General features: G+C 52.7%; 1 protein-coding gene across 1 annotated transcript; it reads left to right on the forward strand.

The window, feature by feature from the left end:
- The first annotated feature begins 51497 nt into the window (after nucleotides 1-51497).
- Nucleotides 51498-54861, forward strand: IRX3 (iroquois homeobox 3). The gene is made up of 4 exons (XM_037141547.2): nucleotides 51498-52483; nucleotides 52659-53766; nucleotides 53950-54016; nucleotides 54463-54861. Exons 1-4 carry the CDS (start codon nucleotides 52217-52219, stop codon nucleotides 54515-54517), a joined length of 1497 nt encoding a protein of 498 aa, XP_036997442.2. The 5' UTR covers nucleotides 51498-52216; the 3' UTR covers nucleotides 54518-54861.
- The last annotated feature ends 88642 nt before the right edge of the window (nucleotides 54862-143503 follow it).

The following is a 143503-nucleotide window of genomic DNA, read 5'->3' on the forward strand; positions in this document are numbered from 1 at the left end:
TTGTCCCCACTCACTTGTTAGACGCCACCGTCAAGACCTGTCCACGGAGCCGGGTTCCGGCGGGACGGACCCAGGCGGCCCTGGCTGTGCAGACCGGCACATGACCTCTGCGTGGGGGGCGGGGTGCCCACGCCTCTTCGGTCTGGAACGCCCTTCCCTGCACACCCGCTCCTCAGCTGCCCGGGGCGCAGGAAATCCCAGGCTCTCTGCGCAGCCCGAGCAGCTGGGAACAGATTTCTGCGCGCTGGGGGGCCTCTCCGGGGCCACCTTTCCTTCCCCTCTCCGGGCTTTGGAGGAGATACCCACTGAGACCGGGGCACGACGCCCCCCTGTGTTGGCTGCCCTGCCTCACCATCCCCAAGGGCCCAGCTGCCTCTGCAAGGGACTGGCAGCAGAGGCGTGTGCACCAAGAAGCCCTGTGTTTACACTGGTGTCTGGAGGCTCCTCCCCAGGGCTCCCGCCGCCCCGCTTGCCCAGAGCACTCTGCCTTCAGACAGGGGCTCCCTACGTGCCTCCACCTGGGCAAGTCAACTTCCCACTCTGGGCCTCGGTTTCCTCATCTGGAAAATGTGAGCTGGAAAAATCCCCACTTCTCAAGGTTCTCTGGTGATAAGTAGCTGGTGGCCCACCACCGGGAAGAGGACAAGGCCACTGAGTCCCAAGCCCCAGCTCCACAGGACAGAGTCCTGCTGCCAGCAACAGACCCATGGCCAAAGTCCTGACCCCAGCTCACGGAGCCTGAAGTCCCTCTGTCCAGCTCCGTGGTGGGCCACAGAGCCACTGCCCGATCTAGACGTCTGCGCTGCCGGGACGCCCAGGGCCTCCTACCCCCTCTTGTTTCCCGCAGCCTGCCACCTGGGAGCACCCGCAGGCCGGCTGCGGGCTTTAATGTTTGTTGTGGGAAAAAATGTTCGAAGCCTTTGCCATTCCACAGGTGTGGGTCAAGAACGCAGTGCCCTTGGCTGGAAGCTCCCTCATGGCACCCCGGATGACGTCACCAGACAAAGGATCCAGCTGTTTGGAGACAATGCGTGGGCGGCTCTCACGGCCACGGGCTTTAGACCCCAACAGGTCCCGGACCCTGGTATCCCCAAGCAACAAAATGACATCTCAGAGCAGAGCGTGGAGCCTCCCAAGGTGACGTGCAAGGGGGCGCTCCCCTAACAGAGCAAGATCCGGTACCCGGTGTGCATGGGGGAGGGGGTCTCAGGAAGGCACGGGGTGGGGGAGAGGAAGTAGATGAGAAAGCGGGACAAGCCCATCGTGTGTTACTGAGCAGGTTACAGGGAGGGCAACTGGGGCTCCCTCCTGCCGGCTCCCTCTGACCCCACCGAGGGCCAAGAAGCTGGGGTACTCACCCCCAGCTCCCGTGCCTCACTGGCTGAGGGTGCTCCTGGTGGCTTCAACTCTTGGGACTGTCCCCCTCACGGGCCGTGAGGACACTCAGGCAGAGACACCGAGTCACTAGCCAATATGGGAGGTCCCTACAGCTGCCCTCGGGGTCTGCCGCACGCCGGCTAGCCCTCTGAGATAGCTGTTCGTAGCCCTGCTCTGCGGACGGGGAAGCTGAAGCCGAGACACACACAGTCGCACGGGTCGCAAGTAGTGAAGCTGGGACTTGAGCCCTGTCACAGCCGACTCCGGGGCCCGCGCTGGGTCCGGCTCCAAACACAGGTGCCATGGCAAATGATGTAAAAAGCCAGTGAACACTAACAGTGGCCAGTCAGAAACAGAGAAAGTGTAGCAAAATAGGGTAACCTGCTCGGGACCGGGAGACAGGGGCCCAACACACAGCACATGCCCAGCTCTCTGGACCTCTCTCCCGACCAACATGAAAGCGGCCATGAAAGGGAATCAGAGCCCAGTGCCCTTCTTCCCAGCAACCAGCGCAGATGCTGACGAGAGGAAGGGGGCCCAGATCCTGAGGTGACCCCTGTCCACCCAGGACAGGAGTCAAGACCTGAGCCCGGAGAAGGCTAGAAGGGGCTGTACTCTGGGGCCCGCAGGACCAGACTAGGCTGGGGAGTGGGACTGGGAGAGAACACAAAGAGGGACATGGGACACTCGGGGGAGGGGCACATCCACCATGCGAATAGTCCCGGGTGACTCTAGAAGGCTGGTTATGGAGCACTCTCAGACGGCCCCCTCCGTAAGAGCCTGATGGCTCAAGATGGTCCCTTAGCCAAGCTGTCTTCTCCTGGAATGTTTCCACTTATAATACCTGAAGATGCGCAGTTCAGCAAATGCCAGTTACCTGTGCGGCAACCCACACCCCCAAAGCCAACAAGACTGTCTAATGCCACATCTAGCCTAGACACAGAAGCCAAAGCTTGGCGGACCCTTGGGACTGCACACATCGCCCTTGACAATAGACGGGTTCCTCTCGATGATGGGGTGGCCTTGCCAGCCCACAGACCCAGAGTGAACCCCAAGTCACCCTGAGCACTGACCTCAGCACGCATGGCTGTTGTAGACGTGGGCACCAGTCACGCAGACCTGGGTTCAAATGTGACCTTGGCCGGGTACCAGCTGGGCAACACTGGGTGTGTTGTTCATCCTCTCCGAATCTCAGTTTCCTCATCTGTAAAGTGGGGAGATTCCTGGTCACTAATCTCAAGGGGTTTTTCCAGGAAGAAGTGAGACACTACCTATAAAGAGCTCGCTTACGGCCCAGCATTACGGCTGAGTAGATAGATGTTCAGGAGAAAACTTCCTGCTGTATAATGTGCATACACCAAAGGAGTGTTGAATAAAATATTTTTTCAGAAGGCACTTTTAAAAAGTGTATGAGTAAGCTGGCGAGAAAAGCTAGTGAAATCCTTGGACGCCACAAACGATGGGAACTCTCAAAAGTAGAAAATAAGAAAGCCCCAACCAGTGTTTGCCTGAGAAGCAGCTGCTAACACCTGGTGGACTTAAGCCTTAGCTGTAAAGGGTCTCTGATGTGGGGAGCAGTGAACATAAAGCTTAGAACCTAAGCGAGGTAGCTGATGATACTGGGATCCCAAAAAGGTGACCCCCGCAATGGGTGAATGAGGATAAAAAAATAGCATCCCATGTCTCCATAAAGTTGTTACTAAAATCAGTAACAGCTCTGGTTGGTGTGGCTCAGTGGACTGAGCATCAGACTGCAAAGCAAAGGGTCACCAGTTTGATTCCCAGTCAGGGTTACAGGCCAGGTCCCCAGTAGGGGGCGTGTGAGAGGCAACCACACATTGCTGTTTCTCTCCCTCTCTTTCTCCCTCCCTTCCCTTCTCTCTAAAAACTAAATAAATAAAATCTTTTAAAAAACCAGCAACAGCCCACAATCTCATGGAGGAAAGACTGTGGGGCGTTTGCCACTCTCCCCTGTTGGCTCCTGGTCATGCACCTAACTCGGGTTTGCAGCCAGCGGCCACTCATTATCTATCTACAGAGATGGCGCAGAAAGCCCTATGCCATGTTTCATTAAAAGGGGTCCCATGTTAGCCGTGGTCAGGTAGCTCACTTGGTTAGAGCATCATCCCAATACACCAACGTTGCAGGTTCAATCCCCACTCAGGGCACATACAAAAATCAACCGATAAATGCATGAATAAGTGCAAAACAAATCTGTGTTTCTCTCTCTCTCACTCATTCAAAAAAATCAATAAATAACAATTTAAAATAAATGCATAAAGTGGTCCCATGTTGGCAAAGACTCAGAAAGCCCAGCAGAAGCAAATGCAATTTTTTTCCAGAGTAAAGCCTAACAAAGTGGGCCTTGAAGCATTCCTGGAAATAAACAGCCAGGGAATCAGACTTCAGAAGCCCAACTCATAGAAGCACAAGGGAGCAAGCCACCATGAGAATAAGATCTGCAGCGTCCGCAGGCATTCGAACAAAGGAAAACACAGTGGAAAACAAGCACATTTGGTCTGTTTACAGACCTAAATGAAGGTTAACAGTAGATAATACACGCAAATACGTTGATGAATCTCAGAAACACGCTGCTGAGTAAAAGCAACCAGTCGCAGAAGGGCCCGTACTCGGGCAAGTCCGTGGTGGAAAAAGGGGGGAAACGGCTTATGGTTTCTGCGCATCTGCACAGCAGTAAATCGGACCCTGCCGAGGGGGGATGGGTGACCGGGACGGCAGGTCTAAAGGAATCACTCGGGCTGCGGCACCCGAGAAACAGAGGTGGAAAATCAGGAAGAAGGGTCAGAAAGCGGGGAGAATACAGAAAAGAGGTTTAGTGCACATCCACTCTGAGTCTCGGAAAGAGGGAGTAGGAAATTGGAGGGGAGGCAACATCTAAACAAAACTGGCTGGCAATTTTCCAGAGCGGGTGGAAGGCACGAACCCTTTTATCCTCATCTGTTTGGCTTGCTCTGACAAAATACCGTAGACAAGACGGCCAGTAAACAACAACCGTTTATTTGTCGCAGCTCTGAAGGCTGGGAAGTCCAAGATCAAGCTGCACGCAGATCTGGTGTCTGGTAAGAAAGTTCTAGTTTCTTCCTGGCTCATACACTGCATCCTCACATGGCGAAAGGGAGGAGGGAATCTCTCTGGGGCCCCTTTGGGGGGACACTACCCCCATTCCTGCGGACTCTGACGTCACGGCCTGATCACCTCCGGGAGCCCCACACTCCAATGCCAGCATCGTGTTGGGCGACAGGTTTCAGCATAAGGATTTGAGGGGAGACAGTCTATAACGCCTCAGATTCAGGAATCCCTAGCAGAATAAATAAATAAATAAGCATCCACACCTACACAAATCTCAGTGGAAAAAACACCAAAGACAAGGAGATAGTCTTAAAACCACCTTGAAATAAAAGAAATATAACCCACTAAGGAGCAGCAGCTAGAATGATAGCTGACTTCTCGGTGGCACCAGGGTAACAGCACAGAGCAAGCACTAAATGGAAGTTAGTGTTATTTGTGCGTGTGACAGTCATAACAGTCGTAGAACTATTCAAACCTGAGTTCCACTACTGTCTTGATCATAGAGGAAGTCATCTAATGAGAACCCTGGTTTCCTAGTCTGAAAGATACGGTTTTGGCAAAGATTAAAGTGTCTGGTGCCCAGTTAACGTTACATTCATATTAACTACAAAATCAACACCCTGTGGGCCAGAGCAGGAGTGATGAGGGTCAAGTTCATCTTGACTTACTCCTAGGGACTGAAGGGTTCTCATATGGAAGTTCAGTTCAGCTCTCTGCCAATAGAAAGATGATTATCTGAAAAAGGCCAGCTGAGAGCAGACATATGTGGAAACTCCGAGAAAGAAAATTCAACAGAGACCCATTCTGCAGACCAGGCCCAAGGCACTTGCATTTCTGGGGCCAACATTCCCTACCTACTCAGACCCAGATAAAGAAACAGGAGTCTAATCACCTCCCTGGCACTGACACTGTTCACAGAGACACATGTGTTCACAGTGGGCCCTCGCAGGGAGAGCAGGTGGAAAGTCAGAGGTACAGGAGGACGAGTGGCTCCCTGGGACACAGGGCACATACACGGTGGGCCAGGGGCTCCCATCCAGGCCTTCTGGCTCATGGTGCCCAGCCTTGAACTTCAAAGCTCTTCTCCCAGATCTTGGAATCAATGATTTCTTTTCATCTTTCAGGTCTCAATTCAAACATCCCCTTCTCAGAGCATTCTTCCCCACCAATCACCTTCCATGTAATTCCCTACCGCTGCACCCTCTGTTCTTCCCAACAACACTCCCTGTTATTCCTAGTTACGGACGACTGGTTGCCTATTTCTTTAATGTCTTTGTTTATCAGAGCATCACCCAGGGCTATTAAAGTGCAGGGGGTGGGGGTGGTAGCCAAACGATAAATGTTTGTGGTGTGAATAGATTTCAGTTGAAAGAACGTACTTGCACTGTTATCTCTCATTATGTAAACAGCTTTAGCATCACTTAACAAGGGTCAAAGACTATATTCTGTTGGGTGGGTCAGAAAGTTCATTTGGTGTTTTTCTGTAAGATGGTTCTAGTAGCAGTTAGTTGTCTTGAACTTCATTTGAAACAATTTTGCTAGATTGTATTGTGACAGCTGTCATATCAATGTGCATTTTAAAAAATCAAAATTGATGAATTTTTGTGCAGCCATTTCAATATTGAAGATGGAAGAAAATAACTATTTTGGCATAGTGTGCTTTATTATTTCAAGAAAGGTAAAAATGCAGTCCGAAACACACACACACACAGAGAAACACACACACACACACACACACACACACACAGATTTGGGCAGTGTATGGGGGAGGGGCTGGGACTGATCAAACGTATCAAAAGTGGTTTGCAAAATTTTGTGCTGGAGATTTCTCACTGGATGATGCTCCACAGTAAGGTAGACCAGCTGAAGTTGCTAGATATCAAATCCAGACAGTAATGGAGATCAACATTATACCATACAGGAGATAGCCAACATACTCAAAGTATCTAAATCAATAGAGCTATTGGTGAAAATAAAAAATGTCTTTTCTTTTTCAGAAAAAAACCATACAGACTTTTTGGCCAGCCACTATACTTATTCTTAAACTTGTTCTTCCCCACTTCACACTGAGCACTCACTGCTTGCTAGACAAAAAAAAAAGAGCCTTGAATGAATAAAGGAAACAGTCCACAGTCATGACCATGCATCTCTCCTGCCTGCTGCCTCTTCTCATTCTAAGCCACTCCTGGAACCGAAGAACCAAGACCTCTAGGAATTGGAATGAATGTGTTTTTAGCAGCTGTCTCACTTCCTGTCGTCGTCACTCAGTTGAATAAATAAAATGAATGTGAGTGCATCTCATCTGATGATCACCACTTAAAAAGCTTCCTTCTGCTCATCTCCTCTTGTTTTCTGGCCCCAGGACTTTGCAGAGTCCCGCCCCAGCTCTAGGTGGTACAGAGAAAGGCACAGAAAGGAGGAGGTGGAAATACACCGAAACACACCAAATAAAAAGCGCTGGGGGAGAGAATGAGACGGTGTCAGGTTGGCCACACATTTGTCATTAAGTCAAAGCCAAATCCCAGTGCTTGTGTGAGGTGGAATTAGCTCATTCTTTTAGCCCGTGAGTCTCTGTGATGCACCAGTCAAGTATGTGATTGGATTTCGGCTCGACAAAACCTTAAATTACACACCTATTGTGCCGGAGCTAAGCCTCGCTGCTCCGCGGTGGAGAGAGCCTCTCCCGGCTGCTTGGCCGTGTTCGATCCAGAGCCCGTTCTCTTCCTCTGCTTGACAAATGAGTAATAGGATTAGAGACTCATCTCGGGCCACTGGGTAATTGTCCTGTTGGGAGCAGGAACGAAGGCCAGGGTGACGGGGAGGGGCTGCCTAGTGGAGGTGGGCCTGTTCCCTCAAATGTACCCACTGGCGTAGTGGGACAGGCCAAGGGCCTCAGCAAGGACAGAGGCAAGTCCTAGAAGCGGCGGACTAGCACTTACTGAGGGCCCTCCCGGGTCAGTGATGGGCTGGGCCCCTGCGCAGAACACGTCTAGTTCATCACATACTCAGAGATGACCCCTAAGCGCGGACTCTTCCTGTCCAGCCTCCATTCCCTATTTCTGGGTACGGGACTCCCCACTTTCCACGGAGAAACAAACCATCTCTACTTTCAGAGGAAGGTTCTGGTGGGACTAACTTTACCTCCAGCTCCCAGAGGGGTCATGTGACCCAGCCAGGCCAATCAGAGACACTCAAGTCCATGGCAGGACTGTTGCCAGGGCCCCCAGGAAACAGGTGTGTTCCCTCCAAGGGGCCAGTAAAAGGACCACCACATGCAGCGATGGGGAAGGAGACCAAGCAGCCGCCTGGCCGGATGAAGCTGGGCAGCGGAATCTGGAAAGACGGGGCGTGTTTCCTCTTTCTACTCACACCTCTAAGACTAAAGCCAGGTCTACCCTTTGGATTTTCCAGCAAATGAAAGCCAGGAAATGCCCTTTTTGGCTCATGATGCTGGACCTGGTTCTCCCCGTCTGAAGGAATTCTCATACGTTTTACAAACGAGGAAGCAGGCTCACGGAGCACAGGCCACCCACCCGAGGTCACACGTGGCAGAGCTCCCCGAGTGCCCCGTGACTGGGGCTGTCATTCGTTAATTCAGGCATTTATTCGGTGTAGAGTTCAGAATGCCTGCTATGGACTGGCTGCATTCCGGGGACGGGGGCCACACTCCAGGAGTAAACCGCACTTGCCAAAGGCAGCTTTCCTAACCCCTGAATGAGACAGGGACCCACACTACCTAGAAATGCAGCCAGCATCCCGGTGCCTCCTCCCGGTCCATGCCCAGGTCACCCCAATCACAGGCGTAGCCTCGTGGGTGGCCCCGGCCCTCCACTTCACACCCATGAGGATGACTAGAACCAGGCAACAGACAATGACAGTGTCGGTGAGGCCATGGAGAAACTGGAGCACTCGTACGAGGGTGGTGGCAACGTAATACGGCATGGTCGTTTAGGAAACAGTCTGGAAATCACTCAAAGGTTGAACGCCAATTGCCACGTGACCCAGCAATTCCACTCCTAGGTGTAGACAACAACATGCGTCCCACAAAAACTTTCACACACATGGGAACAGCAACATCCTTCAGAAAGGGCAAACAGTGGAAACCGTCCAGGTGCCTGCCAGCCGACATAAACCGGCTCTAGCCGCACGGAGACCGTCCAGCCGCAGGGAGGCCATGGATGAGCCCTGAGAACACTAAGTAAGAAGCCGGACACAAAGGGCAACGTGTTATGTGGTTCTACTTGCATGAAACACCCAGAACAGGTGAATCGTGGAGACAGACGGTAGATTCAAGGTTGCCAGCGGCTGAGAGGAGCGACAGAGACTGACATTCACGGGCACTTGGTCTCGTTGTGGGCGATGAAAATTCCTTAGGGATGATAGATCACAGTGACGGCCACACAGCCTAGTAAATATACCCAAACCTACCAAACTGCATGAATTCTATGATATGTAAATTATACTTAAAAAAAAAAGAAAACCACCTCCCCAACACCAACTGCCTAACAAAATGAATGTTCAGCAGGAGAAGCAGCCACCGAGCCGTGTGCTTTTTGTCATGGCCAGTGTCAGCCTAGACCACCTCCGGGGGATCCAAGCTAAGACCTCGCCGGCCTCCTGCTGGCCCTGCTGCCAAGGACCTGCTGCTGGTCCCCGCGCCTTCCCCTCCGCTCGCGTCGGCCCTGAGTGCACCGCCTGACAAGCGGCCTGGAGGACACGTGCTTGTCCTTGGGAAGGATATCCGAGTGGGGCCTCCGTGACGTCCTGTCACTGGCCAGCTTTGCGTGGCTGCGTGATCTCGAGAAGGTGAGGAGGAGTGTGGAGCGGCCACCAGGGCCACCAGAGGTGACTTCAGTTGTGGCCCTCGCCCCCATCAGAGCCAGCACACCTGTGTGGACGAGGCGCCGGGGGGTTCGGTAGCACCAATTCCTTTTCTTTTTTAAGTGATTCCAGTGCACCCGAGAAGCGATGGGGGGATTTTTCTTTCCTGCAGAAAAGCTGGCGTAGAAATGTCAGAGAGTCTTCAGCACGGCCAACTCTTCAGGAAGCCAGTGGACAAGGCCCATCCTGCTCAGAAGTCCCTGGTGTTTTTACGTAGTGTCTTCCCCTGACCTATTAGAGACATCATCTTCAGTCTCGACTCTCTACCCGTCATGAGAACGAGGAGGAAAAGGCCCACTTCCCGCAGTCCCGAGGGTGAGGCTCTGTGCTTCTCACCCCCCTCGCAGGCCCCGCCCCCCCCAGCTCACCCTCAGGCTTGGCGGGACATCCCTGCCCTATGAAGGCCTTGAACACCTGGCGGGGTGGGGCGGGTCAGGTGGAAGGACACTTCTGTGACTGCCCACATTCCTCGGGGACAATACACCCCCAGAGTCTAGCAAGGCCCAGGCTCGGCACAGATGGGCACGTTGGCTGGGGTGTTTCTGGACCCAGGAAGTAACAGTGTCAACATGGGCCACAGGGACCCCTGGAGGCCCCAAGCGCAAGGCTGCTGTTCCCGAGTGGGGCTCAGCCAATCGGGGGAAAGCAAGCAGCCACCCCGCCTCCGCCATGCTCACCTTGCCACTACCGAGCATCCAGCGGGGAAAAATCTCACCTGACCAGCCCCTGCTGGCATCTCTGGCATCCAGGGCTATACTGGGGGCACGGGGAAATCCTGAGTCCTCACTGAGCCCCTTAGTTCCCATGAGACTTCAGGCTTGGAAGTGAGTCTCCAGACTTCGAGGGGCCTCATTTGCCAACAGCCACTTGTCACCCCTGACTTACTGATCTCCCAAGGCTGGAGTAAAGATCAAGAAAGATCCTGGATGACAAGCCCCTCCGTGGTCCAGAATGCCACACATCCTAAAGGAGGAGTATCCAGAAGGGAGACTGTGTCACCTAGACAGACGCTGTTTTCCAGACCGTCCAGAGCAAGCTTCCGGAAAACAGATGTCAGTGCCGATAATCAGACAAAGCTGAGATACTACAATTGTCAGGCTTGTGCTTCCTTGACAGTTTCTATTCTGCTTCGGCTACAGGCCAGGCCCTGGGCCTCATGCGGGGCTGTGGGCAGGGGTGCACACAGCCCCCGACCCCTTCCAGAAGGACAACTAGACGTTAGGAAAAAAGGACAATCACACAACAGCCGTGGAGGCTCTGGAGTGACGGTCAGGGGTTCACGAGGAGCCGGCTACATGCTGGGAGGCAGCCCGCTGCCATTAAGGCACTAAACGCTGAGGTCACGCAGACCTGGGTTTCAGCGGCACCTCGGGCAGATGACTTAGATTCTCGCAGCCCGGGTTTGGACCTGAGTAACGCAGGGACGAGAACGGTGTCTGCCTCACCAGGGTACAGGACAATTAAATGAATAACACGCAACATGTTGAGGATGGTTTCTGTGTACGTAGTGAGTGCTCAATAATGGGACCGAGAGAAAGGGTGCTGGGTTGACACTTGAAAAATGACTACATTTCACCACGGGGTAAGGGCACATCGTGTGGTCCAGAAAGACCCAGAAGCCCAGTGCCCTGGGACAACTGTGAACTGGTGAAGGGGCCTTTTCTCCGGGACTCCACCTCGCCGCCCCTCACCAAACTTCCGCATGTGCTGTCCTCATCTGGAAGCCAACAGGCTGTCCCCCGCCTAAGGGAGACCCCGCCGAGCCTGGGAGTTTCTGCCTCACACGCAGGAAAGTCCCAAAGGGCAGAGCCGGGCTCCTCGGCTCCATCTGCCCACGCAGAAAACTGGGCCACACCACCCCCGGGACAACCGGACCGGAGTGTAAACTGGCTGCACCCCAGCTAAACTGGTGCAGGCGCTTAGCACATCCCCACCCCACAGCTCCTCCGGGCTGCTCACGGAGCAGGTGGCCTGGACGCCATGCAATGAGGTCACACAAGGGAGGGCTGAAGAATGCGGCCAGCTCAGTAAAGGGTGCCTGGGGCCGGGGCAGGAGGCGGGGCAGCCCTTCCACACAGAGCAATTTCTCCTTCCTCACTCCGTCCGTGGAATGAGCCAGTGTTGGTTGGGGTGGTGAATAACTTCGCTGAGGAAATTCTTCTGAAGCATTTCACCATCACCAGCTGGCGTTTCTTGGCAAGATGATAACTATGTTGAAGCGGCACCCACCACCTTGTAGGAACAGGGCAGGGCTTGCCCGCACAGCCTCCAGCGCCGCGGCCCCATCCCCCTCCCCAGCAGCCCCCGCACGGCTCACTCCTGGGGCAGCTCCTTCAGTGGGGACACCGGATGCGGGGAGGGCCAGCAGGGGGGAAGAGACAGCCCCAGCAAAGGGCCACCAGTTGCCCAGCAGCTCCCCGAACGCCACGCCCCATCCCCTCTTCCAGGAACCCCTCCCGTCCTGGTTTCCACCCAGGTGTACTTGGACACACCTGAGACATGGGTTTAATAAATTACCACCTCTACATGACCTGACAATAGCCACAGATAATCCCGGGCTATTACAAGACTTGTTTACAACTCATTTAATCCTCGGTTGTGCAAAGCCCAACAAGTTTGGAAAGGTGTCAGCCCCCCTCTGTCAATGGCACAACTTGTGTTCACAAATTACGTGTAATCGATCCAGAGATGTTACAGACATTCAGAAAACAAAAGGCCTGCCTCCTCCCTCCCCACCCTTCCTTCTGGGAATTTACCCACAGGGAGATTACATGGAATGTGGGCCAAAAAAAACCAGAAACAAATCAGCACAGGTCTGTTGTTTATAATAAACACACAAAAAAACTTCAGAAACAACCTACGCACAGGACAATAGGAGATTAAACAAACCTTGGAACACGCACACCGGCAAGACTCTGGGCAGCCATTTAAAGTAACACTGCAGCAGGCGCCGGGTGGCATGGGAGAAGGTCGAGGACCTGTTGTTGAGTGAGAAGCAAGAGCAGGTCACACGGCGACTGCTACAGTGGAGTCATTCCGGTGTTTTATACCAATACGTTCGCTCGGACAGGGTTTGGGTTTGAATCTTACAAGCCATGTGACCGTGAACAAGTTACACAGCCCTTTCTCTGTGCCTCAGCTTCTTTATCTGGGAAACGCAGAAAATGCCTGCTTCACAGGGCTGCTGTGAAGGTCAAATAGAATTGTCTACCCGAAGTGTTTAGCACCATGTCAGATACAAAGGATCTGTTCAATCCGTGGCGATTCCTGCTATTGCCATCGTGTAAAATTGGTTAACTCCGGGTAATTAACCAACTCTGTTGTAGTGACCAAATACTTTTTTAAAACATATAAAGCTGGAGTAGGGGCATGTTGTTGATTTTAAAGAGAGAAACTGGGACTAATTAAAGGCGAGGCAGGTTGCTGACCTCAGCAGTGGGGCCGAGAGCCTCATGCTAACAGACTCGCCGCCCAGGAGAGGAGAGCAGAGAGCCACAGGGCCCGTGTGGGCCTGCGCCTGCCCGGGGACCTGGAGGGAGCCGGGCAGAGACGGTGCAGGGCATTTGGAAATGAGGAGGGTGTGGCTGGTGCCTCCCCTCCCGGCCCCCCACCTGTCTCACCTCCCACAGGAACTCAGGTGGCAGACGGGCTCAAGTCCTGTGTGGGGTGAGGAGGGGGCAGAGAGAGGTTCCTAATGCAGGAGGAGGGGCTGGATTTGGGGAGGGGACCAAACCACTGAGTCCCTGAGCACGTACGTCCTGATGAAAGGGGACCGAGGGTGGCTCAGAGCTAGTGCAGGTCAGTGTGTTGCAGAAAACCCAGATTGGATGGCCCTTGCCTTGTCCAACAGACCCAGGAGGTCAGGGCCACAGTCTCAAGGCTCTGCAGGCTGGGGCCACCTGCTGAACATGCACAGACCTTCCTGGCACGGGCCACCATTTCCAGATCCACTCGGCCAGAGCCCAGGCAGGTGTCCTGCGCACTTCAGATCCTGCTTGATAAGCAGGACCCATCTGTCTTCCAGGTCAGGCTGGGTGTGGCAGCAGTAGCTGAGGGCCAGGGAAGGGCTGGAGGCTGCTCGGTCCAAGCCATTCTCCGCCCAGGGCCAGTGGCATCCAGTGACGGGACCAGAGGTCCCCTTTTCACACACAGGGAGGCAGCCCACAGAGGGAAAGCTGGGCTCACAGAGAGACCTGCGCTGGCAGTGGGGCTGGGCCTGGTTCTCAGGACACAGGGATGGCCCAGAGGAGCCCGGATCTACCTCCCCGTAGCCTGGAGGAAGGCTCAGGCAGGAGGGAATGGCTTGCAGGGATACAGGTCCTTCTCGGGGTGACCAGGGCGAGGCCCAACACCCCCAGCCTGCCCTGGGTCTCTCCACTCCCCAAAGCGGGAATTCAGTGGCAGCTGAGAGGAGACACAGGAGCTTTCTCGCCAAACCCAACATCCCCCGCCCCAAACCTGCAACTCCAGCCTGGCTCTCTCCCAACCTCAGCTTAGGGGGAGGGGACGCAGGAGCCAAAGGAGACCATCTTCATGACCAGGTAAAGAAGACACAGCACATACACACAATGGAACACTACTCCGCCGTGAGAAAAGACGAAATGCCACCACCTGCGACGACATGGATGGATCCCAAGACTATCACGACAGGCAAAATGAGTCACAGAAAATTAAGAACCATATGATTTCACACACATGCGGAATATACGTCTGAAAGCAACCAATGAACACACAAGAGAAATAAACAAAAACTCACAGACACAGACACCAAAACGGTGGTGACCAAAGGAAAAGGCGGGGTGGGGTGGGGGTCGAAGTGGGTAAAGGGGGATAAGTGGTGATGGAAAGACATGACCTGGGGTGGTGAACACACGGTATAACGTACAGATGGTAGATTACAGAGCCGTACTCCTGAAACCTGGATCATCTTATTGACCAACGTCACCCCGATGCATTTGGATTCTGTCCTGGAGGCGCCTCCACAGTGAGCCTTTGCTCACCTTGAAAGAGAGAAGGCACCACCAGCGGAAGTTCCCACCGGCCTCAGTGTGCCCAGCTCCAGGGGGCCTGAGGGCAAGGGAGGCACGGGGTGGGGGAGTTTGCCTCCTAGCCTCTCCATGGAAAGTGCCCGTGGGCCACATCCAAGCACGGGCAGCACCGTGCACCGGCTCGGGAATGCGGAGACCCTTGAGCCTCCCTCAAACCACCTCCCTCGAGCCACCGCTTAAAAATGAGTTGTGAGAAAGCACTTCGTACCCACTGGGATGGCTATCATCAAAATCAGAAAGTAACGTGTGGGCGGGGCTGCAGAGAAATTAGGACCACCCTACACGGCCGATGGAACGCGGGATGGTGCAGCCCCCAAGCAGTTTGAGGGTTCCCCGAAAACATAGGCATGTTCCCTTACCATGTGGCCCAGCAACTCCACTCCTCGTTCTACACCCAGAAGGACTGAAAACTGGTACTCGAACAAGGTCACGTCCACACACAGTCATTGAAGCGTTTAGTCATAGCAGTCAAATGGGGAAAACCACCCGAACACCCACCGGATGAATAAAATAGAATGTCACTGAGCCACCAAAAGGAAAGTGGCACTGACACACGCTACATTGAAGAATCCGAAAAAATTATGCAAAGGGAAAGAAGTCAGACACAGACAGCATATACTGCATGATTTCACTTACATAAAATACCCAGAATCAGTAAACCCACAGAAAGAGAAAGCAGATTAGCTGCCAGAGACTGGGGTGCGGGGGGCAGGTAGGAAGTGACTACTTAATAGACACGGGGGTCCTTTTGGGAAGATGAAAACCTTTTGGAAACAGAGGTGAGAGTTATACAACACTGTGAATGTACTAAGTGACGCTGGATTTTAGGGATGAAATGGCTAATTTTATGGTATGTGCCTCTCACTCCAGCAGAGTAAATGAATCCTAGCCAAGGAATGCCTGCAGGCTAGACCGTGTTTCTCTCCCAGATGATCTCCTTTGAACCTCAGAACAGGCCCTTAGAGCAGAAACACATGGCCCCAATTTACTGATAAGAAAACTGAGGGTCTGGCGATATAATTTGCCCAAGGCCTCATAGCTGGCGCTTTGCTCATAGCAGAGGAGGGAACTCCCTTGCCGCACGGACCTTCTCGGAATGGCTTGAAAATTCTTCAGAACTGAGTAAGAGCCCTGTCTTCAGGGCCTGGGCACAGGCTTCAGGACCCAAGTGCGGAGGGAACACAGGGTCTCAGTGGTTCTGTGCAGCTTCGGGGTGCTGGGGTTTCAAGGGCAATGGCGCAGAACTGTTCGGGGGAGGGATGCGGAAGGCCCGTCATGGTCCATTTGGATGGACCATGAGTTGTGGGGTGCTGGGGCTGGAGGGGCCTGGGGAGATCAAGGCCCCATGCCCGGGGGACCACGCATCCTGGGTGCAAACGGTTCTGCTTCCTTCCAACCAACTCCGCCTCCAGTCTCATCAGGGAAACGTAACTCTGAACAGAGGCCACACAGGACGTGGCCTTGATGTCATAGCCACTGAGTTCCCAGGTCTTGAAAAGACGGCTATTCTCCTCCTCCTTCATTATCCTAGCTGGGACCTGCCGAGTGTGCGCCAAGAGCCACCCCAACCACTCAGGCAGGGGGCTCCATGATGACCCTTGGATACAGGATGGTGGTCACAGAGGTCAGCGTGACGACATCCAAAACCCACCCCTGCCCCTCGCCCCTCTGCATTTCATGGAAACCAGGCACGGCAGGCCCATCCTCCCTGTTATCTACGAGACTGTGAATAGGCACAAAGGGAAGACTGTGCTGTGCCTTATGAGGAAGGCTCCCTTGCTCTAGGAAGAGATGGCCCTTCCTTCTCCCCTGGAGATTGTCGGTATGTGATCCCGGGAGCTGCTGTGACGATTCCACCTCTCGACTGAGAAGGAGATTAACTCGGGGCAGGCAGAGAGGGAGGTTGAAGGGCACCTCTCAGCCACTGATGATGCTGGGCTGGCACCTTCCGGCCAGGTGAGCGGATCAACTTCCTGATTACTGAAGCTGCTGTTTGCTCTTACTTGCAGCCAAAAGGGTCCTTGTGGTCAGGTCTGTGTCACCGATGGGAACCTGGGGCACAGAGCGGTTAAGTGACTGGACTGAGATCCCACAGCTGGTGGGGCTTCAGCACTGCCAGATGCTGTCTACCCCATCCGATTGCTGTCGCTGCAAATCAAGTGCCTGGCATGAGGATAAACATACAGGAAGGGATAAAAATACCCACCCCACAAGAGACACGAGGGGCTGAGAGCTGAGAGGGTATTCGTGAACATGAAATCCACACCCTTACGATTTTCAGACCTCACTTGGCATCCTTTTATTCCCAATGGCTCAGAGGCCGGACCACCTCCATACTCCTGGCACCATCTGTCCCTCCATGGAGAGTCAGCTTTCAGATTCTAGTCCCAGCCCTCCTATACCAGGCAGCCCTCCCAGATATACCCCCTGCACTTCCTGTCCGCAGCAATAGCCTTCTTACTTTACCACACACTACAGCAATTTTGAAGTAATCTATTACCCACGCAGCAGCCAGCGGGATCTTATAAAGTCAGAGAAAGATCATCACATCCCCATGCCTAAAACCCTCTCGTCTCCCCCCACTGCCATTGGAATAAAACGCCAACTCACAACCATGACCCAGCAGGCCATATATGTCTGGTCCCTGCCCTGCTCCCAACGTCACCTTAAACCAAGCTCCTCCTCACCCGCTTTAGTTCCTCAGACCTGAGAGGCTCACTCCTAATGCAGGGCCTGTGTCCTTGCTGACCCCCTAGCACAAACAACACTGTTCCTCTAAGGTCTCACCCCAGTCGGTTCATCTCACCGCTCGGGGCTCTGGAGAGAACCCACCCCACCCGCTTCAGTCTCGATCACGTCGTCAAATTCTACTTCTCCTGTATCTCCTGTGCTCCTCTGTTGTAGCAGAGTCTTGTCTGCATGGCTGTCTACTTCCTTATTTTCCATCCCCCCCAAGAACACACACCCCACGGAGACATGTCCACTGGATTCAGGGGTACTTCCTCAGCACCTCGGACAGTGCCTGACCCCATGGCAGGTGCTCAACAAACGCCCGTGGATGGAACGACAGCATGTGACGTGTTGCTGCCTCGGCGGCCACAGGAGAAGCTGTGCTCCTCGAGTGGTTATAGTTCTTACTCTGATCTTGACATTCTGAGGACCCTGTGCTTGTTAGAAGGTGCTCTTCTTGGACTCACGGTCAAAAGCACAGACTGTGTGTTCTCACCTCAGCTCTGCCAGTTTCTGATGACATGACCTTGAGCACGTCCCCAAGTCTCTCTGTGTGTGCCTCAGTTGCCCTAACTGTCATAGAGGCGTGACTATCTCACAGTATTATTGGGAGAAAATGCACCGGCATTTAGCACGGTGGCTGGTAGGTGGAGGGCATCCAACTGGAGCTGCTGTTACTCACATTCAAGTTCTATCCGAATGTAAGAGAAGAGAGAGAAGCAGAGGGAGGGTGGAAAGGGAGGAGGAAGGAAGAGACAGCCTCGGATCTCAGCCGCAGTTCTGTGACAGCAGCCTGCACTGTACCCTTGGAGCATCCTCCCAAGTGGTCCTGCCCGGCAGGCAGGGCGAGGGGGAGAATGCAGAAGACAAGGGTGGACACCTGCCTGTGCCTTTCCTCAACTGCAGTGGGTTCCCTCATAGGGCCAGGCTGTGCGGGGCCCAGAACACAGCACCTTCCCCAGACTTAATCTGGGGAATGAGCTTTGGAGCCCCAGCGAGCCGGAGAGAAAATCTGCCCCGAGTCTCAAATCCTCCGACCGCAGTGGCAGCCCTGCTCGGGAAAAGCTTCACGCCAGGATGAGTTGGGCCTTAATAGCTGCTAATTGGTCGTAAGGCAAATGGAGGAAAGGTATTAACGAGCAATCCATTTGGCTCCAAGTGAACGGACCATAACCCAGCAGGATTTTATCGGTCTGTCTCGGTTTTTTAGGAGTTTTCATTTCAGGAGTGACTTGGTCCTAAAATAGTCCACGGTGACAAGGCTGGGTGATAATGGGCAAATATCTGAGGATTACAGGATTCCAGTGCCAGCAGTCCACGCGTCCCCATGTGCCTGTCTTCCTGCCAGGCTCGCGGTGCCTCTGAAACCTAAGGCCACTGCACCTGCCTATGGCATCTAAGGCCTTTCTTCCTACCCACCTCGCTGACCCGTACTTATTCACTGAGTGAGTACGTGCTGCTGTTCACGTTCTTCATTCACTTTCCAAAGGTAGATAAGTAGATGATAGATGGATGGGTTGATAGCGTCTTGAGAATTTTCAAAAATAAGATACCATGAAATACTTCCTGACATAGAAGAACTATCCATAAGCTCATACCCTATATAACATCCTACAACATTGTTTTTTTCCTCTTCCTATATAACTTGTACATCTTACCAGGCTAGTAACATCTCACGTATTGTGAAACCATATGATGTGGATATATTATGATTTTAACCATTCCTCTATTGATGGGTATTTATATTATTTTCCTTTTTTCCATTCCAAACACTATTTTGTAATACCGTTTTGTAACTGTATATTACAACAGCATTTTGTAACAAAATACAACAGCATATTATATTACAACAGAATATTTTGTAACAGTATATTTTGCTACAATCATAACTGTTTTTATAGGAGGTATCAATTCTCAGTGAATTTTAAGTAGTGACATATAACCAAGAAGAAATTGGAATTCAAAAAAAGCATAACAAAATAAAGCCAGCGTTAAATCTCTTCTAGACGTAATTCCTCCTCTTATTTTTTTATTTTTATTTTTTTACAGTTCAACCTGTGAAGAACCACTTTGGAAATACATTTGGCAACATCGTTTCAAGCTCAAATGCACCCACCTATGACTCAGCGGTTCCAGCCCTGGGTGTACACCCGACAAAAATAACTGCTGTGCCCATGAGAAGACATGTATGAGGACGCTCACAGCAGCTGTATTCACGAGTAACTTAAAACTGGCCGGGAGCCGAGTGCGTGTCAGCAGCGAATGCACAGTAACGGGCGTGGGTCTGAAGACACCGCGCTGAACCGAAGATGCAAGACAGAAAGGAAGATGAGCGCCATCGTCCCGCGGACGCGAAGCTCTCGAACGGGGGACACTCACCCACGGAATTTGAAGTCGGGGTGACGGTCACCTCCAGAGGGAGGAGGACTGGCAGAGCAATCCAGGATCCGGGACGTGGCTGCGTTTGTAGGGATTCACCAAGTTTTACCTTTAGGAGTTGACACTTCACACTTGTTATGCTACGACTCGATCTCTCCTTGAAGAACCAGCCTTGTCATTTTGACTTACGGCCGCTTGGATTCTGCCTAAGGGAAGGGAAAGAAACTGATCGTATCAAGAAGCTGCTAAGGGCGAACCATAAGCTTATGAGCATGTTGATAGGTTTTTATAATTTTTAATTCTACTTTTTGTACCTTCCCCCGTGACTCAGGTTTGATGGCTCCTTCATTCCCAGATGAGAAAGCTGAGATGTGAACATTTGGTTAACCTGTCCGGGCCCCGGAGACAACCAGCTTCTATCAGTAAGCATTTGTATTACAACCAGGACAGCTTCCGGACACACGGTAAGTGAGGCCTTACTCTAAAAGCTTCACAGGTGTCACCTCATGTCATCTGCAGCATGCGCCGGTGGGACCGGCCCTGACAGACACCCCCATTTGACAGGTGAGGAAACTGCCACTCAGCCCGCGAGGGAGGAGCCGTGGCCTCATTCAGGTACGACAGTGGCCCCAGCTCTGGGCTCTAGCTGGGAGGAGGAGTGTGGAACTGGAATTCGCCTCAGACCAGATGACACAGGGGATGCACTTGGCCTCAGGGATGCCAGCAGCTGTCTGCTCTGTTCCACAGTCTTCTGGTGGAAGGCTGTGTTTATTTGTTGGCTTATTTTGCACACTCCTTCCACGATTTAGAAAGTCAGAAAACAGACCCATTAAGCATGGAAACCCAAATATTCCAAGATACATTAGCAGGCAGGTCTCCCCCAGTGGGAGAGGGGCTCAGGTCAGGGAGGGAGAAAGGAGACGGAATGTTTCCCATTGTTTCCAGCTGCCGGGAGCCAGGCCTCACCTCCGCCCCCTCCTGCTGGAGGGAGCCCAGCACAGATAGTAAACTAGCAGCAAAGGGCTTGTGGCTACATGTTTCATGCAGCGCTGGAGCTCCCCTCGGACCACACTGTAATGGGGAGCACGGCTTGGTGGAGGCAAACTCCAGGGCCTTAGGAAGGCACAGTGATCCGAGCCCACGGGACAAGTTAGCCAGCCCGGGCCACGGTGGGTGGGAACCCACATCTCTCTGACACCAGAAGGCAAGGAGGAAGAAGGGGTCAGGAGGGGTCTGCCACCAGCCTACTGTCCAGCAGAGGCCTGGACAGCACTCACCAGCGGCCCAGTCCCACAGCCGACCCTCTGCAGTGTTACTATCTGTCCACCCTGGGCTACACGTGTAGGTCATTTCCACAGAGGCAGGAGAAACACACTGCTGTACACCGCAGCCCTCAGCCCACCCGTCAGAGCGAGACCCAAGGCCCGAGACACGTTCCCCGTCTCAGCAGGGTGGGCCGTTTCCCGCAGGGTCCTTGGGAAAGAGAAAGCAGGCCAGGAGGAGAAGGAACCAGGGCCCGAGCAAGCTCAGGCACCGCAGCAAAAATAAGCAGCTCAGTCACCACCTGTGAGAGCCTGCTGCGTACCGGGTCCTTTACATGTATCCCCTCCCATCCCTTTGATGACCCTACGGGAGCCCCGTTTTATAGAGGGGAAACCAAAGCTCCAATGGTGGCAGCCAGGAGCCCTAGAGAGAGGCTGTGATCTGTCCCCAGAGGCCAGCACCCAGAGAAACAGAAAGGAATTATGTCCCGGTCCCATGGACGGATGAAGGGAGCCACTGGGGGGTGTTAACTTGGGGGATGTTACCAGCCTGCAAAGTACTCTTCAACTACAAAAGGGAGCCCAGACTTCCCGGCATGAGCTGGTGGGGAACCTGGATTCTAGGCCAGAACCGTTCACATGAAGCACTTCCAAGGGATTACACACAGCAAGGTATTGATAGGCAGGCAGGCAGACCTATCTGGTCACCGGGGTCACGTTGAGTTCTTGGCAGCTGGAGTCTGGACCTTGATACACCAGCTGTGCGACCCTGGACAAGAAATCGGGTCTCGCTGAGTCTCAGCTCCCTCATCTCCTCCCATAAATTGCCCGCTTTCTCCTTCGCCCTCTCAGGGATTTGTGATATCATTCACTGTGCTACCCAAGCAAAAATTCTGGGAGTCGTGAAAGACTATTCCCTCCTCTCGGTAGATGGATGGCCACAATGGCCCTCATTTCTCACCTTCCCTGTACCACGCCCTTGGTCCCTCCAGAGCGGAATCCATGCCCCCACCCCCTGAACCTGGGCCAGCCTTGAGACTGGCTTTGGCCAACAGCACGTGGCCGAGTGACAGGGTTCCATCCTGTTCTGGTTCCTCTCAGTCCCTTGCACCCTCTGCACTTCCAGTAGACATGCCGAACTAGCCTCCTGGAGGATGGGACACGGGGCACCACCAAGTCCACCCCACACGTCGGACTTGTCGGGGACCCATCTGGTCCACAGCTAACAGCAGGCCCGGAGTGAGCCCCACCGGCCACTCAGAGCAGCAGAGCCCCCGGCCACCCAGAGACTCATGAGCACAGACGAATGTTCACCGTATGGGCACAGGATTTCTATGGTCATTATGCAGTACTGTTGTGGTCAAGGCTAACTGATATACTTACCCCTACATACCTGATCCATCAACAAATTAAAGCAAAATCATTAAGAGCAAGACACTGGAGCCAAACCTCCTGGTTTCAAATCCCTTCTCCAGCCCCCATCTAGGTGTGTGGCCTTGGACAAGTTACCGGACCTCTGGTGCCTCAGTTTCCTCATCAAAAAATGGGATTGACCTAAGTGTCCATTGACAGATGACTGGCTAGAAGCTGTGGTATATTTAGCCCATGAGGTATTATCCAACCATAAAAAATGAGAAAATCCTGCCATTCCCAACAATATAGATGGAACTTGAGGGTATTACACTAAGTAAAAGACCACTAGTGTAGGATCTCGTTTATGCGTGGAATCTAAAAAATAAAAACAAACAAAGAAACAAAACCCCAAACTCATAGAAAAGGAGATCAGCTCTGTGGGTGGGGTGGGGGAGTTGGGGAGAAGTGATCAGAAGGAGCACAAGTTCAGGTGCAGGCAAGTACGTCCCAGGGACGTCACCTACAGCTCGGCGGCTCGAGCTGGCACTGCTGTGTGGTTTGTGTGGACGTTGCTAAAAGAGTAAACCCACCGAGGTGTCAGCACGGGGAAAGATTTTTTCTCTTTGTGCTTTCTCTTTCTATTGTATGAGATGAGGGATGCTAACTACAGTTACCAAAGTGATCGGTTCGCCATGTATATAAGTCAGACCACTGGGCTGTACAGCTTAAACCTGCACAGTGATTATTAGCAATTACATCTCATAAACCTGGGAAACTGTTAATTTGTTAAACAAGGTCAATGGCAGAAATTTGTGGCAGATTTGCGATGCCGATTAAATGAATAGAGTGTAAGAGGCTTAGAACAGCAGCCAGCACGTACTTAAGGCCGTAGACGGGTTGGTTATTCATATTACACTGTTGGCCAAGCACAGGACGAGTCTGTTCTCCGTCGTCCACGTGAATCGCTGTAACCCAGCACATTTCTGGATGGCCCTCCGCTGCCATCTCAGTCCCATTAATCCACTCTCTAGCATGAAGCCAGGGGACGCCCTCCACGGGGCAGAGCTGACGGTGCCACACCACAAGGCAAACCCGTCAGTGGGGCCCCTTAGTCCTCGGGAGGGCTTCAAATCCCCCAGGACCACGACAGAGCCTGCGTAAGCCAGCCCCTGCTTCACTCCCCAGCCCCCTCTTCCCAACCCTGCCCGAAACAGTCCCCAGGAACAAGAGTGATCAGAGCCACCTCAAGAGCTTTCTCTGAGCTGAGAGCTGCGAGGGCCCGATGTTCAGCCAGTCGCTAACATTACGTCATTGCATTACAACCATCTTGTGGGATAGATAATGTCACCCTATTTCACAGATCCGGAAACTGAGGTCTGCCTTGCCCAGGTTCCCCAGGCAGCAGCAGAGAAGGGGTTCACACACCAGCCGGGCCTGCTGTCCCACCGCAATGAGCCAGTCTGCTGGGGCGCATGCCCAGAGGAGCTGGAGAGTCCTGGGGCCAACCCCCGCCCCGCTCTGCCTCTGACCTCAGGCCCACCCCCTGCCGGGGCCCCACTGAAGAAGGCACGTAGGGTGAGCAAACAGCCCCGTCATGGTTACGGACTTCCATTCCGTAAAGTGCAAGGAAGTTGGCAGAAAGCAAGGAGTGCAGAGGGCGGCGGCCAGGCAGCACCTTGCTGACCGCTGCCCCCCGCCCCCCACAACAAGCACCAAGGTGGCCTGCAACTTATTTCCCTCTGCACCTGGGTATTCAGTGCCACAGGTAACGGGACTCACTGCAGTGATGCTCACAGTGAGCTCACTGTGTACCAGGCAGCTTTCTGAAGCCTATTACACACACGGGCAACTTAATACTGACAAGAGGCCTGGGCCGCAGGTACTGTCACCATCCTTGTCCTACAGGTGACAGACTGAGGGTCAGGAACATCAGCACATTTGCTCAAGCCAGATTCAAACCCAGAGAGTGTGGCTCTAGAATCAGGGCACCACACGCTGGAGAGAGTCCAAGACAAGCTCTTCCAAAGGGGGCTCCTTTGAGGAGCCCAGGGGGAGGGCGAGGGGAGAGGAACCACACAGAAAAGACCGGAGGGCCGGGGAACTTCAGTGGCCAGCAGACATTGCTCCTGCACCAGGATCCTCTTTGACTTCCGAACACAGGGACCTGGGGAAGACTGTAATCTCTTGTTTCTAGGACCGCTCCTGGTCAAGGACATGTGAGCAGGCCCAACTCTCCAGCCACGTCTTCCTTCAGCATGAAGAACCCGTAGCCTTCTGTGGAGACGCCTGTGGCATAAGATGGGCCCCTCCCTCGGCCCGTGTACCCTGAGTGACAAGCCACAGGGAGTAGCACCCCCGCCCCATCCTGGCTTCCACACGGAGCCACGTTGGACTGGAAGTGTGAGTAAGAAACCTTCCCTTGAAGCCAGTGTTGCAGACACTGGGGACCACTCCTGACCACAGCATAACCCGGCCCCTCCCGACTGATGTGGGGGGCCGTCGTGGGAGAAGGGAGGCGATGGTGGGTCTCCAACACTCTGGCAAACCTCAGGGGTCACGTGTGCTGGGGAGGGAGCGGAAGGAGGGAGGGTTCTTGGAAATGCTGAGTCTTGGTGCTTAGGCTTCAATGGGAATAGCATGTTCTTTCTGCAGATGAGCAGACAGGTCTCTCCAATCTCACTGGAACGTAACCCAAATGTTAAAATTAGAGACAAAAATGTCACTGCAGAGGACAGCCAAACATGACCCTTCCTTAGGCCAGGCTGACGTAGCAACGCCCCATCAGTCCCATGACCCTTACTTCTGCAATAAGACACTGGGCTGGGGGGAGACACCGGCCGCCTCCCACTCCACCACAGAGAGGACTCGGCAGGACCGGGGAACGCCCTCCCTCCCCTCCCCCACCAGCCTGTGGCAGGCACAGTCACTGACCCCAACCTTGTTGCCTTTGCTCACCACGTACATTTCAAGGGATGCCTTTCAAAACTTAACAAAGTACCAGCCACCTGCTACTACCAGACTGTTTGGAGATTGCTGTTTTAATGCTTTTTTTTTTCATGTCTCTTAGTGGGTAGGGTGGCCATAAGTCTCTCCCCACCACCCACTTTCCTAAGGTCCCCCCAGCATCCTACCATCAGCCAGGTTAGCCCCCAAGTCCCTGCTTCCCTACCGCAGTCATGGGCCAGCTGACAGCAAACAGAGGAGGCTCACTGCAAACCCCACGCCCACCCCCAGACGGAAAAATAAGGTCTGGAAGTTTGTGGAAGGTGAAGAGAGAGTCACCTCTTGGTTGGACTTGGGTTTGATATGAGACCCTGGCCGAGCCACCAGCCTTTGTTGATTGCGACATCAGTGAACCACCAGCTGCAGAGGCTGCAGGTCTGGGGGTGAGGGGCACACCGATCTCCTCAAAAGGGGCATCTACGGAAACCCCGTGTGCAGGGGGAGACACGGGGACCCCATCATTCACGCCTCTCCCGGCGCCAAATCCTCCTCGGCTTCTGGGCTCTGAGAGCAGGAGTCTGGGTCTTCGCCTGGTTAACCTGGACCGATGGGGAGCTCAGCTCTGCCTCAGATCGCGGTCAGGGAGAAAAAAACAGTGTCATGAGAGTCACCCGAATGTACCAGGGTTTGGGGCCCCCACATGGCAGTCACCTGAGCTGCCCATTCTTTATTTTTGTGGCCAAGGAGGCATCTGCCTAAAGAAGTCGGGGCATCAAGAGACCATGTCCAGTGGGTCCCCAGACGCGCCCTGCACACAGTGGGCTCGGGACACCCTCAAGAATCCACGCGCTGCCGGTCATGGCGCAGGTCGGTGCCCGCTCTGCGCATGGTGTGCAGGCGGCGGGCAGGGCCACCATCTCGGGTCTCACACTGGGAGTCTGGTTAACACCTGAGACTTTAAAGCAAGGGAGAGAAGGGACTGGGGCCAAACCAGGTGATGGGTTAGGGGAGGGAGACTGCAGGTGAGACCAGGGGAATCTGAGGGACCCCAGCAGGCAGAGGTCGTAAGAAGTACAAGTCTGGACTCCTGCCATCACGCCGCACAGCAGGGCAGGACTCAGAGCCCCTCACTGAGCTCCAGAACCTGTTCAACTGCTCGAGTGCATGTTTCTTAGTGTCCCCAGGCTCCCGCTGTGTGCCTTAGACCATCCACTTACTCCTCACGGGACATACATTGAACATTAATATGCCAGGTCATGACATTCAACGTGGGGGAGAATGGATAGTCCCTGCCTTCAAGGAGCTCCCCACCTAGTGGTGGAAACATTGTCCAAAATTCCAGTGATTCTAACATAAATATTAAGTGTTAGCATCAGGATAGCTCATCCTGAAAGATCATGGAGGCCTTCCTGGCAGTGGCAACACTTCGTGAGCCCGAAAACACATTTTGGAATTTGTTGAGGGGAGGAAAAGGCCACTCCAGGCAGAGGGTAGAAAGCACTTGCAGGTAATGGCACTTTGGCTCTCATCTGTGGGTCGTAACCTGGGCAGCTACAAAAAATGGAAATAGGTGCACTTCCCCCTCCAGATTCTGACTTAATTGGCCTGGAGTGGAGCCCGGATGACTCTCAAATGCAGCCAGGTTTGAGAATCCCCGCTCCCGTGAGTCCTCAGTTACAAGCAGAACCTTGGAAGACACTGTCCATTTGTCACCCAAGAAGCCTGTCGTCTTGCCACAGGGATGCTTGGGCTCTGCCCCCGAAGCCCAGAGCCACCATGGGGTGACCTCGGGACAGAGTAACTGCCCCAGAGGCCTCAGACTGGGCAAGAAAAGAGCGTGTTCAGCCATCTCATCTGTCATGGCAAAGAATTCCTGGCCAGAGCAGTGGAAAGTGAAGGCAGTCTGAGGCAAAGAGTCGGGGTGGGGGGTTGGGGGCAGGAGATGGGCAGAGGTGGGCAGGGGAGCCCTCCCTGTGCTGGGGGCCCAGTGCCGGCCTGCAGGCTCCAGGCGCCCCGTGTGAAACCGGGACTCTGACACCGGCTCCCAGCACTCCAGGCCCAGCTTCCGGATCTGGCCCCATCCAGTGCACTGTTTCCCCGCAGTTCCTCCTGCCGACTCGGTCTATCCCAAAGGGAAACTCCATACCGAGTGGATATTTGAAAATGGAAAACCAGCAGGCTTTGTCCTCAGCCAAAGGCGACCTTCAGAGTCAGCTGGCCTTTTTAGATAACGCTGCGCAGGTCGGCTTAGATGTTGCTGCCTACCGACACCCCTGCGCCCGAAGCTTGCTCCTTGTCTCTGTTTCGTTTTTTGTTGTTGTTTTTCTTGCGGTAAAACACACATAACAAACCCCAGTTCAGTGGCAGTGAGTGTATTCACGTTGTTGTATGCCACCTGTTACCACCACCCATCTCAGAACTTGTTCATCTTCCCAAACCGAAACTGCAAACCCGTTAAATAGCAACACCCCACCCCCACTCTTCCCAGCCCCTGGCCACCATGGGGCCATTTTCTGTCTCCGCAACCTGCCTTTGTTCTAAAGGGAGATTAAAAAGAGGTGGAGGGATGTCCAGGGCCTGTTGACATTGACCCCACACTCCCTTTTGACTGGAGAGGGTCGAAAGGCAGCGTGGCGAACCTCCGGGAGGTTCCGCGTCACCAGGCACTGGGAGTCACCTAGGGCCGCCCCACGCGTGACTGCGCCCTTGGTCTTCTTCCCACGGGCTGCCAGCACTGTGGCAGTGACCCCTAGCTCTCCACCCTAGACCTGGGGCCTTGTAGCGCGTCATCCTCCCAGAACGCCATCCCCAGAATGTGGGGAATTGTCCCCACATTCCCAAAGAAAACTACAGCTCACCGAGACACCCACAGTGACATGGCAAGCCTGCACCGGGCCTTTCTGACCAACACAAGCCTCTGCCCTTTCCACCCACCAGATTCCTCTCCACGGGCAAGTTTCAGAAGCAGCCACGCCGGAGAGTGTGGAGAGTGCCAGGGACTCTCGGCCCAGGGGCTGTTTGGAGGCTCTGGAAGCACAGCCCACACTCGGAGGACTCCTAACCAGTTAATCAGAATCCATCACAGCAGCGCACGCCTGGGTAAGGCTCTTCCTCATGCATAAGTAGTGCTGCCGTTCTCCGGCCGTGAGGCCACCAGGCTGGCCCTTTAATGAATGCACACAGGAGATGCTGGGTCCCAGAGGATGTGCCCCTCTCACGTCCCTGGGGGCCCACTGCTCCTTCCCAGGTGCTCCCAACCAGAGATGGCTGGCCGTGCATGCTCAGTCTGCATTTGGGCCTCTCTATGCCAGCAGGATTCTGATGCAAATGGCGTTGACACAAACACAGAGGGGTCCCTCCCAGCTGAGCTGCCCCTTTGGCTGACAGTTTCCAGCACCCTCCCTGGACTTCTCACTTCCATCCTTTGTGTGCATTTAAATAACAGCCAGGTAGAGACCTCAGTGAGCTATCTTCCAAGACCCCGAGTTTGGAAGCGTTTCCATCCACCCCCCCCCCCACCTGACAGCAGTGTCTGCATTTGCAGTGGCTTCCAGATAGTTCTTTGGCTGGTCTCCATTCATTCGTACGGCTGGGATGGAGCCATATGAATAAAGCTTGCACATTAGTAGGAGTCTCGTGCACTTCCAGGCTGCAATGCAGCCAGGTACCTGGTCTGGCCCCTTGGCTGCTTGCATTGGCTTTACTACCAATGGCTTCCAGAGCATGGGAAGGGTTCTGGGCACTCACTGCCTACAGAGACCTCTCACCCACAAGCACCTCAAAAGGGTTTTGCACTTTCTTATTTACCTACCATCACCTTCCATCCCTTGTTGGGGAGAGGCGTGGGCTTTCCTTACTGTAATGAAAGTGACTTTCTAAAAATAAACTTAAGTTCTATGTTTCATCTAAAATGAGGCCACAGTGAGGCGTTGAGGGAGAAGTGCCCTCGGCTGAGTGGTCAGGGGGTGATGGGACGGCAGATGTGGCCCACGGGACACAGGCTCAAGTCTGGGGGCAGAGTGTGGCTGGCCACAGACAGGCATGATGCTGTCTGCTGCAGGTGTCTAGGGCTGGGGAGACTGTCCTTTACCCCCTGGGAGCCACAGGGGCCAAGTGACTATGGCTTGGGGTGGAGAGCAGGGACCTTGGAGGCAAGTAGACCTGAGTCCAAGCCAGTTTCCCCTGTCCGCCCCCCCCCTTTATTTAGACCTCTCTGAGCCTCAGTCTCCTGGGCTACCTTGCAGAGGGGTGAGGATTCAGAGAGAATCCACACCAAGTCCTTAGCCCAATTCCTGACATGCAGTGATTTCCAATACCATGCAAGACACGGGTACAGGCCCCCACCGCCCAGCTTGCCCTGTCTTGCTTACTGGGAGACCTCCAGTTTTGCTCAGGCCGGGTGCCCAACCCTCTGCCAGTCATGGCAGGCTCTCCCAGCATGCCCTGCAGCTAGGGATGGTCACGGGGCTCAGACTTGACCATCAGTGGAGAGGTGCTGCCTGCTCTCAAGAAGCTCTTCTCACTCAGTGCCTTCCCTTCTTACCTTTAATCTGGCCCTTTTGCAAAGTCTAAGAGCACAAGCCCAGCACGCTGAGGATAACAGAAAAAAACACAAAAAGGGCCAGGTCCTCCTTGATATGGCTGGATTCCTCGCCCAAACTGGAATGGCCCTTCTCCAGACCTCTTCTTGTAGAGTACGATGACGTGGTTTGCGTCGCTTTGGCTGGTCACCTAGCTCTGATATTTTATCCTATTTGCAGCCTAAAGCATTCCAGAGACTGACCGGAGTTTCCCTTCCTGCCTGGGGGTGTCAGGAAGAACCAGAGCAAAATGAACTCCCAGGGGACAGAAATCTACACTTTAAACATTATTTTAATGACTCTAGTTCCAGAGGTTCTAAGATACAAGCTCCAAAACCAGAAGTGATCCCCAGCTTGGGCTGGGATGAGAGCCACGGGCAAGGATGGAGCAGAGATGGACAAGCTCTGGGTGTCTGTGTGGGGGACTGGCCTCCTACCCACAAATCTCCTTTAGATGCCTCTGGCCCAGGGACCTTGGACAGGCCTCTCTCTTCACAGGCTTCTGTTTCTTTAACTGTGTGTGTGTGTGTGTGTGTGTGTGTGTGTGTGTGTGTGTGTGTGTGAGAGAGAGAGAGAGAGAGAGAGACAGAGACAGAGACAGAGACAGAGACAGAGACAGAGACAAGGAGAATCCCATCTATTTTACCAAGCTGCTAACAAGCCCCTTCTCCAGACAAGGCCCTTTTCTAAAACACAAATCAGCACCCTGCTTACCAGGCCCTCCTCCACCTGGCACCTGCGACGACCTGAGCATCACCCCTCGTCACTCCCACATGCCACTCCCGAGTGAAGCTGCGCTGAGTTCCCTTCAGGTTCTCAGGCCCAGGGCGCCTTCACAACTGCTGTCCTGCTGCCTGGAGCATTGCGCCCCTGGCCCCTGGCCCCTGGCCCCTGCGCCATCCCAGCCGCAGCTTAAATGTCACTTCCTCCTGGAAGTTTTCCATGGCCCGGCTCACACACACACACACACACACACACACACACACACACACACACTTACACGCAGGGGCAGACAAAAGTAGGTTCATGATAATGTTAATGAAGGATAGTGACTAATAAATAGGTAACAACACAAGAATAAGCTCTGTGTTTCGCGCACTCCCAGATGAAACCCCCCACACACATGCACACGTCCTTGGGAAGGAGCACTACTCCGTGGTCCCATCGCCTGCCCCACAGCTGCCTTCCCGCCTCCCTCGGTTCACCACTGTACCTCCAGCATCCAGCCCAGGCCTGACTCATGGTAAGCCATGCACAGATATGCATTTGCTAAAGGAGGGAGCGCTCCCAGGAAGCACTCAGTGCGAAGCGTTTAGCAGAGCCCCGGGCTCTCCACGAGCATTCGGTAACTCCTCGTCCACGAGAGGACAGCTCAGCAGTGAAGCCCCTCGCCCACCGAGCACTCTCTCCTGGGCCTGAACCGCGGCGCAGGCCCTTACAAACTGTGGGATGCGACCTCGGGAGAGTCACTTAACCTCTCTGAGCCTGGGTTTCCTCGCCTACGAATGACACTCCTAACAATAACGAGCTTATAGAGTGGTCGTGGGAATTAAACAAGTCAGTAAAGAGAAAGCCCTCATGCAGGGTAAGTGCTAGCTGTTACCACCATTACCCAAATGCTTCTTAGGCCGGAGCCATCCTGTGAGGGCTGGAGCAGGGCAGTCCTCCAGGGCTCGGCCCCCCAGGTTTTCTCCATCCCCCAGGTTCTGTCGCCCTCATTGCTGGCCCCCGCCACCCCCACTCCCCGGCCATATCCAAAGCTTGCCCTCCGTCAGCCCCAACCTTCCTGCCTGCCCATCCACCAGCGGTCACAGCCGCACTCGCTGATTGATAAAGTCCCTATCTGGTCATTTACGATCTGGCTGCTGAAGAGGCAGCGCCTGCCAGCTTGAAAAGCAATTAATCTGCAAACAAGCTGGGCAACAGCAGGCCTGGGCATTGCAGTCTCGGGCCGCGGCTGCTCCGGAGAGCAGAGAAGGCTGCAGCCGCCTATTCATTGTACATTTTAATTAAGTGCTTGTTAACGACAGTTATTTTAACAGTCATAAAATTACTGTTGTAATGCATTTTGTTGGAGGGAGAATGGAGGGGCCGCAGGACTTTATGAAAGCAACCACAGATTGCCTTCACTTTAAATCAAAGAATAAATTCTGAAGAGGAGGGACGGTACCGTGGTCCAGGCCGGGGCGCTAATGGTTATTTAATGCGCTCATCAGTGTTTGTGAGTCCCGAGCATACGGCGCGGACACAGCAGCCTCCAAACCCTCTTTAACACTTATTTGAGATGACAGGAAAAATGAAACCGTTTGTGCTTTCAATGGAAAAGCAATCATTGGGACATTATACTCGCCTTGCCCTATCATGCTAATGCATGGTAAAAATGTCACCAAATGTATTTAAGGGCCTGACGGACTGTTACCACTGGATTCCTGGTACTGGACTGATTAATAAAAATCTTCAATTTGTATGTAAATGCAGCGGGGCCTCATATCATCCGCATACCTGCACCCAGAGAAAATAATAAACTGAAGTTTAATGCAGCAATTATCGGCATTTATGGAACTCTTAAAGCGGTGGCGGCCCTGGGAAACAGACGTGGAGGGAGATGCCAGGTGGGCGAGGATGTTCCTTGGGAGACGCGGGGGCTTCTCCCGGGGTCGGTGTTGGCTACGCTGGTCGTGCGGCACCGTGGTCCCCGCACTCCAAGGGGTGAGCCAAGTGGAGGGACTCTGCAGATGTCCCCAGAGGGGGCCCCTCCCCAGCGTGCACCCCCATCTTGGGACAGGTGCCTGTGACTTTCCCTCTTCTGATCTGCAGGAACTCCACTGAGTGTCAGGCCACCCGCCGGACCAAGGCACACGTGGTGATCAGAAAGAGATGCCTGGCCTTGGTACCAAGGGCCCACTGTGACCAGATCAGCCATGGGCCGTACTGCTGTGTGTCAGGCACAGAATTCAGTACTTTACAGAGGACCTTCATCCTCTTAGCATCTGTGCTGGAGACTGGCTCCCTGTTCCCCAGATGCACTTCCTTTTCCTCCTGGACACACAGATGAACTACATTTCCCAGCCTCCCTCGCAGTCAAGTGCAGCCTGGCGCCCTGGTTCATGTTGGCTGAGAAGTAGACACCAAGATGGGATTCTACGTGCAGGGGTTTCACTGGGGGAGGGAGAAGAAACAGCAGGGAGAGCCTGGGGGCCCAATGACGGGGGTCAGTCCAGGGGGATTGAGTAGGAAAAGTCTCAGACTACATCACAATTCAGAGAAAGTTTCTGCCAGGCCGATGGGAAGCCTTCGAGCTAGAGTGCCCAGTGGAGGACTCCCCGGTCTGGCCTGAACGGTCCCAGCCAAAGGCCTCTCTGCTGCGCTTAGTCATGCGCTGGGAGCAGCCCAGGAGGAGCGTGGCCTCCCTCCCGGTGAGTGTGCGTGAACACGCAGACGGACAGCAGCTGGGGCTGCCAGTCACCCTGGGAGCTCTGGCCGGTGCCTTTTCACGGCTGCCGAACGGTGTGGCTGAGTTCTGGCCCGTGGGGTGTAGGCGGGACTGATGCAGGCCGCTTCTAAGCCTGGCCCCTGAGCCCTCCCACAGGCGAGTCTCTGCTCGTGTCTCCCCGTCCAGTCGATACGCACACGTGAGGGGACCTGGCCGAACCAGGGATGTATATTAAAGAACCAAGAATGGAAAAAGCTTGACTGGCCACTTGAAGAACAGTCACCCACCAATCGCAAACACTCACTGAGGGCACCGCTTGAGTGAGGAATCGAGTTCTACTGTGTTCAGCCACTGAGAAGGAGACCCTGCTATTACAGCAGTTAGGTTAAGTGTTCATCTGCTATCACAGCTTTATGCAGCATAAAGCAAGTATTCTGGTCTCCATCCTCCGGGTGAGAAAGGTACGTGATTAACCCAAAGTAATACACTCTGCGTGGGGCAGAGCTGGGGTTCAAAACCAGGCCTACCTGACTCCAGACACTGCTTTCCCTCCTGATTAGCCAGAAACACCTTAGGTCAGGAACCAAGAAGTATTTCTATCACACCCATGCCTTCCAGACATTCAAACACCCTGTTCCTGCTCTGCAGGGTCCCCCTGTGGAAAGGAAAGAGAATGAGCGTCTAAGGCAACTTCGGGAGGGTAGCAGTCCGTGAGCTTGATAGTAAGAAAAGGGACATATTTGGGGTGGCGGAGCCTGTCTCTCCTCTTGTTCCTCTCTCTGGCTTACAGCAGCCCGAAGACCACACCCACCTCCTGGCCAGCCACAGGAAACTTAGCAGGCATACATCAGGATAGTTATTTTGGAGCACAACCGTACAATAGCTATCAGCATTTTAAATGTAGGTTCTCTCTGAGCCTGCAGTTTACCTTCAAAGAACTTACCCCATGAGCATGCACAGGGTGTCTGTAAGGAGATGTACTATACATGGTGTGGCCAATAGCTCATCAGCAGGGTCTTAGTTATGTGAAGTATCCATTCTCTGAATTTATAGAATCCTCTAGATTCTCTGAAGTTATATGAAGTTGTAAATTCTCTCACTGAGAGGTGCAGCCCCTCCAAAGAATGGGACCCATCTAGAGGGACTGCTTTGGGAAAATACATCTGAAATGGGGAAAGTTACAGGGCATTCTTAGTATGACTCCATTTTTTTAATAATAAAAATTGTTATCTTCATTAAAGCATAGAAAAGAGAATGGGGAAATGTTCACCCAACTCTGAAGAATAGTTACGGCTGAAGGGCTGGGGTCTGCCATCTAAAAGAACTGTCGTTTCCTACGCTACATGTTTTGGGGATATCAGAACTGTTTGCCATCGGCAAGAATTACCTCTCTAATCAGAACATAACTTTGAAATTACTTTTTAAGTATCCGGTGACACCACAGCCCCAGGAAGCGCCCGGAAGGACTAGGGACTAGGACTGAGGCTGAGGGGAGAAGCCCAGAAGCAGTGGGCCGCTGGGACCCGTCTCGCCCTGGGCCCTCTGAGAGCATGCAGAGCAGAGCCGAGAGCTGCCGCCACCCCGGGAGTGAGGGGACTGGGCGTCCGTCCGCTCCCCGCGCCTCGCATGGGTTGCTGCGCCTCCTGGAGAGGTAGCACCCTAGCCCGTCCCACCCCCACACGGGGCACACTCCTGCAGCCCGAAAGAGCCTTGGGCAGGAGAGGCAAGGGCTCGAGGTCGGAAGCCACTGCCCACGGGACGGTCCACACAGGCCGCAGGTGGCCTCTGCGGTAGACGGCGGGGACGTGGGTGGGACGTCAATGGGCTCTGCTACGGCACACTGCTCCTGCATGCCACTGTGTCCCACGCTAGGGACCCAGGGCACACACGGTGCATCTAAGTTCAATATACATATACATCATATACATATACATATTAAACTAATAATACAATACATAATATATAGACATTTTCACTAGACCAGAGACTACCCCCCCAACAAGGGAGCTGTTGTTAACCCTTTCCCCCAACACTCAGCAACACCCAGGACTCCAAACCAGACAGTAATAATGCAACCGAAGAAGCCAGTGACCATGTTTGGGTCGCAGTTACCACGTGCCAGGTGCCTTACACGCCTGAGCTAGCCCAACTGCCATAGCCCATCTGTGAGGTGCAAGCTGTCCACAGTGGTGGAGGCCTATTGGTCCTAAGCAACGGGCCAGCTGAGCTTTGTGTTTAGGGTAGGAGCAGGGGCACCCAGAATTACAGGGCAGTTTTAAGGCACTGGACAGAAGCTACTTCAGAGATCACGGAAGCAGGCATTCAAGCTGAGGCCCTCGATGAACCCTCTTACCCTCTCAGCACAGTGTGCATGCTGGGCCGTGTGCCTGGGTGTCCTTCAGAGCTTTGGGCCTCTCGAGGTCTGTACAGGGCACGTCTTGGCCCCTCTTATTCCACCGCTGCTGCGGAGGCCGGTTCCATCTGCCTTCAACCGGCTTCCGCAGTCACAAGCGGACAGCCCCTTGCAAGGCCAAGACTCTGCCACGTTCCTCTTGCTTCCTTCCCTGGGGATTCTGACGCTGTGGGCTCCTCAGGCCTGCGGGCCCCTCTCAGTGTTCACCAGGCATGGATACCCCCAAATTCCAGGGGCCACCCTTGCCCAACAGGGGTGGAAACGGATGGAAAAATCTTCCCCTTTCCCCCCTGGGTGGGGGGAGGGGTGGCCCTGCGCCAGCTCTGCCACCCTCCCTAGTCGCCTGCCCCTCCTCCCTGCACCCCTGCTCTGTCCTGGCCTCAGGCTCCATGGGGTTGTCCCCGAGCAGTGCCCTGCCCCTCCCCCACCGCCTTAGGATCCACCTGTGGGGGAGTCCAGGCAAAGGGAAGGTTTTAAAGAGAAATAATCAGTTCCCGAAGGGGAAGGGCTAGGGGTTTGAGCTGGGTTTTTAAGTAGAAAATAGAAGTAGCTTGGCAGAGAGAAATGGGACAGGGAACCCCGGAAAGACAGAGAGAAAAATTAAGCCGAGAGAGACAGACTCAATTTGCGGTTAGCCCGCCGCTTAGCTACCTCTCTTCCTAAGTCCCAAATTGCCTGCACTGTGTCCCAGTTCCAATCAAGCCTGTTCCAGAGGAAGCAATCTCTGCCTGTGCTTGGGCTCCCCACCTCCTGACCCGGGGGAAGATCTCAAAACTTTAGCCAATCGACTGGACAAAGAGGAAAAAAACCCATCCACAAGTGATGGCAGTGCGTGCCATTTGACACAAAGGTTCTGCACCATCGGGGTCCCAAAGAGACTGTGGCCAGGGCCTTGCCGGGGGGCTTCGTGACCATGGAGGAGAGGGCCGGGGCTCTGCAGCGGTCCACACACACACACAGACCGATGCGGCAGTGACAAAAACACGATGTCTCCTTCCCCCCGACACACACATAGTAAAGTATGACTTTTCCCTCCGGGTTTCAAAATTCATCAATCGTAAAGAACTTGTGGCTGCCTAAGCCACAGGCTCTGTGGGGCCTGCTCCCGCCGCTGCTCGCCCTTCCTCTCGAGGATGCAGTGAGGACAGGTCTCGGCCACACACATCAACGCCCAGCAGGAGGTCACCGCCAACCACCAGACCACAAGTTCAGGACATAAGGGAGAGAGGCAGTTCCTCCCTGGGCCAATCACAGTCCTCAGGTGAGCAACAAAGGGACTCGAGGGAAACCACATCCTGTCACCTCTTTCCTGGGGTAGAAGAGGGGCAACATTTTGTTTCCATTGTCATGAAAAAAACGTTCTCCGAATGGTGATAATGAAGCAAACACCTGTTGGTGTTTACTCCACATCAGGCACTGTGAGACTGTCTCAGTGAATCAGCTTATTTGATTCTGACCACTCTCTGAAGGGACTTCATTACTTCTCTGCTTTGCTCACAAGCAAACAGAATCTCAAGTTTCCTCGCTTGTACCAGGTCCCATGGTGAGCAAGAAGAGGGTCCAGGATGTGACCCCAGGCCCTTTGGTTGGCCAAGTTCTCCTCTGTCGGTCACGTCAGCACGGATCTCCAACTGAGTCCCTCTGTCAAGAATGAGGACGGACTTGGGACAAAGAGGTCACGTGTGCTGCACCCCTTCTCGCATGTTTTTTGGCCAGAGCAGAAACTCCAGGGACATCTGGCAGAGAGGCAACAAAGTGTGACATGTGGAGAGGAGGAAAAGGAAATGCCACATGGGCTGGAGATGACGAACGGATCTGGGGACAACTGGAGAGTGAGCGGCTCCACGCAGCTGCGGAACGTGGGAGAGAGGACGAGAGCGGGGGAGGCGGGGATTTGGTGTGTTGCTCCAGATCACGAATGGGACCCACATGAAAACGGCTGCAGGGTCACAAGTAAAGATTAGGAACATTTCACAGTCACGTGTGTTTCTCATTCGGGATGCTGTTTCCTTTTACTGAACACTTGTGGGCACCTACCTGAAAAAGTCGAGGACACTTATTTGTAAACATATGTGCTCCCCTATGATCAATGCAGCCTTACTCACAGGAGCCAAGACATGGGAGCACCCCAAGTGTCCTTTGCTGGAGGACTGGATGAAGAAGATGTGGTATACACACACAATGGAATACTACTCAGCCACGAAAAATGACGAGAGACTTCCGTTTGTGACAACATGCATGGACCTTGAGAAGGTTATGCTGAGTGAAACCAGCCCGATGGAAAATGACAAGAGCCATGTGAGTTCACTCATCTGTGGGATTCCATGTTGTTTTTTTTTTTAATACAATACCATGGAGGTAGGACTGAGCAACACAGGGCCCCAGGTTATATTTGGGTTAAACCAGAAGAACAGTGTTTTTTTGGACCCATCCTATGGGCTAGGCACTGGGTTTACGACAGAAATTGATGCAGAGATGTCTTCCTCTAGGGGCCCCTCCTTGGAGACCCAGAAGCCCATCAGAAGGGGTCGCCGCATCAGGAAGTGAGGCTGGTTGGAGATGCTCGAGGTTCTGGGAGAATTACAGTCTGTCTCCTTCTCTCTTCACAAGCCATAGGAGGCAATATCCAGGTGAGTCGAAACCCCCCCTTTGGTGTGGGAGTCTGTCCTGGGGGCCTCTCCTTGGCCTCCTTCAGTCCTCACGGCCAGGTCCTCTCCCACTCCTTACCACAGCCCCTCCCCACTCCCATCCTGAAGGTACATGCGGCATCGGCCCCTTCTCCCTCATTCAGGCTGCTGAGAGGGAGTCTCCCACTCCAGCCCAGGCTCCAGGGCCCACTTCAGACCAATGGGCTCCTAGGTCGTCCCCCGAGCAGATCGATGCTCCTCGCCAACCCTCAGACCCAGCGCTCCAAACAGACAGCTGGTTGCTTCCAAGTGCCACCCTCTCTAACTCCTCTCTGTCCTTACCCAGTGTTCCCCAGACTTTCAGAAACTGCCTCTTCATTTTCTAATAGCAATTATTGCTTTTCTCTGAATTCAGAAGATTGACATGTGCATTGTACAGAAATTGGAAAGTACAGAAAAAGGCAAAAAAAATTAACGTCACTCAAATCCCTGTGCCCAGGATCACTGGCATGACTACCACGTTGGTGGGAAAGCCTGTGGAAGTCCCCACTTTACAGATAAGGGGATGGGGGACAGAGAGGTTCGGTGACTTCTCAGAAGTCACGGAGGTGGTAAGGGACGGATCGAGGACCCGGGTCTGTTTGAGTCCAAAGCTCCTGCTCTGAACTGCTCCACATCCCGGTTCTCTTCCTGTCCCTCTGGGGCTCCAGCCACTTGGCACCATGTCCCTTCACTGGCACAGATGGGGCGGGTGCAGGTCATCTGGGAGGGCTGCTCCCCAGGACAATGGTTAGGCGTGTGCCTTCTGCCCGTGGGAACGAACACCTACCATGGGTGACCAGGCGTGCAAGAGGTATGAGATACTGTCCTCCCTCACTCGCACCCACACAGCGCCTCCTCCCCCGGGCCTCATGCCAGCAGGCAGAGAAGCCGATGCCTGATGCCTGATACCTTCACCTTCCACCAGCCCTGCCACCTGGGCAGGCAGAAAGCAAGTCTGGGGGAAAGACGTCGGAAACACACAGACAGGTCACTACAAGGCTCTGCTCTCCCTTTGGCAGGAACACAGAAAGCGGTCTGAGCAATTCACCGCAATGGCATTCTTGCCCTTACTTTGGAACACAGTCTTCCGCAGGAGCAATCTGATGGCTGGTCCGTGCCGCTCTGAATACTGCCAGATGCCCCGACAAGCTTTTCATGGTTCTCCTGGGAACGGCACTCCCTGGGGCACTCAGAGCAGCCCCAACCCCAATTTACACCAATGACCTCATTGACGAGGACCTTGGGGGGACCTGTGCGCACACACACACACACACACACGCGCGACCCATAGCTGTATCTATAGTAGGTTTTTGCTGTGATGGCATTTTTAACACCTGTTTCCCCCACCCACCTGTGGGCTGCAGGAAAACAGAAATGAAGTGTCTGGACAACCCGCTGCAATAGCTTCTGCCTCCAGCACAGAGGCACAGAGCCAGGTGGGAATGAGCGAGTTATCAGCCTGCCTATCTTCACCTACTTTCCTCCCTTCCTCCAGCTCCCCGGCCCTTTCATCCCTGGATCACTATATTCACCAGTCAACACAGACCTCAGAACACAGAGCCTGGTTCCCACCTTTGGGGAACTTAACCCAAAGGTTGGAGAGGCAGAACTAAAAGAGACTTCAAATATTAAGCATCTAACATCTAGTAGGTTGGGGCTTTTGGTTACAAGAAACAGAAATGCAACGCAAACTTATTTAAGCAAATAAGAAAACTGTATGGACTTCAGGCATGGCTGGATCTAGGCACTCTAGCAGTGTGTTATAATGTCGTCAGGCTCATTTCCAACCCCTGCCCTCCCCAACTCCTCCTTTCATTATCTTGCTGAATCTTCTCTTTGCCTCTGCAAGATGGCCATCCTCATCCCCATGCCTGTGCTCCACAAGTTCAGCTTCCCCTACCAGACAGGCGGTCTCTTTTTCTCAGTTGCTTTAAGGTAAAAGTATCATGTTTTGGGGAACTTAGTATCACAAAACTAACTTTAAGTCTCGTGTGCAATCTCAAACCCATCATTGTCTTATGGCAAAAAATAAACTCACTAGCGAGGCCAGCATGGCACGCTTACCCCTGGAACCAGGGTGGGATCCACACCACCCCAACACAAGGCCTGAGGTTGAGAAAGCGGTTATTCCTCAAGAACGTGGGGAAGCCACAACCAGAAGGGGGAAGGGATCTTGGGCGGTACTAATAGCAGATACCCATTGGGGCAAGAATGCACCACTTGAGCTTCGTAAACACCCCTCATCTCCAGTCTTTCTCACTGTGTATTACAGCATTTGATGTTCACAACCATATTGAAAAATGAGAGGCGTGGGTGTTCATAGCTTAATGCTATTTCACCTAAGGGGTAAAAAGCCTGGCTCCCTCACAGGTAGAGTGATTCGCCTAAGGCAACAGCGTTAGTTGTCAATACTTCAAAAATCGATGTAGGACTGGAGACTGAGGGTCTGGAGGATGGGCAGGGGCTCTGGCTGGTGTGGGAGCTCGGGGTTGCTAAGGCAGTGCCCTAACTTGGGTTCCCAAAAGCAGGCCCTGAGAAAAGGACTTGGGTGCAGGGACTCTCTTGGGGCGGGGCCCAGAAGCAGGGTGAGGTGGGAGAAAGGGAGAAAGGGGAGGCAGGACAGCCATTGAAGCCCACGTGAGTGACTCACTGTGGGGTCCCAGATACCCCGCGGAGAACATGTCTTAGAGTCACCCACAGGCATGTAGCCCACAGGATGGGACACTTGTCCACACACTCTGGGCCCCATCAAAGGCTAATGGATTACAAACGGGAACACAAAAATCCGGTCTGACACAATCACACCACATGCTAGTCTGTGTGTCTGTTAAGTGCATTCACTTATTGGTGGCAAATGTCTAAAGAACCACGATCCTTTGGAACCTTTTTTCTTGGCATCTTCTTACTCTTTGCAATGACAAAGGAGCTCATGACAAGTGGGCTCGCTCTCAGCCTCTGAGGGGTCCTGTCTGCAGATGCCCCGGGGCCCGCCGCTGTGACTGGGGCACCGGGTTTCCTGGGACGCTGGGAACATTCTGGTGGACTAGTCCAGTATTCGGATTTTTCCAGAGTCTCAGACCCTCTGCAGTGGCTGTGTGGGCCTAAGTAGACTGGACGCAGTGGCTGGATCATCAAAGTGCAGCCGAGATGACCTGGGGTCACAGCCCGATGACCCAACCCCGGTCACCAGCCCATCTGGCTCCCCAAACTACCCCAGCCAGCCCTCTGCTGAAGGGTTAAACTTCCCTCCCAGGGGCCCTGACATCCAAGAGCCCCACTTGGACCCTCTCCTTTTAAAGTGCTCTTCCTTCCTTCCTTCTGGCTTGCACAATGGAGAAAGCCCCGTTGTCATTAATCACCCAGGGACAGGAGTGGCAGGGTTTCTAAGCCACGAGGAGCCCACATCAAAGCAGCTGCTCTATTTGGATTCTGCTTTGCGCTCACTGAAGCTTCAGAGCCAGGCTCCGTGCGCGCAGGACGTGGCCACATTGAGGGTACAAGGGAAGGGGTGAGGGAGACTGAGGACATCCTCGGGGCTGGCTACCGTGGGGGTTCTGCACACAGCATCCGTGTTTTCCACCCTGGAGAGATGGCGACCTCGTCAACCCGATGGACCGGCAACACGGTCTGCAGGGCCCAGAGAGAAATAAAAACAGAGGCCCCTTGTTCGGAAATGGCTAACATTCCCAGGACAGCCTCGCCAACGCACGCCATCCTCAAACCTGCTTTCCAAAGGGCGTCTCCAATGCTCCACCTCCTTCCCCAGCTGCTTGCTTTCCCATCTCCCTGTTTTATTCTGTTTGTTTTCTTACCACGCTCTGAAAACACTTGTTTAAATTTGTGTGGGTCCATGTGTCCGTCTGAGGCCCCCAGGAGAAGTTAGCTCAGAGAGGCAAAGATCCAGCCAAGCCTTGTATATCACTGTGTCCCCCTGTGCCCGGCGCGTGGCCAGACACATGGGGGGCTCAATCCACATCTAATGGTGAGCAGATGGACTGCCCAATCATGCACAGTCGATTTAGCGGGCGCGAGGGGCTCAGTGCCCGCGCGTGCCCCCTGGAAACAGTCTCAGCCTCAGCCCCACCACTGCTGGTTAGCTGACCCCTCTGCCCTCAGCTCTGACAGGGACATCATGAACCCACATGGTCTGAGCTCTCGGCCCACTTCACAGGAAGAGGATGTTCTGCAGAAATTAAAGAAAGGTGCGATGTTCAACAAAACCCCATAAATAAGCCCCTGGCGTGCCTTGAAGACCTGCCTGCCACTGCGTCCGAATGTCACGTCTTATTTCCAGTCCACGGCCAGAAGGGGAAATCACTTACAACACGTCCAGCCCCCTCCTTCATCCCCCCACTCCACTGCACAGTGTCCTGAGAAATCCTTGGCCAACAGGCGGACGGTATCTACTGAAGCTGAGGGAAGGCACGCCCACCGGCCCCTCCTGCAGGCACGCCCCACAGAAAGGGGTCCCTGTCCGCCAACACGCATCCGCCAGGGTGCGGCCCTGTTCATGAAGACTGCACAGATGCCCATCGACAGTGGGGCGGATCAATGAATTGCACGTTGGACACCATGAGGTAACGAGTAGCCACAATCTACCTCCACAAGGGGTGCGGCGGACGAGTCTTACAAACGCGATATTAAGAAAGGATGTCAGGAACGGAAGGAAACACACTGTGAATCTGTGTTCACAAAGCACAAAAATGAGTGGAACCAATCTGTGCTGTCAGGAGTCAGGCTGGTGGGCAGCCCCGCGGTGGGGAGGTGACCAGGAGACCCATGGCTCCTGAGGGCCCTCATCTAGTTTCTGGGTGTGGGTGCTAGTTATGTGGGTATTTTCACTGTGGGAAAATAAATGCATTCATACTTATGATAGGTGCATTTGGGTATGTATATTATTCTCCAATAGAAATTTTAAAAAATTATTGATAAAGGAAAACCCCTAATTGTCTAGCAACTCATTATATATATGTATATGCATATATGTATATATATGCACATATATGTGTATATATACACACACACACATATATATGTATATATATATGAAGCAGATCACAGTGCTAAGAGTGGGTGGGGGGCTGACTTGAGCTACAGGCTGGAGTGTGAACCTTGACTGCCACTTACTAGCTGTGTGGCCTTGGGCGGGTTACTTGACCTCTCTGTGTGTTAGCGTTCTTGATCTATAAAATGAAGGAAACAAGAGTGAGGTAATACATGTAAAGGGCTTAAAAACACCCCTGGCAGGAGTGAGTGTTACACTTGTATATGTGTGACCACTCATGGATGGAAATATGATGGAGGAAGCAGGATAGTTCTACAAAATAATAAATGGGAGAGAGCTCTTTAAAGATATGTAAAATGGGGACTAAGGGGGGAAAGAATGGGAAGAGTCTAATCCATGAACAGGTGTAAAGGACCCATGGCCAACAGGGCAGGAATTGAGTGTGGGAGCAGATGGTGGGCGGGGCAAGGGAGAACAAGGGGGCGGGGATTGGGACAACTGTAATAGAACACCAAAAATATATGTAACATATATAACCACATGCCTAACCACTTAATTATGTGTCCTAAGTACTTTATATGTATTGAGTCACTTAATCCTTTTCACAACCATTTTGCAGATGGGGAAATTGAGGCACAAAAAGGCCAAATAACTTTCCCAAGTTTCCCCAGACAGTTAAGTAGCAAAGCTGGGGTCTGAGCACATACTCCTAACTATTCAAGCCAGTGAAGATGGAACCTGAATTATAATCCACCCCCAGGTCGTGACTGTAAATGGAAGACACAGGAAAGGAGACAAAGGGCGATCCCGGCACCTGGTGAGCCAGTGAAATAGACCAAGAGGAGGGTTTAATGAGAGAAAGACACCAGTGCTACTAAGTCATATACTGGCGAGAGGGGGGTGAGCCCATGGATCTGGGAAAAGGAAAAGATCCGCTGCCCAATTAAGACTTCACTTTCAGGAGTAAACCCCCAAATGCAGGTGGAACAGGCCGGCATGAACATGGCAAGAGGCTGGGATATGTGGCTTTTTCTCGCTTTTTCCTTAAAGCTACAAGGAGCCAGGGAGGGGGAAGACAGGTTAGAATGCACACATATCCCAGCATGCCAGCCTGTGCCCCGCCGAGCAACTTGACTTGTCTACTGCTTCTAAGCAGCTGGAAAGATGTCAAACTGTCATCGGTGATTAAAGTAGGATTTTCCAAAGGTTTCAAAAACACCTCAGAACTCAAGACCTTATTCCTCTTGCAGAAAATGAATCCAAGTAGCATTCCTTTAACAGACGCATCACAGAGCCTAAATTCCCAGACGGTTTTCCCCTCTGGGTTGCCACACTAGTGCAAGGTGGGGTAGGCCTTTGCTGGGGTTTGCTTTGCAGCTCCGAGCAGGTCTTGGCTGCTTCCCCCCAGCTGAGATGCAGCGGAGCACGTGCAAAGGCCCAGTGCTCTCCCAGAATGTGCAGAGCTCTGGAATGTGAACATGGTGGGCCCATCAGCCCACCTAGTAGGCCTGCAAGGCTCCCGAGGGACGGAACTGTGCCTCATTCACCTCCAAGTGCAAGCTCATTTACATCATCTCCAGGGTGCAGTGCACAATGAAAATGTGGACCTCTTGTTCCAAGTTTACTGAAGAATTTCAGGATGGCAACCTCAGAGCATTAAACCAAGAACCAGGTGCTTCTAAGCAGGCAGCGCTATGCACAGTTGGCACCTGGGGCCAGCCCTGTCGGTATGCACAGGAACCCAGTCAGGGCCCAGCAACATGTACTGAAGGCGCAGCTTGCCATTACCATGACTCCCTCTGAGCTCAGTCTTTTGGCCCCAACTCCCCCACCCCAAATATCTGTGGCCAGAGGTGACCCAATTTGCAATGTCTGGTGCAGTGCAACCCCTCAGTTTGTCTTTAAGGATTTGAAATTTCCGAAGAGCATAGATGGGAAGAAAGCAGAGCTCTCCGGTTGATAATGTCACGTGGTATATTGAATCAAAGGAACAGGTCCATCCACCCAGAGGGAGGCCGAAGTATATCACATCACCTTCTCCCGTCCTGGCGAACTGGCTCCGAGCAGGGACACTGGACCCTTGACCTCCGTGGTATTTTGCCCCCGGTTCTCTCCAAATATTTGCATGGAGTGTGAGGATTAAGGGAAAGGGAAAGCCCAGCAGCCGGGTTGGCCTTTCCCTTCTGTCAAACCCGGACTAGTCTTCCAGTACTCCCCTCCCAGACTCCCAGTAGCACCTCCCCAAATCCCCCAAAGACCCCGATCTTCTGCCCAGAGGGATCACAGTTAAGCACATCAGATGGGGCTTCAGTCTGGGCTTTGTCAAGCTCTCTAAGCCTCGGTTTCTTTAAGACAAGTGCTAGGCCATCCCCCAACTGTGTACATGGTAGAGAAAGGTACTTCCCTTCCAGTTCAGGCCTAAGAAGCCAGGGCACAAAGTCTGAGGGCACCCCCCAGCCCCTCAGCTGGGGTGCCCTTCTTCAGGGAGCATCCTATACGACCACACATGGTCACCCAAGACAGTCTCTGCCTCATAGGTCTGTTGTGAGAATTAAATGTGATGCTGTTTGAACATCTTTAACACAATTATGTGGCCAAGAATAATAATGTAGCATGGCATTTTTTACCTTGCATTTTTAACACACTCTTCATAAGCCATAAACCAATGCACATTTTAGCATCCTCAACATGACTTTAGGTGGGGTGGAGACAGAGAATTAACTCATGTATTGAATACTGAGAAACATTCCCTTTTCAAGTCTCTCGTTTCTCCTGAGAAAAACTCAGCGTTTAACACTTTTCGCACCTGCTCACCTACACACACCTCTGGAAGTCGTTCCCAGGCAACACGGCCCAAATGTATCGACTCTGCTTGCTTTTCGCTGTTTCTGTCTTTTACGACTTCCTTTCACGGTGGGTAGTATGTACTTTTCAGCTTGCTGCAGCAGTGCCAACTTTTCTTTCCAAAAACAGGTAGTGGGGCGTTGAAGTAGAGCCAGTGTTAAGGTGCAACGTCAAACAAATGACAGGGGTGGTGGCAGGAGAGGGCTGGAAGTTTGGGGACCTTGACACGGCCCAGTTCCAGACCAGGCCAGATCCTGACGTTTTCGTTTTTGAACCAAGGGCTCTCGCCGATCCTGACATGCAGCTGGAAGAATATACAGGGTGGGGACAAACGTCTAAGGCCCATAGGGACCCCCCTGCCTGCATCCAGAGCCAGGGTTCCACGTCCTGCTGATTTACGAGCAAGGAGCACCTGGGCTCTCTGAGCTCAGCTCCGAGTTTGGCCCCCACAGCACCTGAGTTCATAAACCTCCATCCATTGGAGAGGGGAGTCTGGGTCCTGTCTCCTGAGCTCTTTGGATCTTCGAGGGGAGGGACATGTCCCTTTTGAGTGACTGGATCCCACGGGACAGCTCTGTCTGGCTGAGCCCAGGCTGGAGAGGGCTCTGGACAGCCAAGGGGCCTGTGAGCCACCCTCCCTGGCCCTGTGATGCCAATACCCTCCAAGATGAAGGAGGAGGAGGTGCAGCGGGGATACAGTGTGGCTGTGTTTGATCCTGTGACATGTCACAAGGAACTACGAACCATTTATTGCTGTTAGATCACGTTGTCAGGCACGAATTTCCTGGTGGTGCTCGGTCACAGGCCTGGAAACACCAGAGGAGGCAGCTCAGGGGCCCATGGGGGGGGAGGGGCAGGAAGGCACTATTGCAAGCAAGGAAGAGTTTTCATATGAGGCTTTAATGAGGGGAGCTCACCGGCCTCTGTGGAGAAGCCCAAGGAGATGGGTCAGGCTCCCCCTCTGCGAGGTCACTTCCTCCCCGAGGTCCCCAAGTACCCAGTAACCCACTGGAGGCCAGCTGCGGCCATCAGGACGGGTGCCCACTGAGGATCTCTCCTGAGCCTGCGCCACCCTGCCACCTTCTCCCGATCTGAACCTCGGGAGGAAACACAGCATTTCCATGCAACAATGCAAATGTCCTCATTACCATCTCCTCAATATGCATGAAGAAACCGCGCTAGGCTGGCCAGCCCCGCCACCCGGCTCTGGCCTCGTATCCAATAAGGCGACATATTCATCTGCCAAGATGGATGAGGAGGGGGTCCTATGGAGAGGCAGACCCACTGGGGGGAGGGGTCAGACCCAAGACAGGAAGAGGAGAAGAGAGGAAAGACGCAGGAAGAAGAACCTGAGAAACAGACCAAGACATCGAAGAAGGAAACAGAAGATTAGGATGAGAAGGAGAGGAAAGAAAGAACGACAGACCAGGATGGAGGAGAGGGACACAGTCCCAGAGTCAGGGACGGGAAGAAAGAGACAAAATAAGGAAGGGGGGGGAGCAGAATTGAGAAAAATGAACCGAAAAGGGGCCCAGTGGGGGCCAAACAACACAGCGAAGGAGGGAGTGCAGGAGAGAAAAATGAGTGCCCCAGAACGGAATTCACAGAAAGTGAGGGAGACAGACCACCGTGGAGAAAGACAAAGGAGGGCGAGGGAGGGAGACTGCTTGAGTCAGGTGGGGAAGGATGGTCCCGGAGAGGTAAAAATAATCGCTTGCACTCCTGGCCCAGGTTTTTCCAATCCAAGCCATTCTGAGCACTGCGTATTTCGGGCTGCTCTGCGTGCGGGCCGGAGGGGCTGCGGGCCAGGTGGGGGGAGCGCAGGGGTGGAGTGGGGAAGCAAGCAGCCCTCTGGCCAGCCTTGCGCCTCTCCTTGGGCCAGTCAGGCCTGCTCCCTGGTCCTGGGGCGTGGCTGGGGACCCATCATCCAGCGCGGCGCAGCTGCCGCCGGGTACCGCGGCCGTGCGTGCCGCCTTTCCCAAGCTGACAAAAGTTGGCAAAGTTTCTCCTACTTTCCCTGCCGCTTCTCCGGACTCAGGGAAGAGCTCTGAGGCCCATGGGGAGCAGCAACCCGTCCTGGGGCGGCTCTGGAGGCCCGGGCCGCACCTCCTGGAATACTGGAGGGTAGGATTCCTGGCCAGTTGTAAATCCCTCCCGGTGGGGACACCAGGCCCCGCACTCGAGCGTCCCTGCGACTGCTAATAGGAGAGAGAATGTGGAAGAGAGAGAGAGGGGGAGAGAGAAGGAAAAAAATATTCTCAGCTCAATTTAAGTCTCATGGAAAGGGCTTACAACTGTAATTAAATCATTAAATTCTTGTCTACGCTTCACAGAGCGGAGAGAAATTAACTTCCCACCAACCTCATTTTCTATTTGAACATGAAATAATGATTTTCTGCCCGTCTAATTACAAAGCCAACATCTGATCAAGCCAGCATCCAGAGGGGATTATCGCATGCACGAGTATTAGACCTCATTACCAGCTTGAGTGCAAAATTATTACATCTTGTAATTGGATGGTGAGATTTATATACAGATCGGCCCGGTTTCTGTAAGATTGTAATTACAAGCTTCGTTGGTTAGCTACTTATCAGAACTTTGCAGGAAAACAAAACAAATGACTGAGGAAAACGAGCATTTCATTAACCTGTAACCCGAGCGCGGGGGGAGGGAGCGGTGGGAGCGTGCGCCGGCGTCTGCAGGAAGCCGAGGGATCGCTGGGCCTCCCTGCAGCCGGGATCTCAGGCCCGGGATAGAAAGATGGAAGAGTGGCTTAGGCGGAGAGAGCCCGGGCTGCAGCCGGCGGCCCGAGGGGCTGGGTGATGAGGGGGCAGAGAGTGGCTTAGGTGACTCTCCGCTGGTGAGCAGATGTGTAGGGCAGCCCCGAGAGTCCTGGGTTTACGTCGGGATCCCGCCGGCGCTACTTTGGGCGCCAAAGCGTTTGCTCTGGACACCCCTGTGGGTGCACTCCGCACCCTGGGCCACGTTGAGTGAGCCTCTACAGCAAGCCTCCGGAGCTTTTCTGGGCGCTGGGAACATTGGAAGAAGGCGAGATGATGGAGAAGCGTCCGCGTGCAAGGCGTTTGTGCGCGCGAGCCTTTCCCAAATCAACTTCCCAGTGCACCTGCTTTTCCTCCCTCTGCGGTGTGTCACTTTGACCCCATCTCTTGGATTAAAAACCCCTGGAACAGGTTCGGTTGTCCACAGATTCGCCAGTTTAGCCCGGAGCCAGGCTCCACTGCCTCGGCGGAGGTGGGGAGCCGGCGCCACGTCCGGGCCCGGCTGCCTAGACGCTGAGTCCCAGCGCGGGGCTCGGATTGTCCAGGCCAGGGCAGGGACCAGCTGCGCTGAAGACCAGGGTAGCGGAGAGACCGTTTCTGCCTGGGATCCGGGCGCCTGGAGAGAGCTAATTAATCCAAGTTCTCGGGTTCTTATCTGGTTCTGGGTCCGGAGGTTCCCCCTCTGGGCCATGCCCCGCCCCCCCACTCCTCGGGCTCGTTCCCTGAGAACAGCCTTATCCCTGTCCCTGGCCTTTCCCACCTCCTCCTGCCGTCCGACACGGCCAGGTCAAAAGCTGGTCAATGCCGAAGAAATACCCCCCAGGGCTCACTGCTTTCTCCTTTCCTGCTGGAAGAGCGGAGTTAGATTTCGGGCATTTCATCCGGGCACCTGAGAGCGCAGCCCCAGTTTCCCTACCTCCGCACGGGGCTGTGCGCGCTGCCCTGTTGCGGTGCCAGCGCCAGGGCACCAGAGATGCCAAGCCTCCCGTCTGACACCTGGGCAGTACTCCGGGAAATCGTGTTATCGTTACCTTCAATTCTGAACCCGAGATTTTTCCCGACGAGATGAGCTCAGGATCCCCTGCGCCACTTCTGTGAGAGTTTTAACTCGAAACAAAAATCAGGCGCTTGGGAAACATGTCAAAGCCGCAGCTCCCCAATGCCGCCTTCTCGGGAGAGACTCCGGCTGCGGCCCACGCAGGGGGTCCCGCAGAGTCAGGTGTGGGGGAGCTTAGGGCAGCAGCCCGCCCCACTCCGAGAAGGCCACCGGTCGGTTATCCCCATTGAACCCTACACCCGTCTGCCTCCAAACCTTCCCTTGTGTTCCCCCCCAAGTTTCTCAGCGTCCTCCCACCTCCGGGATCTCCAACCAGTGTGCGAAGAGTGGTGGTCAGAGGCGGGGAGCGGGGATGGAATGAAAACTGGGTGCCCACGCGAGTTCATTCCCTAACGGGGCTCCGCGGAGCTGCTGAGACCGGAGACAGCTGGGCCGGGACCCTCCGGTCCCTCCCCTCTGCTGGAATTCGGACGCAACTCCTCTGTCAATGGGCGCACGGCGGCCACCATCTGCCTCCCGGCCGGGGCCGGCGTCTCCACGGCACGGTCACCGCCCTGGTGTCGTCCGTGAGCGCTCCCAGCGCCGGGTCGGCCTGCGCGCGTCCGTCGCCGCCGCGGCCTAAAGCGCTCCGCCCGGAGCCGCCACCATCCCGGGGATTTCCTCCCAGCTCTCGGAGGCACACCCTGGTCCGTGAAGGTGGGCGCTTGGAGACTGGGGTATATCCTACCATAAAACTAAGAGTCTCGCCTCCCTTCCCCACCGGAACCCGTGGGAAAAACCTCGCGGAAAGATCACAGGTTGGCGCTGAGGCCGGGGGGCAGGGGAAGAGCAGCAGCGGAACGAAGGGTCTTTGCAGACAGAAAATTCCGACGCGCCAACTTCTCAAAGCGCTCCCGGAAAGTTGCCGGAGCCTTCGTCACCCGGCTCCTCCCCCTCCTGCGCCCACTCATGGCGCGGGCAGGATCCACGTTCGGGTCGTTGCTCCCCCAGGACTCCCGGGGCGTCCACCCTGCAGACCCCTTCGTAGGCCAAGCCTGCCATTTCTAACATATATATATATATATATATATATATTGCACCCAGACACTGAGGCGGCGTAAACGTGGCTAGTTTCTGGGTTTAGTTCTGTCGGATTGGGGGCAGCCTCGACCCCCTGAGCAGGGAGATGGCCTTTGAACGTATGACTACAATGCACCTCCTCACCTTCTACCTGCCTCCTGCCTCCCCACGCTGCTTTGAGTGGCCAGCCCCCTGAGAAAGGGGCCCGGGCTGACTACGGCCCCGGCACTGGCCCCGGACCCAGGTCTGGTCCGACCCAGGCTCCGTACTGGGGCAGGGAGAGAGGCACCGAGCGGCGGGAAACCGGGAGGGGGGAACTGACCCCGTACCAACCCCCGTCCCCAAGCCTCTCCTCCCCCTACTCCACCCGAGCCGCTCCAAGAAGGCCAAAGGGGGCGGGAAGGGGCTGGGAGCGCTGGGTCCTGCCCCCCAACCCGGCCCGCCCCGCGCGCGGTATTCGCGGGGGTGGGCGGCCTCGCCAGTGAGGCTCCCCAGCGATTGGCGACTCGGGAAGAAGACGCAAGGAAAAGTCGAATAAGAGGGCGCGACGTCAGACCTGAGATTTGGGGAAGGGCGAGGGAGGGAGCCAGGGCGGGGACGGACACACAGACGAGACGGACACCTCTCCCTCCCACCCCTGCCCCGCACAGCACCCTAACTGTGCGCAACTTGAGGCCGCCTTAGTCCGGGACGCAGAGGCCGGGGCGGGGCGGGGACAGTGTTATGTGAGGGAAGAGCGAGAGGGGAAAGAGCAAAGGGAACGGAAAGGGGAGGAAAAGAAATCGTGAGAGAAAGGGAAGGAGGAGAAAGGACAGAGTTTCCTAGCGCCCAGAAGGGGTAAAGAGCCCGAAGGAGCGGAAGCGATCCTGGGGGGAGAGGAGCGCGCGGAGGGGAGGGGAGAGGAAGGGCGAGGAGGAGGAGTGAGAACTAGAGGAGGGCGAAGGAAGCGTGGCGCGACCCTGCCGGGGAGAGGAGGGCAGCGAGGAGCCCGGCGCGGGCAGAGGCAGCTCCGGCAGCGAGAGGAGGGAGCGCGGCGCGGAGAGGAGGGGCTTGCGGGCCCGTGGAAATGTCAATCAGAGCCCGGAGCCGGGGGAATCTTCGCCAATCTGTTCGGACCTGACCTGGCTCCTCGCCGCCGCCGCGCCGCCGCCGCCGAGCAGATCAATAGGTGAACGCGGAGCGCCGCGCAGCGCGGGAGGCAGCGCGGCCCCAGCCCGGCCCGGCCCCCGATGCGCGCCGGAGCCCGCGGGTGGCGCTGAGCAGGGCGGCCCCGGGGGCCGGACCCCCTCTCCGTCCGTGCCCCGCGGGCCACCATGTCCTTCCCCCAGCTCGGATACCAGTACATCCGCCCGCTCTACCCACCCGAGCGCCCGGGGGCCGCCGCTGGTGGCGGCAGCGCTGGGGCCCGGGGCGGCCCGGGAGCCGGAGCCTCGGAGCTGGCCGCCTCGGGATCCCTGTCCAATGTGCTCTCGTCCGTGTACGGGGCGCCCTACGCTGCGGCGGCAGCGGCGGCAGCCGCCGCCCAAGGCTACGGCGCCTTCCTGCCCTACGCGGCCGAGCTGCCCATCTTCCCGCAGCTGGTAAGCGCCCGAGGAGCCGGGAACGAGGGGGTGGGAGCTGGGGCGCCGGACGGGGTGAGCGGGCGGGAGTGGACTAGCGGGGCCCGGGCGGGGGGGGGGCGTGGAGGCCGCCACGGCCAGGGCTCATCCGCGCTCCCTCCGCGCGCGTGTCCCTTCCTTCCCCACGTGAGTACAGGGCGCCCAGTATGAGCTGAAAGACAGCCCCGGGGTGCAGCATCCGGCCGCGGCAGCCGCGTTTCCGCACCCGCACGCCGCCTTCTACCCGTACGGCCAGTACCAGTTCGGAGACCCGTCCCGTCCCAAGAACGCCACCCGGGAGAGCACGAGCACGCTCAAGGCCTGGCTCAACGAGCACCGCAAGAACCCCTACCCCACCAAGGGCGAGAAGATCATGCTGGCCATCATCACCAAGATGACCCTCACCCAGGTGTCCACCTGGTTCGCCAACGCGCGCCGGCGCCTCAAGAAGGAGAACAAGATGACCTGGGCGCCCCGCAGCCGCACCGACGAGGAGGGCAACGCTTACGGGAGCGAGCGGGAAGAGGAAGACGAGGAGGACGACGAAGACGACGGCAAACGCGAGCTGGAGCTGGAGGAGGAGGAGCTCGGAGGGGAGGAGGAGGACGCGGGGGGCGAGGGCCTGGCGGACGACGACGAGGAGGACGAGGAGATCGATTTGGAGAACGTAGACGGCGCAGCCACGCCTGAGCTGGGCCTGGCTGGGGCGGCGCACCGGGACGAGGGCCTCGGCCTGGTACCCATTTCGGACTCCAAGAACAGCGACTCGGACGACAGCTCCGAGGGCCTGGAGGAGCGTCCGCTGCCGGCCCTGAGTCTGGCCCCAGTACAGCCGCCGATGGCCGTGGCTCCGCCATCTCCGCCCTCGCCCCCCGCGGGCCTGGATCCCTGTGCTCCCGCTCCAGCGCCCGCCTCTGCCCTGCAGAAGCCCAAGATCTGGTCCCTGGCCGAGACGGCCACAAGCCCCGACAACCCGCGCCGCTCGCCTCCGGGCGCGGGGGGCTCTCCTCCTGGGGCAGCTGTCGCGCCCCCAACCCTGCAGCTCTCCCCGGCCGCGGCGCACAGACTCGTCTCTGCGCCGCTGGGCAAGTTCCCCGCTTGGACCAACCGGCCGTTCCCGGGCCCGCCGCCCGGCCCACGCCCGCACCCTCTCTCCCTGCTCGGCTCAGCCCCTCCACACCTGTTGGGACTTCCCGGAGCCGCGGGTCACCAGGCCACCGCCGCAGCCGCCTTCGCTCGGCCCGCGGAGCCGGAGGGCGGAACAGGTGACTGCTCAGCTCAACGCAGGGAGGTGGGGAGCGGGCTCTGGGGATCGCCGTGCGGCCGGAGAAGGAGGGCAGGACCCCAAGGGCTCAGGGCTTTCACCGCCTAGCGCCTGCCTCCCACGGCCCCGGGAGCCAGAACAAAGTGCCCTAAAGGCCCTCCTTTTTCTCCCTCGCTTCCCTTAGATCGCTGTAGTGCCTTGGAAGTGGAGAAAAAGTTACTCAAGACAGCTTTCCAGCCCGTGCCCAGGCGGTAAGAGACGCGGAGGTGGGCGGAATGTGGGACCGGCAGGCTGGGGAAGTAAAGAACCGGAGCAAACGCGGGCTTTTTGCCCCCACCCCAGGGAACGCAGCTGGGACAAACTTTTAAAAGGGGACAACACACTCTTTCGTAGTCTCCGAGGGCCCCGAGGTGGTGCGACAGCTCGGTCCCAGTCCTTGCCGCGCGGTTGAGGGTCTGGTGCTCAGCCCTGCCAGCCGGCCCCTGGGGCCCACCTCCCTCCTCCCAGACCCCAGCCTCCGGGCTGAGCCCTCTCCACTCTTAACGGTTAAACGGGAAGGCCAGTAGCCAGAGCCGGCACGATTACCGTGCGGCACCTCCCTGCCCCCGGCCTCCGCCCCGGTTGGGTCTCCCAGCCTTAGGCACTGCGCTTGCCCTTCTCTCTCCTGGCCTTTGCTACCGTTGCCTCTCTCTTGCAGGCCCCAGAACCACCTGGACGCTGCGCTGGTCTTGTCAGCTCTCTCCTCATCCTAGTTCTTTTAAAATTTTAAAAAAAATAATTGTAATAATTGTAAAAAAAATCGCTCTGTATAGTTATGACTTGTAAGCATGTCTGTGTATGAATACCTAAAAAAGAAAACTCAACAAAAAAATAAAAAGAAATCAAACAAGTCCCCCCGGGTTCTCCCCAAGTCGCGTCTGTGCCCACATTAGTTGAGTTGGTGAAATTGGTTTGTAAGGTTGATTTTGGGGGGGTGGAGTTTCAGTGCGAGTAAGTGTGTCTGACTTGTTTGTATATACAGAAAAATGTACATATGTGTGAACCGAATTGTACAAGAAAGTATCTATTTTTGGCTAAATAAATGAGCTGTTGCCACTTTGACTACAACCCGCCTGCTGCCCCCAGAGGGATCTGTTTGCTGGGTTTTACTCGCTGTGTTCCGCCCTCGCCCCCACCGTCCATGTGTAAGAGTCGCTGGAATCAGCAGAAGCGGAGGAGAGACGGGCCGGACCGCGTGAGCCGAGGAGCCTGGAGGCGCGGAAGTGGCGGGGCTGGGGGCGCCGCTGGAGAAGTACCCGGGGCTCCGGACAGGAAGGGCAGAGGAGGCAGGTGGGGAACCGGCGCGAGATTCCCTGCAAGGAATCTCGGTGAGAAAGCGGCCCCCCACCGGCCGGCCCACAGAGGCAACCACGGGGTCTTGCGGCGTCTAGTGACAGCGCAGGAAGCTTAAGGGAGGGTCTGCATGCGGAGGGGTTAGGCTGGGAGGTTCTCACCCTCCTCGTGCCCCCACTCTTGGATTGGCACAACTGAGCTTAGTTCCTTATACAGGGAGCCATGCACGCTCAGCTCCAAGCCCCCTTCCAACCGCGTTGCAGCCACAGACTCCCCCGCATAGAAGCTACAGTGGAGCGCGGAGCTTAGGGGCGCACATCCTTCCCTCTTGGTTCCTGGGCCCAGCCCGAATTCAGAGTTGGGGGCCCCAGGATATGGCAGCATCTGCGCGCCTGGCACTGCAGTGGGTTTTGCCCGGGTGCCCTCAAGGGCAGCCTTCAGAGGCCCGGGCGCGGAGGGTCCAGGCAGGAGCACAGACCCAGGCGGGATTCAGGCTACAGGCAGGACCGGTCCGGGCCGACCAGGGGAGGGAGTCGGGAAATTTGGGGCTGGAGCTCCCTCTACAGGACAGAAGGGCCGCTCGGTGTGGGCCACCAAGGCCTCCAGGCTGGGCCAGGCACCAGACCCCTCCTGCCCTCCTTTTTCAGTCCAGCATCCAACTCGGACTTGAAGTTGTAAGGAATTCAGGGAGAGGGACGAGTTGGGGTACAAAGTGGGGGTACCTTTTTTGCATCTCCCTCCTCACTTTTAGTTAGTATGTTTATAAGGCGGCAGCTGCCAGGTGTTGGCCCTGCATAGTGGGGCGTGTGACAATCTCATGGGTCTCCAGGGAGGTTTGGGAAGAGCTTGCAGGCCAGAAACCATGAACACGCGTCACACTGTACAACTTGGGGGTGCATACAAGCGGAGGGGGTCCAGCAAGGCCTGGTCCAATGCAGATGCAGCTGCCAGTACCCGCCCCACCCTGGGGACCCCCCACTCAGGCTGGGGTAGTTGAGCTGTGTCAGGGCCCCAGAGGTGAGTGGGAAGGAGTGTGAGTGTCGGGCCTTCCGGGGTCACACAGAGCTGGTGACGCAGAGACAGGACACCAGGCAGAGGAGGTCAGAAACCGGTGCTCCTTGCTCCCAGTGGGCGGGAGGCCTCTCTGCTGCTCCCTCTTCTCCCAGCTCCCCCTTAACTCTTAACTTTCTTTCTTCTGGAGTTCGGGTTCTTCCCTGGTGGCCGGGAGGCTGTGGTTTGGCTCTGGCCCTGGACACTGCCAGCGCCTCCCAGACATGCAGCCAGCTCCAGCGGCCTGGGCCCTAAACCTCCGAGGCCAAGGCTGGCCTGGGATACTGCTGGGGGATGGGGAGGTGGGGGGCGGCCTCTGTTAGCATGCTCAGCTTCACAACACCCCCAGAGGCCCTGGCTGGTACCTCCCGAGCTTCACTGTGACATGGACCCCCGCCCCCTCCACTTCCTGTGAAATCCCGAGCAGATAATTAACTCCTCTGTGTCCTATTTCCTCAGCTATGCAGTGGGAATGGACACCTACCTCTAGGGGTGAAGGGTATTTGTCAAAGCACAGGGGGATGCTGGCATGTGGTGGGTGAGGGTAGATCGCCCGAGTCCTGCAATTATATTCCAGAATCCCAGACCCCCACCCCCTCAGCCTCCTGGCAGCGTTCTGCCACACCCCCTCTTGTCACCCTAAAAGTGAGGCCTCTGAGTCGAGGCCTCTCAAAACCCAACTCAACCTGGGAAAAGGAAACCACCCAGGCAGGGAGAGCAGGTGAGAGCAAAGCCAGGCGGCCTCTCCACGCCGAGGGCCCACCAAGGGGGAAGACGAGCCTCCTCCGTGCGGAGGGAGTGGGTGTCAAGAGGCCAGGCAGAGCGGGACAGACCTGAGCTCCTGTCCCCGGTCTCTCTCCTGGGAAAACCCCCGAGTGCCCTTCACCCTTCAGCCCACCCCATTCCATGGACCATGGTCCCTGGAGGAGACCCACCTGGCCCACTGAGAGAGTAGCATGAGTGGGTGCCAGAGGAGAGTAAACTCAAGAGCAGCTCCCGTGTTTGCACGTGGGCCCCTCACCTGCTTTAACACGACTCCAATAAGACAGCCTTGAACAAAAGGGAAAAGCCTGCTCAGGCTTCTCAGCCAAGAAAGGGAAGAGGAGACAGCTCCCCTCGGCTGCCTTTCCATTTCACCAGGAAGCAGGCTGCTCACCCTCCTCCCAGAACCTCCTCCCTGGGTCCTCCCCTCAGCTCCTTCCTCTCAGGGATCCTAGAACGGCCTCTAGCCTTCACGGTCCAGCCCTACAGCTTAGAAAGGAGAAAGGAAGCTCGGGGAGAGAAGGAGGGGAAAAAAGGAAGCCAGGGAGGAGAGAGATGGGGAAGAGATGGGGATCTCTTCCTTGGTCCTGCTGAAGCTTCGATTAGAAATAAAATGTGTCAATCACTCCTCCTGGAAGGGGTTCCTGCTGTCGGGGCTGGTTATGCAAAGCACTCCTAGGTGTGTGGGGATAATCAATTAGGTCAGAGGAAGGAGTGTGTGGCTCCGCTTCCCTCATTATCTGCATGGGGCCGGAGAATAGAATCATCTCCCTAAGTGATGGCCCGCCTCTGGGACTGGCACATTCCCGGTGGCCAATGGAATTTCTTTCCCGTAGAATACGGGGAGGAGGAAGTGGAATCCAGTCTGAAGGCAGCACAGACAGGCTGGAGGCTGCGGGACAGGAAGGGATGCTCCAGCCGCTCACCTGTCCCAGGTGAGACGTGAGGAGAGGGCGAGCCCTCACCTGCTGGGCTGGGGGGTCTCCAGGTGCACAGTCAGGGCCAACGGGTCTGCTGTCTTAGGCCCAAGTTATGGAAGGTCAGAGAGAGGGACTGGGTGGGAGATTCTGTCAGGAACTCACGTTGGGCCTAATTACTTGTATCCTTCTAGAAATGTCTTCTGTACCCTGTAATCCCGGGTTGCACATACCCTCTACCTCCATCAGATGAAAATGGACAATTAACTGCAGGTGTGCAGAACCGTGTCCGTGGTTAGAGGTACCTCTCACTTGAGAGGGGGGCAAGTCCTATCCTCTCTCTGGGCCTCCCACTCACCGTCTGCAGCACGGAGGGGACCGGACTAGAAGAATGTGTCCACATTTCCTTACATATCCCCTGTTGTCTACGATTGGGCACAAATGAGAAGGTGTGGACCTAAAGATAATTACGGGAGTGACAGGGACCCACCGCCTCTCCAGTATCGCCTCCTGACCCTAACCAGTGGCTGTCTGACCGAGCTGGCCGAGCCGACCACACTAAAGATGTCCATCTAGCCTGTGACCAGCGTAGCTTTGACGCAGTCACTGTTCCCATCTGAACGCTCCAGGCCCTCCATGTGCCGCCCTGACTGTCTGGGTAGAAAAGCCCATGAGGCCTCTCTCCCTGGGAGTGAGTAGAGACCTGGGACAGGCCCTAGGAGTGCTTCTCGACAGACAATGCCCCTCTGCCGGGACAGTTTCGATTGTCATGACTGGCCAGGAGTGTTCCTGGCACCTAACACCTAGATAGTGAGCACAAAGGTCCTACAAGGCACAGACCAGCCCTGAACACAAAGAATTCTCTGGTCCAGATGTCAGCAGGGCCGAGGCCGGGACAGCATCCTGTGAGGCCAGGGAGAGGTGTCCGGGGCAACCCTCAGCCGGGTCTCCTCTCCCAGAACCACGGCTCTGTGCAGAAACAAGAAGACAGGGTGCTAAGTGGGGCGCTTTTTGTTCTTTAAAAGCTCTGAGCCCTGGAAGGAGGAAGTGGGGTGAGAGAGAGGAGGCCATGCCGGCCTGGGAACAAGAGAGTGGGTTTCAGCTCAGCCTGGCGCCCCGAGCCTGGTGCCCCGAGCCTGGTGCCCCGAGCCGCTGGCAGTGGGACCGTCCCAGGCGAGAGGGACAAAGTCGGCCCAGAAGAGGATGCATCAGGACAGTCGGGGCCTTCCTCTCTGGATGTCGTGACGGGAGCGGGTCACGGGGAGGTTTGCACAGATGAAAGCTCGACTCCTGGGGTTTTGCCTCAGAGTCATTGCCACCTTTCAACTGCTGCCAGCCCTTCTGTGCGCATAAATGTGTGTTTATTTATTTGCTTATGATGCCCTCGAGTATACGACTGTGTGGGTTTGTGTGTCTGCCCGTGTTTGTGTGTCTGCCTGTCTCTCTGTCCATTCCTGTGTGTCTGTGTGTCTGCATTTGTCTTTCTGTGTCTGCCTGTGTGCCTCTCTCTGTGTGCACACGTATCTGCGTAAACAGTGCCTGTGTGTGCATCTGTGTGTCCGTGTGCGCCCGGGCTCGGGAGGGAGATGAAGGCAGGGGAAGGTCTCACTCCGGGACCAGCAGGCCGGGGACTGGGAGGCTGTGATTCGCAGCTTTTGTGCGGGGAGGGGGGCAGGGCTGCATTCTCTCACTGCACAGGCCGCTCACAAGTGGCCGGCGGCCCTCCGGGGCCTTTGGAGTGCACTCATCTGAGAGATTGTGCTTTTCTCAGCCGCTCAGATTTATTTTGCCAAAGTTACAGGGCAATTATGGAAATGCGCCCTTTGAAGCCGGGCTGATTTCTCTTTATTTTCTTCTCCCTGACAAAGCAGAGCTTCCCAGCCTCTTGTGAGCTTTTTTTCCCACCTCCCACCTCTCCCCCTTTCCTTTTCCTCTCTCTTTTTTTTTTCTGATAATTATTAGATAGAGGGAGTTTCCAGGGGTAATTTGAAAAAAATCCTTTAAATGGTGATAAAAATGGGTGTAGATTAAAATAACGTGACTCTTTTTTCTAATGTGACACATTTTGAATGGGCCTCTGGTGGCCAGGAGGGGAGAAGTGCATGGGTCCGTGGCAGCGAGAGGCAGACACCTCGTGCCCAGATCGTGGGCGCGTGGCCACCTCGCCAGCCCGAGGTCCGGGTGACGCAGCCGGCCACCCTTGGCCAGCAGACTGGCCCTTCTGGCCCCAGACTAGACCCTCTCCCCGAAGAGGCCACCAAACTGAGGAAATGAAGGCCCGCCCCCCCGCCCCCTTTGTATTTGATGCTGGAAATCGGAAGCCAGACAGTGTCCACTTTGGGGATGGGGAGGCCTGCGAGGGGGGCACTGGCCTGCTCAGTGTGTGGGAGCCTCACTTTCTATGTTTTCGGATGGCTCTGAAGTTTGCTTTGTCCGTATTTTTGCTTGCTCCTGACTGCCTCCCTTCCTGTCCTTGGGGTGAACGGCCCTTTATCTGTGCACAAACACCCAGAGGAAGGCTTGTCACCTTCAGGAGCTGGCCACTGGCCTCAGTGGCTTGTCCTGAGTGGGGGCCATTTCAGCTCTCACTTCCTTTAGGTGGTTAAATAAAATAAAATAAAATGAAGTTAAGTAAGTGCCTACTATTTGATAGGCCTCGTGCTCAGCACTTTCTGTTCAGTTGATTCGATGTTCGCAGCCTCCTTCAGGGAAGGCACAGATAAAGTTGAAAGGGGGGTGGGGGAGGGAGGAAGTGGTCAAAAACTCCTCTGGTAACATGGAGCCACTTCCATGGAGCAAAAACCAGTCCAGGCAGAACATTCCACGTGGTCGGCTGCCATCTGCATTAACAGGGGGATATGCATTTGCTTGTACAAGAAGCTGGTGCAGAGTGGTCGCCCCAGCGAAAGGCTTGGGTGCCTGGGGGTCAAGGAGAGGAAGAATATTTTTCAGTTTCTATCCATTTGCTTCTTCTGAGTCATGTCTATATGTTAACTCTTCAAGAAATTCTTTTGTTTTTAAGTAACTAAAACGCAGAGAGAGAAGGGAGGAGAGAGGAAGGCGGAGCGAGAGCGCGCCTTTTCTGGATTTCACAGTGGAACTGAGGGTGGTTCGTTCATTCGTTCGTTCGTTCGGACACCCACGGATGTTCACGGCACGCCCACGCGTGCTGGACTGCAGGCCCCACGCATGGCAGTGCAGAGTGGGGGAGGGGGTGTCTGGTACTCAGGCTGCCTGGGTTCGAATTCCAGCTCCGGTGACCCTGGGCTCCTGCCTCCACCTGCCTGAGCTTTGCCCCCTCATAAAACAGAAATAATAATTCAGATTCTGCCTCTCTCATCAGCTGTTGAGAGGATTAAATGAGATACTTCATGCTTAGAACAATGCATCATGCATGGTGATGTGCTCTGTGCATAATAATTATCGAAAGTGACAAATACTATTTTTATTAATTATATCAGCACCCCGAACAACAGGCATCATTGTGCCTACTTCACGGGCAGGGGAGCCGCACACGGCCACTTGCTCAACACGGCCGGTACAGGGTGGAGCCAGCATCCCGACCCAGGCCTTCGGGGCTCCAGGCTGTTCAAGCAGCGCTCGCCTGTGCTGGAGTCTGCCACTCGCCCGTGCATCGGGGTTTGGGGTGTATGCTCTGCAGCTGCGACGCCACGTTGTTCCCGCCCCGCTACCCGATGCACGTGGGCCTGACTTTGCCATGCGTGGGCCGAGGCCACCCGTAGTGCCAGCACACCAGCTCTCACAGTGAAAGACAGCACAGTGCAGGGCCAAGGGGGGGGGGTAACCCTGAATCTGTCACCTTCGAATTTGTTTTTATTGAATTTACTGGGATGTCACTGGTTAATACAATTATATAGGTTTCAGGTGTATCATTCTGTATGACATCGTCTGCATGTTGTACTGTGTGATCACCACCCAAGGTCAAATCCCCTCCCGCACCATGTATCCCTCCTTGGCCCCCCTCTACCTCCCCCACCCCCTTTCCCTCTGATAATCCCCACACTGTCGTCTGTGCCCAGGAAGGTGCTTTTTTCACTTTTTCTTTTTGCGCAATCCCTTGCCCTGTCTCACCCCGCTCCCATACGCCCTCCCCCCTGACAGCTGCCAGTCTGCTCTCTGTATTTATGAGTCTGTTTCTATTTTGTTGGCTAGTTTATTGTGTTCGTCAGATTCCACGTATAAGTGAAATCCTGTGGTATTCGTCTTTCTCTGACTGGCTTCTCTCACTTAGCATAACGCTCTCCAGGTCCACCCATGCTGTTGCAAAAGTTAAGATCTCCCTCTTTTTGTAGCCACATAGTATCCCATTGTGTAAATGACCATTGCAACATCATTTACAGTAGCCAAGGTTTGGCAGCAGCCCACGTGCCCGTCAGTGGATGAGCTGGCTTCCTTGTTAACAAAATGACGGGAGGACAGGATGAGGGTCTCTGTCCTCTCTGTCCTTCCTTCTCCTCTTCAGTCCTGAGGGAAAGGGGCTCGCAGGACAGTGGCACACCCATGTTTTGCTGTAAGAGACCACCCACACCAGCAGAAGAAAGGCTTTGCTGTACTTTTAGATCTCTGCTACTCACAGGTAGCCCCTGGACCAGCATCAACCTGGGGGCCTGGGAGAAATGCAGACCCTCAGGCCCTTCCCACACCCACTGAATCACAACCAGTGTTTCCCCAGGATTCTCTGGTGGTGTGTGTGCATCTTGCACCATGCAAAACACTGGTCTAGACACTGCTCAGTGAAACAGGCGGTGCTTCCAGAATGAAAACAAGAGACCGTCTCTGAGGCTTGGACCTCACAGGCGATGCGGGATGGAGGATGCTGGCCGAAGGGAGGGGCAGGAAAGGAAGGAATGAGAGAGGACAAGGGAGCAGGTGCCAAGTGCCAACTAAGGCTGACTTTGCCTGGCTGAAGACGCATTTTGCCCCTTCCTCTGCCTTTATGCATGTTCAAGGTCACCTGTAACACTGGATTTCCCACCAACACAGCCTCTGCCCTCATGCCCTTCCAGATATTTCAGAGCACAGGGGTCTGTGTAATTAGAAAAATAGTAACTGATTTCTTACAGCGCACCTCATGGCCGATCCCCCTGGGTGCTCACGCAGAGAAGGAAGGAGGGGCTAGAGAGGAAAAGAAAGAAAGGAAAAGACAGAGAGAGGGAGGCCAGCCATTCTGAATGGACACAAAGTAGGTAGCAGAGCATCTAGAAGGACAAGGCAAGGACGGTCTCGTTCACTTACACTCATTCATTCATTCATTCATTCATTCACTTATTCAACACTATTTATCACCCTAGGAGACACATGTGAACAAAGGCCCTGCCCTTCTGGACTTTTCTGTCTACTGGATACACATAATTTAATAATAATAATAATAGTAATAGTAATGGTAATAATAGTAAAGCAATAATAATATTGCAGGACTATGAAGAATAAGAACAAGATGCCAGAAGCATCTACAAGGCAGAGGGACCTCACCTAGTTTGGGGGGGTGGGTGGAGGAGATGGGTGCACTCACAGACATGCATTTGTGTGTCTGGGGACACAAGGGAGGAAAAGCAAAAGCTCTGGATCCGAGCTGTCGGGCACTGGAAATGTGGCTGGTCCTAATCAAGAGACGCCATAAGCCCAAAACACTCAGGAATTCAAAGACACAACACATTAGAAGGAAAAAGAATGTAAAGTATGGCAATAACTTTACGTTTGTTACATGTTGAAATGATAGTATTTTGGATCTGCTGGGAGAAATCAAATGTATCATTAAAATGAATTTCATCTGTATTTTTATACTTTTTTAAAAGAACATAGTTACTAGACATTTGTGAGTGACATGAACATGACCCAGGTTGTGTTTAGAACACACAGCGTGCTCCCCGGATGCTGAGATGACAGGAGCCTGCATTTCAGCACCACTGCTTCCTAAGGTACCTCAAGTGCACGGGCCTGGCTGCTCTGAGTTTCATGCCTCCTACCGTAAGTTATGGTTACTAACATTTCTTAAGCAGACAGTAGGTGCTAAGCACATGAATCAACTCATTCAATCTTCACAAGGTCCTATGAGGTAGGTACTATAATTCTGTCCATTTAAATGCCAAGGAAACAGAGGCTCTGAGCAGTAATTCACCCAAGGCCATGTCCTCAGGCAGTGGCAGGGACAGCATTGGACCCAGACAGCCCGGCTCCGGCTCCGCTGCCTACACTCAAAACCAGGCTGCCATGGACGGAACAAACTCCACAGGGCGGCTCTGGACTTTTCCCCCGGGGTCATGCTGCATTCAAACCCTTCAGAGTAGCACCGGACACCATGTAAGCACTCAGTGCCTCAGAGTGGTCATTATCGGACAAAGAGCTTTTTTTTTGCCAAAGAAAACAAACAACAACAACAAAAAACACCAGGTCAGACCATACAAGGCAATGACCCAGACTCTGCCAGGAGTTAACATTGACTCCAGAGGGGTCAAGACAGAAGGCACAGGTCTTCTTGAGCTAGATCCAGAAGCCACACTCTATCATTTCTGTGATATTCTACTGTGCTTACAAAAGTCATTTCCATCCAATGTGGGAGGGTCCGTCCAAAGGCAGGGCTCCCTGGGGGCACCTTGGAAGCTGGACACCCCTGCAGCCACTGTCACACTGTGTAATGTAACTTAGCGCCTGTTTTTCTTTGGAAGAAAGGATATTCCTTGGATCCTGAGAGTTTGGGTGACTGGGTACAAGACACAGAAACCCAGTTCCAACAGTCTTTTCTAAGAACAGGTTTACTGGTTCATGTAACTGGGGAAGACTAAGGATGGAATAAATATCAATGTCTAGGATTCGCTGAATACATACCATGTGTTAAGCACACGTATGAACTCATTTAATCCTCACGAAAACCCTATGATGTAGACCGAAGGCTTGAACACATCAGTACTTTCTGTTTTCATTTCAACATCTGCTTCAGTGTGTTAACCTCCTCACTCCAGACTTTATCCCGTGGCAGGTACACAGTTGTCATTAACTGTGCGACCATGCCCTTAGCGTTGTGACCCAAAGGGGACGAAATGGCTTCTCTAGCCTAGTTTCATCATAAAATCTCAAGGAACAATTCTGGTTGGCTCAGCTTGGGTCATGTGTTCGTTGCTGGACCAATCACATTGGCCAGGGGTGTGGCAAGAAGAGGAGATGAGGTTCCTTGAAGAAAGTGAGGATGCGATTATGGTGGGAGGGGGCATGTGGGCTGGGCCAACACAATCAATCCACACCTGCCACACTGCAATGGCAGGGGAAGGGTACAGGAGGGATGAGGGAAGGAAGACCTGTGTAGAGGTGTGGGAGGCAGGTGAGAAGGGAGGGTCATCAGTCATTTCACCAAAGACTGGCCTTAAAGGAACAGCGACTGGGTAAAGGTGAAAGTCAAAGGCAGACAGCCTTCCAGCTTCCCCAGGCCCAGCAGTCTCTACCTGATCACAGACTGGGATGGGCATGGGTCTCGCCACAGCCCGGCTTCTCAACCTTTCCCTCCCAAAGACCCCTAGGAAAGGGGCAAGCAGACCCACAGCACGCAGACTCTGAGGTCGGCCCCGAAGTGGCTCACCACAAGACAGCAAATTCTTTCAGGCCTCACTTTCTGTCTCAGATAGCGGTTCGTATCACACTCTGTGATGAGTCCCTGTTCGTCTTGTTACAAAGGTGGTTTTTCCTGGAAAGCTCTTCAGATAAAATGGATAATTCAGGGCCTCTATTTATCCTGTGGCCTTGACACCTTCTGGGACACTGCTGGGTCCTGTGGAGGTCTGGTGCCTTGATTCATGAAGCTTAGACACATGGGTGGACAAGAGCTGGATCCCGACGTCTTGGGAGGGTGACAAGGACAGAAGGATGAGGCTGAACTGAGAGGCTCCTGGGGACCCATATTTTGCTTAAAGTCAGTAGGAATTCAGACCTTGACTTTCCTGCTTCCTTTCATCCTCTTTATTCCCCTTTAAAACTTGAACCTGAGCTGAGGGATGCGTCTCTGAGCAGGGCATTGTCATGGTGCCAAGGTGCATCCCAGGGTCTACTATTAGTAAGCACTCAGTAAGTAGTCACCGAATGCATTGCTGCTTTGGCATTCAGCGATAAAGTCAGACTTTTCCTAAAAATACATGTTAGATCATTGGAAAAAAGCACTTGTAAACATTTTATAAAAGATGAATTATTAAATATAAGTATTAGAAACATTTTAATGACTTTAAATGTAATAGCTTCAAATATAATTATAAAGTATAATCATAATAAAGATAGTAAGTTACCCTTTCTTTGGGTTTACCATGTGACAGGGACTTGACCTTGCATTTGCCCACACAAAGGCAGCATGAGCGTACAGTTTGCAGGTAGCAGCCACTCTACTTGTAGTTGTCCTGTGTCCTCTCCCTGCCACACCTGAGCACCCTAAATATATACCCAGTCACTCCTGACCACCCAAACCCTAAGGTGCCATTGGGACCATTTATGAGGTCAGGCAGCAGGGTGGGGACCGGGTGCCCTGTCACAGGCTCTCCCTGACTGTCCAAAGACATTCCCTTCTTGTCCACCTAACAGTCAGGCCAGGGGGTCTCCATACCAGGGTCTGTCCTCCTGGCAAGGCAAGGCCCCTGACCTTGGTGCCCTGGAATACAGCAGGAGGTCTGGGTGGCACAGCCCAGCTGTAAACAGCACTTGGGAAAAGGCCATAAACTTGACTGCTTGCTCCACAGCACACAGAAGGGACATTGCCAAAAATATGATTATCCAAAAATGGGGAACCAAGTCCCTGCAGGAGAGAGGGGCTGAGCAGAGAGGGCAGGGGTGGGGGGGACCATGGACTGGCAGAGGCGGAGCCCTTCCGGGGATGGGCCAGGTCCCCCGCTGTGGCCCGGCGAGCCCTCCAGACACTGGGACCTGGGAGACACCAGACACCAAGTCTGCAGACTAGGGGCTCCTGAGGAAGTTGTCTTCACGACTCAGTCTTTTCAGGCCTGAGACAGTCTGAGAATCGAGCAGTCTCCCCCGGAGGGAGGCAGCTGAGGAACCCACTTGGGTGGCCTCCCTGCTCCTCAGAGGGGACAGTGTGATGGGAGCAAATTGCTGGGAGGAGGACCGCAAGTGTTCCTGCGGAGAAAACACAGGGGCACCTCCTCCCCCCGCCACCTCCGAGACCTCAGCCTCACAGGCTTCCGTGCAACTGGGGCGGCAGCCCCGCCTGCTAAGTCTCCCCTGGGTGACAGTCACAGGAGAGTCGGCATTTCTCTGTGCTCCAGAAACACCCCCTCAAGTTACAACACGTGGCTGTTAATGGCAAGTTGGGGGGCATCTCCAAATTGATACTAGTATCTCCCACCCTCAGAGTGCATCATCGCACAGAGCAACAGGCAGGTGTGACGTCCAGAATATGTCACAACAGGGAGCTCACCGGCATCAAAATCGGTGGGGTCCTGAGGCCTCTGCTGTGACAGACACAGATGGGTCAGTGTGTGGGTCATGGGAACGTCCAGGAGGGCCCAAGGAGGGGTTGGAGCAAAGGAGGAGACACTATTTACCGACCGGCATGGAATTACATCTGTTTTTAAAGCGGGGACGACTGGGTATCCACACACGAAAGAATGAGGTTGGATCCCTTCCTCACTGCATACACAAAAACGTACTCAAATGCACACAGACCTCGTGGTAAGGGCTGAAACTATGAAACTCAGAAAAAAAGACAGGTGCAAATCTTTGTGACCTCGGGGGCCAGGTGACGTCTTCTTAGATATGACACCCAAAATACAAGCAACAGAAGGAGAAAATAGATAAACTGAACTTTGTCAAAATGTAAAACAGTGTGCTACAAAGGACGGCGTCGAGAAGGTGAGAAGATAACCAACAGGATGGGGGAAAATGTTTGCAAATTGTGTATCTGATAAGGGAATTATATCTAGAACACATAAAAATACTTCGACTCAATAATAAAAAGAATTGAAAATGGGCCAAGAATCTCAGCAGAAATTTCTCTAAAAGTGATGTATAAACAACCAGTAAGCACATTAAAAGATGCTCAACACGGTCAAACATCAGAAAAATGCAAATCGAAACCACAAGCAGGTATCACTTCATACCCTTTAGAGTGGCCACAGTAGAAAAGACGGACAATAACAAGTGTTGACAAGGATGCGGACAAAGTGTAACCTCAATACACTGTTGGTGGGAATGTGAAATGGTGCAATCTGTTTGAAAGCCAGTTTGATAGTTCTTCAAAAGTTAAATACAGTTTCAGTATGACCCAGCAATTCCACTCCTAGAGAAGAAAACAGACATCCACACAAAAACTTGTATGTAAATGTTCATCTCAGCATTACTCACAATAGCCAAAAAAGTGGAACCAAGCCAACTGTTCGTCAACTACTGAACACATAAACAAAATATGGTATATTTTCCTCCACACCAGCAAACTCCTCTGCCTAACACTAATCAGGGCACGGCAGTGGGAGAGGGTGCTTCTGGGAAATTAAGGCACAAAGATGCAGTTCTGTATCCAGGGACAATGGAGGCTTTGGGGACACAGACCCAGGTCAGCACAGGGGCCCGAGAGTTACACACTGAGTAGGAAAGACTTAGGAAAGGCTACTTGCCAGACAGATTAAACCCATGTCTTTTCCAGAGGGCCATCCAACCCACTAGATGCACTCACTGGTTAAATGCAGTCCCAGGGAAGGTGAGTGTGGGCTCAGGAAAGCAACGAGGCCTTCTCAACCGCTCATCTTTCGTGCCACTGCACAAAATCGCTGCCATCTACTACTGCGGCTCCCTGACATTCGAGGAGCTCTGTAATAAACATCTACATGCTTATCCCATTTCATCTTCAAAACCACTCTGTCAGGTCAACGTTATCATCATGTCCACTTTGCAGGTGGGAAACTGAGGTCCAAGGGGCAGAGTCAAGTTATGCCCAACACCATTGCGAAGCTCTGGAATTGCTTCTCTTCTGAAGGCTCCTCACGCTCTGATGGGGGGAGGAGGGCCCTTGCTACTGAACCTCCCAAGAAGCCACAGTGTGGAGGACCAGACACGTGGGAGAGAACCAGGGTGGGGGGAGAGGAAATGAGGGGTGGGGTATACATCATTGAGAAAGCCTTCCTGCACAGTTCACGGGCAACAGGGGGTGGGGGGATGGTAAGATGAGAGAGCCGAGAAGACCCTCAAAGGCTGGGCCAGACCCCCTGCCCCAGGTCCACGCTGGGACCCAGCGGATGTCTCCTAGTCTTCCCGCAGACAGGGGAGAAGGGGTCTGAGAAACCCATCCTCCCGGCCTTGACCTTCGCCTGAGGTTCCGCCCAGAGCCCCAGGGAGAAGGAAGAGGAGGCTGTGGGATGTGAAGGGGAGCACTGGCTGGGGCCAGAAGGACGGGGGCCAAGCCTCAGCATCGACTCTACCAAGCTGCCTGCTTTGGTTTTCTTCTTTTATTTTTTATAGTTGACATACTTTCAGATTGGCAGCAAAATTACAAGACGTGTCCCAAGGATTCCCACACACCCTCACCCAGACGCCCCCAATGTGAATATTCACCAGATCTCTCTCTCTCTCTCTCTTTCTTGGCAGATAAATAAATGTAGACATATACAAGCACATATCTTATACTTGTATAAATGGATAGGTATATCTATATTCATAGAAATGTATCACATACAGATATATATCTATATGCAATAGCTATGTAAATCTAAATATCTATATATAAATACACATTAATATAAATACATAGACAAGTATATATGCCCATCACATATACATATGTACATATACTATATATATATACACATGTATATGAAAATCCATAGATACCTCTGATTCCACTCCAACACTGCCGAGTTCACGAGATCCTTCTGCCTCCATATATTAATCTCTCTTCTCTGTCAGCGAGACATCTGGCTCCGTGATGCACAATATATTTACTTAATTGTTCGATCCCAAAACACAGTATTTTCAGAACTGCTAACCTATACATCTGCAAGAAAAAAAAATCAACTCTCTAGACTTTAAGATAGTTCCTTTAAGATACACATCGAGTTCCTTTGTCTTGTACCCAAACACGAGGTCCCAAACTCACAGGGGTCACTGTGGGTATGTGTTTCCTTTCAAATGTCGTTTAGTTCTGCCGTTTTCGCTTGTATTGCCCCCTCCCTTTGCCACACCCAAGGTAACACACTCGAACAGTGTGTCCTGGAAGTCAGTCCCATACAAACCCACAGATACCACCCTTATTTTTTCTCACAGCTGCACCAACTCCGCTGGGTGGGTGCATCGCCATCATCCAGTCAATGTCATATGTGTGGGCATTTACGTCATTTCCGATCCTTTACCATCACAAACAATGCAGCAGTGAAGAATCCTGTGGGCGTATATTTTCCCATGATTGGGATGCCATCCACTTTTACGTGTTTTGTACCATGTAAGGATTAGACTTGACTGCATGCAATGGAAAAACCCAAATAACAGAAACATACCACGGCTATTGCTATCTACATGAAAGAAATTCAGGGGCTGGGGCAGTGGGGCCATGGTCATCGGGGACCCAGGCTCCTTCCCCCAGTCTATTCTCTTACTCTTAGCATATTGTTTCCATCCTGCCCATCACCTCCTGATCTAAAATGGCTGCAGATACTCTAGCCATCACATCTGTGTTCCAGGAAAAGAGAAGGAAGTAAGAGCAAGGAAGGCCTTCCTCATCTTGGAAGTCACTCCCAACAACTCCTACTTGTATCTCGGTGGCCAGAGTTAAATCACACAGCTTACAAGGGAGGCTGGAAAAAATAGTCCTATCGCTGGCCACATGACTGCCTTCAGTGATTAGGTTCTTTTGGTGAGGAATAAGGAGAGAAGGGGTGTTGGCTGGTAACCAGCACTCTCTCCCCTGTATAATAACCACAGTGAACTTCTCAGCCCTCCATTCCACCCTACGACCAGCACATCTTTCAGTTATAAGACCGAGCAAAAAAAGTCACCTCTCTCCCTTGATTAGTACAGGACAATTTCAGGAGCACTGTCATAGCCCCGAGCCAGTGCCGGAGCCTCCCTGCTTGGGGGCCAGGGCTGCCCCTGAGGAAGCAGCCCCTGGGGACCACCCTGCCATCTGAGTGCTGGGAGGTCAGGTGTTTTCAGGAGAACAGGAAACACAGTGATCCCTCAACGAGCCTAGGAGAGAAGCCCAGCAGCCAGGGGCCACTCACCGCCTTTCACCAGAGGTGAGAGTAACAATGTCGCCACTGCTCCTCAGGGAAGCAAAGGTATCGAGAGACATTAAAAAGCACCCGGTTCACCCCAGGGGGCTGCCGACTGTCATCCAAAGAGCATTACGTACACTGAGTCACGTCAGAGGTGCCAGGAAAGGCGGTGTGCCTGCACGAATTCGGGAGCCGAGGCTGGGGAGGGACCAGGTGGGGCTGGGAGGAGGAGCTGAGACCGAGCTACTGGAATCCCGTGCAGTGAGACGAGGAAAAGGGGGGCTCCGGGGAGCTAGGAGAAATGCGCTGGGGTTCTGGAGCCGTAAAAGCATTTCTGCTCTCATCCCAGTTTTCTCATCTGCTAACTACTCTCTAGCTTGTGGAAAGAGATAAAGGGGGGATTAAAGACCCAGCAACGTGGTTTTTCTCATTAACAACTACTCTAATCTCATTCAGCACAAAGGCTCTAGATCAGCTGTCTCCGGGTTTCAATGTCTGGTCACCGGACCCTCCTCCAGTGGGTGGGAGGGTTCGAGAAGGCAGGAGGGTGAGCACCTTCCCTGGGAAGGCTGAGCAGGAGTCCCTGGGGAGACCAGGCAGAACCCCCCCATGAGAGGATTCTGCACTCTCCTGACCATGAGCCCATCACCACACCCCCCGACAGTAGGGCCAGAGAGAGATGGCCTCAGGGCCAGTCAGAGGCCACTTCACATCTAAATGGGGGGGACACTGTAGGTTTCTCTCTCCTGTTTCAACATGCTGGGCCTCCAGAGTTCTGTCCCCAAGGCACTGTGCATTAAGGAGTCACTTTCCTGCCATTCAGGACTCCAGGGACGTCAGCCTGTAATTCATGTTGTCCCAGTGACCCCTGGCTGTGCAGCCCGGACACGTCCCAGCCTCTGGAGACACCCCTCCCCCCTCAGGGTGTTTTCAGAAGCCAGTAAAAGCTCTGCTTTGAATAGTTAAGTGTCAGAAAGTGCTCACGCCGTAAAACAAACCTGTGGAAGGCACATTCGTTCTTCATCAGACTCATGGATGACTGTCCCTCCCCAGAAAAGCCACCCTTTACTGAGCACCTACTCTGTTCCTGTACTTTACATTTGTTATGGCGTGAGATGCTCAAAACCATTCCACGGGCGTGGGACGCAGCCCGAATCACCCCCACTGCACTGAAGACCAAACTGAGCTCCAGGGAGGTTAAGGGGCTTGCTCGACCAGGGTCCCGGGCCCAGGGTACAGAGCAGAGCTGGGACCCAAACCTCGTGCTATCAAGCACAAAATCTAGAGTCTTAAAAACTGAAGCCCTTCGACAGAGGGCTTTTCTAAGGCTCGGGACCGGGGTGAAAGGCTGTGGGCAGGCATGCCCCGGAGCGGCCTCCCCAGGCCCCCGAGGGCCTTCCTTCTACACGAGACCAGCTCACGTCCAGCGACAGCTGCTGGCACAGGGCACGCACCCCCAGCCCCCTCTTTGCTTCTCAGCCCCAGTAAAACCGGAGTTTGTTTTCATTCCCTTGTGCACATGTGAAAGGGAAGCAGGGCTTAGCCCCCACATTCCATTCTAAATAAGGGACTGGAGGACTGTTCAATCTAATTAAAATGATTTGGCAGTTTTGAAAGAAGGATTTCACACACACGTCCCACTAGGCAGGTCTGTCGGATCACCCCCCGCCAGGGGCTCCACTGCCCCTCGGATGCCACAGCAGTCTCTGCCCAGCCTGTGGCTCCACCCAGGGTCTGTGGACGGTCAGCGTGTCCTTCCAGGAGCTGCTCAATTTGATGGTTCGGGAGTGGGTCGGCCCCCAGCTCTCCCTCCCACTGAAAGCCTTTGCGGGTCTCCTCTGCTCCCAGGCTCCTTCCCGCTCTGCACAGGAAGACAGTTATACCTTGTGAGCGACTGCAGTTCCGGCCGTTGGGACAGAATAAGGGAAGCGGGACCCCTGCCGTGGTGATGAAGCTGTAACGGCTCCGCTCTGGCCTGAGTCTGTACGGCAACCCCAACGGGGCGCCAGTGGAGGAAGGCTGCCTTATAAGACGTTCCTCCTCAGGTGTTGTCTGGGGACCAGCACAGCCCGCATCCCCTGGGAGGGTGGGGACACACACGCTCCGTCCGAACTAACAATGCAGGTGTAAAGTGCAAGCCACTCGGCTCCAAAATCCTGAAGACCTGGAGGTCTCCGCGCCCTGCCCCTCACCCAGGCCCAGGTCACTTTGTTCAGGGCCGAGTTCCCACCTGGCCGCATAAGCAGACAGTTCTGCAGGGGACACGTGGGAGAACTGTCACCGGCCACGTCCCCTCTAGCCTGCGCACAACACAGCAGCCCATCCCAGGCCCCGGGAAACCTGCACTAAAGAGACGCATTTACCCTTTGGTCCACTTGAATGCCTCCCAAACTTGTCTGACCCCACATGTTCTCCTCCTCCGACACCCAGCGTGGGGGAATCTACTCAGGGAGACACCACCCTCACTTGTAAGAGAGGCGAACACAGTCCCTTCCAGTGTCTTTAGGAAGAGCAGCCTGGTGTCCCCGCAACAGCACCTCTCGATAACCAGGTCTGAGGTCCCAGGATACACGACTCAGGAACTATTTTGAAGGTGACAGCAAAGCTCACATCAATTACCTGGAAGCAGGCCGCACCCTCATCTCCTTAGGACTCCAACCTGATTCCCACGGTAACTTCGCATTCCACGGGCCCAGCCCAGTTTCCTCACGGAACACGCCCCGAACAGCACGGCCTTCTCCCAGGCTCAGAGCAGCGTGTCCACTCACCCCCCTCCCTACCACCTGCACTCCCGGCCGGCCCGTCCCAGCGCCTAGGCCCCTCCAACTAGGCAGCTGCCAGGTTCACTGTATTTTATCTCTGTCACGCCTTTTAACCCTTCTTCACTCACTGTCCCTTCCCACTGTGACTACCTGGCCTCCGGCCCCGCAGCCTCTCCCCGCCCCGATTTCCCCATATTCCCCCCACCCTGGAACTAGAAGGCTTGCTCGGTGCACAGATGTGCCCAGTCCTCCCACTCGGACTGTGCCATCCACATCGTCACGGTGGGCGACACTGATTGAGTGTGTGCTTTGTTCTAATTCTAATATTATTCCTCCCGGTTTGAAGAGAAAGAAAGCGGAGCACAGGGAGGACACAGGACTTGCCCAAGGCCTTACCTCTGGCAGTAAATGGCGGCGAGAGGATTGGAAGTTGGGCGGCGCGGCCCCAGAAACTGAGTGCTTCACCCCGAGTGGTGCTGCCTCCCTTCAGAAACTCTGCCATGAGGGCCGCCCTGGCCTTCCAGCAGCCCGACACTGTGGGGCAGGCTGGGTGGGTGCCACGGCCCCTGGAGCAGGCCTCTGCCCCTCTCACTGGAGAAACAGTAGGAGAATCTGGCAAGGACCCTCGGCTGCCCAGTCTCCCTCTGTGGGGGAAGCACTCAGCTCTGCAGGACACCTGAAAACTCGTGAGCCTTGGGGCGTGGGCAGAGCCCTGGGGCACACACACCGGAGGTGGCCTGGCAGGGGCTGGTTTCGGGCTCTGGGGGAGGTGAAGGCCAGCAGGCGGGGCGGAGTGAGGGCTGCCCCCCACCCCCATGCCCAGTGAGGGAAGAGAAGCCCTCTCTCTCCCTTCCCCTCCACGTTCAAATACCCCGGTTTCCACTGTCCTGAGAAGCACCGGGCCTTTTCTAAGGGAGGCTGGAATGCCCAGGTTTTAGGAAAACAGGCTCCTTCTCAATTATGTGTGTCCAGACTGCCCTCCCTGTGGATCATCTGCGGGAAACTGCTAATCCCTTAATGGGCTCCAGAGCCACCCAGCTCGTTCCCCGGCGCACTCCCATCATGCACTGGGCCTGGCCTCCCGGAGCGTCCGTCTGGCCTCTCTTTGGAGACTTGGGTCCTCAGCCCAAAGAAGCAAGTCAGGGCCAAGGTCGAAGCAGCTGGGTCCACTGCTCAGCCCCACACGTGCAGCTTCGCCCCACTCCTCGCCCACTCAACTGCGTCCTCCTTCTCCCAGACCCGCTCCCAGTGGGACTCCACCCACTTGGGCCTGCCGTCGGACACTGTTGTGTCCTCACCGCCTGGCATCTAGGAGATGCTCGGTGAGTCACTGTAAGTAAATGATGTGTGTCCGTAATGGGGCCTCTGCCACCTCTCCTGGCACCTGACCCCTAGGTCACCTGAGAGAGACCCCCCCAGGCAACCTCATGGGCACAAATAGCCCCTAGGTTTTTCCAGTAACTCCCCCAGGTACTGCGTTTTTTCTATTGTAGAAAGGCACATACAACACAATATTTACCATGTTACCTGTGCACAGTTCAGTGACGTCCACAGAGTTACACAGCCGTCATCACTGCCTGGGTCCCAGGACATTTTCATCACCCCAAAAGGACAACCTATGGCCAGTCAGTAAGCCCTCTGCCCGCCACCCCCACCCTGGGCAACCAACCCCCCATCTGCTTTCTGTCCCTATGGACTTGCCTGTTCCGAACATGTCGTGCCAATGAACTCGCACACCATGTGACATTTTACATCAGCTCCTTCCACGCAGCACTCACGGTGCATCTCTGTTGTAGCATCAGTACCACGCTCCTTTTTACGGCCAAATAATATTCCTTTGTAAAATATGCCAGCACATGTTGCTTGCCCGCTCATCCACAGGTGGACACTTGGGTTCATGTGCCTTTTAGTCATGGTGAATGAGGCTTGTGCAAGCTTTTGTTTGAACGCCTATTTCCAATTCTTCGGGGTGTATGCCCAGGAGTGGAATTGCTGGGTCTATGGTAATTCTATGTCGGACTGATTGAGGAACTGCCAAGTCCAATGAGCACAGAAAAGATAAAAGTGAACATCACCCCAGTCCCGGAAGAAATAAGATTTTTACTTTTCTGAATGTTTCCCACCAGGATTTTTTTAGAACGTCTAAATACATACATAGTCACACACTTTCCATTGACGAGTTTCATGAAAATGAAGTGCCACTTAACACCGACTCCTGGGGCAGAGCCTGTTTAACCCAGCCCCCTGGGAACCCCTCCGCCCCTACTTTGACTTCCTCCCCTAGCACTGACCTTCCAACTTATCTCCTTGCTCACTGAAAACCCTGGGAATGCAAGGAATGCCGGTTGTTTTCTCCCCTGCCCTGCACACAGTAGGGATGCAATAAGCATTTGTCGAATGAATGAATATTTGTTTCATGTATGAAAGCGCAGCAGCCAATTTCAGATGTAAACTCCGTTTTAAATGTGTTTGCCAGAGCGCCCCAGAAATGGCCATGCATTTTTCCACGCTGGTGACCAGTCGCACTGGGTCTTCAAAGTCCTCGTTCTTCTTAGGAAGAATAAGGACAGCGTGCCCTACCCCAGGCGTGAAGGCCGTCCGGGAAGGCCAGCACCCATTCCTTGCCGACCCTGGGACTTCCTGAGCTCTACTTTGCAAGGAGGCCCCTCCCACTTCCACCCCAGACCCTTGGAAGGGCCTGGAAAAGACGGTCCTGAAAGTCTCCCAACAACCCAGAGCCCATTTGGTCCTGATTTCAGGACGGGTTTCTTCCGAACTCCAACCAAAGCCAAGGGTCCCCAAGGGGGCCCGTGTCTCTGCCTCCACCTTCCCGCTCATGTCAGAGCAATTCTCCCGGCCACCTTGTCACAAGCCCGCTGTGCTGCTGATATTGGTTACAGATGATGGCAATTAGAGGCCGAATCTCCCTGGCTCCTGGTAGAATATTGAGACAGAGCTACAGCTATTTTAAGATTTTAAGCAGATTTATACTTAGTGCTTCAAAGAAGGCCAGCCAGCAAGGAAAATATGGTAACTGTTGCTTTAAATTATAGCTATCATTACTTCAAAAGGATATTCAATCAGAAACCACTGAAGACTAAAACTATTTACATCTCCTGACACTTAAAAGCAAGCGAGCAGTTTTAGTCTGTCAGCCCTGGGCATCTGAGCTACAAAGAGAGGGGTACCTCACTGGCCTGCGAAGAAAAACATTTTCAAGGGAGCGAGAACTAAGAAAGGATCTCAGGGGTCCTCCCTCTCGGAGTGTAGCTCCCATCCCTCTCCCATGGCCTAGGGGAGACTTGGGGTCTGGGCATGTGACTCTGCCCGCATCTGCCGGTGGCAGTCTCTGAACCCCTCGAAAGCCCAGCTCTCCCTAAGATAAGGGAACTGACTGCCCTTTCCGTCCGGCCCCTGGCCTCAGGTCCCTGCCCTGGGGACATCCTGTCTCATCCCATTAATACAAGTACCAGGACAGGAATGTCCCCTGCTTCTTCGGCAGCACAGACTGGACAGGGGGCTGGGTTTTGTGTCGATCACAGTCAGAGCCAGAGCAAAGCATGGACTTCACAGCCAGGCGTCTCTGGCTTAGAGTGAGGGCTACTGAAGTGTGACCTTGGAGGAGCCCCTTCACTCGCCGAGGCTCAGCTTCCACATCTGTAAAACTGGAGTGATTCGAGCCCCTGTTTCATGGGACTGTTGAGAAGGTTAAGCGAGATGGTGCGCACAGAGGTCCTGATTAGTTAGGCTCAGGCTAAATGCTATAACGAATAACCCCTACACAGAAAGCTTAACACAACAGAGCTTTCTTTCTCTCCACAGAACGACTCAAGGCAGGTGTTTCCAGTCTGCAGGCAGCTTTTGTCCCCGCGACGATCTGGGGACACAGGACCCCACCGTCCTGTGCCTCTCTGCCATCTTCCCAGGTTTCAGACTCCTCTGCGTCCAGCCTCAGGAAGGGGGATGGGCCGCGTGCCAGGTCCGGAGGACACAGCTCAGAAGACCAGGTCAGGTGGCAGTCGCCCTGTGCTGTGTGCGTGTGGCCCCCTCTGGGAAGCCTCCCTGCACCCCGAGTCTGAATTCGAGGCTCCCCACCCACTCCCTGAGCACTAGTGCTACCTGTGGATGTCACACCCACTGGGAACAATTTTGGGAACAGAGCCAGGACCTCTGCTGCTCACAACCAAATTTCAGCAGAACTTAGCACCTGGCACACAAGAGGGGTTCAGTGAGTGTCGGCGGGAAGAATTTAACAGTCAACTCGGAGCCCTGCCACATGCGTACACACGGCAGACACAGACGAGTGCGTGTTACTACACTGGTGATCAGTAAATGTTACTAGTGGGCAAATCTAGAAAAAGGATATACAGGAGTTCTCTGTGCCACAGGCTAACTCTGGCCCATGGGCCAAAGTCAGCCTACCACTTGGTTTGGCCAATAAAGTTTTATTAGAACACAGACAACAACCACCCCACCATGTACACAAGGGAGGCTGGGAAATGTAGTCCTTGGATGAGTTACTCCTTCCCAGGGGGATCTCCCCACTATGTCAGGAGAAGCTCAAAGTTTTGGTGGACAAAACTTTGAGTGTGAATACAGGGAGCTGTCACCTGCCATAAGCAGTTAGTGCACTATTACTTGTGACTGTTAATATTATTTCTACTATTACTGTTTTCTAATGCAATCTTGCTGTTGCAAAAATGAGATCCAGGGAGATATACCTGTTGACTAACGCAAGGTTACAGCTAGCAAGCAGCAGCACTGGGACTGGAACAAAACTCTCTTGCCCTCTGACCCTCCCTGGGAGCCGGAGAAAGAATCAGAAGTTCCTCCTCTGGGCTTTTTGCTTTAGACGGGTAGGGACTTTGGAAGGTTCAACCCCAGGCATTAGGGAGCCAACAGTTCACAGCTGCTGACAATTCTGCAGCATGGAGGAGGGTCCGTCCTGCTTCTCACCCGGTTCTCAAGCAGGCCATCCCTGCTCGCACTGCTCATTCGGAGCCCCTAGCCCACCATCACCCCTACCCGCATGCTTCAGACCCTGCTTACAGCCAGAAAGAAAGAGTCCCAGCAGGTACCACGGCTGGGCAGAAAGTTGGTGTGGGAGTTGGTCCCTGCCCATCCCTGGCAAGAAGCTATTAGAAAAAGGCACCTTCTCCCTGCCCTGACCTGTGGCCCACTCTGCCTCCAGCCAGAGGTGGGTGGGGCAGGTTCCCAGTTGGCCGGGGCTCACCCCAGCCTCTCCCTTGCCAGTCAGGCCTTGGGTGGCCTGAGCAAGCACGCACAGGCTGTGCGGCCCAAAGGATGATGGCAAGGGTGGGGCGAGCGATCGCGCAAGAGTGAGTTGGATGCTCTGTGTTACTGGGCAAGTTACTTCCCTTTCTGGGCTTCTGCTTCCCCTCCTCTGGCGTGAATACAATGTCACCTGTTCTATCTACCTCGTGGGGGTGCAGAGGGTGGGCATGAAAATCTAAAAAGGTGGCAATGTCTTCTTCACAGTGGACATTTAACAGCAACTTGATTTCCTTCGGGCAGATTATCTCTCCCTGACTGTGTGGAGTCTTGGTGAAACTGTCAATCAAGGTGCCCCACCCTCCCTGGCCTGGTGGGTGTGTGCATGACCCCAGCTCAACCAATTAGACTCTTCCCTGGGGCTGTGAATCTTGAGTGGCATCCTAAAGGATGGTGGGGGGGGGGGGAAAGAGGACAGCTGAGGCAGTGGGGGCAGCCTGCACCCCCAGACCAACACACGCACACGCACGCACACTGGTGTCTGAACCTACTGCGCCTCTAATGCCTCTCAGAGGGTTTGCTTTATCTCCTCCACTGCCTTGAGCTCCTTGAGAGCAGGCTTAATATCATCCTTCTGGATTTCTCTTTCCCGCCCCTTCCAACCTCCTTGGAGAGGTGGGCATGAAATACGCCCGATGCAGACAGAGCTTTGGGGGAGACAAGGACCCTCTCCCCTGCCAGGTAGTCAGGGACCCCCCAGCATCAAGGAAAGCCCACCCTATAGGAGGCTAATAACCACAGATCTTTCCAGGCGCGGTTCTGGGAGTGTCTCAGCTCAGCGAGTGCGGGGCTGGGGCAGAGTAGGGAACAGGCTGGAGGCGGCAGCCCACTCCCCTCCCATCTCCTCACCACCCCAGGGAGCTCGTTCTTGTTCTAAGAGATCATAAAACTCTCGCCTGATTGAAGAGAAAATGGTGACGGAAGATGCTGCTCCCCCATGAGCACTTTGCACTCGACAGCCCTCCTGATAAGTCATGGAGGATTTAAAAGGTCGCTGACATTTTCCGTTATGTATCTTTTCATTAGAGGTAACTATCACTTTAAGCAAATTGTTTCAGGGCCTGGAATGTAGCAATAAGTGATCTAATTAGCGTAGGTTGTAATTTAGAAAGGTTCATTATGTCACAGACATTATGACTCCTGAGTATTGCTAAAGGACTCATTTGTAGCCCTTGAAATGATTTTCTCACGAAGGCACATAATGTCACCCATCAAACCGGTGTGGAGCCTTAAGGTGACAGGACACATGTGAAACTCCAGCTTTCTTGGGAGCTACAGTTCAAGACGGTGATACACAAGACAACAGACACTTAAAGGAAAATCCAGTCCTGACTGCAGCGACGCCCTTCCACTCTGTTACCCAATGTCAAATAAATCACTTAGGGCAAATGTGACAATTCAGGGAGAACCAAGAAGCCTGTGATGTCGAAACAGTTTAGATCTCAGAGAGCCAGAAAGTCTGAGAAAGCGTTGGCTTTGAGGGTTTTTTTGGTACCCCAAGTCCACAAAAGGAAGCATACCTATGATAACCATATTCACAAAAGTAAAACATGCTGTTAACTGAACCACAACTTGTTTTGTGCTACTGGGCCGTGGCAGAAACTAGCTGGCTGCTGCTCACCTGCATTTTTCCCCTTTTCCTCCTGGGCATCCAGCTAGACTACATTTCCCAGGCTCCCTTGCAGTTAGGGTACCCATGTGCCTTAGCTCTGGCCAATGGGGTATGGGCAGAACTGATGCGAATCATTGTCAGGCCTGGTACATCAAATCTTAGCACTGTAATCTACGTTTTCGCTTGCCTCTGCTTGGTGTCAGAACACAAAGATACTGGGGGAAAGAAGCTAGACTCCAGTTCATGACTTGGGGGAGCATGTCCTCTCCTACCCACTATCAGCAGGGCAGGACATGGATGAAAACTAGACTGTTTAAGCCCGTGAGCATCACACACTGTATTTGACAGTAACGGTGAGACTCCCAACTAATACATGCCCATGGGCATCCCCATTGAATTGGTGCTTCTCAGTCTCACCGACCAAGATCTCAAGGAGCTCTGTATTCTGTAGTTTCTGTCAGAAAAGCAATGGGTTTCTCTTTCAGTGTTCTAAATATTTCTTAGAATTACAGAAACAGGCCTACCTTCAACCCTTTCAATTTACAAACTCCCACAGACCTGAACAAAGCCTGCTGGATCTGGAACAACCGTGGCGCCTGCGATGCCGGCGGATTGAGCTGCTTTGCTCCCGACTATATGGGAACCTAGAAGGACGAGCTGCTTAGATCGGTCACACCTGGGTTGTGTGTCCATCCCTAGCCTAAGAGCAGCGCCAGCTCCCCGAACCAAATGGGCTGAGAGTGGAGAAGAGATGGCTTCTCGAGGGCAACGAAGACGCTGTTATCAGAAGAAAGCAGGTCTGGAGGTGGGGCTGGTAAAAACTGGGGGGGCCCGTCAGACCCACTCCCAGGAAGAAACTGAACGTCTAGGGACTTTGCCAAGATCGAAGAGCTAAGAAGGCCAACAGAACAAACCACCTTCTCCATTTCTGTGTCTGCCCCATCGCCACTGTGAGGGCACAGGACAGCGTGTCCTCGGGGCAGTCAGTTTTGGTGCAGCGACTCTCAAGCCGCCAGCCACCATGGATGATCACAACGCCGGAGGAACCCCACCCCCTAACGCACGGGCCCGTAAACCCATCAGCTGTCCAGCAGCCGCGGAGGGATGTATCAAAGGCCATTCATCTCATTAATAATGGGTCTGCTGCCAACTTAAGTGGTTTGGTGCTGTTAACTGTTAAGTGTATATTTTTTAATGTAAGGAACTTACTCCCATTAGCTGTCTTCTCTGTGGAAAATATGGCCAAGTAAAAGGTTGCGGTTTCAGGAGCTGAGAGAAGAACCTGGCCTTAGCAGGCGTCTTAAGAGTTTACCTGTACAGCCGAGTTTATTCCCGACTCTAGGCTCCAAAGGATGAAACCCATCTCTCATGGAATAAACACCAAGGGACAGTCCCACAGACGGTGCTGGGACACTTGATCTTGTTCCTGACCTGTCTGTGCAAATGGGGTCTGGCTCACTGCAGGGTGGGGGGCAGGTGTGGAGCAAGACCTCTTGGGTGAAGGTTCCTGGGTGACAGTGTCACCCGCATCCATGACGAGGACACTCACCTCCTTTGTTTGTGCTTAATGCAGAAGCAGTTCTAATAGACATAACGTTGGGGAGTCGTTTGTGTCTTAGTTTATTAAATGTTTTGGTGGTTCCAAGAAGTAACTTGGTGCCATGGAGGAGGCTGTGCCCCGGCCCCCAAATATGGATGTCAACACCCAATGTGACAGGATCTGGAGATTCAGCCTTTGGGAAGACGTGACTGTGGGGTCTCTATGGTGGGATCAGTGCCGCGTGAGGAGACACCCAGGAGAGAAAGGGCTGTCTTTCTTTGCTGTGCAGAAAGCCCATCTGGAGGCCAGGAAGAGAGCTCTCACCAGGAACCGAATCGGCCGGCACCTTGATGTTGAACTTCCCAGCCTCCAGAACCGTGAGAAATAAATGAATGTTCTTAAGCTACCGTATTCTTTGAGCGCAGTCCAGGCAGATAAGACAGTCGGTTAGGCCCTTGTCTGCCTGCCAGTCACCCCGCTGAGCACCCCACAGGTAGGAATAAAGCGAACCCCACTTTCCTCAGAAACAACGGCAGTAATTTGCTTGACCAGCCTTGCTCTTGGTGAGACTTTCAAAACATCCTCAAGAATGCTCTTCTGAGCCAGCTGCAAATCAGAATTCCTACAGCGGATTGTGGTTTCAAAAATATGAGTTATTGAAATGTTTAATTTGGTCCAAAGCTTGCATCAGCCGCTTCATCTGATAGATTGAAAGGGAAAAAAAAATTAAATCCACCTAGGACTTTTCCAGACTCTCTCTGCTTTTGCCAGGCTGTGATCTAATCCTAGAAACCTCTTTAGGACTGTTTGGGACTCTTTAGAGTTATTTAAGGCAGGCCGGCTGCGAACTTCGCAAGTGGCACTGGACACATATCAATAATCGGTTGCCTGTGCCCTAGACGCTTATATTTAAATAGCAGCTGCACTTTACGACCCCTCGCTTGTTTCATCTGCCCTATAAACATTGGGAAGCTTCGGGAAAGCTCTGCACAGGGAGAATGGAGCTGCTTCGGGGAGAAGCAATACCGATCAGCCCTTTCTGTAAAAGTGAACCGGCTTTATAAAGACGTTAAAGCACATTACGCATTCTCCCTCAAACGTCCAGCTGTTTCTCCTAACTGCTTCCAGAGAACCCGGGCAGAACCAGAAATGCTCCCAGAGGAACGATCCAGCATCACTGAAAAACACAAGCCCCGCCCCACTGGAGGCTCCTCGCACAGTGAGCTGCCCGTCACACCTGCGCAGGAGCGCTGTCAGATGAGGGCCACGCGCCTCCTCCTACCGCTGACTTGCGGGCGCCCCATTCCACCCACTCTTGCTCGCCGGCAGTCAGCCCCAGATGTAGAACAGATTACAGTTTCTGTGTTTTTTAAGAGAGAAAACAAAAACACTCACGTCTCCCCAGCACTCCCTGCCATGAAACCCAGCCAATGCAAGAGAACCCAGAGGAGAACGGAACCCGGCGAGTCAGTGCCCAACAGCTCGCTCTCCAGATGACGACGGCTCTGTGGGACTGGAAACATCTGGAGTGTGGAGAGGAGGTTTGTCCCTCCCCGGGCTGGAAAAACACGCACAGCCGAACAGGCTGCCAGGACCAAGGGGGAGGCTCTGGACACCCCAGCTCCCCCTCGCCTCCCGAGGTCAGTATTCCAAGGCAAGGACTCCCCTTGAACCCCATGTTCTGTCATACGCACTCCCATGCCGAGGCCAAGGGCGGAAAAAGGCCTGCAGACGGACGGGCGGCACGCCCAAAGCCATGCTTGTCTGCTCCTGGTGGCACCGAACACTTGGACAAGGGCTCCCAGACTCACTGCCTCACCTGGTCCTTTCAACAAAGCTGCCCCGCAAGGCAGGGCAGTGGCTGGCTCTCCAGTTTTAGGGACAAGAAAACCGAGACGTGGGGTTTAAGTGGCCACGACAAAGGCCTTGACAAAAGTCTCTCACACTGGGCCTGAGGCCCCCGCCCCCTGACGTGTCGACACTCCTGGGCTGCAGCGGGGTCACCAAGATCATTCTCGCTTGCTCTTCTGCCCATTTGCTCCATGACCTTAGGGGAACGTCTTCCTGTTACAGATCTCCATAACACGGGGATAATAACCATAAGGCTGTTGTAGGTAAATTACAGAGTTATATAAAGCTCTTACCACGGTGCCTGGCACACAGTCAGTACTCAATAAATGTTAGCGACCATGATGACGATTTTGAGATACATACTTACATATGTTTCTACAAAAGGCTAGCGGGCAACCTGCCCATCAGAATTCCAGACAAAAGAAGATTCTGACAGATGACACTGTGGTCCTTTAATTGCTCCCCAAACACCTAAAGAGGTCGGGGAACGACCTTCTTGCTTCTGCTGTGCAGCAGGGTCTTGATCACATTCGGAAGGCTGCGGGTTCGGACGTCAGGAGACCCCTCCACTCTCCCCACTCCTGCTGCCCCGGGCGGGCAGCAGGCAATGCAGATAACGCCGAACCTTCTGCCGAGGGAATGAAGGACATCTGGAAGCCTCTGACCCACCCCTTCCTCTCGGTATCTAACATCTTCCTGTTTCTTTGTGATCAAAAACCATCTGGAGGCCCAGTGACGTCCGTGGTCTCGTATCTTCCTGTGGCCCCAGGGCTGGGTCCTGGCCGACGGAACTGAGCAGGAGTGGTGCACACCCCTCCCAGGCCTGGCAGCGCAAACCCTCATTTCTCTCTGTGCTCACACCCCAGCAGAATGGAAAGGGCTCCGCGGACCCCACGAGGGCTGAGTTTCAATATGGAAGGAACCCGGGTCCCCGGGTCACGACATGGAGGAGAGCTGTCCATCAACCAAGAACATCTGTTTGTGTCACGAATAAGAGATAAACGTATATAGTACTAAGCCACTGAAATTTGGAAGAAAAGCTCATCTGCCCCTGAAAAGTGCAGTCCCCAATTGTGGCAAATTCTACAGCAGTGACTTGGCCAAGGTCACACAGCTAGTTAGGCATTCAAGTTTCGATTTCTTACCCAAAGCTCTCACCATTAAAAGCTTATTAAAGGATGCCATCCACCAGTGCCTGAAGCACACCAGTTCTCCACAGGCAGACGGACAGGTGAGTGGATGGATGTGGGGTCGTATATAAATGAATGGAGGGACGGACGGGGGAATTAGTGGCTCAATGGATGGACGGAGTGGAGGGTGGTGAATGGATGACGGATGGGAGTTGGTAGATGGATAGATGGGTGCATAGGTAATAATCCTGTGGTTATTTATCTGTTAAATTGCCTTCAGTTCCCAGAGGAAGGGCCAGAGGAAATGTTCGTTTCTCCTGAGGGTGGGAAGGAGCCCAGAGTCCTGAGAGGGGTGGGCAGTCTCGTGACCCGGTCTCGTGGGTCTGTGAGGCCTGACCAAGGGCAGGCGGATGCACGTTGGAATCACTGGGGAAATTACCCAGCTGGACTCCCAGGGTCCCTGACTCAGCCGTCCAGTGACCGCATAGCCCTTCAAGACAAGGCTGAGCACATCCTGGTCCAGACGACCAAGGCTGGATGTTTGTTCTTACGTGGCTTGCCGGACAGGGGTGAGCCAAATAAGAACACCATGCTATTACCTAGATATAGAGGGCGTATCAGCCAGCCAGGCAAGCCCCACCCCACTCACGCTGCCCCCCTCCCCAGGAGTGTCGGTTCACTGTGCAGAGGGGCAGAACGCCCCAGCACTGCCCTGCCTACTCCGCTCTCTCGGCAGGGCTTCTGGGGCTGAGCGCTCGGCGCTCAGACAGGATGGCTGGGCTTGCCACTTCCCGGGGACACGCCAGCCTCCCCGCCTCCGGCAAGCAGGCCCTTTAAGCCCGTCTTTATGTCCTTATCAGCGCTCCGTGCAGGCCCAGGTGCCAGGCCTCATTCGCTCAATTACCGTCTTCCCAGGACACAATGCTCTCCTCTGAAAGCCTGCGCTGGGTGCAGAGAGACACACTTTCATGGCAAGGGTTCAGAGCTAAATCCTCTTTTGATACTGTCAGGAGCTCCCTGCCCAGCTGACACTGTATGTTAGAGGGAAGAGAGATCACCGGCGCAGAAAGCCGAAATTAAATTAAACAGGATATTAATACCTAGGAGTTACGGAAATGATATTTCTTTTCTCTCTCTCGCTCTCTCTCTTTTTTTTTTGATTCCTCTCTCTTTCAGTGCCAAAGCCAAAAACTATATCCCAGCTTGGCTGAACCAACCCGGCCCCGAGCTTTCAAATGCAAAATACCAGCGTAATTTTTCTGGAGGGAGAGTATTCCATGGGCTTTCTTCCGCACCCCCGGCCAGTCCCCCCAAATCCCAGGCCCCTCCAGTTTGCCTCTGCTCTACGGAAACGCTGTCTGTTTAATCTCTCTGAAGAAGAACGGGCTGACACCAAAGTAAAGTAGTGGGGTGATGGGTGGAGATTTTTCTTCTCCATTTTCTACAATTTAAAAACTAGGGTCCCATTTACTTTTATCATAAAAACTCTGTTTCTGTTTTTTAAAAACAAATGAACTCCTTTTGCCCTCCCTTTGTGTCTGCAGTCCTGTGACGCTTCTCACCCGATGCGTGGCCACAGATCATCCCGGCTAATCACAGCCCTGCTGTCGCTGAGTCTTCTTCGGTGGGTGGAGTTCGTCCGGCACCTTCCGTGTGCCCGGCCCCGTGCTCGGCACTCCGTGTGGGTCGTCTCATTTCAACCTGACGACAGTCATGCTGGGTGGGGGACTGTGACCCATGCTCATAGCAAGATTAGTCTAATTGCCCAAAAGTGGAAACAACCCAGATGTCCATCCGGGGATGAAGGGATTTAAAAGAATGCAGCACAGTGAGTCCTCACTTAACGTCACCCATAGGTCCTTGGAACCTGCAACTTTCGGTGAAACGACGTGTAACAAAACTCATTTGACCACAGGCTCGTGGTTATAAACAGGAGTGAAGTCCCTGTGACATATTGCTGATCACAAAAATATCACCAAACTTCTCAATAAAGACCCAAAACGCTTCAATATCAACACTACGGTAAATGTAAGCTCTGCATACATTTCAGAAAGATTCATCAAAACAAGCGCGGGGTGTGGAATATTAGTCAGCCTTAAAAAGGAAGGGCATTCTGACCCGGGCCACCACACGGATGCACCTTGAAGGCGTTATGCTGAGTGAAGTGCCAGTAACAAGAAGACAAATCCTGTGTGGCCGCCCCTTACACACGGAGCTCAGAGCAGCCAGACTCGTAGAGACAGAAAGCGGCAGGGTGACTGGGGCTCTGGCAGAGGGGACCGGGGAGAGTGTTTACTGGGGACGGAGTTGCAGTTTGGGAAGGTGGAAAGTTCTGGAGACGGAGGGGATGTTGCACAGCAGCGTGAGTGTGCTCAGTGCCACTGAACTTGTAATGGGCTCCCTGCCACTTGCAGGTGAAAAATGATCAATTTTATGTTATGCATATTCGACCGCCATGAAAAGTAAACAATAAAGAGAGAAATGAGGACATTAAGGCTCCAAAGGGGAAATGACCTGCCCAAGGGCAGGAAGCGGCCGAGGCAGACCCGTCCTCACCCACGCCACTGCCGTGCGCGTGCCCTGCCGGGAGCCGCGCTCCCAGGGTGAGAGCCCGGCGCTGTCCTGGTGGGGCTCTCTCAGGCCCAGACCTTCCCGGGGATTCTTGTCGCTGCTTGAAATACAATCCAAGTCAGAGCACCGTTTGGCAACAGGAAGGAATGAAGTGTGGATATGAGCTACGTCCTGGACAAACCTCAGAAACGTCCCACTCGGTGAACAAGGCCAGACAGGACAGACCGCAAGTTGCAGGCCCCGCTCACACGGGACACCCAGAACAGGCGGAGCCTTGAGGAGAATGCAGACAGTGGCCGTCCGCAGGGACACAGGGACATGCGGATGAAGGGCAGATCTGTAAGGGTCCTAGTGCTGATGAAAACGCTCTAAAACAGGCTTAGAGCGATGGTCACACAACGTGGGAAATTTACTTTAAAAAGCACTGGGTTGCACCCTTGAAAATGGTGAACTACATGATATGCAAAATGTGCCTCAATAAAGCCATTCTTTTAATAATACAATGCGAGTCTGCATACGGCCCACAAGGCCCATGGATGCTTCTCTGATTGCTTTCTCCTACTTCTCTTCCCCTCGCTCCCTCCGTTCAAGTCACAGTGGCCTCTCCCCTGCTCCTTGAACACACCAAACCTGCTCATGCCTCAGGGCCTTTGCACTTACTGTTCCCTCCCCTGGAATTCTGTTCCCTCAGATAGCCACGTGGCTTCCTCATTTTATCCAGATTCCTGTTCAAACGTCACCAAGTCAGAGGGACCTTCCCTATCTACAGTAGCCCCTTAACCTGCCTCGTTTTTCTTTTTAGCATGTGTCACCTCCTCCTGACCTTTAATGTCTTTGTTTTCTCCCTCCCCCCATAGAATGTCAACTCCAAGAGAACTGGGGCTTTGCATGTGTTCACTGTGGGATCCCCAGTGCCTCGAACAGTGCCTGGCCCATGATGGACAGTCAATATAAATGTGTTCAGTAAATAGATGCGCCAACAATTAAGAGAGCAGAAGCAATGCCTCGGTAAATATCCTCATGGAATCAAGGAAACAAACATCTTTGTCCATCTCTCTCCTCCCCTTGTCTGGCAGCTTCCACAGGGTGGGGTGAGCATCTCTGGCCGCCCCAGCTCCACAAAGCCTCAGGGAAATCATGAACCTCAGCCTCCCAGAGAGGGTTCTCGTCCAGGCTGGAGGAGGGCCGCCTTCCTGATGGGTCTTGGCGTAACGTCCTAGGCACTCAACGTCACAATCATTACCCTGCACAAAAGCGCCTGCATTTAGACCTGGAGCTGAAGGGTCCAAGGATTTCCCCAGCCATAAGGAGGCGGCGGAAGAACGCCGTTCCTGGCCCCCACGTCTGCAACTGGGGTCTGCCTGCATGTTTTCTCTTCTCTGACAACCTCCTGGCATGGAACCCTGCGGAACGGAGACCAGCAGAAAGACTGATCCCCCATAAGTCAGGCCCGTTCAGTCTAACAAGTAATTACGTGATTGCAACAAACGCTGTCAGAGGGGCAGACCGGGGCCACTGGCGGTCGCTCCACCTGCCCAACACCCAGCCGCCGTGTCTCGTGGCTTGTAATTGCTGTTGTTGGATTTCTTTCAAACATAAATAAATTCCCTGGACTCATAAAAAATAAAATAAAGCCCCGACTGGAAGTCGCAGATGGAAAAGGAGGAGCAGCAGTGACTAGTGCTCAGGAGGAAATGAGGGGAGACGCCCCCCCCAGCCACTCCCCTCCCCACACAGGTGGGACCCACCTTCCTCATCAAACCCTGCTCTGCCAGGTGCTGTCTTTTCTAAAATTGTGATGTTCTGTCCATCGTGGATTTTTTGCATGAATTCTGATTTTTTAAATATTGCATTAAATTACCACTTATCTTGAGTCAGAGTCTTCTGGAGCCCAATTAAATCTTGTCTCACTTGCCACAGCGCAGTCTCAGGTGTACCTGTTACATGTCACAAGAAGAACAGGGCCCAGGGCTGATGTGTTGTGTGCAGGCGAGGGGGACAGAAGAAGATGGGGGGCAGCAGACCTGGGTCGGCTGCGTCCTCTCTCCTCCCCGCACCCCATGAGTCCGGAAAACCCCCAGGAGGAAGACCCCCCCAAGAGCTCCTTCCTCCCTGGATAGGAGAGTGACAGGAAGAATAAACACCAGAACCAGCAGTGACTGAGCTCTTACCACACACTTATTCTCAGTGTGTACTGTGCATGTTTCTGTTCATTAATCTCACGATGACTCCATGAGTATGTGCCATATGAAACTGCCATTAATCAGTAGTTTCTGACCTACAGTGATGGTGATTTCATGTGGTTTGGCCTCACAGCATTATCCCCACTTTACTGATGAGTGAATGGAAGCACAGAAAGGAAAAGTCACTCACCCCAGATCCCGAGGTGATAGAGTCAGGATTCCGACCCAGGCAGTTTGTGGTAAGGGACCCCGCTCTGAATCACTCCCCTCTGCTGCTTGCCTGCAGACTCTGTTGTTGTCACGGTCCTCCTCCCCCTGATCAGGCACAGGTGGGCTTTGTTTTGTAAGGGGGAGGCACAGTTCACCGTATCAGAGAAGAGCTTCCCAGGAGCCTGGCCCGATGTAGGACCAGTGGTCCAAGACAGGGGCTCCCTGGTGCCTCCTCCAGGTAGCTGAAAAGATCTGGGGCCACCACTGGCTCCTCGGTGGAAGGAACGTGCAGGGGAGTGTCAAACCCCAGGAGCCAGGAGGTGATGGTGAAAGGGAACACACCTACGGTGCACTATTCATGGTGGTTTCCTCAGGAACACAGACCACATTTGCTTCTGGGGGGGGGGGAAATCCTCTGTAAATATAGGGCCAGCATTTATGGGTGAGGGACACCAGAACCATGTTCCCAATTTCTACCTGGCTGAAATCTACCAGCATCTTTCCTAATATCCCAAAGGTTTCCAGACAGTGGGCAACTGCAGGCCGAGCCCCCCAATCACAGCCCCGGAGTCCTCAGGTACCCACTGGGCACAGACCCAAAGAGGCATTGGGACCAGAGCGCTCACTGGTCGCTTTCAGAAATACTAACCCAGAGCTGGACGATGAACCCAGGCATAGGGTCAGGTTTAAGCTGTGGATGCAGAGTATTAAGACCTGGAGGATGATAATGATGATTGAACTCTACCAGCTTAGCAGTGACCACGAGTAATCGATCCCCAAGAAACCATGGCCTCCGCCCCTGAGACGGAGGAGAGATCTCAGCTGCCGCGCGCCCATCCGGGCACAAGCTGGTGAGCACCAGACTGTTGAGACATTCCTTCCCCTTCCCCCAGGGACATCTGGGCCCAAGAACTGGCCTCTGATGCACTGCAGCCTCCCACTCCCACTCCCCGCTATTACCACGTCCGATTTAATCGTTAACACAAGGCCTCTGCTGGTAGCCCCGGTGAGCAGAATCAAAACGAAGCAAAACTTGCAAATCTGCAATTACGCTTCCCTCTCCACGCCCCGCCCCCACCCCGCTTTGGCAGGCAGATGGCAGGAGCAGGACTCAGAGAGTTAATATTTGGAGCTCCTTCCCTGGTAGCCCCAGCTCCCCACGTCTCTGTCTCCTGTGCGAGTTTAATAAAATAAATTTTGAATATCAATAAAGTCCGTCCTATTTTTCTTGGCATGTCCCGGCCCCCGCTCCGTCCTTCTATGGCAGAAGTCATGCACAGACAGATCACTTTTCCACAGATCCTTGATGTGGTGCCACAAGGGCTGCACATGATTTGCTAAAATGCTCCAAAGGTATTCAAATTTCTTTAAAGAAGAAATTCAATTTATGTGCATTTATATTACAATGTCTGTCAGGAAGAAAGGCTATAATCACCAGCATATTTTAGATTTACATTTTCTTCTGTACATGAGGTAATGGTATTAGAGGGAAACGATGAAGCTTAGAGTTGAATTGGACGCATGGTCCTATTTTCATTGCTGCTAAAAGCAGGTTTTTGAAGTTCTTGAGGAAAGCATATGTTAGCATATGTTAGGGAAATATCAAGAACAGGAGGCTGGGTGGCTGAGAGTTTAAAACATTTGTCTTTCCTCCTGGCCTCTCCATGTGGGGCACAGATCGGCTATTTCTCTACGCCCAGACCCCTCAGGAAGCATTTGGGGTTTCAGCACCTGACACAGAGTCAGAACGGGGTCCAGGCCAGATGCATGTGTTCCAAGGGTGCTGTCCTTCCTTGTCCTTGGAATGTGCAGAGAGTTGACCTGAGGCTCCAGTGAAGGCAGGAACTGGTGAACCACTAGCTCGCTGGGGAAGCAATCCTTGGTCCTGGATATTTTTAAATTACTTCCAGTGCCTTCTCCCGGGAAAATGCATCAATCAGGTGCGCTCGGGGAAGCTCCTGGCTTCAGCTCTTCAGCCAGTTGATAGCCCAGTGCAAGCAAGATGGCAGCGGAACTGCTTCACGTAAACAAAAGGCTGGAGTCTCTGTTTCGTGTCTAAGATCGAAAGCTGGTTAACAGGCAAAGCCCGGGTTCCAACGCAGAAGGCTTGGTTCCACTAGCCGGGTTGTGCTGCTAATGAAGTTGCCTTGGGCCATCCATACGGAGCCTACATTTAGATTTCTGGGGCCCTGCTCCCTAAACGAGGCTTCATGAGAGGGATGAGTGGGCAGATGTTCCTGGATGATACTGACCAGGTCCTCAGCATCTCGGTTTTTCTGCTCCACAATGGAGGCTCGGAAGCCTGGCCTCAACGGCCTTTAAATGATGCATTAGAAAGACCGGGGGGAGGGAAGGAAGACAGCATTTCCCCAGGTCTCCTCCATCGTTAAAACAATGTATTTTCTTTGATGGGAATTTTTAACGGAATGTCACCACCTCTTCATATGTTTCCCCCTAATTTAGAAGTAGTAACTCTCAAGAGTAGAGTATTTGGGAACTACGTAGAGTATATGGGCAAGCTGAATCAAGTTAAAATCATCCTAATTCTCTCCCAGAGGCAACTATTCTTAACATTTTGGCATAGAGCTTTCTGTATATCATACACACATATATGTCATATTTATAACAATTTACATAAATATAACGTTTCAGGAAAGTGAACTATTAAGTTCTTTTAATGATATATTGGTTCACAACAGATGGTAAGCATCTTTTTACATCATTGAATAAATACTCTTCCACAACATAATTTTAACAGCTGCACAGCCTTCCCCTCTGAGGCTGTAACAAATTGTTTAACCAATCCCCTCTTGCTGGGCATTCAGGTTATTCCCGATTTTTCACAAATACATTGATGCCACAGTGTAGATGTGTATGGACAAATCTTTGCTCCGCCCCACAGTTATTTACTTAGGACAAATCTCCCAAAGTAAAATGTGGGGGGTGAGGGGTCACAGGATGTGTGTATTTTTACTTTTTTTGGTCAAGATGGCCACTCTGTCCCCAGAAAAACACTAGCCCTCACTCTCCCCATCAGCAGTGTGGACGCTCCGTGTTTCACTGACTTACACTCTGACTTAAGCGGTTAGGTAAGTTTTGTTCAGCCGGGGGAAATGCAGACAACAGATTTTCTGGGAGCTGGGTCGGCCGTCTCCTGGGGCAGTGGAAAAAACCCCTTCATTAACGGAAGATTGAGGGAGAGATCTTGGAGGAGAGGGTCCGTGGCTGGGAAACAGGTGTTCGTGTTTCCCAAAAGGCACCTGTGGGCCTTTTTGGCGACACGAGATCTAAGGTGCACATCTTATTTTCCGACTCCCAGGAGTCACTGAAACCTGGTGGGATAGAGACTCTCGGCTGGGACGTGGCAACGGAAGGGAAGGTCTTGTCTGGCGTTTTAAAGGAAAAGTCGTAACAAATAGAAAGTGTTGGGTGGGATAATGCAACATACGTCCTCCCTAGGTCCACAAGCAGACAGAGACGCGAAGAGCCATGGCTAACTGAAAGGGAGACATGGGCTGGCTTTAAGCCACAGTATCACCACGTCTTATGGTTGAGTGGGCTGGCTGGGCAGCGCCTCGATGGGCTCTGCCTGGGCGTGGCCACGCACCCGAAGTCAGGGGAAGGTCGGATGGCCTTGCCCACGCTGGCTGCTGGCTGGGCCGCTCAGGCTCCTCCGAGAGGCCCCTCCCCCTCTGGAAGGCTGGCTTGGCTTCTTCCCCTGGCTGTCATGGGACAGGGGCCCAGGGGCCCAGGCAGAAGTTGCGACGCTTCTTCTGGCCTAGGCTGTGAAGTCACCCATCCTCACTTTTTTTAAAACTTTATTTTTACTGTGATTATATACAACATAAAATGACCATTTGAACTGTTTTTAAGTGTGCCGTTCGTGACGTTCATACAGTTATATTGTGTGACCATCACCACCATCCATCTCCAGAACTTTCTTATCATTCCAAACTGAAACTCTGTCCCCACTAAACACTAATCTCCCAACCTCCCCTCCCCTGAGCTCTTGGCGGCCACATCTGCTCTCTGTCTCTATGGATTTAACTACCCCGGGAATCTCCTATAGGTGGACTCGTACAGTATCTATCCTTTTGCGACTGGCTTATTTTATTTAGTTTAATTATTTCATTTAGTTTGATGTCCCACAGGTTCCTTCATGTTGAAGCATGTACCAGAATTTTATTTTTTAAGCCTGAGTAATATTCCTTTTCATGCATATTCCACATCTTGTTCATCCATTCAACTGTCCAGGGACACTTGGGCTGCTTCCACCTTCTGGCTGTTGTGACCAGCGCAGCCTCATTTCTGATGAACTCTGAAAGTTAAAGCAAGCTCCGGCAGGAGAGCGGGGAAGCCGAGCCTACCAATCGCTGGGAGGGGCAGCAACTTCGCGTCAGGAGACCGGGATGCAGAGCCCCGTGGCTCTGATCCTCCAGGGCCATCTCATCACACCCGCCTGTGACGGCAGTGAACGACAGCACCAACATCCAGAAAGATCCTGGCAGAAGCCCAGCGAAACTGACAGGTTACGAGTGCAAAGTCCAGCATGTTGGTTCAAGGAATTACTCGCATGTGCACAGGAAGGGGAAGTGGGCGTGTTTGTGGCACACAGATTTTGGGTGAGCGAAGTATTGCTTCCTTCCCAATCAAAGACGTAATGAGTTTAGTGCTGTGTTTATGAATTGAACAAAAACAAACTCTGCAATGAATGTCAAGGTCTGTGCAGCACATGAAATGGGATTATTAGAAAAAGGAGGGGAAGTGGGAGCAGAGGACCCGAGTCCTGGTTTCCCCAACCCCCAAAGAAAACCTCACCAAGCTACTACCTGCGTTAAGTTAACGCCACACCTTCTTTGGCCTTACATTGTTTCCACAGCGACAGGGAAACCATGGCATCTCTCTTGTGACTGGAGGATGAACTAGTGTCTATGAAAGTCATTAAAAAAAAAAAAGGAGAACCGTTTTTCTGTGTAGCTCCTTCCTCCTTCCCCGGCGCTCTCTTTCAAGTGGCCACATGCTCTTTGCTGGTATCCAGTTCTCCCTTTTCTTCCCATCTGGGGTCCCTGACAATGGTCTTGTCTTTGCTTTATCTGACTTCTCTCTGAAGTGCAGCCAGGTGCCCCCAAAGACTGAAGAGCTCAGTTTACCAGGCTGCTTCCTGGCACATTTTGATTTCAAAGTGCACTGCGGGTTCTGGGCGCACGGTAAACAGTACCGACGACCGCAGCAGAGGCGGCCAGCCATCCCCGCCCCCTCGATATTTACTCTCTATTTTCCTGTCCCCCTGCAAGGGGTGAATGAACCCAGACCCACAGAGGCCCATTCAGAGCGGAACGAAGGCCGCCTGCCTTGTCACTACGCCTCAGTCGGAAGGCCCCGAATCCTAAGGCGGGAGGAGCGGTGGCCGCCCCAAGCCTCAGTGTCTTCATCTGTGAAGTGGGCTGAGGTGAGTGAGGTCGAGTCAGGCAAGTGCAGGGCAGGAAGCCTGTCTTATTTAAAAGTTTGATAACCTGTTTATCATGGATTTTTTCGCATTTACTTCTTAACAATGGCATTAAAGTATTTTCAGAATTATCACGTGTTCTGGCACCCCTTAAATTTTGTGCCTACAGCACACGCCTCACTCACCCCACCCCAAATGACAGCACTGACCTCACGGGGCTGTTGTGAGGAAGGAAAGGGGTGACCCACGTGAATCCGTGACCGGAACACAGTCAGCGCCTGGCACAGGTGAGCTGAGGCTGTGACCGCTGCCTTTGTTGTCTGTCCCCGCCCCCCTCAGCCTGGGCTGTGGCTGAGAGAGGTCGCACCACCCACCCGAGGCCACCAACAGTAAACACAGCTGTGCCTGGATGCAGAGAAGTCCTCAGTCACAGTGGCAAAAGGTGCAGACTGGGGGGGCGGGAGGGAGCCCATTTTTTCAGACCAGACAATGTTTTTCATCTCATGTCCCCAGAAATGGGCTCTGTCCTGGGATAAGATGGGGTGCCCCATCTCTGACCCTCCAAACTCAGTTCAGGTGCCGAATGTAGCAGCTGTCTCCCTCTTTCCCGGTCTCCTCCACCCTCTGGGTGCCAGTAGCGATGTCCAGTGTGTGGATCAGAAAAAAACAACACCCTCCGGGCATTACCAAACGCCCCCGGGGCCCGAACTGCCCCCTTTGGAGAACACCAATGCAGCACGCTGACCCAGGTGCTTTGAAAAAAGAAAAAGGGGACGCTTCATAAGACTTTCTTATTTTCTCAGTACTCTGCAACGTGAATGAATCAGGGCTGGGTGGCAACTTCAAAAATGGTAAGTAAAATAGTAAAGCCACGTTCTGATAATAAAGACACTAACTGAGAGCCTACTAGGGTTCCACACATGCTCCATGCTGCCTGTACCTCCCCTCAGATCCTGACAGCACCCCTGCAGGGTAGCTGTTATCATTTCACGTTCCAGATGAGGAAACCGAGGTTCAGCAGGATCCGATGACTCACCCAGGGCCACGCGCCGGTGCGCGGCAGGTCTGGACTTCCAGCCAGGCGGGCCCGGCTCCAGAACACACATCTTTCTCATGGCTCCGTTCCTGAGATGACCCTTTCCATCCTCGTTCCGATCACTGGCGGGATGATCTCAGTCTGACCGCCCCTCTCTGCACCTATCAGCACCCCCACCCTGCCCAGTGTTCGAGCATGAAAATATCTGAGAACATCGGCCACATTTCCAAAAGCTTACATCCAAATGTCTGGAAGGCTGTAGCAGGGTGATTGAATTAAGAGAAAGTATGCTTGAACAGAAAGTGCCCCGCCAGACTGAATTCTTGTTTGCCGTGTTGTTTTTGGATGAAGAACGGGACCCTCCATATATGGTTAGAACTGAGGTGGTTCTGCCCCCAGGACCCCAAAAGCCACACATGGGGGGGCCCGACCACAGGACCCTTCCTCTGCAATCAACTTGTGAAGCTCACTAAGGAAAATATCTCCACTTGCACCACGAGGGGCACCCTGGCCACCCCCTGCAGGCTTGGGGCCACGAGCCACTCTGGAGAAGGGCTTCGGACACCAAGAATCTTGTCACTACAACTCCAAGAGGGGTCCTTGGACTGGCAGCGGCAGCCTCACTCAGGAGCTTGTTAGAAACGGATGCATGATCTCAGACCCACTGAGTCAGACACGCTGAGGGTGGGCCCAGAACTCTATTTTCTCAAGTTCTCCAGAAGATTCCAATGCTGCACTGGCCTTCATCATTTTCCTTTGACAGGCTTCACCTGAAGGGTAGGGCTCTCTCCAGTTTTGGCCAAAGTGAAGAATTTGGGGTCTGAGAGAGTGAAAGGAGTTATCTGAATCTTGGGTGCAAAAGCATTTAAGAAAGAAAGGAGCGGAATGGGCCAGACATGGAACAAAGCTGGGGGTAGGGTCCGTAAGGACACCATGCCCCATCAGTGTTGCTGGTCCTCAAAGGTGAGCAAAGGACGGACGTCAGAACCAAAAGGGACCAACGTCTCTCCTTTGGTCTCTATGCCTTCAGTCCCGCCCCCAGAGCTGTCCAAGTGATATTTCTAAGTCACAAATCAATTGTGTCACTCCCTTCTGAGGCTTCCAACCAGCCTAGGGCGAAGGTCTGGCACTCCCCAACACAGGCCCTCCGTAACCGGGCCTCGCTACCTCCTCGGCCCCCACCTGGCACTGAGTCCACCAGAGGGACCCACCCCTCCCGGTTCCCACACTCTGCCTGGTCTCTCTTGGTCTCCAGGTTCCAAATGCCTTTCCCTTTCCCAGGGCTTCCTCCTCTACAGGTGTGTCTCCCAGGCACCTGTTCTCGAGAAGTCAACCCTGGAAATCAATGGCAGTCTGTATCCCAACCCCCATGGAACTCTATTACAAAAGACGTCCCTCTGCCTTTAAATTCTTCTTAACTTTAAAGGCCAAAGGATGCACGTTTCAGCAGTGCCACGGTACTCTGTGACGGTCATCAGGAACTATTCAGAACAACGCTGGCACCGTGTGGGATGCTCAGCTGGTAATGAGCCAAGTTTGGGGGCCTGATGATCACCCTGCACCCCACCATTCCAAGCCCCTCCGACCCACCACTGGGGCGGGCCTCCGTTCTTACATTCCAGTTCATTATCTCCAGGTTGACCTTCCTCACCGCTGCGTGTGTCGAGCCTCTGAGTGGCATTAGCCTCACTGTTAAGAAGCTATAACCCACTTTTTAAAAGAAAAAATGCAGGGCTTTTACTTCAGCCCTTACTCGTGCATAGAGACGTTTGGTAATTAGCCAACTTGCTTCAGCGTTCAGCCAGCGTCTGGGTTGGGGGTGCTCCTTTTTCACTGACCATTCGTTACAATGCTTCACAGTCGAACGCGGCTCTGAGGTGTCTCCCTGTGTCCAGAGCGACACGCTTCCTGACACATGGCAACACCCGAGGCATGGCGTGCAGCCCCGCTACAGGGGACAGTGAGTGCTGGGGGGTGGGTCCTGTGTGGCTGGCGAGGAGGAGGAGCAGGCACAGGAAGCAGGGCAGAAGCCAGGAGAAGGCCAGCGGGGGCTCCAGAACACTGAAGAAGCAAGGGGGCAGCTGGGTCCTGGGCCAACTTACGGTGAAGTGACAACGTGCTTCCTCTTTAAGTAACCAGTTTTTACTGTTGACACTGAGTGTTAAAATTCAGTGCATTATCATAGATCAGTTTACAGGGATTCGGTACGTCTGTTTTGGAAATGTAAAACAAAACTGACTGACATCATTATCTCTATCACCAGAATTGGAGAAAGGGATCGGTAACGGGCTGGATCATTACCCCCGTGGTACGCGTCCCCCACGCAGGTGGAGAAGATATTTGGCAGGGAAGGGCTGCCCTCCGAAAATGCAAGGAGGCACTTGGGACGTGGCTCCGATCCCCTGGAAGCCCCAGCCATCGCCCCCCACCTTGTGTGCAGCCTGACGCCCCACTGCACCCCGCGTGCCTTGAGTTTGAAGTTGACCTCTGAGGTCCAGCCAGAAGGGGGGAGACTGGCAAGTTCGATTATTGCTTCAATAATAAGCGAACGGTTTCTGGTTTGCTATTTACACTGCTCTCTGGGAGAGAAAACAAGTCTTCCAATTGAAGTACTCCAATTTCTACTATTTATCCAAGATTACACATCTAATCCCATAATAAAACACCGATCCTGCCCAGAAAGCAGAGTGATTGCCTACAGATGTGCCCAAACCAAAACATCTGTACCTCGAAGATGGCTCCTGGCACAGTGTTCGGTCCACTCTGGGCTGATGATCGAAATGGCTAGTTAACTTCTGAAACTTTCAGTGGAAACCCCACGTGGGCCATGGACGGGCAGGCTGCGAACACGGTCACCGCAGCGCGGCGTGCTGCCCGAGACAGAGGCCGCACTGTGCCCGACGTCAAGCAGCACCTTGTAGGCCGACGAAGTTTGGACCCAACAGCGTGCCGTCACTGACACATGGAAATAAAATGCTTTCCTAATGGTGCCTGGCGCAGCGTCAGGAAAATACCTCATCTGAACTTTTATTCAGCTGACAAATGATGTGCGTCCTGGCCTTTATCTGGCTGCTTATATTAAATATCTCAGTGCGACAAAGATTTCTCAATTTGCTCGCTTCTCTTGGTACCATTTAGAATGAGAGATATGTCATGAGGCAAGAGAGATGCCCACCTGCTTGAAGCAAAGCCCTGGAAGGTGCCTGGATTGCATCACAAAATCGTCTCGGCTCTACCTTGATTTGTCTCTCAATACACTGTTTAAAAATGTAACCCAATCACCAACTCCAACAAGCAGTCTGTTTATTATTACTTTTGATAGAAAGGTTCATAACATCCTATAATGTGTGTGCATTTTTTATTCCGTTTGGCTACCAGACACTGAAACCATTTGGGACATTTATTAAAATGCATTCAGCCGCTCTTTAGGATGAGGTTAATGTGGGATTTATGCCTCTGTGGTGCTCGGTGCGCAGAGCAGTAATAATGCTTGTTTAATACTTAGTTCACGTAAAAATGGTCGGCCATAAAAATCGAAGGGAGGCAGAGATTGGCTTAAAAAAAAAAAGCACAGAGTGGGGAGTGATTTCTTCAAGCTGGGGGCTTAGACAGGACACCAGACAAGGAGGAGAGATGTATTCTAATGGGAAATCTAATTCTCTGGTTGCACGAGGCAGGCTGGGGGTGGGGGGCTCCCCGAAGCCTGGTCTCAGATCCAGGCTTCTATGAGAGACCTGCACCAGCAGCCCTGTGCCACCAGCATGGACAAGAGATGCTTCCTGCATGGCCACGCTTCCCCCAAACATCCCCCTAATGCTACCCAAAAGGCCATGGCCTTCAAACACAGCCGAGTCTGCAAAAGGGCTAGAGGGCCAGGGACACAGCCAGTCAGCACTGGGCTCAGGCCCCTCTGGTATCCAAACCAGATGGACCCAGCAAGATGTGGATAAAAATTCCAAGCCACTTCCTAAGGGTTGGCTGGGCGTCCGGGCAGCAGGCAAAGCACGCATGTTTTCTACACATGTTGGTGGTGTGCTCGCTTCCAAGAACGGACGTGATCCAGAAAACCCCTGGAAACTGCCCAGCGCCATCCCAGGAAACCTGCCTGCTCAGGGGGCCATGTCCCAGCCAGGGCAGCTGAAAGCTGAAGGCCTCTCTCCTGCTTCCGTGTGGAAAGTGGGGGCTTTAGGGACTTGTGCCCTGGAGGGGTCTTAGCTCCAGATGCATCTCAGCTCCCTTCCCTGAAGCTCAGGATGCACAGCAGAAAGGATCAAACCGGTTCTCTCACTGCTGCCACTGAGTGGGGGCAGGGGTTGCTCAGTGAGAGGCTTGGGCTCCCTCCCACCCCAGTGAGGACGGGCGGCCTGAAAGCTCCAATCAACAGGGGCAGCTGAGCTCCCAGCACCTCCCCCTGCAACATGGCAGCAGCCCTCTCTCTGGTCTCCCTGCCTCCGCTCCCACCCTTTCAGTCCATTGTCGCACAGTAGCCGCAAGGCTCCTCTTTAAACAGAAATCAAACCTAGTCGAACCCTCCTGAGGCTTCCGACCGCACTCAGAGCAGCATCCCAAGTCCTAACCAGAGCCCACCAGGCCCTACAGAACCTGCTTCCTGCCCCTTTGCACCATCTCCTCTCCTTCCACTCTCCCCCGGCTTCACTCCGCAGCAGCCAACTGGCCTCCTTTCTGGCTGCTCTCAGCTCGGCACTGCAGACCCAGGGCCTTTACACGTGCTGGCTCCCCTACCCAGAAGGCTGCTGCCTGAGATCTTCCCATGCTGCCTCCTCTGAACACAGATCTCAGACCACACATCCCCTCCTTGCAGAGGCCGTGTCTTGCCCCTCAATGAAAAATGGGCCCCCGTCACTTTCTTTTAAAGCATCCTGTGTTAATTATCTGATAGTATTTGGCCCCACCTTCCTGCCTTGTTTATTTCTGGTTGTTGTTTTGTTGTTTATTCAGCCCCTCTGTACCTTTGAGGGCAAGGGCCTTGCCTCCCCTCTTCACTCCTGTAGGCCAGCTCCTCGTGCGGGGCCAGACACAAAGGAGGGCTTAATAAATACAGTTGTTGGGTGGGTGAGGGACAGCGGTTACCATGCACCAGGCAGTATAAGCACTTCACAAACATGTTCTCATTTGATCTTTATAACCCTGCACTCTGGCTACCGGACTATTATTATACTCACTCTACAGATGAGTAACAAACTACATGAAGCCCTTGCCCAAGGTCACCTGGGAGCAAAGAAAGAGAGGCAGTAAGGACTCAGGCCAAGTTTGCTTCTGATCCCGGAGCTGGCCTTCCCCACCACTGGCCTCCATGACCTCAACGTGTGGATGGCCAACAGGAAAGGAGGAGTGAAAGGCAAGTCTGGCATTTCGGGAGAGCTCCTGGACGACCGGTCCTGGAACCAGCCCCAGAACCCGTCCCCTGCTCTCCCTAACCCGAGGCTCATCTGATTCCCGATCTCTGCAGGCGCCACGTGTACATTCAGCTTACGTGAGGTCCAGCAAGGCCAATGTAACAGCACACATTCTCTTCCCTGCCTGTCCCTCTGGGAACCCCAAACCCACCCCAAACCACCCGCCTAGACCAGCCCATGGTCCCCTCACTGTGCCTGCTACATGGCCCTCATGCACGCACACATACATTCCTGCCCCAGCTTCTCCTGGGTCCCCTCCTCCGCTCCCCACCCCCACCCGAAAGTGAGTGAGGATTTTTCCTTCTAGGTCGCACAACGAACCACAGCAGGCCACGAGAAAGCAGTGGAAAGGGCAGCCAACTGGACTGCCAATCAAACGTCTAAACATGGGGCCTCTGGCTTCTGACAGCTTTCCCTTCATGCCTGTGGCTCCTCTGAGCAACGACATCAGGAACCGTTGGCACCCCTGGCTCTGCAACGCCAGTGAGCGTCTCTCACATGCCCCAGGCGGGGCATTTCGTTCAGTTACACTGGACGACAAGTGTTTCTGCAGCTGCAAATGAGACGCTTTCGCTAAGAAGTTGGGGCCGTTGGCGAAGCGCAAGGACCTTGTTATTGGTGTTTAAATGAAGAAAGGGAAGGAAGGCGGCAGAGATGCTTCCAGACAACATCGAGGCAAATGGCAAGTCAGAGAAAGACAAATAGACGAAGCCTCTGCTGGTATCTAAACAGGCAAGGCATTTATCTGGAAATATACTGAGTAATTAAATTAAAACGGGCAGAGCCCCGCTGTGCGCAGCACTCTGGAAACAACACTAAAAGCTCGTGTGCATTGTGGGCTTGCTCTACGCCAGGCACATCCATTACTTCCCTCGATCCTCGCAACAGCTCTGGGGGTTGGACGCGCTTATCCTTGCAGACAGGACACAGAGGGGTGGGAAGACTGCCGACTGGCCAGTGCAAGGAACGGAACCCGAGTGGCTAGTGGCGTCTGTCAGACTTTACCTGCTGTGCTAACAACTTCCATCCTCTTAGATTAAGAGAAGTGTTTTTGAAGCCAAAGGCACAAAACCTGGGGTGCTCCTTAAAAAAAAAACCACCACCACCAGTTCCCAGACCCCAGCTCAGACCAATCAGAATTGTGGGCAGTGGGCCCCAGGCACTGGTGTTTTGCAAAAGTTTTCAGAGGTGATTTTAAAGTACAATCAGAGTGGACATCCACTCTCTAAACCAGGGCAGCGGTTCTCAAAGTGGGGATCCCTGGGCCCGCGGCAGCACCTTTCACGCCCTACCCTAGGCCAGATGGATCCGAAACTCTGGGTAGGGGGCGGAGTCCGGCCACTGATACTTTAGCAACCCCTCCAGGTGATTCGGAAACATGCTAAAGCTTGAAAACCACGGTTGGACAGGACGTACTCGTATCTCCAGATGCTGCTTTCAAGTCTTCCAGGTATGTTTCCAGAAGTGGCTACTGGACCCTGTGGTCGTTCAAGTTTTAACCTTACAAGGAGCATCTACAGTGTCTTTCACGGCGACTGCACCGCTGTGCCTTCCTGCCCACGGTGCTCAAGCGACAGTCCTTCCACATCCTCCCAACGCCTGCTGTCTTTTCTTTTCTTGATAAAGGTTATCTTGACACGTGGGAGGTGATATCTCACTGTGGCTTGGATTTGCATTTCCCTAACGATTAGTGACAAACAGTATTTTTTTCATATACCTGTTTATTATTTGTGTACCCTTATGTTCATTACAGCACTATTCACAATAGCTAAGATGTGGATATAACCTACATTCCTATTGATGGACAAATGGATAAAGAAAATGTGATATATATATCACATTTATATATTTTTTATAAATATGTATATATATATATATAATGGAATACTATATAGCCTTAAAAAGAAGGAAATTCAGCAATCTGCAACAACATTGAGGACATTATCCTAAATGAAATAATCCAGATACAGAAAGACATGGTCACACTTACATGAGGAATCTAAAATACTCAAATTCATAACCTCCAAGACTGCAGTGGTAGTCACCAGGGGCTGGAGGGGAGGAGGAAATGAGGAGTTATTGCATAAAGTAGCATGGAAAATCTCCAGAGATCTGCTGGCCGCATCACACCAATGGTCAATGATGACATTTAAGTTTGCTGAGGCTAAACCTCATGTTCTCATTGCAGTGAAATGTTTTAAGTATTGCCCTTATGTAGCTGTTAAAGACCATTTAATTATTCAAATTAAAACCATTTGCTTGTATAGCTTTCAAAGACAAAATGTTCTGCCCTTTCTGGAATATAAGCGTCATCCAGGCAGGGACCTCATCTGTTTTGCTCATCTCCGTACTCCCGGCCCCTGGCACCGAAATGCTTATAACATGAACGAGGGACTGCTCACAGCTGCTGCTGCTGCTGTGTCCGTTCCATTAGGAAAATGTAAACCAGTGAAGATGTAGATCTTGCTTTGCAAAGTTAGTTAAGGATTCGCTTAGTTATCTACGTTGGCAAGATTAAACGCTGCAGTCCCAAAGTGTGTACTTAGCCTGTTTGGTCCTTTTTTTTTTTTTTTCAGACAGGCCACAGAGACAACAAAAATGAACACCAACCCCAGCGGTCATTGCTGGCCTGGCCCCCACTGCCCTCAGTCCTGGTTAAGTGGGCAGGTAGCTAATCCGAAAGGCTGTTCTACTTCCTGCCATCTCGGCCCCAGAGGGCGAGGGCTGCCTGTTATTGACAAAGACAGGAGAACTTTCCTAGCAGTTGAGTCCATCTTGCACGCTTCCGCCCACGGCATTAACTAAGCTTTCCGCTCTCCTCACTGAACGATCGGGTGCCTTGTATCTTTCTGCAGTGTCCTGCTTCCTCACAATCCCCTCTCCACAGCCTCACCTGGAAATTTACTGGGTGTGAAAAAATGACTTGGAATCGCAACAGTTACTGCAGGGGAGCAACGATTAAATTTGTCCCTGCAATGAATGTGTCTGTGATTGGCAGAGGGGAGGGACAGGAGGGCCGGAGAAGGGACATTATAGAGCGATCAGCAATCAATGGTGGGAAGGTGACCTGACACCAGTCTTCTGTGATTGTAATCAATATTGCTCGGGCTTCGGCGAGCCCCTCTCAATCCACACTGCTTCATCTCGACAGAGTTTATTCTTCTATAAATACCCGAAATAAATAGCGCGAGGAGAAACTCGGGGATACTTTAAATTACATCCGTATCACATGAAGGCAAAAGCGAGTTCCACTGGGGAGACTGCCTCTTGGAACCAAACAAGCTTCTCCTTTAAAAACCTCATAATTGGTTATTTACACGCTCCACAACTTTGCCTTTATGCCACATCCCGATTATCATAAGCATTTCCAATGTGACAGAACCGACCACAGTGAATACGCAAGCTCTTCTAATTTCCGACTCGGCTAATGGGAGATGGTGAGGGGTGGACACTTATCTGTTTGTGGTTTGAATAGGATGATGCCCGAACGTCTGGAAGCCAGAGCTGTTCTCTGGGAATGTGCATTGTCCTGAAAGCCTGGCTGCCGCTCTTTAGGAACATAAAAATGAAAGGGGCCGAGATTTCTGTTCTCCTGACTGGTTGCCCCCGCTCCGTTTCCCCATGGTAAGGGGAAGGAGTCTGTTGAGCAGGTGTGCTCTGCAAAACCATGTGACCGCATTGGTAAGGCTCCGTTTGCGGGGTGGCGAGAAGCAACATCAATTACATTGTGCAGATCAATTTATTCACAAACACCAACCCAGACTGAACACAAAGGTGCCTCCAGAGCTTTGGGGGCCTGTACTGGGCTGGGGGGACACGAGAGAGGCAGGGAGCCTTAAGGACCCCCTGAGAAGGGTCCTGGGACCCAGGTAGCTCTACTGCATTGGTCAGTTCTCCCTGTGTCCCTGCTACCACTAGGTCTGTGGCATCTGGAGATCAGACTCAACCCATCCAGGCTTCCACCCCAGTCCATTCACCACGGAACAGGCAAAGCAGTCTTTTAAAGACTGGTGCCACTCACCTGAGTATCAGTTCCTCCACCTGCCACACTGCGACACCCCTCTCCCCATGAAGCCCCCTGAGCAGAGATGCGGGCCGCACCGAACACCCCACCACCAGGCCTTCACCTCTGCCGTTCCCTGCTCCCCCTCCTTCCAGATCTCTTCTGTGGGCTCCGACCCTATGCTCTTTGGAGGCCCAAGTGAAGACCCACGGTGCCTCCTAAATCACCTGCACCACCTAGGTGTTCGGTCCATTGGAGAAGGCCTGGCCCCCAAGTTTCCCAAGTCCTACACAGAGTAGTCCATGGACACTTCCATCCTCGCCACCTGCTTCCAGCTCCTTCCATCCCCTTCAGTCCATTCAAGAAGAGTTTCCATGGGGTAGGTGGAACTGGGCTACAGGGTTGTAGGAGTGGGGACGATTCTTGCTCCGGGATATTCTCTAAGACACAGCTTGCCGAAAGGAGTGAGATACCAGCATATTCTGTGGAGCCCACCTGCCCACGCGTGGTCCCTGAACTCCAGGCAGGTGCAGGTCTCCAAGGCTCCTGCACACGCTGCTCACTGCTCACCCTTTGCAGGCCCAGGAGACGTGCGTAGTGGCCCTTCACAGACACAGAGCAAGGAGCCTCAGAGACCACCACGTGCTGAAGATGAGGCCTCAAAGACAAGGTGCTCAAAATGTGAGCACCAGAAGCCTTTCCAAAACCTCTCTCCAGAAGAAAGCAAAGCAGGAAAAACACCCCAGCCTACGTCCACCATATACTGTTCCAGGTCCCACTGGGTCCATGCAACCTGGGCCGAGCCCACTGGGCCAGTGCGCTGAGTACCTGGCTTTTCCGCCACTAAAGGTCTCTCCATGAGTTCCAGGCTGGGCCAGTTCCTCCACCCACCACCCCCAGACTGAGGACCACCACCCCTGTCCACTCAGCGAATACCTGCCTGTGGCTGGGTTGCTTCTGATAGCAGGGCAACTGTGTTACCCTTTTCCTACCTTTTCGAAGATGACACTCTTACTGGATCCAAGGACACCGTCCATCCCTGTACCTGGCAATGCCTCCTAATGAAGAAACTGAAAAAAAACAAAAAAAAAACCACTTTTAATCCCTAGCAGGGCACCATCTAAAAATAGGCAGCAGTGCAAATTATGACGAGGGCTTGCCTTGTGGGATTCAGAGGAATGTATGCCCAAAATGTTACTTCCGCCCTAGATTTCACCCTTAGAGATTCATTCCTTTGTGTTGATCAGATGCAGCAGTAAAATACAGACTACTTGGGAGATGTCCACAAGGCATGCATTCACTCACAGGAAGGGGAGGAAGCCATGAGCAGTTCTCAGCTCTGGCTGTGCATGAGAATGACTCTGGAATAATTGAAACTAAGTCTCTGGAGACAGGGCCGAGGCAGCCGAAGTTAGGGAAAGCTCACCCTAACTGGTTTGTAGTGTGAATGCTGAGAGTTACCTCCGTGGGCAAACCTTCACCTACTGAAGTGTTATACCAGGAGACACCCCCTGTCGATCACTTATACTGAGCAGACTGCCCAAAGGAGAAGCCAGTTACTGGCCAGATTTGGGGCTGCACCAGGCTCTCCCCTGGCTGAGCTCTTCTCGGCTGGCAGGGGCCCTTGGCCAGGAGTAACATGGATCGCCTCGCCTACCTGCAGTTTCTCAACGCTCCCAGCACACGGTATGAAGCAAAGGGCGCTAGATTATATACGGGAATGGAGAAGAGTTAGGTGCTGATAAGTGAGAGTGGATGTGTAAGCAGAAGACCGAGCAGAAAGCCCCCTGGCAGAGGGGCGAGATGCTGTAACTCAGGGATCAGGAGCAAGTCCCCACAGTGCCTTCGGTATAACACACATACCCCAGTCCCCATGCCTCAGCCCACAGCCTGCCTCAAAGGTTTCAGGGAAAATGAAAATTAATGGGGTGGGGAAGGTAATCAGCAGTGAGTCCCACTGTTGTTAATAACCACCCTCTGTCATGAGCAGAAGGAGACAGAGTGTCCATTCAAGGCCACGGTCACCTTGAGAAAGGAGGGCGGGAGCCTTGGAAGGGTCTCTCTCCAGCCCTCCGCAGGCCACGAAGACGGGCTCGGAAATGGGCTGTCCCTTTTGGGCTTTTGTGGTCTGAGCACTTAACGATGGGCTCCGTGGACCGAACCAGAATCAGGTCCCCTGCAGGGTGCCTCCCAGCCCACCTGCACTACGTGCTCAGCCCTACCCACCACCACCCTGCCTCTTCCCCAGCACGGTCAACTCTCACGTCATTAACCCCACCACTTCGACCCCTCCTGCCCCATTACCACTGACAAAATAAAAAGTGAAAGTGCTTTGGGGCTAAAGCTGCTGCAGGCAGAGGGTACAGTCACCAGGCTCTGCCCCCTGAAACTGCCTCCCAAGACCTCTAAGTCCGGCCTCATGATAAGGTCCCACTGCCAACTACCCCGTCCTGCCAGGCACCTAAAAATCACGAGGCCTCTAGACAAACACCTCGCCCAAGGTGGCCCTTTGTTCCCAAAGCCGTTTTCATCCCCATTTGCTTACTCAGCCTCCCACAGCACCGTGTTGCTTGGTGATGGGTGCGATGGGCAAACAGGAACCTCCGAGGGTGGGTCTCTGATGTGTGCGGTTGGGACCTGGGAGGCGGCCACTGCGAGGTGTGCTGCCCGCTCTGCCCAGCCTGCCATGGAAACCCTGCGATTCGGTTTCTCCAGCTCAGGGAGGGGGAGGGGCGTGATGGGCAACCCTGCCTGTCCGGCCACAGGTCACCAGGGAGAGGGAGGGATGTCAGTCACCTCCTGAGTACTTCCTACACTCCAGGAACTCCGATAAGTCATTTGTGTGTCGTATCTCATTTTTTTCTGCACTGCAAGCCGGTCAGTATGTATAGCTCAGTGGCTAAAGCTTAGATTCTGGAGCCGTGCTGCCTGGTTTCAAATGCCGGCTCTGCCAGTTGCTTGCTGTGTGACCTTGGGCAAGTGACTTAATCTCTCTGGGCCGAAAATGCTTATAACTTCTCTATAAAATGCAAATGACAGTACCTTACATCATATGATTGTGGTAAAGTTTCAATAAGGTAAATATATAGAAAGTATTTAAAACAAACCCAGGGTGTCAGTCTGCTTGAGTTGCCACAATAAAATACCTAGACTGAGTGAATTCACAGGGTTTGGTGACTTGCAAAGTAGGCCTTAAAAAACGGAGGCAAGGAGAAGGAATCAGACATTCTGAACAGGGGAGCAGGGTCCAGCAGCCAGCTTGGCCCACCTGCTGGAGGAAAGGGTCACAGCCTTCTCCTTCTCCCTCGTGGGGTCCCCTAGCATCAGCTAGGGCTGTATTTAGAAATGGCAAAGTACTCCTCCAAAAGTGAGGACGAACATTACAGGCTAGGCCAGGCCAGAGAAGACAATGGGAATCTCCGCACTGCAGTCTGGAGGCCCCAGACTCTACCCCCAGAAATCAATGTACTCACAGGGGGAGCCTCCACTGGAGAGGAACACGCATTGATTTGGGGTGAGCGGGGCCACAGATACATCAGGCAGGCCTGACGGATCTCATGGCTGTGAGCTGGCCGCGGAGCCGGCCCACCAGGAGCATCTGATTCCCAGCTAACGAATTAGGGGTCAATAGGCAATCAGACTAGAGAGAACCCCTCTCACCCCAAAAGCCTCACTCTAGGCCAGAGTCGGGAGGACAGCAGCCGCCAGGGCACCCTAAGGAACCTCCCAGGGCAAGGGTGGATCTCTGTGGAGACTGGGAGGGAGTGCCCCCCCCAACACACACACACAAACACACACCCTTCACTTGCCCTTGAGGGTCTGGGGAATAGAATCACAGAAGGGGCCCAAGACCATGGTGGCTGCCCTCCCTCTACTCTCCCCACCCAGAATCGGGGGGTGGGGGGCAGCCCCTGCAAGGAGGGCCTACTGGCCAAATTTGGGGAACCCTGAGAAACAGCAATGAGGAGAGAAGGGGGACCAACAAAGGCAGGGAGAGAGAGCTATTGGGAGCACTAGTTGGGCCTCGGAGAGCAGGGGGTTCGTGAAGACGGCAAGGCCCGGGACCCCTCTAAGAAGAGCACCCCGCAGTCACGGACGTCCAGCTGATGTTGCTCACAGTATTTCCTGGTGCCCTGCACTGCGGGATGAGGGAGACGGGGGCAGGGTGGGGAGCACAAGGGCAGGGGACCCTTCCAACGAGGCAACGGCCCAGTGATGTTCACGGTGGGGCTCCACTTCCTCCCTCTGCTGTCAGAGCGAAGCAGGTCGGGACTGTCAGGGTTCCAGGGCGACAAGCAACAGAAACCAACAGCGTCCTGCGTGGGGAGAGGGGCGCTGTGTGACAAGGGACCAAGGAATTCTCAGGCCCCAAGGAAAGACAGAGTGCTAGTTGAAAAGGGCGGAGGGGCGGTACCTGAGGAGCGAGCGCCTGCCCCGAGGCCCCTCAGCTCCAGCCTTTCTTCGTTCTTCATGGTGCGAGACCAATTCCTAAGGATGGAGCTCGGGTCACGTGCCCACCCACTGGCCAGGAGATGGGGGCGGGGCAAAGAATAGGAGAACCTCATTGGCTGAACTTGAGCCACTGCCTCACCCATTGGCTGAGCATTCTTGATTGACAGCGCTACCCAGTGTGCCTCCAAGCATGTGTGTGTGTGTGCGTTGAGAGAGAGAGAGAGAGAGAGAGAGAGAGAGAGAGAGGATGGAAGGACTTCCATCCTTCATTGGAAATGGAACCAGGGGTCTTCCGGGAAATGGATGTGCTAGGCAACAAGGAGAACCACAGATGGACATTACAAAAGTCAGCGATACTCCAGTCCAGGAAAGGTCCTTCCCCTAGGAATCCCAGTTGACTCTGCGTCTACTCGAGCCTTACGAGCCGATGAGAAAGCACCTGTCCATGTCCTGACCAAGGAGGGAAGAGGGCCAGGAGGAACGGCCGCTGCGGGGGCTACATTATGGGGCCCTCGCCTTGTGCCTGGCGGTGAGCTGGGCAGGGAGCCCCTTGACCTCATTTCCTCACAAAGAACGAGGTGATGAACTTTGCAGATGAGGAGACCACCGCTCAGAGCAAGATTTGACGGACAGCTGGCAGACTGCAAAGCCCCTGCAATGAATCGCTATGCCCCGCGGCTTCTCAAGGCCAGAATGGGAGCACAGGTCGGGGGTGGAATTCAGGAAATGCAGGAAGGAGGAAGAAGAAGAAAGGCAACAGAAGAATCAGGTGTCAAGGAACCAATATGTTAAAGCAAGAAACCAAGGCCTGGGATGTTGGCACCCAAGCAGCAGGCTTGTCCCTCTCGTGGCCAGCACCTCCCCGCCCCCCACTGGGCTTCCTCCAGCCCCCGTCTTCTTTCTCACCCCGTGGTCACAGGCACATACAGTGACTGAAGCACAGAGACCCAATGTCATTGGGAACCATCACATCACTGGTGGGTGTCCCTGATGTGCTTGGGGAAGGAAGGGGTTGGCTAATGCACAGCGGTATGTACGCCGGATAACACAGTGGAATTCTGTGGCTACGTCTACTCTTCCCCCACCCTTTACCTGCACCTTACTGCACAAGGGCCGAAGTCAGAAAAAGTGGGACTCATTTCCCATTTACTGAGCTCCTACTAAGGGCCACATGCTTCCCCTACATTCTCTCTAAGCCTCAGAATAACACTGAAGAGGTGAGCAGTTGTCTCCATTTTACAGACGAAGACACTGAAGCACAGGAAGATGAGCTGGCACTTGAGCCCACATGAGACACATACCAAACACCTGGTGGGAGGGAAGCATGAGTGTGGGGCAGAGGCAGCTGCCAGGGAGCCCACCTGCGCTGGCACCAGGATGGGTAGCACTGGGTGGCCTGGTCTCTGCTTCGTCTGCTGGGCACAGGGTCCCTGCCATCTGGAAACCTGCCCCTGCTAAGTTATGGCCTCACTTAACCAAAGTTTGTAAAAGGGCACCCTGAGAGAAGAAACTGTCTTATCTCGCCAGAGCCCTGCTGAAATCCCAATAAGCCCGTTGTGAGCTCGCGATTGAAGTGCGCTTTTGGCATCTCTCCTCTGGTGTGGAAAGAGATTACACTGAGTCATATTTCAAAAAGGCACGGCTGACACAGTGTAATCTCCGCTCTTAACTCCCCCTGACCTTGAGCGGGCAGCCGTGAAGCGCAGGGGCTGCAGCGGGTGGGAACAGAGGCACGGACAATCAGGAGCTTCCCTGGCTGCCAGAACAGGAGAATCTCATCAGGCCCCGCGGGGACAGCGATGTCACTGCAGAGGCAGCTCCTGAATCCAGTCAGAGGTGGGGCTTTAGCATCTCCTCTCCCACCGGCAGAGACAGGGACAAGGCTCTCAGGGACTGAGGTCCCTGCCCGAGCACCTCACTGGTTCAAACCCCAGAGGACTCACCACGACTTCCCCACCCCTTTCTCTCTTCCAGTGACAATAATGAAGCTGAAACGGTCTCCTGAAAAGGCATCGATCTGTTTATCTATCACTTGCTAATCAAAAGTTTCCTGCCTCCTGTTAAAACGCCAATGATTTCCTTTGCGGAATCAAACAGGTCTGTGCTCAGAGACTGAGCGCGTCAGTGGAGACGGTTTAATTACCGCCTCTGAAGCTCCTGGCCCGAACAGCAATCTTTCCCGAGTTACATGATGAACACACATTGAGGGAAGAATTAAATCAAAAAGCAGGAACTGATTAATTGCAGAACTGACTAATCATGTGGAATCGGGCTTCCCTGTAACACGTGCCATCCCTTCGAGGGTTCCACATGTGCCAGAGCAGCCAGCCCTGGGGACTGTGACAGTGAGTCCCTCTGACGCATAACGAATGCAGTTGGTGAGACTGTGGGTTTTGGAGGCAGAGGCTGCACTTCTCGTTCTGGCCATTTACTGTCTGGGAGCCTCAGTTTTCCTACAGTAAAATGGGAATATTAAATATCCATATAAAAGGCAGCTGTGAAGATTAAATTAAATAAAACAGGCAAAGCCTTGATCATAGTGAGAAGTTCATTAATGGCAGCTATTATTATTATTATCATATAATCATAAGCATGTGTTTATCATTGATTATGCAATATTTTATATAAGATACATTTATACATTTTTATATTAAAGTGTTATCATAAGGTATACTAAGCAGACCATCTCCTTTATGCGCGTACCACATGACTGCACGCCACTGTGGAGAACAGTGATGCTCATAGTCATGTTACACAAATATAGAGAATAAATTACTGCACCAGGCACAAGGTGGCACATGGTGACGCACAGACATGCTCTTCCCTTCCCGCCTGACTCCGCAATGCAAAGATGCCATAAGCATGGTGGCTTACAAGGATGCTGGACCCTCCCTTTTCCCTCTCTCTGTCTCCTTGAAGTGGCTGCCTGGCTGGAACCGCCAGGCCCAAGCTGCTCTGCGAGGAAAAGTGAGAACCCCCCACACCAATGACCCATGGAGGGGCGTGGCCAGCGTGGTGGCAGTTCCCTCCTTCCCCACTGCCGAACGAAACAAAGGACTACTGTATGATCCCATTTAGGGAAGATAATATACACAGACATAAATTTTAGACTTTCTATGTCTCAAAGAAGAAGAACATCTTTATCAAAATAAACAAAAACAATCCCCTTTTCTGTCTAGAAAACATTCAGGTCCCAGGCCCCCATACTGCTCCATCCCCACCCCCCACCTTTTCATTTCTCTCTCGTATAGGCGCACATGCGCACACACACAGTTCTCTTCCTGTCCTGATAATCTCCCTTCTTCCCATGTGGATGGAAACTGGGTTTCCCCTGCTATTCATCACCTGCAAACTGATGCCATGCTGGGCTCCCCAGTCAGGAGACCAACTGGAAGCTATGTCCCCAAATCGCTGACTCTCACCTTTCCTTGTCAGTGACATCAGGAAGCATCGGACTGTCAGGAACGGGGTCTGATTCCGCCTTGGTGGAGTGGGAGGCCTTTCTGTGATGGTCCCAACAGGCTCATCCTCGTGGCAACTTCCTGTCCCTCCATCCTGCCCCGGTGTCATGAGTGACGTCTGCGGGAGAGCAGAGGAAGGCTCACCAGCTGTCCCATCTCTCCCGAGGCACTTACCGCCAGTGCCCAAGGCACAGGGGGCCTCTCCCATGTCTGCTCTCTGAAGCCAACTGCAGGCAGAGGGACACTGAGACACAACTGGCATATCCCCTCCCCCCACTGAAACCAGACACACTGTTTTTTAAGGTCTTTGACCCCAAAATTACAAAGCCCCCACATACAAGGATAAGGGAGAAGACTTTTTTGGGGGGACTCTACTAGGTGCCACAATTTCAACAAATTTGCACTGAAGCCAGGCCCACGCATGCACACAGAGACATGTCTGTGCACACACATGCACACACAAACATGTCTATACACGCATGCACACAAAGATACAACTATAAATATACACGCGCACAGACATGCCTATATACATGCATGCACACAGACATGTCTATATACATACATACACACAGAGACGTGTCTATATACATGCATGCACATAGACACATCTATATACACACATGCCGAGACATGTCTATATACATGCATGCACACAAAATACAACTATAAACATACATGCACATAGGGACATGTCTATATACGTGCATACATAGGCATGACTACATGCATGCATGCACACACAGGTATGACTATATACATGCATGTGGTGGTGACTAAGACAGGTCCCCACCCTCAAGGAGCTTGGAGTCCCCTGGGGGCGGAGACAGCAGAACAGACAGTTAAAACATGTTACAAGGATTCTGGGATGGGGGGCGGTCGGGTGTCATGACACAGAGAAGGAGGTGGCACTTGGCCAGGGGACCTCACAGCACACAGGAGTGGCGTTTGAACCAGGGCCTGGTGACCATGTTGGGGAGCTACCCCAGAGGGCAATAGGGAGCCACTGAACACAACCCTGCTGTGACTCTCCTGACACCGCACTGTGGCCACAGTGTGGGTATTTGAGAAACGGCCCCAGGAGGACTCTGGCAGCAGCTCACCCCCCTGCGCATGGCTGACCCTCAACCCGATCTAACCTGGCAGCTCGATGGAGGCTTGCGGTGGACCCCTTGCTGTTCCCCTTGACCCCCATCCCTCTGCACCCCCTCAGGGCCTCTGTCCTACTCTCTCTCTCTCAGCCCCCTTCCTCTTGGTCTGCCTGCCCCCACGCCGTTCTCATTGTCTCGGCGCTCTCCTCTCCTCACTCTTCGTTGCCGCCACTGCTCGTGTCTCAGCCTCCCTGGATCCCGCCTGCTCTCTGCACCTCCCGCAGCCACAAATGCAGAGCGCTGGGTGTCATTTACTTTTGTGAGTTTTTTCCCACTGTTGGCACACACACAATTCCCACCCAGCTCATCATGTGACTGTGACCTTTCCGATATTCACTATCAATTAAAGGAACAAATGCCCTTCTCTGAGCGTGGCGCATGCTCTGAGCAGTGCGAAGACCTCCCCAGTCACAGAACAAAAAGGGCCTTTTCCGCTGGCCACTCTGCCCCACAACCTCTGCGTGGGCTGCGTGGGTGGGTGGGGGGCCCACAGGGCAGACACACGGAAACAAACATGGTTGGGAGCCCCCCAGAAGTCACTAGGCAGCTGGACAGCACCGCACTGCACATTTCTAGGCCCTCCCAACGCTCACGGAGGGTCAGAAGGAACATGGGTGCCCTCGGCTCCGTTCTTTTCTTTCTGCCTCACCAGACACATGTCCCCTCCCAGCCTCCCATTGTCTGGTCCCTGGCCACACGCAAATCTCAGCCCCAGAGAGGAGCAGCTTCTGGGTCCCAAACTCGGGCACCTTGCAAAAAGGAAGGTTTACACATGGATTTTTTTTTAACAGGTCATCTCTCACGGAGCTGTGGTCTGACAGCCCACGTTGCCCAAGCCACACTTCCTCCCTTTTGCTCTCCATCCCTCCACCTTCTGTCTTTCCTCACCTCCTTCCTCCCCCTCTTCGTCACTCAGTTCTGAAAACACACAGCTGCCCCAGGACGTGGGTCCCACAGGAGCCGAACAAAAGGCCTGAGTTCGGTGCTGGGCGGAGTCACGTGGCAGCCCCAAGGAGGCCCAGCTCTCCCTGGTCTGTGGGCAGGGGCTGGGCCCACCCGCTGCTCTGTCTGCGAGTGCGGGTCCTGCAGGCGGCAGGGACAGGGCTGGGTGGGGCGCAGGGCGAGCTGCCTAGGGTGGAAGCCAGAGTTTCAGTTAGGCGGTGGCCTCTGAGAAACAGCCCATCTGTGTGCCCAGCCCTTCCCCAGGGCTGCATCCCTGGCTCCTTATCCCAGATTCCCTCACGCTCCAGGCCCAACCATCAGCCCAGGGAGAAACCCTGAAGAAAGCCCCCCACCTGCATTGCCACCCCAGCCACCAGTACTGCTGCTTAGGGAGGGCGTGGCAATTCCGCCAGGTGCCCCTGCAGCTGGCTGGGCTAACCACGCCCATCCAGGCACCTCGGGGATCCAGGCTGTGGGCATCAGAGGCTCCCATTCGTGCACACGGCACTGGACCTGACAGTTGCCTGTGTGTGGTCCCCATTTCTAGAGCCATGTGCCCACTGGCATTCAGAATTAAGAGCGGGAAGACCCTACTGCTGAGGTTAAAGAAAGGAGGGTGATGCAGACAGATGGGGAAAGGGAGACACGGGAGGGAAAACTCAACTTCCTGCCCCTAGTTATTAGACCGCCTGACCTTGGAGTCTGAATGTTGTGAGCTGTGGCCCAGGTTGGCTCGTAGTGTTCACTCCTGACAACAAATGGATTCTGAAAGCTCCACCCAACAGACGACCTTGAGCCAGAATTTCTTCCTGTGCCCTTTGAGGCCACAGCAACACGGGGCTCAGGGTGCTCATCCCCATTTGTCCCCACCATTCCTTTCCAGCTGATAGGAAAGCCAGGTCCACCCAGGCCTTCAATAGCTGCTCTCGAGGAAGACTCAAGGCTCCCTTCTGGCCCTCAGCTCCAGTCCCCCGGGCCAGCCTGCCTTGCTCCAAGCCTCCTCCTCCTTCCTCAGCATCAGCTCCTCAGGCCTTTCCTCCAGGCCGAGGTGCACTCTAGTGACACCATAAGGCAGTGCATGGGCACTGCAGAGAGAAAGGCCCCAACAGCGCTAGGAGGAGGGCTCAAAACTGGTACACGGAGCCTAAGGGACACACGCACATTCAGAAAAAATGGTGTATGGCTGATGGGCTTGCTGGGGTAGGGCCGCCCCTCTGCCTGGCCACGCCCACTTCCCCAAGAGCTTTTGTTCATTTAAAATATAACCCAATGTGGGGGGCTTGCAACAGGAAAGGGACCCCAGAAAGCCTCCGCTCCATTCCGCTGCCTAAGGGCATGGTTTTCTCCCCTAAGATTCCCACTGGCTCTCCCTTGCTTGGCAACATCTGGGTCTCCAGCTGCAAGGGCATCTCCTTGAACACAGCCATGAGGAAGGTCAAAGTCACTCACATCTCCCACTCTGAAAGGCTCCAACCACTGTGGCTCCATTGGAAAGAAAAATTCCTAGGAACAGAGTAAGATTTTCTTCATAAAATCCTCCCCCGCCCCAAGATAACAAGACCTATTCAGAGGAGATGCCGCACCAGGCAGACGCCTCCTTTCCAAGGTGGCGTGGAGTGGCTTTCTTTGTCCACCTCACCTGAAACCTTTGCCCGCCAGTCACACGGAGCTCTGGCCAGGAGTTACCTTCCCAGCGGTCACCTCCTTGAAGCTCGTTCTGATGTATCGTGTGGTTGGTACCCAGATCATTCTAGTTACTGGTCAACAGTGGGATCAACCTGTTGCAGTTGAAGTGGGAGTTGGGGGACAGGGTGAGGGAAACAATATACAGCCAGAAATGGCAGCGTGGTTTTCCTTTCCATTTGTAAACAGATGTCTTTCACGGCCTGCAAACGATACTGCTGTTCCATGTGTGGAATGCATGTAAAGTTTCCTCTGAAGTGATTTCCTTAAGTGAAAGAGTAATCCCTTGGATGAAAAGTATTAAGTCAATAATAATAGAGTACTCAAACGGGGCATAAGCCATATTTGATGACATACGGATGACAGTCAAGACAGTGACGTAGGGTGAGAGTGATCCAGCCAGCCAACTCACTCGCAAACAATGTTGTTTCTTCTGCACACTCATCTCCGGCAGATAATGAGCACCAACCGCTGTGCAAAGACTGGTTTCCACAGGCTGCTGTCTGTTGTCGACTCAGCACCAGCCCAGTCTCCTTCCCAGGATTCCTCGGCTGCACAAAGCTAGGAACTACATTTCCCAGAATTCCCTCCCCATGTCGTTCCAGGTGAGAGGCATGGATGTGGAAGAGAAAGTCATTGTTCACTGAAGGCAGTTGCAGCCAAGTGCAGAAGGTGATGTGAAGTTTACAGCCATCTGCCAGAGAACTTCAAGAACGACTCCAATTGGTGTTATAGATGGAAGTTAGTTGGAAGGGGCTTCCCAGATTTTCTTGAGAATTACAGGGTCTTCCCAGCAAGCTCTTGAATACATCACTCCACTCCTTCAGGCTGAGGACTTCAGTGGGCTTCCTCCACCTGCACTCTCCAGCTTGCCCAATGGTTGCACAAGCCTGTAATCGCAATGTTAAACGCTCCATATCTGCAGTACATAGAATGGCTTTTGTTTTCCTGACTATGTAGTCCATCCTTCAGAAGTCTGTTCCCTTAGCTGCGGAGACCAGACACAGATACATCAAACAATTAAAGAAAACATACCAGCTCTCACAGAAGCTCAGGAAAGCCCAGTCCTGTGACAATCCATTGTAGAAAAGACCAGCAGACTTTAGTAGCAGGTGGTGAGCCTGTGTAAGGGACTGACCCAGACAATCTGATTCTAGTAGGCTGTAAGGCCATCCGATGTTAAAAGAAACACACAAATGAAAAAGTTTGCCTGAGAATCCATCTTTTGGTGTCGAAACACAAAAGTCAATGAGAAAATATCCAATGTCTTCTAATAGGACCAAGAACGCAGACACTATCTTTGATAGAGCATCTTTCAATATCCCAGAAGAGGCCAATGATAAAGGTGCTGTTGGCCTTAAACTTCTTTCTCTCTGAAGACTGAGGAGTTAGAGCTTCTTGGAGCAGGTGATATGCTACCTGTGTTCAGAGGATTTCAGACCTGGTGTTTCACTGTAGCTTTGCTATGACCCCATGCCTACTTGAGAATATACCATAAGACATTTTGGTCTCAGTTTGGCTGCCTATAAGCCAGGAACCCTAGTGAGCACTTAGAAAGCTTAAAGCAGAATTCCCCACACTTTATTCAGGAACATGAGTTCTCAAGCATACTGGGCCTTCAGAGGGAAAAAAAAAGGTATTCTATGGTCAGTCAAGTCAGAGAAATACTGGCTTTAGTAGAATTGAATGGGCTTCTTTATTGCAGGACTCCCCAAATCTTTTAATATGCGACTTTTCGTAGGCCGTATCATGCCTGCTGGGCATCCTAAGTGTGTTTGACCAGGAAACCTCCTCCCGCCCCTCCTTTTCCCCAGAGCATCTTGAGGAATTAGTGTCCCAAATTTTTGTAAGTAATGGCTCAAAAGACAGAGAATTTTTATGGTCCTCAAAGCATGTGATTTCATCTAGAACTTAAAAAATGCACCCACCCAAGAGTAACATCAGCAGGATGGTAGCGTAGGAAGCTCCAGGCAATTGTTCCCCACGGGAAACCTATATAATCAGCTAGAGACTGGCTAAAATAACTGTACAGGAGCTCTGGAAATCAAAGATCTACAGTAACCAAAAAAAAAAGCCTGATCAAGAAAAAGCCTCCTTTAAAGAGTGGGAAATGTTGTGGTCTTCTTATTCATCCTTGCCTTGCCCCTCCCTGGCATAGCATGGCACAGCTTAGAGGAGAGAGCAGCCCGGCCCCCAGTTCCCTTCCTTGGATCAGAGAAAGCAGAGTGGACCCAATTTGCAACCTGCCTAAGGGCTGCCCAACATGTTACCCAACTGGGAGCTCAGATAGCCAAACACAGCACAACTTGGAGCTCAGACTGGAGGGAGCTGCAGGAAGCAGTGGGTATGGCTCATGAAAAGGTCAAGTGGACTACAGACCTGAAGATTCCTGAGCCAAGAGATTCGTGATTAGGGACTATGACCAAATAGCTAAGGCCTGAGAATAAACAAGGGTGACACTCTTAGAAAAATTTAGACATTTGAAAGCAGCCATGTATATGCAGGAACTAGAAAAAGCACATACACAGTCCCAGAGAAGACACATGTCCTGAAAGACCAGAGAAAACCTTAAGCCTTCATCCAAGGCTCAGAATTTGCCCTGCTAATTAGTGAAGGTCTTATTTACCAGGCTGCAGAGACTGGGAGAGGTGGCTGATTTTCTAAACACCTAATTTAAACAAAATATCACAGTGCATACAAAGAAACAGGGAAATGCAGCCCATGCAAAGGAACAAAATAAACCTACAGAATCCATAAAAAAAAGGGGGGAGGGGAGGGGAGGGTTTACAGGAACAAGTATAAAGGACACATGGACAAAAACTAGGGTGGGGGGTAGAAATGGGAGGGAGATGGGGAGGACCGGGAGGTGGGCTGGGATGGGAGTAAAAGACAGGAAACTGTACTTGAACAACAATTAAAATAAAATTAAAAAAACAAAACAAAACAAAACCACCACAGGCATCAGACTTACTAGGCAAAGACTTTAAAATAAATGTCTTAAATATGATTAAAGAGCTAAAAATGAATATGAACAGAGAACTAAAGCAAATCAGAAAAACAATATATGAACAAAATCGGCACATTAAAAAAGAGATAGAAATCATTTTCACAAAAGTACCAGAAGGAAATTTTAGGACTGAAAAATGCAATAGCTGAAATAAAAAATTCACTAGAGGGGGTTCAAGAGCAGATTCAAACAGGCAAAAGAAAGAATCAGCAAACTCAAAGTGAAGTCATTTGAAATTATTAAGTCTGAGGAGCAAAAAGAATTTAAAAATGTAAAAAGAGCCAAGGGGCCTGATGGAACACCACTAAACAGACCAATATGTGCATCATGGGAGCCCCAGAAAGAGGAAAGAGTAAGCAAGGGGCAAACAGATTTCTTTGCAGAAACAATGGCCTAAGTCCCACATTTTAGGTTATACATAGATCTACATATTCAAGAATCTCAACAAACTCCAAGAAGAAAAAAATATACATGCCCATTTATCCAAAATTCTGACTTCTGAGGAATTTGCCCTTCAGGAAACCTTGTGATCATGAATGTGGGTGAACAATTAGCCGCCAGTGTGTATCATAGCCGTTTTCACCTGGAAACAGTTGGAGCAACCTCTATGTTCAACACCACAGAATTGGGTCAGTAAAGTATATTCATAAGATGGGATATCATGCAGCCACTAAAAACGATGCTGACCATGTTCAGAATTGAACATTAAGAGGAAAAAAAAAAGGTTTGCAAAATTCCACGTGCCGTCTTATTTCTGCAGTACGGGCGGGCACACATGCGTGTACAAGCATCCTTCCTCTCAATGTGCTTCACATTAAATTCACATCGTGAATTCACAATGAGCGGGCAAGTCCCTCTCCCAGCAGAAGGATTACAACTCATTTCATTGCGACCCTGGCTTTACTGCAGTGACCTGGAACCAAACTCTCCGTATCTCCAAGGTCTGCCTGTCCACGGAAGAGGATGTGGAAAGATAGCCATAGAAGAAGGAAGAGTGGGTTTTTTTTTTCTGAATGTGTGAGATTGAGGGTGTTTCCTGTTTTTCTTCTTTCTGCTTCTATAAAACATCTCTTGCATTTGCAACTAGAGAGAACAGTCCACTTTGAAATTAGTCACATGCCCAGTAGGTGTCAAAAATGGCGTTTGAACTTAGATCGCTTCGCAGATGCTGCCTCTGTCCTAGGACCAAATGTCTGCTCTTGAGTCTCTCTTTACTTAGAATGGTCTGTTTGCCAGGGGACAGGCCCCCTACCACTGCCACAATGTCTCTGAGCATCGCACCTCATGATTTCAAGAACTTCAACAGGTCTGGGGAAGATTCCTCGGCTGAGAAAACCTGCAGTTTCATCATTCAATGGGATTCCTGTTCTAAATTATCTGCTAAGCCAGACTTCACGCTTTTGCTTAGAGATGCTAACCCTTAACCACCATCTCACTTACAGATAAGCAAGCCACTCCCTGGGAGGACCATGCCTTTCCCAGGCCCCCTCCACCCCTCCTGAGTGCAACAGCCAGGAATGTGTAGACAGCAGCTCAAACCGGATGTTCTTATTTCCGGGTTGGTCAAGGTATCACAGCAAGTGTCCCCTTTAATTTCCATGATTTCAGCGAGCATCACTTTCCCCCAAGGGGCGTTTAGATCTCAAACGTAAACAGGAAATAGGAGTTTGTCCCCTCACCTTTGCCAAAGCCTAAACGAGATCATATAAAAAAGTAATCAACTAAAAGGAATGATGGTCATTACCCTGCCACAGCTATTCCGCAGTAACAAGGTCTGACCAGCATTAATTCACCATGAACCCACATATGTGCCCAGACTACATGGTGCCAAGCTCACGTCCCCGTACCGCAGACTAAGATTTTTTTTTCATCCCAAAGAATCTTTGTATTTCAAGACTATGAACTTTGAACTGTGCAGTGTCTGCCAGAAGAAATTCCACCAGGACAGGGAATCAGATAGAAGCCAACTGATGGATGGTTCCACCTGCAATTTCCAGCTTTGAAACATAAAACAAAGCTTATCACAAATCCAGGAATCCTTTACCACCAAGAGTAGAAACCAGAACCTTTAGAAATCCATGTACTCGTAAAGGATGCTAAACCCCTGAAATCATTAACCTGGGGATAGCAGAGAAGTCCGTTTTATGCTTGAGGGACAAGTGCTTTTCTGGCAGATACTTTCGAGTTCCAGGAGAGCCCCAGTCCCGAGAGAAGGATGCCTCTGGCAGGGAGTTTGACCTGGGTCCTGCGGAGCAGGGATGGGGGAGTCTCTGCTGGGGCCCCGGACGTCCTGGGAAAGTGCTCCGCCTATGCTGGTGCAGGTCAAACAACAGAGGAGTCAACCTCAGCACAGTCGACCTCTTTTACTTGAAAACTTTATTTATTCATTGATTGAGAGAGGCAGGGAAGGGAGGGAAAAAGAGAGGGAGAGAAGTATCAATGTCAGAGTGAAATATTGATCGGTTGCCTCTCAGATGCACCCTAACCCATCTGCCCAACAGTCGATGAGTGGATAAAACAACTGTGGTACATTTACCCAGTGGAATACTACTCAGCCATTAAAAAAAAGGGAAATCTTACCTTTTGTGGCAGCCTGGATGGGCCTACAGATTATTATGCTAACAGAAAGAAGCCAGTCAGAGAAAGACAAATGCCATATGATTTCACTCATATGTGGACTCTAATGAACAAAACAAACTGATGAATAAATAGAAACAGAGGCATGGACACACGGAACAGACTGACAGCTGTCAGAGAGGAGGGAGGTTGGGGGCTTGGCGAAAAGGTGAATGAAGCGATTAAGCAAAAAAACATATATACATACATACACATGGATACAGACAACAGTGTGGTGATAGGCAGAGGGGAAGGGGGTTGGAGGGAGGTGGAAGTGGCAAAGCAGAGGGGGAATGGAGATGGAATGAGCAACCTCTTGACAAGAAGGGAGAAAAACAAGAGATAAAGAAAGCCCCAGATTTCCAGGCAGAGGGTGAAGAACGTGCCCACGCTCTTGAGGACTGGTCACGAGATATGAAACAGAGAGAATTAGAATCCAAGTGCCAAGAGAGAGTAATGTCCACCAACAAGAACTATTTTTTATGCCCAGGGAACACAGACCTTAAACTAAGACATTTAGAAGGGAAAATGTGTGAGTCAAACCCATACCAAAGGAGAGCAAGAAGAAAAGAAGAAAAAAGGTGTGGGGGGGGGTATCATTAGACATCCGAGTCATCAGGTTTGAGGCTACCAGCCCCTCCTTTTCAGGGGCTATTAAAATGTTTGAGATCTAACTACATATACTCCAAAATATAAAAAGCAAACCATAAAACTGAAATAATAGGTATCTTATTAAAATGCCTGCAAAAACTTTATGATATCCATTTCGTTAACGGCTAAATGAAAATTCCATTGTGTGGGAAAACAGTTTGGAGGGCAACCGTCTCTCTCCCTTTGCAGAAATTTCTGGGTGCACACAATGATCACCCACAAATCTCAGGCATCTTACATGAAATGAGGTGCTTACTTACTCAGAGCCAAACCATCTCCAAGACAAAATGAATTTCAAGAATCTTTCCAGCAGTCGTAGTGAAAGTGGGAGGTGGGTGCATTTTAATATGTGTGGTGTGATGTGGGGAGGGGTCTCCAAAGGTCAGGGAGCGTTGGTATCAAAACAGCCCTACACCGGGGACACCACACAGCTGGGGAGGCAGCAGCCCCAAGTCCCCTTGGGGTGGCCCAAGCCCAACCTGGCTCCCAGCACCTCCCTGGCTGAACACCCACCCCTCTTTTAAGCTTCTATCCTAGCAACAGCCCCAGGGCCAGACCCCTAATTGCCAGCTTCTTCTAAGTGCCAGGGAAAAAAAAACAACAACAAGCCCTCTCCAGCCCTCCACCCCCTTCCCTGACACAAGCCCAGGGGGTCAGGCAGGTTCAAAAGGTGAAATAAATGAATCTTTACACATTATAAAGACCCGAGCAACATTCTCTGTGGCATTAGAGCCTGGAATGGCAGCAAGTTTTAAAAGCAGGTGTGTGCAGAGCGCTCTGTCAGCTAACGACACTGATAAGCCTGCCTTGCCCGGTTCTGCTTCATTTCAAACAGACGGCTGGGAAAAAAAGGAGGGGAAAGCCGGAGCAGAAATAATTGCTGGAGCTTCCAGTGAGCGGAGAGAGAGAGGCCGCAGGCAGAGACCCGAGCTCCTGATCCCCCCCCCTGCCTTTTATTTCTATAACCTTAAACGTTCTGCTATTATAAAAGTCATCATGTCAGCTTTCTCCCCAGCCTCTCCGGCTGCCCATTTTCAAATTGTATCCATTGGTAAGGCTTTTGGGCTGAAGGATTTTCATCTTGATTTATGGTTGCTGTGCTTTAAAGATGAAGCACACTCCACCGACTTGATTCAAACATGGAGGCGCCCCGGCCTGGGCGCGTGTTGGTAATCGCACCATCCCAGCCCCGCGGAGAAACCAGGGAAGGTGTGGCGTGTGTCTCTTTCTTTATTTCTCTCTTTATTTCTCTCTCTCTTTCTTGAATAATAGATGTTAAAGCAAATTGCAAGTGAATAGTGTTGTCATGAATCTCTGGCTAAAGTGGGTGGAGGGGGTTTGTCTTTGGTTCTCTGCAGTCATTTGGGACTGGGGCGGCCAGCTTCAAGTTCTCCAGGATACTGACGACAGCCGGCTTCATCGGAGGATGGGTGGGGGCTGGGGGGGGCTTCCCCTCAGTGGATCCCTTCCAAATCATTGCTTTCTAGGAAAGGGAAGGGCTGAGAAAGAAGGCCATGGACTACATGAATAGTAGTAATAATAATAATAAGTAAATAGAAAGCGCAAGTCTAACCAACCCCTTTCAGCCAGTCCACATGCTTTGCAGGGAGAACTCACACCCGCTCTCTAAGTCCGCATGGCAGGGGCCCCAGAGGGCGGCTCATAAAACATCTGGGTGTTCGGTGGAAGGGCTGTGGAAGGACAAGCAGCTTCCACAGTCCTCTTCACGCATGGTCCATCCCTCCGTCGGAGACTGGAATAAATGACCTGCCACCTCCTCATGCAACGCGATGTGCCCAGTCCCACCTGTCACCCGCCATTGCCCCGCCTCCCCGCCAGGGCAGGAGGCAGTAACTAAGGAGGGAGATGGGAAAGGTGTGTCTGCCTGCCTCTCCCCCAGGGTCCCCAGAGCAGTCTGGAGCTGGGGGCAGGGGCAGGGGGGTAAGGGACAGCGCTGTTGGAATCACGGGGTCAGATTCAGGGGCCAAACGCCGGGATGCCACCAGACACTTGTGCAAATTAATCAGACACCTGCACCTGAATTTATCAGCGGGACTCTCGGGGTGGGCATGGCAGAGACGTATGAGGCCCCATCTAGAAATCGCCCCGGGAATGATGATGGAGCTTCCCCACGGTCCCTTTCCTAATTCTTTCCAATTAGTCTAAGTATGCAGATTACAGGCCTGATTGAGTTACAGCGTGGCTTTGCGAGGCCTCTGAACTCGCCCTTTCCTGAGGTTTAAGCTTCTTTCAAATGCTGCTCACAAAGGAGGTGGCCCTGCAGGCCTCAGTATTGAGAGAGAGAGAGAGAGAGAGAGAGAGAGAGGATGCTAATTGTGCCAAGGATGCTGACAGGTTTGACAGAAAGTGTCTTCATCGAGAAACTTCGTTCTGAAGTCTGAAGTGCCCCCCCCACCCTTGTTCCTTCAGAAACAGGAGAGGCATGTGGGAGCCTGACAGGAAGTGAGGAGACTCGAGACTTCAAATACAAACATTATGAAAAACAAGCAGCATCTGCAAACAGTAAGTACTTATTTATATTTTATGGAGTGTGTGCTTGGGATTCTGACAGGTTTTTAAACAGAGACCATATTAGACCCATTCAGAGGCGAGAATGTCCCTTTTAAAAATGCATTAGCCCGCTGCCCGGGCAGGTCAGCCCGGCTGTGCCGGCCTCAGGTGAGCCCTGACCCCTCCCGACCTGGTCTAACAAAACACACATGCGGGTTGGCAATGGGACCGTTTACGCTCCTCTCTCAAGGTCAGCGCAGGCGGGCGCTGGAGGCTTAGTATTCAGCAGGCTTCTCCCTCAGCTGACACAGACGCTTTGAACTTTTCCCTTTTGAACAAATAGGAAGGGAAACTGCGAGGGAACAAGCGCTGGAAATCATAGGCAGGACCGCGCCGCCGATAAATAAATAAGCCCGCAAATAAATAAATAAATGGCCGGCCGTGTCCTCGGCGCATAAAAGGCGCCACCGGTAGAGCCGCTGTGTTTCTGTGCATTTGGCGCACAGGAGAAACTTCCACATAAAAACAAGAGAATAAACCTGCGATCTTTTTTTTTTCCTCCCCCACCTCCGAAGAATGAACCCTTTATTTCTGACAACAAATAAGAGACAGTTGGCAGGTACAGTGTGCTGTGCACCATGAAATATTTAGTAAGGCAATAACGACTCCCCGGACAGCTTAAGAAAACCACGATTCTATTCAGAGAGAAAGCCGCGAACAAACAGAGGGGGGGAATATACAAAGAAAGATAAAGGGAGGGTCTTTCATCAGGACTTCCTGGCCAATAAGGCAGCCAGGCTTGATCTGTATGTTTTGAGAAAAATCAAAGTGTCACAACTATCCCAAATGTCAATAGCTCGGGTAAGGAATATTGTCTAACATTTTCTATTACACCGTTCAAGAATTTGTCTCCCAGCACAATTTGGAAGGAAAAAACTCTTTTATTTCGAGCACACTCAAAGAGAAGGCAGGCAATGGGGGAGAAGAAAGGCCAAACAAGGCGCATTTCGATACAATGTGTAACACAATGATGCTCCGGGTCTCGCCAAGACACTTCCTGGACAGTGGGATGACGCTGAGCAACCTCCATGCGATGGAAACCCGAGAAGCAGAATTTAAAGCAGCCTCCATGTTTGGATAATCCCACATAATGACTTCAGGGGTGAGCCTGGCAAGTTCCAAGTGGCTCTTCTACAACCTAGGGGCCTGGATCCCTGGGTGACCCACCTTAGGGGCGGGGAGAAAGAGACCGTGTATGCGAGCAAACAATGTATTGCTGCCTTGGAGAAATGCAAATAAAGTCCATGCCCCTCGCCCTGGGCCTGGGCCCCCACAGTACGTAGCTTGCTCCGACTTACTGCCCAGTGTCTCCTGGACTTGCGTGCTCTCGATCATCCTGGGAATTCCAGAGGGAAGAATCACGCATGAATGGCCCCTGCCTCGGCTGGGTGGAATCTTAAATAGAATGTAACAGGCCTAGGACCATCGATATTACTGACAAATTAATCTCTGCACATAAACTGTTGTTAGCTTCAAGGCTGTCTCTGTCCCCCCAAAGAATTGTTCGAATGGACGTGAGGCCTCTGGGCAGCCGGGGTGGTATTTTTGCTGGTCATGTCCCTGTGGCTGGCCCTCGGATTATCCAGAGGGATTCGGTTTTATGAAAGAAGAATTATATAATGGGCCCTGTCCTTGCCCCCTTCACTCCCCCTCTGCCAGGGCTTTGTCTCTGCTTCAGAACAAACAAGTGTACCCAGTGCTGAGAAGATATTGGGGGAGGGAGGGAGGAGGCGAGAGGGGGGGCAGGCATCTCCCCTTCTGCCCCAATGCCGAGTTCATCAGATACAGTTTGGAAGCACAAGGTAAGCAAGGCACTCGATATCAAAGTTCCCAAATCCTAGTTTTTCTTAAGGAGTGGGAAAGGCGCATAATACTTCTGCAACCTCCCCAAGATTCCTAAATTTGTATGTATGTGTGCTTGGGGGTAAGTGGGGGGAGGAGGGTGGCTCATATCCAGAGCTAAAATTCACCCAGTCTGCACTAGTATTAAATATTGGGATATTTTGTACCTGTTGGTAAGTAGCCATTTCCCACAAGTCCTGTGCTGCCCGATGCCCAGGCCTTGCCCCAGAACCTCCTCCCTTCCCCTCATTCAGCACCTGCAGGCTTGGCAACTGGCAAAGCAGATGAGCCCCCAGGACATCCAGCCATGCGCTGATGCAGGGGAGCTCACTGGTCACCATTGTTGAATATTTTGATCTCTCTCTAGTTCAGTTCCCCCACCTTCATGGCCAAGGCCAAGGCCAAGGGGCTTGTCCTGGGCTGAGCTCTTGCAAAACTTCCTCGGGGGACTAATAAAGAAACACTCCTTGGGATGGGGTTTCCCACGGACTTGGATCTGAGACAGGAACAGAAGTGCCCGGGACACTCGGGGACATCAGAGCAAACTGGCGAGACTTAAACGCCTCTTTCACAAGCCACCAGCAGTAAACAGCAGCAGGACTCAATAGTCACAAGGGTATAATTGTCATTAGTATGTAAATTTTAAAAGCTCAGTCAAAAATATCAATACTTCCCACTTAATTTATGACTGTATAAAGATGGATGGTAGAGAAGCAGAGCATTGATTTTCAGAGCCCTTCAAAAAAAAAAAAAGGCGAGGAAGAAAATCGTCAAAGGCAGCTTAACACACAATGCTGTGTTCCCCAAATTCATCATCGTGCTTTTTAACAACACTCCTTACAAAAAAAACACTGTACCGAGAGCCCATGGGGTTCAGTTTTATTTGACTGGCTTTTCTGAAAATGAAGAAATGGAAAAGTCCACGCAGGTTCATGGCCCACTCAGAATGGATTAAAGGTAAAGGCCGTTAGCATTCGTGCTGTATCGACAGCGGACCGTCAAAACGGCCACACTGCGGCCCAGCCACTGCGAGGCAATCGAAGAGAAGGCCTGGCCGGGCTGGGCAGCACAGCCTATCAGCTCCTGGTCCCCAGCCCGGCGAGGCGACAGGGCTGTCGCTGATTACCCTCTCTCCGCCTGGTCTCCTGACGCCATCACCCTCCTGTTTATTAAAGTGCCGGTAGGAATAGTCGTGACCTCTAAATAAAGCAGCAAATTCATCATCAGGTTTAAACCCTGGCTGGCCGGGCTGCGACCCGAGGAACTGCCCGGGCGTCAGAAATGACGGGGAGGTTGGAGCATCAGCGTCCCCTGCTCAGTTAAAGGATGGGTCGCGTCTCAGTGCTTGACATCTTCAGATGTTTACCCAGACACAAAGGGAGAAGAGGGGTGGAGCGAAAAGGAAAAGAAAATAATGATGCTGTAGAGCTGGCTTCATTCATTCTGGAAGTGTCTGTCCTGCCATGCCACGCGTTTTGGTTTGTTTCCCAGGAACTGGGGCTCTGCATCTTTGAACGCTCCCGATTAAAGCAGGCGAACCCTCCCTGCAGCCTGGAGAGGGGCCACCTGTCTTTCATCTCCCAGGGAGCGGAGATTTCCAAAAGAGTAGGAACAGCCCCGTTTCCCAGGAAAGACAAGGATGTGATTTGCCTCTCGTTTCCTGAATTCCGGGGCTCTGTTTCTCCCTTTCCAGAACAAACCCTGTGAACTATGGATAACCGTCCTGGGTTATATCACGGATCTGGGGAAACTTTTTTTTTTTTACAAAGGTGCTCCACCAATAATCAGGCCTACGAGGCAAGAGCAGGATGTTGCATTTGTCAGACTAGACATACCCACCCTTTCGAGAAGCATTTCGTCAAGGGGAGACCAGTTGCCAATAAGGGCTGTTCATCAGGGTTGACACTCGGGGGCTGATAATTCGAATTTATTGGGAAGCTTCCACCGCAGGAAGCCGCAGCCCGGTTCTCTTCCTCACTTTGCTTATGAAGTGGAACTGCGGTTGAAAATGAACATCCAGTTGCTAGCTCTCTGCTTGCTGTAATTGGATTTAATTCATTATCTTCCATTTCAATAAAATCACAGGAAAACACAGGGATGTAAATGGGTAGACTAATTGCTTATGGAAATTCAGCTGCTGTCTTGGTATGAATTTACCCTTTGCATGAGGAAGACACAGTTATGTCATTACCAGGGAATTTTACAACAATAGGTAATTATAGAGAGAAACAGGTGTAATTAGCAAGTCTTTCCACCAGGCAGGTAGCATTCTTGCTTCAATATTTACAGTAGCAAAAGCAGCCTGTAATAATGACAGTTTTCTCAGCCACACGTTCCAGAGCCTCCAACAAATATTATGAAAAGGGGTCATTATCCACTTGCTCGCCCTGCTTTGCCTTGTCGCTTGCGAGGAAGGCTTCTGCGTGGTTTGTCGGACAGGCATGTGGGCTGAGTCGGCAGTGTGATCTCAACGGGGATGAAAACAAGCAACTAAGATCCCTCCCTCCCCGGCTGCTGCTGGGCGGCGCAATTAAGGCTGCGTATTGAGAGATGACATCAGCCAGGAGTCTTGCTCAGAGAAAATGTGTCCTTGCTTTCTCCCCCCCTTTCTTTCCTCATTCCCCTTCTGTCCAAGGAAACCCACAGCCCACCGCAAGGACGCTGACTGCTGCCCCCGGAGGCTCCGTCTGACACCAAACAAAAATCAGCACAGAGCACCCTGCGTAAACACCCTCCGTGGCTCTTTATTACCCAGTGCTATGAACTTTGACCCAACCCCAACACAATTTAATATTTTTTTCTCCCAAATATTTTTAAAAAATCCATTCTGGCACTCGAGAGGCGTCAGGGAGTCTGCGAGCCATAATTTGACATCTGAATTATCCTGAGGTTAATACGCAAAGCTATTCACAGGCTTATTTGGAGATGTGTCCGTCAAGATGTCACTTGCACGGGGAAGATGGACTCGGCTGGGACTCAGAGAGCTTTCAGGGAACCACAAAGTAAAAGGAAGGCAGGCTCCGGTGAATGTGTTACATCTTCATTCTTGACAATGACTTTTTTTTTTCCTTGATACAAAGTATAAACCCAGGACAGCAGGGTCTCAGGGAGGTGCCTTTTTCCACACCTGTAAAAACATTTCAGCGTTTATTAAAAATGATAACCATAAACAGCCAACGTGGTGTCGAAGCGCGTCGCTGTTAATTCCAATGGTGTGATTAAGATTTTAAGCGACGCTTCTAAATCAGACTGTCAGGCCACACCGGCCTCCACGCAGCGTTGAGGTTCGGATCTCAGGAAGGCTCGGTTTGCGCAGCAGCCTCTCGGAGTTGGCGGTGAGCCGGGCGAGCGACGTGCAATGTTCTTTCACTCCGTTTGGATGGGGGGGGTGATTCAATTAGCCCCGACTGTCCACGAGACGTGGCCCAAAATAAAAAATGGCTGGGCTCTGGTAGCTTCCTCCTGAGGTAGTTTCCAGCTGACAAGTGACAATGTTAATTACCTATTGTTAGGATCTGAAAGACACAAGAATTTTAATTATGTAAATTTGGAGCCATTTTGTGCGTTAGAAGCAAAAAAAAAAAAAAAAATAGAAGCAGAGTGTGTTTTTCTCGAAGGAAACGTTCATTGCAGTTTGGAAGCTCTGCCCACGCCCTGGAGATGCGTCTTGATGTGTCAGGGAGAATCGATGCCACCCACGTGTGAGCAACCCTGGGACGACTTGTTTCTCAAAAAGCAAAGAGGAGGACGTGGTCTTTGACATTCTGCTTCTCTGGGCAGCGCTGCAAGGCCCTGACATACGGGGCGCTTGGCCATGTCTGCTGACATAGAGGGGTCTGTGACAGAGTGTTCTGCCGAGGGCAGAGTTAGGCCACCACCTCCCACACCCGGAAAGAAACTACTACCAAACAGAAACAACATCCAGCACCTTCCCATAGGCCCCCTGGATAAATTGGAAACGGTATCTGCTATCACTACTGAAACTCTAGTTAGAAAAATCCTGCAAACCGGAAGCACAAGATCGAAATTTCTTCGGTGCTGTGGAAAATTCTAGAATCTTCCCATTGTCCAGGAAAAGCCTTTCTTCCGGAATTACGCTCTCCATAGCTGTTGGCCTTCATCCGCTCATCATCCCCTTCCTCATTAGGAACCTGTCAGATGTTCAAGAGGTACATGGTACCCTCGGAGGCGAACGGGTGTTTATGGGGACCAAGTTGGACTTGACCTCAGGCTGAGGTACTCCAGTCTTCCCAGGGTATTCGGTGTATTTCAGAGCCTTGGGAAAACAAAAAGGTTGCGGGGGCAGGGCGAGATCATATAACTCAGCTGGAAAAGAATATAACATTTTATTATTATAGTAAAATGAACAGTGATTGATATATTATGAACTGGGATTTAAATTTATTAAATTTTTCAGTTGAAACAGGGGACTTGAAATAAAATGTTTTCTTAGTGTATACCGCCTAACCCTTGCCCCCATCCCACCCCAAACCCTGGGAAGCTGAGTGAAGGGTGGTTCAAGTTCATTCTCCTCTGCTGGGTAGTATCGGGGAGGCAGTTTGAAAAGGTCTGGTATGCCTTGGCCCTCAAAGAGTTTTCAGTCGGGTGCCTTTCCTTCCTGCTTGCTAGTCTGATACAAATAGAGCCCAGTGCGTCACAGACAGGGCCTGGTCCTACCTACCAATGGGATCATCTTTAATGCAAAGGACCAGAAGGAGCGGAAGAGGAAGCAGAGGGCGGGGGAGGGTAAGGAGGGAAAGAGTGGGAGGGTCGCATCCACAGCCTAGAAAACAGCTAGCTCAACTTTATCTGCAAGGCAAGCGAGCAGCCTTTGACCTCACCCATGAGCCAGTCCTGTGTTCAGCAGACTTTTGGCAGACTTGAGAACAGACTGAACAAAAACCTAAGAATAACGTGCAAGCAAGACGGCCACAAGACGGTGAATGGAGCCACTTAATCGAGTGCTTGTTACGTGCCAAATTTATTCTTATCTGATCACCATCACAGACCCATTTTCCAGGGAAAGAAACCGAGGCTTGGGAGGGCTGAGCCACTGGGCCAAGGGAAACAGCTGATAAGTGGTGGAGCCTGTGTCCTCTCTCTCTGCCACAGTGCCTGCCTCGAGGGCCATTCGCCGTCTGTGGGGGCCAACCTCCTTTCTGCAGCCCTCCCTGACTTTCCTTTAATCTACACCCAGGAAACCACCCTTGATTCTCACATGATGGGGTGGAAGGCCCACTGTATCACAAGTCATGCATTCATTCATTCATTCATTCGCTCACTGTGTTAGCTGCTGGGGATCCATAGTGAGCAAAATCCCAGTTGCTTCCTGCCCTCGGGGAGCTTACAGACCAGCCCCTCCATCAGATTTGTCTCCCCCACTGAAGCCATACAGCTCAGAGCCTGGTATACAGTACATTCTCTGTGAATGCTTTTGTAGCTGACAGAACATTGTACACCTCAGTGCCACAGGTGTCACGCTAAAGCGTCACTGGCAGGGGACACCCCCATTCAAGCCTCAAGCTGGGGGGCTGGCCTCACCTTCCCCCTCCCTGGCTGTCCCGCGGGGGACGGGCTGGCTCAGCCATGGAGTAACCGGTTAGGCCTGCCATTTGCTCAGGGATTACGGGGCCCTTCCTGAAGAGGGTTACCTTGTGTCCAAACCCACCAGGCGTGGGCAGAGCCCTCCAAATATTTGCTGAAAGTTTCTGACCTTTACCTTCTGTCCCACAGCCCCACAGGGACAGCAAGCTGAGCCCACGCAGTGACTGGCAGCCCGGGGCTCCTCCCTCGCCCTCTCTCCCAGCCCACTCCGGCTCCTCTTTGGTATTCAGCCCAGGCCTGGCTGGGAGGGCAAGGCCTCCGCTTAATCATGCAATATGAAAGAGAGGATGCCCGATGCTCTCCGTGTTGATTCTGCTAAGACCATTAATGCCCTTGGTGGCATCGCTTTAATTTGTGCTCTTGAAGGCACGCTGCTGTGGTAGGAGCCCCGGCTGGGAGAATATTGCTGATATTAAAGATCAGGATGGATGGGAAGCCAGCGCTGACCTGCACAGGGGCGGCTGGAGAGGAGAGATGCAGGATGTGGAGGGAGGGCCTGTGGCTTCGGGAAGTTCGACATTCCCCCCAAAGCCTCTGCACCAAGATGAGTCCAAAGTTAAGTATTTTTTTGAGCTTAACTAGTCCTCTGCACCAAGATGAGACTAGTTAAGTGGGTTTTGCACTTAACTAGTCCAAAAAACATTGCATAAGGTCTGGACAACCTTGGGGTTTTCCCTGCAGGCAAAGCCCTGGGAGACCGGGCAACAAGGTCACTGCTAATAAAGAGGCAATAATAGGCTGGGCAGAGTCCCAGGGAGACACCCCCTCCTGTCTGGGCTGCAGGCGAAGGAAGGAGGACAGGGCCTGCCCTGGTGGGAAGGGACCCCCAGGAAGCAGACACCAGAACTCCAGAAAGCAGCCCTAGGGGACACAGCACGAGCAGGAAAGTGTTGCCCAATAAAGCCCAGGATGCGCAGTTAAGTTCAAATTTCAAGAAACAATGCATCGTTTAAAAAACTTGATCGAGATGTCATTGATGCATAAAAATGGTATATATTTAAGGTGTACAATGCGACATTGCAATATATGCACACACTGTGGGAAAAGCACAATTAAGCTACATAACCGACCTCTCCCCTCCACATTGTTAGCATTTGTGGTTTCTCAGGAGACTTAAAGGAGTATGTGTCCTCTGAGCACATGTCAGGCATGCAAGCCGGTGTTCACCGCCAGCACCACGTCGGGAGTCAGATCTCCGGAGCTCATTTCTCTGGCAAAACTGACACTTCTACCCGTTGTTTCCTTCCCTCAGAGAAAGGGGTCTGTACACACAAAGAAATAGTATGCAGCCTTAAAAAATGAAGGGAGGACTGCTCTTTGCGGCAATGAACCTGGAGGACATGGTGCTCAGTGAAATGTGCCAGACACAGGGGGACAAACACTGCCTGATGCCACTCACACCAGGCATCCGAGTAGCCAAACTTCCAGAGGCAGAGGGCAGCGTGGTTGGGTGTTCTGGTGGGTGAAGGTGGGAAGGGAAACAAGGAGGCACTGGCCAAAGGGCATGTAATACCTTCTGTATTGGGGTAAAATACACATAACATGAAATGTACCATTTTTAAGTGTGTAATTCAGTGACATTAAGCCAATTCACGTCGTTGTGTAACCACCACCACTATCTGGGCTCAGCTTTCCATCACCCCACGCAGCACCTAGTTCAGCACTCACCCCCCATTAACCGCCCCCTCCCCAGCCCTGGCAACCGCTCACCTGCTTTCCCTGTCTGTGGGTTTGCCCACCCTGGACCTTTCGTACACACGGGGCCATACGGTATCTATGTGGCCTTTCGTATCCAGCTTCTTAACACAATTATTTTCAAGTTTCGTTTGCGCTCTAGCGCTCATCGTCCCTCCATTCTTTGTGACGGCTGTGTAATACTCCACTGGACGGCAGACCACACCTCTGACAAACATGCGAGTTGTTTCCACCTTGTGGCAATTTTGAATATTGCTGCTGTGGACATGAGGGTAAAGTTTTGAGCAAACACCTGTTTTCAGGACTCTCGAGCATACACCTAGGAGCGGAATTGCTGGGTCTTATGGGACCTGCATGGTTCACTGGTTGGGAAACTGCCAGAAGTTCCCACGGGGGCCGCACCACGTGTCATTTGCAGCAGCAACGCACCTGCACCCCGATAACCCTGTAGGCACAGCTGAGCGGCGGGGCTCTGAAGGCACAAATGTAAAAACAGCACAGAAGGGAAGTCGGTACAGCTTGCTGCGGCACCGGCTTTGGGGAGGGAGGGATAAAGGGACGGCAAAGACACAGCCTGGGTTTTTGGCATAGAGAGCAGTACCCTTCGCCAAGGCGGACCTCCGCCGCTGGCCCCGTGGCCTCTTTTCAGGTGCCAGAGAGCCCACACTCCTTCCTGTGGCATGAACTTGGTCCAGTGTAATGGGAGCTGTGATGGGTCACCCAGAGCCTTGGGACTGCAGGGCGGGTCCCCTCAGCCACCTGCAGTGCCGGCCGAGAGAGGGCTTGGCTGTCAACCCTCTCCAAGAATGGCCCCGGTAAAAGGGCTGGCATTTAGCCCCACACCCTCCCGGTGTGGCCTGCATTTAGTGACTGGCAGCTGAGGGGGTGCAGAGCCCAAACTAGTCCCAACTCAGGACGAGCCCGAGGGGCCATCCCAGCCTCACAGCTCCCAGGCCATCTGGCCGAGGCCTTCATGGACACACCATGGTGTCAGCGCCATCATGTGCCTTGCGTGCATTAGGTCATCAGGACATACTCGTTTAACAAACGAGGTCCCTGGTGGGGACAACAGTCAAGGCTCCAATCCAGTGGCAGCTGGCCTACTGAAGACCCAACCTGGACCACTCCGCCAAAGCTGGATTCCCTCTCGCTGGGAAGATCCTCCTTCAAAGGTGGGGTTTTCATTGTCAGCAATGACTGGCAGACCATTTTTATGAATCCGCCCCTCCCTGCCCCCTTCAAACTATGCAAAGGGCTTGCCCTTTCCTTCCAGGAAGCGAGTACGCCAGGACCCCGGTCTGGCCGCCATGTCCCCACCATGCCCTGCCCTGGCCTTGGCCCCCATACTGGTACCTTGTTTTCCTTTCTTTGTACACAGTTTCGGTGGGGGGGGGGGGCAGAAGCTGGAGGCCCCACCAGGGCTTCGGGCTCAGAGCCTCTCTTAATGGGAGGTCAGGCGCAATGAAAACCTGCCTCCCTTGCCCCACCATCTGAATTCCTCCACCGGCTGGGACATGGCCAAGGGGAAAATATTGGATTTGTTTTTATGAGTTAGTCGTCACCCCGAGGCCCCGAAGAGGAACCGTGCGAAGTGAATCCATCAGGAGGTCGCAAGGTCATCGCTAACTTGTAAAAATAAATCCAATATTTTTCACTCTGTCTTATTAGATTTCTATGATGCAGACATCCGGGGGAGGTTTACTTTTTACAAAGATGCTCATTTCTCCGGCACTATTTAGAGTGCGTCTTCCCAGCCTCAGTCGGATACCCTTCCATTGGCAGGCTTCCTGCTGACCATCTCTGGCCATCTGGCAGTTTCTTAATTTTTTTTAACTTTTTAAAACTTTTTTTTAATGAGTAGTTGGGAGTCCTCACATCTCCCTTTACTCACTTCATTTCTGTTGAAACCAGGACTCAGGTTTCAGGGCCCATATTCACCAACACAGAGGGCAGAAGTAACTGAAGACATCTGGCGGGTGGTGCACCCCCAAAATCCACTTTCCATCCGAAAAAGAAGGCAGCAGTGTAGGGTCCCATGGACCATAGCCGTCACTCGGGAAACAGACCGGGCCACCCACACACTTGCCTCTCAAGTTCCCCAGGCTGGTTCTCTCTCAGCCACAGTCTCTCCAAGGACAACAGGGCTCATTGGTGGTACAGGGGTTTGGGGGGAACGTCCACCCCACTGCTGATATTTGCTCAAGTCCTCTCCCCTTCTTCTCCCTCCTTCCTCATCATCCACTGTCTCTAGCAAGTGTTGGACATTTGATCGTAACTATTTTCTGCTCCCGAATCCAGCCTCCCCTCTGCATTAGTTTGCTAGGGTTGCCATAACAAAGGACCACAGGCTGGGTGGCCTATACATCAGAAACCTATGTCCTCCTGTTCTGGAGGCTGGAAGTCCAAGACCAAGGTGTTGGCGGGCTTGGTTTCTCCTGAGGCCTCTCTCCTGGACTTGCAGACGGCCACCTTCTTGCTATGTCTACGAATGGTCTTTTCCCCTGTGTGTAGCATACCCAGTATCTGAATATCCTCTTTATAAGATTGCCAGTCAGATTGGATTAGGATCCACCCCAAAGACCTCGTTTTAACTTAATCGCCTCTTCAAAGACCCTGCCTCCAAATGCAGTCACATTCTCAGTGCTGGGCATTAGGGCTTCAACCTATCCATCTGGGGAAGGGAGTGGAATTTAGCCCGTCACACTCTCCCAGGATGGACACTGAGCTTTCTTCCCAGAAGGAGGGTCTATTTTCCAAAGGCTCTTATGCCCCCCTCGCCACTCCGCACGCTGCTCTGTGCAAACAGCTGTGCAAAGACTGGTGGCCTTAAATTGCCATGAGGAGAGAATGGTGATGCGTGAATAATTTTTAAGGGACACTGTTGTCACGTAACCACCGTTCTTGTCATTTCATAGCCACGTTTCATCTTTTGTGTGCCTATGGCCTTCTCACAGATCACCTTTGTTGAACTTCAAAGTCACTTTGGACAGAAAGAGAAGTAACGAGATGGACGATGATTTTAATCTGCCAATCATGAATGGTGGGAAGGTGCATAGCCCCGATGGTTTGTTGTACATCAGCCTCTTTCTGGAATCTGAAATCACAGATTATTGTGTGTTTGCAGGGGAAAAGCCACCAGTCTTGGGTCTGAATTTCCAAGGCCACTTTTCAGCCTGGGGTGAGCACCCACGGCCAGCCAGATGGCTCCCACGGGGCCGAACCTGTCTCGGCGTCCCTGGAGAGAACAAGCGGCTGTGTCAGCTGTCTGTCTGTCTTGATTCACCCGTCTTGACCCCAGCCATGGCCCCCACCTCCCCTCTCTTTTGAAGGATTTGGCAGAGAGGCTGGAGAACATTGGTGAGGCTGGGGCTTGAGCGAAGTGGGTTCTGCTTCCCTACCGTATCCATCAGCGGGTCTCATGGCAAGTTTCATTCGCTCTTAGGGCTGGATATAGGGCTTCAGGTGAAACCCCAGACAAAAGCCAAAATTCAGTCCGTTTTCTTACCTCGGGCCTTCTCAGAGCTTTGGTCAACTGGTAGACCTTAGAAAATCCCTGTAAGCATGTTTATTTGGGGCTCATATTCCAAACTGCAGCTGGCCACCAGATTGAGAGCGTCTTGCTCTGCTAACGGCCTTTGGGGTGACTCAGGGAGCAGGTGTGTAGTCAGGAAATCGAGTCTGCAGAAGCCAGGAGGTCTGCAAAGCCCACTGCAGGGAACTGCTGACTGAGGATGCTGTCTCTAGGAGGGATCCGATTCAACGTGTTTTGGCTATTTCAGGGCTTGAGAGAACAGAGGAGTGTTGGGAACAAGTTCAGGTGCATGGATTTGTCATCGGGTCCCCAGCAGAATGGCAGATGTCTAGGGCAGGTAGACCTTCATGGGGATGGGGACCGAGCAGGGAGTGAAAAAGGATGAAGAAGGGAAAGAATAAAAAAGACAGAGCCTCGGGGCCTGGCAGAGCCGCAGAGGTGGGTGGGAGCAGGGAGTCCGGCCCCCCCAACGCCCCTGAAAACAAGTGTTACATTATGTCCACGCCTGACCCTGGCCCCCGATGCCACCGAGTAAACATCATCATCCAGAAGCTAAGTCCATTCTTCTCATTCTGGGAAGAGAGACAGACAGACACACAGACAGAGCAGCTCCCATTTCTCAGAGCTTCAATCTGGCTCTCCTTCTGCTCAGTGGCTGGCACAATGCACACCAAACAGTGCAATTTAAAACTCAGAAACTCGGCTTCCAATAATTCCCAGCTAGGCTCACTGGCGTGCGGCTGAGTAAATAACACCGGCTGCAAACGCTGGGAGCAAGATCGCCAGTGAGAGCTCCGTGCTTATGATAACTTTCTCAATTTTCTGCAGTTTCTGCCCGCTTCTCCCCCACCCCGACTTGGGAGCCCGTGTCATGAAAAGTAATAAACACATCAATCCAACAGAAAAAGAGAGCGCCGCGCCATCCAAAGTACTTCGCCAGGCCCACTGGTAGCTGGCGGGATGAAACATCGAGGGGTGGCATCTGAGAGAGCACTTCCCGGAGTTTCTGATGACGGTGCCCACCCACAGCCGCGGAGATGGGCCCCCACCGCACCCGGCATCCTAATAAGTTAATTGCAGTTTCTGGCACTAATTGTAGATTTCAACCTTTGCTGAGATCTCTCACCCTGGGATTAATTTGTACATCTTCTGTTCAGCCAAAATTTGACAGCTCTTGCTTGGCCTTTGGCTCCTCCAAAATGCAAGGGAGCAGGGAAAGATTTGACTTGGATGGAAGAATTCCTTTCCTTAAAAAATAAATCCAGACTATAATAACGCCTCTCAAGTTATTACCCTTAGATTCTGCAAGCGTGTACTGGAGACAGCAATTATGGTGTTCCCCGAAGGTCTCCCCTCCCCACCCAAATAGCAACAACAAAAAATTACGCCTGAAAGGGAAACAAAAGCAATTTATGTTTTCCAGTTTATCGGCCCCGAAATAGCCAAAGATTACTTGCATACCGAACTGATGAAATCAAATCTTTCACTACTGCTTAAAAAAAAAATCCTATTACAAATTACATTTAACTCAGGTGTGTATAGTTTGCCGGTTCTTATCCAATTGTAAATTAGACCAGGGTTGCCTGTTGGGAGGGAAAAGTGGCTTTGGAAACATGTCTTATTGACTGGGTGTAAATTATCTGCAGCAGATTTGTGAAGCAAATTTGAAGCAGGAGATGCCTCCAGGCAACACTGTATTGATTGTGGATTGATTTTCTGCTGATTTTCGGGTGAAAAATAAATATTGTTTTAGCAGCAATTTAATTAACAAATCATTGCACACATGGTAAGAATATTGTGTTGTCTAATACAGGGACTTATGGTTTCTTTTTTTTTCTTTTTTTTTTTTCCAATTACCAGGTAAATGCTTAGTTACCCAGGCAGATTAACTGTCTTTAGTCATCACTCTAAGTCGCTCTGGGAATCCGCATGTAGCAAAGTAACAGTTAGGGGCACTCCGCTCATTTTTCTTCAGGCTAGCAGCGCCTGATGTCGGTTGATGTTCCTGGCTTCTAAATGAAATGAACACACATTTCTTCAGCACCGGCAGAAACCGAGGTGGCCGATTTTAGCAGAGCCCTCCGTGGGACCGGAGGAAGCCAGAGGGAGTCGGGAGGCCAGCCCTGTCCTGGAGCTGCGGTGTGGCCTTGGGCAGATCACTCCGCACCTCCCAGCACCCCATTCCTTCCTGGATGAGACCATCCCTGAAGGACCGGTGTTCTGACGAATGAGCAACCCTCGGAGGCGGGAGGCCTGCTTTCTGGGGTTTGTCCATTCCCGTGGTGTAAATAGCCCAAGGTGGCTGATCTCAAGGACCCGCTCCGGCACGGCAGTGTGCGCAGTTGGGAAGAGATGCCTCCGGCCGCCTCCGACCAGCTCCAGCTGACCGCTGCCCCCGAGATGGCTGTAGTTTAAGAATTCCGTATGTGAAGGCCGCCTACGTAAATGATGCACCAACTTTCAAAAAAAAAAAAAAAGTGAACTTAAATGCACATACAAAGGAAGTAAATTCTACCTTTCATTTTCGATAATTTGGAAGTTATTTCAGAACCTACCAGCACAACAGAATTTATAATGATGAAGATCATGATTTCTCAGGAATAAAATGTCCAGTATATCAAGCCTTTCTCATTTTGTTCTGAAGAAAGCAAGACCACAAAATCATCTAACACGGAAATAACAGCCATGAGTTCTCATAATATGCCAAAGAATAATTCTTTTAAATACCTTTTCTCCCTTAATATAAAAATACTACATGTGCATTAAAGAGAACGCAGGTAAATTCACAGAGGCAAAAAGAATAAAATGGTTTCAGTGTCTATAATTGCCTCACCGGAGATTAACATTTGTGTATTATTCAGTTATTTCCTTCTCTCCCCCCCCCCACACACACATACACACACACAGAGTTTTTACCAAAATGAGCTCAGACAAGGTTTCGCAACTTATTTACAGCCTCACCAGGCTGTAACCGACGAATCCGTCTTCATTTCTGGGCCTCTGGGCTGTTCCCAGTTGTACTTGAGTGTGAGACTGCTGCTAGTCAGCACCGTGGGCCGAACCTCTGCCCCCACGCACTGCTGATGAATCAACTGTGAGAACAGGAGTTTAGGCAGCTACTCGTGGTGTCCTTTTAAAGGAAGATCAAACTGCCACCGAAAGGCACCTATTGTTATTACCTGTGTACGAGATCAGACCGCACCCGTGGTCAGGGGACAGGCCCAACCCTGACTCCGGGACGTCGTGGGGTTTCATTCTGCTTTGCAAAGGAGGCGATGAAGAGCCAGTAAAGAGCTGGCCGCTGTCCTCTGGTCAGTCAAATACTCACTGCTCTTCGCAAGCACGACCCCTAAACATGGGAGAACGGGCCCAGGAGACCTGTTCTTTATCCCTCTTCCCTTTCAGAGCAGCCTGCCTAGGAAGCAAGTGGAGGAAACCTTGGCAAAAGTCCCCAGAAACTGTCCTTGCTTTGGGGTGGGAGAGCGGGGAGGTGGCAGGAAGAGCGGGCCTCCTGCTACATGGGCAGAGAGAGCTCCCTGTGTGTAGGAGTTCCACAGCTGGGGCGGGGGCGGCGGAAAAGAGGCCACGGGGGGGGGGACAGAAACCACTGCACGGTCATAGGGACTCAGCACAAGAAACAGGTGCTGTGGGAAATTGCTGGTGGGATCTCCCAGCCCTACTGAAGGGGACATTGAATCCAGACACTCAAGGAAGCCGGATGAGAAAGCAGCACGGTGAGAGGAGGGATGCGTGAATAGAGAGAAAACACAATTGATTAATTAAAAACCATCATCTGAACAGCAGGTCGGATCCTGCAGAAAATCAATTTAATGAGGTAAAAGACAAATTCAGGACACTTTCTATTATACACCAGGGGAAGCTGGATAGATACGGATTTATAATGACAGAGAGAAGTGATCAAAGACACGTTTGGAAAAGGTAGAGATGACCACTAATAGAACAAAAGCGGGGTATTTCCGTCTAAATTATATTTTAATGAAAGGAAGAAATTAAACAGTCTATATGTTTCTTTCAAAAGAAAATTACATAAACCTAAAAAACAAAACAAAATAATGGAAAACCAAACGTTACTCTCATAATATACAGATTGAATATTAAATAGAAAACCAGATACCTTAGTTAACTATTCCATTTAGAGATTCTCAGAGTAAAGAAAAATGCCATTTAATTAAATAATCCTAAAAC

The sequence above is a fragment of the Artibeus jamaicensis genome, unplaced genomic scaffold (genome assembly GCF_021234435.1).
Source record: "Artibeus jamaicensis isolate MK-2021 breed Jamaican fruit bat unplaced genomic scaffold, CSHL_Jam_final contig_3152, whole genome shotgun sequence".
In the NCBI taxonomy this organism is placed as follows: domain Eukaryota; kingdom Metazoa; phylum Chordata; class Mammalia; order Chiroptera; family Phyllostomidae; genus Artibeus; species Artibeus jamaicensis.

Coding starts and splice junctions, on each gene's coding strand:
- IRX3 (XM_037141547.2), top strand. CDS start 52,217: ATGTCCTTCCCCCAGCTCGGATACCAGTACATCCGCCCGCTCTACCCA. Junction 52,484..52,658: donor TGCCCATCTTCCCGCAGCTG/GTAAGCGCCCGA, acceptor ACGTGAGTACAG/GGCGCCCAGTATGAGCTGAA. Junction 53,767..53,949: donor GGAGCCGGAGGGCGGAACAG/GTGACTGCTCAG, acceptor CGCTTCCCTTAG/ATCGCTGTAGTGCCTTGGAA.